This window comes from Aphelocoma coerulescens, chromosome 12, assembly GCF_041296385.1.
Source record: "Aphelocoma coerulescens isolate FSJ_1873_10779 chromosome 12, UR_Acoe_1.0, whole genome shotgun sequence".
NCBI classification, from domain to species: Eukaryota; Metazoa; Chordata; class Aves; order Passeriformes; family Corvidae; genus Aphelocoma; species Aphelocoma coerulescens.
The window spans coordinates 6,888,026-6,993,667 of NC_091026.1; the positions used below are offsets into that span (position 1 = coordinate 6,888,026).

Here is a 105,642-nt window from a genome sequence, read left to right on the forward strand (position 1 = left end):
TCCCCAGAGCACCTCACACGGTGACCGCACCAGATATCAGGGCCCCTCTAGGCATGGTCTCTATACTGGGCATCCCCACCCTGCCAGGTATTGACACCCCACCGGGCATCCCTACCTAGAGCAGCTGAGGCTCCTGCATGAGGCCGGTGGCTGCTTCCAAAGAAGCAGGGCTGGGGTAATCACTCTAATCTAACCTGAAGGGCTAAATCCAGTATGTGCCAAGTGTGGGCACTGGGTTTTCCACCCTCTTAGACAGGGACAGGTCACCCAGCAGCACTTCTCCGGCCGGATTCTCTCCCCGGCCTGGGGAGCTCAGGCTGCTCCCATGTTAAACCAGCCCTGCTCATGGTGCCTGCTGCCCTCACAGTACTTGCCCCAGCATCTCAGCAAACAGGGAACAAACAATCCATGTGGAATCATCCCAACAAGACGCAGAGCAGCTGGGACAGGCCAGCCCCCTCCTCCAGTCTGCATCGAACCTCCCTACTTGAGCTAAAAGATGTCTTTTTTCATGAAGACACACAAAAGTGCCCCAAAGAGGAAATTTCTTCTCCCAAGTGCATCCCACATGCTTCAGGGAGAGCCATGAGCTCTGGTGAATCACCACTCATGTCCCCAAAGATTCCCTGTCCTTTTCCAAGCTCTGTCACCCTTAAACAACCTCCTGCTCCTCTGTCCTGCCCGGCATTAACTTCAGAGGAAAATTCTGGGGGTCCACGCTTGGGAGTCCACCCACCTCCCACGCTGAGCTGCAAACCCAGCCCAGCTGCTGCGCATTGGCAGAATGGCTCCACACGCTGCTGGAAGGTTTTATTTGTGTTATGCATATCTCGCATAAATCCTTGTGAAGCCTTGGGCAGCCTGGGATGGAAGCAGCTTTGCCAGCCAGCAGTGAGCGTCGCCATCGGGAGCAGAGGCGGAAAACGTCCCCTCGCAGCAGCGGCACCCTCTCGCCTGGACATCGAGGGATGTTAAATATTCAGTGGCAGCGCTGCCCTCACGCTCCCGGCAATCCCGCGGCTCCTGTTACTGCCGCTCTCCTTTGGCTGCAGACATACATACATCCATTAACTAATTTCTAATAACAGCAGCATGCGTAAGTGCTGAACCAGCGCTGGCTGGCACGCCGGGGGACTGGAGGCAGCCAGGTTTGGCAGTGTGACGGGGGAGCCAGAGGCACCCAGAGGATGGGCATGGCTGGCCTCAAGCCATCGGCTTAACCCTTTCCCTGCTCTGGTGAAAGCGGGTGCAGCCACGTGGCACCTGTGGAGAGACGTCCCGGGACGGGCGGCAACGCGGCTCACTCACCAGGGCTGTAAAAGGCGGCCAAGAGCTTCCGCCCTGTGAGCAAACACAGCACGGTGCTGTGTGGGGACAGGCAGTGTGGCTGCATGGCATGGGGTGCAGAGGGGCAGCATGCTGGAGGACCTGTGGGAAGTGACTTGGAGGCTGTCTGCTCCTTCCCAGCCTCCAAATGCCCTTCTCCTTCTATTGGCACAAATGCAGCCGTGTCTACTTTTTACTGTGCCCTCTCTTGTCCAGCATGTGACGCCCCTCTCCAGTGTTCCCACTTTCCGGGTGGGCAGAGGACATGGGCTCCACCGTGCCAAACTGAAGCTTTGCAGAAAATCAAAGCAGTGAGGAGAGGAGGAAAAGAGAGGAAGATGTCCCCAAAACCTCCCAAAGCCTGTCCCAGCATCCTGCAGTGGGCACACAGTAGCTGCAGGCTCGTGCAGCCGGGCTGGAGACACAGAGAGGAGCCATGAGAGGGGTGGGCAAAGACCCTGCTCTTGAGCCCCTGAGCCCTCTGGTCAACAGTGCTTCCTCAGGCAACTCCAGCCAGTCTCCCCAGTGGCTCTGGTGGTGTCAGGGCTCCAGTGGATTGCAAAATTGCAGTCGTGTGGTTTTCTCCAGCTGGCTGGAAAGTTTGACGCTGGATTCCCGTATGTGAGGAGCCTTCAGGGGAGCACGGCACAGCACGGCTCATCCCGCCAGCAGCATCCTGCCTCACCAATGGCAGCGAGCCGAGTGCTGTGCCAGAGCCCTCGCCCTCAGCACACCTCCGTGGGGTTTGCCTTCTCACCATTTCCCCCAGCCAAAAGCTGTCCTGTTTCTTATCCTTCAGTTGTGCTTCGAGACTGAAGATTTAAGTGAACCCATAAAACCCCTCAGCCTCAAACATCCCAGCACGGACAAGGCCAGCCCAGGACCCAGGCACAAAGCAGTGGGTGCCATGTATGGCTGGGGCACGCTCTCCTTCTCACGCTCGGCTTCCTCCCCCGGCCCCTGAGCCGCTGCCTGCTGCTGCCTGCCTCTGCCCGCTGCTCCCAGAGCCCAGATGGCAGGAAGATACGGCAGAGATGAGGGTTAGATTTGCAGCCCAAGCAGTGTTCCCCCCGCCACCACCGTGACCTCTCGAGCGAGAAGTCTCCTGGAGATTGCCCTTTCCAGGAAGATTCCAGTGGGTGCCTCCAGTGCCCATCACACATAGGGGCCAGCACACAGAGGGGCTCCAAGACCCCCACTGCTGTCTTGACCCCATAACCATGAAGCAAGTGAGGCACAAAAGGAATGCTGATTGTAAAGAGGAGAGGGATGCCTGTGGCCAGCAGCATGGGCTGGGTGGACTCCAGAGTGACACCCGAGGCCACATCCAGGGCTGGAGCCTTCCTCCCCCCAGCCCTCCCTCCACAGAAGCACCCCAGTGCTGGTGGCTTGTGCCTGGACATGGAGGTGGTGGGGAGCAGCTGGTGGCCCGCTCCCTCGCCCTTGACCGCAGCCTCCCTCGCGGCACATGCTGTCATGTGGCAGGGCACAACAACAACACGGGCTAATTGGTTAATGTGATTTCAAAACATGATTTGCAATTATAACTCACCAGAGAGCATTCAATGATCCCGCACATCGGAGAGTGGGTTTTTCTCCTTCGTTTGTTCCTGGAACCTCGAAACCAATTAACTTTACAGAAACCAGAAGCAAAGCGCTGCCCAGCAGACCTGAAGGGTGGGTTATCTCTGCCTCAATCACCTCTGTGCCAAGCCACAAGCTGGGAACCAAGGACTGGAGGACATCGGATAACCCTGATGCTTCTCCCTGCACCACTGAGGGGTTTGGAGGGACCTACACAGGCTTCCCCAGCTCCAACCCAGCAAGCACCATGGCTGCTTGGGAGCACTTGAGGGCAGGAGGATGCTCTGAGCCCTAAGATGTGGGAATAAACTGTTCCTGTTGGCATAGGGAGACTGTCCCTTCAGTCCTCTCCAGAGGTGCTGGCACCTCCTGGCAGCCTGCTCATCTCTGCCACCCAGGCAGGACAGCCATGTCCCCACTGTCCCCACTGGCAGCACCCACAGCCCCACCAGGGCCAGGGGCTTTGTTTCTGTGGGCTGACCATCTTGCAGCAAAGGCTTAAATGCCGTTAAGGTAATTAAGCAAGGACTTAGCAAGGACTGTAATGCCTTTAAACGCAACTCAAATGACTTTCAAGCCAAACAAACCCAAGTAGCCATGATGTTCCTGAAACATGCAGCACCCAGTGCCCAGCTCCCCTGAGTCTTGGCTTGTTTCCCCAGTGTCCCAAGTTGCTGGGCTCTGTTGCTTCCCACATCCCACTGGAAAGCCAGGCATGTAGCCAGCAGTATTTTTACTCTTGGGTGGGCAAAGAGATGTTGGGTGCCATCAGCTGCTGGAGGGATGATCTGGCAACTATCCCTCAGGACGGTGATGCAGCTCCACTCTGCCGGGGGACCTCTGCTCACAGGACCTGAGTCTCTCTGGGCTGGGAGCTGCCTTCCATCAGCTCCCCAAGCCTCAGGGTCCTCCATCCCACAGGGAGCTCGGCATTCCACACTGCAGCCACCCAGGCTTCCTGAGGACAGGCAGGGAGCTCAGGCAGCTGCCAGAACCTCTGAGGAGGCACAAGGTGATGCCAGCAGTGCAGCATGGGGCAGTGGAAGGAAGTGTGGGGCAGTGTTGGGGGGTCTCCAGTCCCTGGGGAGGGGGCTCTCCTGTTCATCTCCAAGCTTCCTGCAAGCTGTCAGGGAACGTGGAGTTGGCTGGGAGGCCCCCAGGGGATGCCAGGCATAATGCCCAGGGCCTGGCAGATGGCTGGGGAGCTGGGGAGCAGGGGAGGACCGGGGACACCTTTCAGCCCAGACAACTGTAGCATCCTTGTTTAAAGTTATTTATAACTGGGCTAAAAACGGAGATGTGGCCACAGCCGTGTCCCTCCTCTCCCCGAGGCACTGTGGTCAGTCCAGAGCTGACCAAGGAGCAGATATGGTCCCTGCAGTCCCCGTGAAAGGGCAGTCTGCTCCAGCTCCCTACAGAGGCACCCGTAGGGCTGTCCTGAACCTCCACACTGGGGGGTGTGACTGTCACTCCCAGGGCCAGCCAGTCCACCACAGGCTCCTGTCGGGTGTGATCCAGCCATGAGGAGGAGAGGGGATAAAGGCCCTTTCATGGCTCATCAGGGAAAAGGATTCAGTGAGAGAAGCACAGAAGGACGTGCTGGCACTCAGGGCTGAGGCTGCCATGTCCCCCAGCCCTGTGGGGGGATGTGGGGTACCCACCCCAACCAGGGGGCAGCTGGGGAGTGCCGGGTGCTGAGTGTCAGTGGGCACCCCTGGGTCCCTGCTGGCATCACCCAGCCTTGTGTTTGGGTGGACTAAACCTGGTGCTGTTTCAGGCTGGGCAGGGCTGGTATGGTGGCCCTCTCCAGGGTTGGGAAAGCCCTGGGGCAGCTGCCCCTCTCCCTCCCCTCCGAGCTGGCCGACAATTGGCTGCCCAGAGGACGCCGGCCTTGATCCGCATCGCTGGCCGTCCCCAGGGCCGAGCAAACAGAGAGGAAAACAGCCCCAGCCGGCTCCTGCCACTGCCGGCGTGCAGCCAGCCCCCGGCACCCCCAGTGCTCCTGTCCCTGGGACCTCTGCCACCCAGCAGAGCTGGCAGCACCGCTCTGCCTGGTGCTGCCAGGGGGATAATGGTACTGACCCACCTGCGCTACAGCCAGGAGCGAGCCCAGGGGCTGCAGGGGCTGAGCCGGGAGGAGGAAACAGAAACCAGGATAAGCACCCACCATGCTGGCAGAGGGACTGCCCACAATGGGGGAAGCGAGGCACGGCCAGCGTGGCACTGAGACCACTGGTCCTGGGTGTGGGGTCATCCCTCCTTGCCCAGTCCAAGGGTCAGCTCGCCCAATTCAGCGCTGTTTGCCGTGGGGCTGGGCCAGTCCCTGGGTCTGTGGGCCGGCCAGGGCCAGCCAGTTGGTGGCAGGAGGCCAGCACAAGCCCGGAGCATGTGCCATGGTCTTGCGTAGCCGCCTCACATGTTTCCCCCACAGCCCAGTTCCCTGAAACCTTCCCCCACCAGTAGAGCATGGTGCTTCACAGAAATCCCCCCGGCACCCTTTCCAGAGCTCCCCTGTCGGAGAGGCACCCCAGTCCCACCAGATGCCAGGGGGATACCAGAGGCCAACTCCAGTCCCATTCCCTCTTGGCACATCCCACACCACCCAAAGTCCTACCACCCGTTCTGTGGCACTCCTGGGATGCCCACCCTGCCTGTGAGCAACAGGACCCACCTGCCACCAGCACTGGGCTCAGTGGGCTGCAGCAAGCACAGATGAGGGCTGGGATGGGTATGGGGAATGCCATCACCAGCATCAGTGGCCACCGTGGCACAATGGTGACGCAATGGTGACGCAATGGTGACGCAATGGTGACGCAATGGTGACGCAATGGTGACACCATACCAGGGTGGGGATGGGGATACAGGCCCCCAGCTGCCCTGCCGGCACTACAGCTGTCCCTGCGAAGGTCAGGCCGTGGGTGCCAGGCCACGGGCGGCTGCTCCAGCTCCGCCGGTTCTGCCCAGAGCGCTGCCCGCTCTCGCTGTGCCGCCGGCAAGGTCAGCGCGGCGCTACGGCAGCACCGGCCCCCGCCATCCCCCGCCGCCGGCCGGCCGCTCCCGGTTCCCACCGGCTGGAGGAACGGGCATGGTGTTGGTGACCCCACACCACCCACGCGGGACATGGCCGTCCCGTGACTCTGTGGGCCGGCGATGACCCTGCCCGGGAGCACCGGGGAGCGCGGGGGCACCGGCAGCGAGCGCGGGGGGAGCGGCACGGCCGGACCGGTGCCCGACCGCCCTCTGCCGGCAGCCGGCGGCACAGCCGCGCCCTGACCGCCCCCTGACCGCCCCCTGCCCGCTCCCGGCTCCCTGCCCGCTCCCTGCCCGCTCCCCGCCCGCTGACCGCCCCCTGACCGCCCCCTGACCGCCCCCTGACCGCCCCCCGCTCCCTGACCGCTCCCCACTCCCCGCACCCTGACCGCCCCCTGACCGCCCCCTGACCGCCCCCTGACCGCCCCCTGCCCGCTCCCCGCTGACCGCCCCCTGACCGCCCCCTGACCGCCCACTGCCCACACTGCCTCCCCCGTGCCTGCACCCAGCCTGGCCCCACTGGGGCTTCCCCAGCACTCACTGCCTTGTCACACCCATATGACTCCAGCCCACGTCCCCCCAGATCTGTGTCCCAGCAAGCCCTCTCCCCCAGCTTGCACCCCAGAACTCTGCCTGCCCCTGTGTGGGACAGCCCCAGCCTCCCTCAGTCTATCCCATGGGAAGTGGTGGCCGTGCTGCCTGGCATCTCTCCGTTGGGGGTCACCTGTTTCCCGAGGCCTGTGGCCACCCCAGTGCTTTCCATTGAGCTCAACACTGTGAGGTGCCCTGGGGCTTCCCACGGCACCACATGGCCACAGCACAGTGACCCACTGTCAGTTCTGGGACAACATGCTAAGAGCCCAGCTCTGTGGCAGCACTGACATCTCAGGATCATGCGTTTCAGCCCCTCTCCACCTGCACGGTCACAGCTGCCAGGATTGAGGCTGGGGCCTGGCACAGTACTGGCAGAGTCCCTGGCTGTCCTGAGCCCACCCCACGGCAGGAGTGGCTCAGCTGGTGCCAGCTGCCTGGGCACAGATCCTCATGGCTGGATGCTCTGCAGCCTCTGGCACAGCCATGTCAGCACCTGGCCACTGTCACAGAAGAAAAACACATTCCCTTGCCTCCAGATGGAATTTCCTGTTCAGTTTTTTTTATTACAGTGGTGCCCATTGCTTCCCATGCACTGCTGAACAGAGCCTGGCTCCCTTGGCTCTCTCACCTCATGCCCTCTTGGAGGGCAGACGGGCTGAGATCATCCTCTCTCCCTCCGGCAATGGGCTTGTGCCCAGCCCAGCCCAGCACGCTGCCCACTCTGTTCCGTCCAGCCAGCACTGGACGCCCCAGCGTGTCCGGCCACAAGATGGACTTTCCTTCTCCCTCCTGCCCCGGCTGAGTGGCTCTTACCGCGATAGAGCCACTAAATCCCCATTTCCCAGGATTCCGGGAAGGCAACAGGAGTCATGCGGCTCAAACCGCCCCAGCCCAGCCGAGAACTTGTTACACATTTACCCCACATTAATGAGGAGTCACCGGCTGCTCGGCCTTCGGACCGCCGGGATGCTCCGCAGGCAGCCACCCGGCCCCACGGCAGCTATGGGGGTATCGTGGGGTGAGTCCCCCCAGAACGGGCACCACGGCAGCAGCCACATCCCCTTCCTCCCCCTCCAGCCCTGCTGGGCTGGGCTTTGCAGGAGCAGATGAGGCACTGAGACGGTGATAAGTGCCTTCACCCTGGCACTCCTCCAAGGTAGGAACAGGACCGAGCAGGCAGGAACGGGTGCTTGGGGACATCGGGATGTACCGCGGCTGTGATCAGGGATCCTAGGCTTGCTCGCACCTCTCCTCACTTTCCAGTGCAGGCAGAGGGGGTGGCAGCACCCCAGAAAGCCCTGGGGTCCCGAGGGGCTGTTCCCAAGCAGCCAACCAGGTCGTTGGGTGCAGAGGGAGGACACACGACACAGTTGCCTTTTGTTGGTGCCGGCCCCGGGAGCAGGGACCGGGGCTTTGCATCCCCTCCCTCCACCCCCGCCGCTGGCGGGACTGGCGCCCAGCACCGGGGATTTGGGGTTTAAAGAGCAGGCGGCAGCCAGAGCCCCAGCTTACCCGCCGGGCGAGGAGGCAGGCGAGCTCCGGCAGAGCCCACGCACCACAGCAGGTGAGATGGTGGATTTGGGGCACTGGGCTGGCCCACTGAGGGGGGCCATGGGGTTGGGGGACTGGGACTATGGAGCTCCCTGGGGAGCAGTGAGGTCCCTGCTTCCCCTCGGTGGGTACTGGGTGCCAGCGGGCTCGGACATGGTCCTGAGAGGGAAGTGAAGGCGTCATTGGGCATGTACCACCTCCTTGTTCCTGTCACCCCACAGCTGAGCAGGAACCCCTAAGCCCCGTCCCAGCGGGGGTGGCAGGGGTGAGCACCACCATGCTGGGAAGTGTCCCAAGCAATGCTCCTTCCCTGGGCACGGGTTTATGAGAAGGGGGGGCTCACCTGGTGGCCTCCCACCTGCTGCTCCTTCACAGTACTCACTGGCTCGGTCAAGGCAGGGTTTGCCCTGACCAGCACCTGGGCGAGCTCCGAGGCAATCGGGAAAGGGGGTATCCTGAGGCTGGGCACAGGGCTGGGCAGGAGCGGGAGCTGGGCCAGCAGACAAGGCCCCATTGTGCCGTGCCGGGGCCGCTGGCTCGGCCATCAATAGCCCCATTATGCTTGGCGGCGGCCCCCGCAGCCTTCCCAGCCGGCACAGCCCCCCGGGAGCACCGTGGGAGGCGATCTGAAGTGGCTGTTGTGTTGGGGGGCCGGGGTGAGAGGAGAAGGGTGAGAGAAGAGGGTGCCAGGACTCTTCCACCACGGCCTGGCTGGGTGCTGCTGGGTGCCATGGAATGCTGTGCTCCCTGGTGCCACCAGCTTTGGGGGCAAGATGCCCAAGATGGGGAGCAGGAGGGCTCGGGGGGGCAGCTGGACACCCCTGTCCTCACTTCCCCACCCTCACCATCCCACCAGACATTGCCTGTGCCCAAGGTGGCCATGGCTGTACTGCTTTGGCCCGGGGCAGGGATGAGCAAGTGGGCAACGAGGGGCTGACATCAGCCCTGGGTGTGGATGCAGCCAGGCCAGCAGGAGAAGATGAATGGATCCGCGTTCTTCCCAAAGAGACACACCCTGGCTAAAATTACTGACCCCATGGCAGGGACACCAGCCTATTTTTAAAGCCTAAGGAGCTGGATGCCGCTGGTTGGTGTGGCACAGGGCAGGGCCAAAGGGACATGGGCAGGGCAGCAGGCAGGGGGGCTCAGCCAGCATCTCTCGCTGCCCTCCTGCTGGGGTGGGGAGAGGGCTTGGATGGTGGCAGAAAGCTTGGGTGTCCTGCTCCTGCCCCACGTATGGTTTTGAGGAGATTCAGTGGTTTTCAGTGCAAGGCATATGGCCCCTCTGCCTGTCGCAGAGCCTGGCTGCTGGCAGACACAAAGCCAAGGCCAAATGGTCACCTCGGGTCAGGAGGATAGGATCCTGTAAGACCAGGATCCCTCCTTTCCCTTTCCAAAAAGCCATTGTCCTGCACCCCTTCATCACCACCCCAAAGGTTCACCATGTACCCCATGGCTCGGTCCCACAGAAGGGACACACGATGGCAGCACCCCAGATATGCTCAGGCACTAGGGTGCACACAACACCCCCACCCCCTGGGCAGCCCAGATCAGTCCAGCACAGGGTTGGGACAATTAAAAGAGGATTAGCTGGGCTACACCAGTGTGGTGCTGCCGGGAGCCGGTACCTAATCCTGGCTGGAATGCTCTGGGGCCACAGGGGTCCCTGATGCTGGGGTCTCGCACCAGAGTGCTGTGTTGGGGGGTGGACGTAGGGTCGGGGTGCATGTATCCACAGACAGGGTGTGAGCCTAGAGCTGGTGTCCCCTGGGACTTCGCCACCATGCTGTGCTACAAGGATGCAGCTGTCTCAGGCACGTTTGCTTGCTGCCAGACAAGCCCTCACACTTGGGATGCCATGGGCTCTGTCGCCTGCCTGGCACATCCTTCCCCTGCACCAGGAATGTAGCAGCCTCACAAGGCCTGATGCCATCCTATGGCCCAACACTGTGTGCCACAGATGGACTCCCAAAGAAGTCCTAAAGCCACATCTTTAGTGCCATCACCAACCACCAACAGCTTTTTGGGGTTTCCAGACCCAGGGGATACTAGTTTGAGCAGCGTATCCCTGTGTCCAGGTCATGGGTGTAGGCTGGGGTGAGGATGCCTCACTCCTCCCCTGCTGACAAGTTGGCAGTGTCACTGGCAGTGCTAGCAAAGGCCATCCTGCTGCACAAGCCCATCTCTTGGCTGGGGAGCAGTGCCGTGCCAAGCCCATGTGTCATAGAGATGCTTATGGCACCGGGTGTCATGACGCAGCTCACCTTGACCCTTGGGTTTCGCATGTCCTCAGCCATGATGGCTCCACCAGAGACATAGGGGACCACCCTGTAGCACCCTTGGGGGAGTCACCCCGCAGGTCCCCACAGAATCAACAGGGCGAGGTACCATTCCCGTTTGGGGTGCAGGATTTGTACCCGTCCTGAGGGCTAGTGGTGCCCATCCCAGCCCTTCTCCCTCCATGCGAGGTATCCAGCAGCCAGTGGTCCTGGTCCCCCATTTGATGGCATGGATACATCCCATGCCCTGCTGGCTCAGCCGGCACAGGAGGTGCAGGAGCGTTGGCCGCTGCCTGCTGCCGCGCCGCCCCCGGAGCCCTGCGGGGTGCAGAGGAGCCGTTTCCTACCGCAAACACTGCTGGGGGCTCGGGCGCTGCCGGCAGAGCTACACACGCTTGCCGGAGCCGGAACCGCCAGGGGAGATTTGGCCGAGGCAGCGATCCCTGGGTGCGGATCTGCCAGCGGCAGGGGCGAGATCAAAGAGCGAAAGCGCCGGCACCTGCTGGCGCCGTTGGCAGTGACACCCCCGCGCTGGCAGGGAGCCAGGCCACCGGCACCTGGCTGTGAAGCCTTCCTCGGGCTGGCAGAGAGTGCAGGGATGAGGACGGGATGCTAGTGGCGATGCCCATTCGAGAAGGGGACTGTTATCATGCCAGTGCCCAGTGGCTCTGGTGCTTGCCCAGAGCACCCGGTGGGGCAGGAAGGGGTGGCCGGCGGCCGACGTGGCGCATCCCTCCCGCGCCGTTTTTTCCGGGATGGAAGCCCGGCCCTTCTGACGCTTGATGGTTTCTCCAGGCGGAGCCGCTGCCAGCAAGGTCCCCGCAGGGCTCCAGGGCTGGGGTGATGGTGACGTCACCTGGACACCTCGCCACGCTTGCTGGGAGTGGCGGTAGTTGGAAAAGTCACAGCTGGGTGAAGGGAAACTGAGGCACTGTGCTGGAATAGCACAGGAAGGTGCCCACTGTGCAGGGCTGGGCACGACATCCCTGTCCCCACCATCTCAGCCTGCCGTCCTGGGACGGTAAGCACAGGGACGCCATGCCCAGCCGTGTGGGGGCCACCCAGCCCAAAGTCCTGCTGGTGCTGGACAAAGTCTTACAGCAGAGTAACCCCTGCCGCACCGGTGCCAGCTCCTCTGCTGCCCCACCCGTCTCTTTGCTGTCTCTGTCCCCTTTGCTGCCCACAAAGCTGGGTTGGGCTGGGCTGGCTGCCACCCAGCACTGTGGCACAGCCAGGAGAAGAACGAGTGGTGGTGCTGGAACAGAGCCTGCCAGCATGCCAGAGTACCAGGGCTGGCAGCACGAGGGTTACTGGCAGTGGGACAGAAGGGCATTGCCCGGGCACCCTGCCTGGCACAGCTTCTGCCTACTGCTGGCCTGCCTGCACGGCTCTGGCTTCCTGCTGAACTCACTGCCTGCCTGTGCCAGTTGCCTGCCTGCACCTGCCCTGCCTGCCCTGCTGCTGGCCTGCCTGCACTCGCTGCCAGCCCACCTGCACTCGCTGCCGGCTGACACCCACTGCCTGCACCTGCCCGCACCCACTTCTGCCCGCACTCCTGCCTCCCCACTCACCCTGCACCTGCCTGCAGTCTGCTGCCTGCACCCCTGCCTGCCTGCAGCTCTGCCTCCCCACTGATTCTGGACCTGCTTTCCTGGACTCCTGCACCCGCAGGTATGGACAGTCAGGGGCACGGGGAGAACAAGGCAGGTGTGGCCCCCAAGGCAGCTCGCGCTCCCCCCGCCCCGAGCCCTGCCCGCCGAGGCACGCGTGGCCCCGCTGCCGGCACCACTCGGCACTTGCTATTCTTGGCAGCGGCAGCTGGAAAATGGGAGGCAGCGGAGGAATTTTGTTTGCTCCGGGCTGGGCTCGGGCCAGACATCTGGGCTGCAGCTGAGCGGGGCGCGGGACCGGCCCCCCGTACCCCCGGTACATCCCCGGCATCCCCCGGCACGGCCCCCACACCCGGGCAGGCAAGTGCCTGTCCCGGGGAGGAGGTAGCCCCGCCACCACTGGTGTGCTGAGCCACACGTGTGCTGAGCGTGGCATCCTCAGCTCTGCCCCGGGGGCAGCGGGTGTCACCGTGGGTATCCCCGTGAGTGCCACCCCGGTGGCAGCACGGCTGTGTGTGCGTTTGTGTGAGTGTCCGTGGGTGTTCGCCTGTGTGCGTGTGTATGTGTGAGGGTGCCCGCGTGTCTGCTGTGAGTGTGTGTCCGCACACACGTGTGCGTGTCCCTGTGCGCGCCCCCGACCCCGCCCCGCCCCGCCCCGCGGGGCCGCCCCGCTCCCTCCCGGCGGACGCGGCGGGCGGGGCCGGGCCGGGCCGAGCCGAGCCGGGACACAGGTGGGTGCCGGGGGTCGGGGAGCCAGCAGGGTACGGGGGTGGCCGGAGAGTGTCCCAGGATGGGGTCTCTGCGCTGCTGTCGGGGGGGCTGCCCGTGCTGGTACCGGCGGGCTCGCGGCGGGGTTCGTGTCCCCTCTGGCACCGGAGGGCTGGCGTCGGGGTTGGCACGGGGAGTTTCGCGGGCTAGATCCTCCAGGGTTGGCACCGAGGGTCTGTGGTGCTGCCGCTGGTGCTCGCCCCCCACCCGGCCCCCCGTGCCAGCCGGGTCAGAGCCACGCGGGTCCGCGCCCGGGGGTCAGTCCCGGCCGCTCGGCGAGTGCGGGGAAACGGGAGGCCCCCGGTGCCCCGGCACGGCCCTGGCTGGCGGCAGCCTGCGGGGCTGCCAGAGCCCGGCGGGTCCCGCGCCTCATCCCGGCGCCTCTGTAAATGCCATTAGCGCTGACCGCCTTCGTGCCGGGACACCGGGCAGCCAGAGCCGGCACTGCGCCCAGCCAGGCCCTGCCCGCTGCCTGCCCCGGGCTCACCTCCACCGGCCAGCCTGGAGGGTGCTGCCCTGCCCGCAGGAGCCCCCAGTCTATGCCATGTATATGTGACCCTCCAGGGCAGCATCCACCAGCTCCCAGCTCATGCAGGGCAGCAGAGTCTCGGGGATTGCACCGATCCCCGGGGCTGTGGTGGGGCTTTGGTTGTCACTGGTGTCCTGGTGAGGCCCACAGGGGCTGATGACCGGCATAGCTCAGTTTGTGCCTTGCACAAGGCACTGCAGCATGGCCAGGGGGGCAATCTGTTCAGGTGGGATCTCTGTTCTGGCACAGTGCCCTGATAACCATCACCTCCTGCTCCCCAGGGTAGAGCGTGCTGCTGCCAGAGCTGGAGGAGTACTTCCCCACCTTATGGTGGGCACCCGTCAGAGTAGTGGACACACCAGCATGGGCCCCTCTGAGTATTGTGGGCACCCACTTAGCTAGAGCCCCCCAAACCCTGCTCCCATTCGTATGGTGGTACAAGAAAGGCCGGGGCTAACGGTGGGGCTGTAGCAGTGGGGGAAACTGAGGCATGGGACCCCATGACTACCATTAGGGACAGCTTGCCCAGTGTTCAGGAGCCCACTGACTGCCCAGGGTGCCCTATCTGGTTGTCACTACTTGTCCTTGTCCCCATTCCTATAGGACAGCTCTGTGCTTGCAGGCAGGAATGAGCAGAGCCCAGCACCCTCCTGCTGATGGGCTTGGACAGGCATGGGCAGGGCTGGATGCTGGTTGGCTGGGCTGCCTCAGTTTCCCCATGGGCCGGAGCAGGAGGGCTGTTCTCGAAGCCCGTTAGGTTTTGGGGCTGGATTAATGGGGGCCTAAAGACAGGGAGGGATGTGGCTGGCTCATGTCCCCTCCAACTGCCAGGTCGAGCCCAGTGGGAGATCCCCTCATGCCGTGCCTGGAGTTGCCCTATGCCGATGGTCAGGGCTCTCCAGACACCGTCGTCGGCAGCATCGGGGAGGGATCGTGGTCTGGGGGCTGTGGGGAGGGCGCTGTAACCCGAGCTGAGGTCTTGTTTCTCTGCCCCAGCCGCGGCGCCACCAGCCAGACCCCGGCCATGAGCCGCACGCTGCTCCTGCTCCTGCTCCTGCTGCGCGGCCTCGCCGCCAGCCGCCCCCCACCCGCTGCCACCCCCCGCCTCAAGCTGTCCTTCCCCGGTGAGCATGGGACACGGGCAGGGTGGGGGGGACCTGCGGTCAGGTGTGGGTGCTCTGGTTACGTGTCAGCAGCACCCAGCATCGTCCCGAGGGCCGGGAGTATCCTGGGGGGCAGCGTGGTGGGAAGGGCGCAAAACCCCAGCACCGGCACGTCCCCAGCACTGCTGCCGCCCTCCCCGCGGGCTGTCAGGTGTTGGTGCTGCCTGCCATGTTCCTTACCTGATGCCAGCCCCCCCAGGGCCACCTGCCTGCCCTTGGAGCCATGCCTGTGCTTGGGACCTCACTCCCAGCCCCCGGCATGTGCCGGCTCAGGTGCCCCTATCCCTGCGTGCAGCACGGTGGCACTCCTTCGCCACAGCTGTGCCATACCTGGTGGGAATGTTGTGCCAGCCAGAGAGCTGGTGCCATGTCCCGACTGGCTGCTCCTTGGGCTCCAGCACGGCGCAGGGGGCTTTGTCCAGCAGCAGGTCTCAGCAAGAGCTCTCCTCCCAGCCTGACAAAGGGCTGTTTGTTCCCGCCACGGTGGGATTAGCTCCGCGGGGCAGGGAATGGCCACTTCTACCCTGCTGCCTGAGCAGGGGGAGCAGTGCAGAGATGGGTGCCGAGGGGCATGGGAATCGATGCTGGGTGGTTTGGGGATGAGTCTCGGAGGACACAAGGATGGGTGTGGGGCTGGATGGGGATGAGTGCTGGGCAGGCAAGGGCTTGGTGAACCTGGTCAAGCCAGTGGGACAGGTTTGGGGGAGGGGATGGCATGGCAGGGGGCCGTGGCCTGATCCAGGCTGCCTTGGAGCATGTGTCCAGGGCAGTGGAGATGGACAGGTAGTGGCGGGGCCGGGCTGAGCAGTGCCGGTCGGTCCCGGCAGAGCTGCGGGCTCGCCATGGGCTGCGCCTCTTCTCGCTGGAGCGCTCCTGCTGCTACGAGGCCCTGCTGCTGGACGAGGAGCGTGGCCGTCTCTTCGTGGGTGCCAAGAACCACCTCCTCTCTTTGGCCCTGGATGACATCAGCCAGCGGGACAGGAAGGTAACAGGGCAGGGGGGGACATGCTGGCAGGGCAGTCCCGGGTGCACCAGGTGCTGTGAGCGTCCCCTTTTCCACCCGCAGATCTACTGGCCGGCTCCTGTGGAGTGGAGGGAAGAATGCAACTGGGCCGGCAAGGACATCACTGTGAGTGATGGGGCGTGTTGTGGGATGCCAGGGCTGTGCCAGGGGTCTGCCCCAGCACCACCTCACCCTTCATTCCCTGCATCCCCAGGCTGAATGCATGAACTTTGTGAAGATCCTGCACCCCTACAACCAGACCCACCTGTACGCCTGTGGCACTGGTGCCTTCCACCCAGTCTGTGCCTTCGTCGAGGCTGGCCAGCATGCAGAAGTGAGCCTCCCCTGACACCACCACAGCCCCCAGATGCTGCCACCTGCCCACCTCCCATCCTTACCCCTCTCCAGGAGCCTGTTTTCAAGCTGGACTCCCACCACACTGAGGATGGCAAGGGGAAGAGCCCGTATGACCCCCGGCATACAGCTGCCTCTGTCCTTGTGGGTAAGGGAACGCTGAGCCCGGTACCAGGTGCAGTGTGGCACAGGGGTGCCGGGGGGTCCCCTATAACACTTCCCTCGGTGCCTGCCAGGCGAGGAGCTCTACTCTGGGGTGGCCACCGATCTGATGGGCCGTGACTTTACCATCTTCCGCAGCCTGGGCCGGCGTCCCTCCATCCGCACGGAGCAGCATGACTCTCGCTGGCTCAATGGTCAGTGCTGGGGGCTGGGAGGGTTGGGGTGGGGGGGATGGTGCTGGCACCCTGGCACGGCAGTGCTGCTGCCTGGAGGCATCAGGGCAATGACTTCTTCAGGCTCAGATGTACCCTATCCTTCACTGCCTCCAGAGGGTGACTTCAGGGGGTCCTGTGTCCCCTCCAGACCCCCGATGTCTGGTGGAGTCCCATCCACACTCTGCCTCTGCCTTGCAGCTGGGCAGGGTTGGTTCTGCACCCTCCCCTGGGACCCGGACAGGTGCTCCAGGGTCCCTGGGGAGCAGAGCTAGTGGAGGCATTGGAAGCATCACCCCTCTATCCCCAGAGCCCAAGTTCGTGGCCGTTTTTTGGGTGCCAGAGAGCGAGGACCCCGATGATGACAAGATCTACTTCTTCTTCCGTGAAACGGCAGTTGAACGGCAGCAGGGGCTGGGCAAGACCAGCTTCGCCCGCATCGGCCAAATCTGCCGGGTGAGAGCATCCACGGGCAGGTGGGCTGGGGACCAGGGTGCCCAGGTGCCACCTGCTGCTGCTGACACTGGTGTCTTCCTTTTCCTGGCAGAACGACATGGGTGGGCAGCGTAGCCTGGTGAACAAGTGGACGACATTCCTGAAGGCTCGGCTCGTCTGCGCCGTGCCAGGACCCGACGGGGCAGACACCCACTTCGATGAGCTCCGTGAGTAAATGGGGATGTGACCCCCCCCCAGTGTAGCTGTGGGCAAAACTGGCAGCACTGATGCCTTCCCTGCTTGCAGGGGACGTTTTCCTGCTGCAGACAAGAGACAAGCGAAACCCTCTGGTCTATGCCATCTTCTCCACCTCCAGGTCAAGCCCCCTCCCCAGTCACCTGCACATACCCAGTGGTGCCCCCCTTGCCCCCTCACATCTTTCCCCTCTCTCTCCCACCAGCTCTGTTTTCCAAGGCTCAGCTGTCTGTGTCTACACCATGGCCGACATCCGCCGGGCTTTCCTGGGCCCCTTTGCACACAAGGAAGGGCCCAACTACCAGTGGGTGTCATACCAGGGGCGTGTGCCATACCCCCGCCCAGGCATGGTACGTGGTGTAGGGGTGTCCCAGCTGGTGCCACCAGTGGGATGCCACTACCTGGAGTTGGGGGCAGGGGGTGTGATACCCTGCTTAGCCAGTGCTGTCTCCCTGCAGTGCCCCAGCAAAACCTTCGGCACCTTTGGCTCCACCAAGGACTTCCCAGATGAGGTGATCCAGTTTGCCCGTCACCACCCGCTGATGTACAACCCTGTCTTGCCCCATGGCCAACGCCCCCTCTTCCTGCAAGCCGCCGTGCCCTACACTTTCACCCGCATCGCTGTGGATCGTGTCACCGCTGCTGATGGCCACTACGATGTCCTCTTCATTGGCACAGGCATGTGGTGACGCCAGGGATGGGGCAGTGAGGGAGAGCAGGGGGATGCTGGGGCTGGGACCTGTGTCCTCATCCCTCCCTGCCTGCAGATGTGGGCACAGTGCTGAAGGTGGTCTCAGTGCCCAAGGAGAGCTGGCACCGCATGGAGCCGCTGCTGCTGGAGGAGCTGCAGGTCTTCCAGGTGAGGGTCAGGGCTCCACATCCCACCAGTCAGACTTCCCTGCAGCACCCTGTGTGCTGTCCATGCTCTGGGTTGTGCCAGGGCACTCCAGCTGTCGGGATGTGGGAGCCAGCAGGCTGCATGCCCAGGTTCCCCCATGCACCCTTAACTCCTGCCCATGCTCTGTCCACAGGATGCCTCCCCCATCACCAGCCTGCAGCTTTCCTCCAAGCGGGTAAGGGAGGACCCCTGGGCATTCCCGTGTCCACCATGGCTCTGTCTAGCCCCATGCCACAGCATGGAGGTACTCAGCTCTGCTCTTCCCGCAGCATCAGCTCTACGCTGGCTCCGCCACAGCGCTGGCCCAGCTGCCCCTGCACCGCTGCAGTGCCTACGGCAAAGCCTGTGCCGAGTGCTGCCTGGCCCGGGACCCATATTGTGCCTGGGATGGCAATGCCTGCACCCGCTATGTGCCCAACACCAAGAGGTAGGTAACATGCCATGGTGCAGCGCTGGGACAACCAGCCAGCCCCGAGGCCATGGTGAGGAGCACAGTTCACGCCACTGCAGCCCCTGCTCCTCCACCACCTTCCCACAGGCGTTTCCGCCGGCAGGATGTCCGCAACGGTGACCCCAACGTGCTTTGCTCTGAAGGTGAGCTGGGACCTAGCCAGAGTCTGGGGACCAACCCTGCCATGGTGGGGGGCTGACAGCCAGGCTGTGTCCCCGCAGATCCCGGGCGGGACAGCGTGCCCCAGAAGCAGCTCTATGGGGTGGAAGGAAGCACCGTCTTTCTGGAGTGCATCCCCAAATCCCTGCAAGCCCGCGTTCTCTGGACATACCAGCGCACCCTGAACGATCCCCAGCGAGAGGTAGGCTCTCCCTGGCCAGGTACCGCCGGTGGGACTGTGCCGTGCCGTGCCGAGCTGACCGCCCATCCCCACGGGTGCCGCAGGTGCAGATGGACGAGCGGGTGGTGCGGACGGAGCGGGGTGTCCTGCTGCGCAGCGTGCAGCGCGCCGACGCCGGCCTCTACCTCTGCCACGCCACCGAGCACGGCTTCACCCAGCCCCTGCTGCGGCTCTCTCTGGAGGTGATCGGCGCCTGGCAGGCCGCGGCCGCGGCGCCTGCCGGAGACCCCCAGCTCGCCGCCGGGGTCCCCGGCCGCAAGGTCTGGTACCGGGACTTCCTCCAGCTGGTGGAGCGCCCACCGCTGGGAGCCACGGACAAGGCCTGCCAGAGGCTCTGGAGCCGGGGAAGACCCCCGCCACCGCCCCGCACTGCCGCCGGCCCCCCCGGCCGCGGGCAGGGCGAGGAGCCGCGCAGGGCCCGCCGCCGGCGCACCCACGAGGGGCCGCGGGCCGAGCGGGGCCCCCGCAGCGCATCCCCCTGGTGACCCGGGGGTCGGCCCCGGGCGCCGGGCTCTGCCTAGGAGCGGGGCCGCAGGTGGGGCACAGCCTCGGCCGCCCTGCCGGCAGCGCTGCGTGGGCAGTGGCGGGGGGCTGCAGCTCCGGGGCCGCAGGAGGGCAGCCGGGCTGAGCAGCCCCCCGAGGGGCTGCCGAGTGCCCTTGCCACCGGCTCCAGCACCGGTGGGGACCCAGCCGGCTGCCGGCATCGCAGAGTCACCGAAATATTTATTAACGACTGTTACGATGAATGTAAACCTGCAGGGCCAGGCAGTGCCCCCTCAGCGTGGCACTGCGGGAGGACGGCGCAGCAGGGTCACTCTCGGGTCCCAAAAGGGCTACAGGCAGGAGTGGGAGCACGGACGGGCAGGACAGGCACTGGTGGGACACAGGGGCCCAGCAGGAGGAGGGGGGCGCAAAGGGGAGATGTGGGGGGGTGTAAAGGTGGCACCCACCGCCCTGGGTGTAGAACAGTGGCACAGGGGACCTTGTACTAATTGAGCACAATAAAGCAGATTCAGCCGCCCAGGGCCCCGCATCTGACCCAGAGCCCCAGGAAGCACTCGGGGGGCAGCCCAGTGCCCCACAGCGTGGACCCCTCTGGCACCGTAAGCCTAGAGGGGTGGGATGTTCGGCAGCACTGGAGGGCTGAGGGGAGACAAGACCTGCAGGTACATTGCCGAGGTTGATAGGTTTCCCCCAGGCTTCCAGCTCCCTGTGCTTTCAGCTCCACTGACTTCTGGAAGATGAAAACCACAACTTACCCAGTGCCAAGCGGCAGCAATTAAAACAGTGACCGAAGGTGACCTCAGAATCTGCTGCCTCCTGCTGTCTGCGGTGGCATCAGGACTGGCCACATCCCACAGCCTCTGGTGACACCATGCCACCAGTACAAACCATGTCCCAGCACTGGCTGCACCCCAGCCCTGACACTTGAGCCCCCGGCGTGGGCACAGGCAGGCACGGGTGCAGGCAGAGAAAGGAGCTGGTTTTTTCTCCTGAGGTCCCGCTGGCAGCAGGCTGGCATCCCTGACGCCACCAGGCACCCTGGGCACAGGGAGCACTGCTTTACTGCACCTGTGTCCCTGTGCCATCCCAGCATCTTGTGGTATTGAGGTCCCCCCTCATCCCAAAGGGTTGGTGACCCCAACCCCTTGACCATCCCATGTCACTTGACCACCTGGCACTGTCCCCAACAGAGCACGCAGCACAAGGATCTACCAAATATTTATTTCCAGCATCACAGGGGGGTACACAGGGGCATGGGCTGGTGCTGAGAGCAATGCTCAGGAGGGCAAGCAGGCAGGGAACTAGGGGTGCTGGGGGCCTGCACCCCCCCGGAGCCGCAGGAGCATGTAGATTGTGGTCATGGGCTTGACATCGTAGTGTGCCAGCGTGTGCCGGTCCTCCAGCTCCCTGGAGCCATAGGTCAGGCGTTGCTCATTCGCAGAAGGCCCCTGGCGGGCCTGGATCTGCTCCTTCAGCTGTCGGACAGTGGCAGTGGGCAGCACCGTGTAGGTGGTGGTCCGATTCTTATCATCCTTGACAAAGATCTGCATCGTCTGGGGCTCAGTCTGGAGCAGCACCAGCGTGGTGTTGTAGAAGATGCCATGCGTGGCCAGGGTCTCGGAGTCCTGGAGGATGATGTTGCTCCTGCCTGGCTCCTGCTGCGCCAGGCGCTGGCTGTATAATGGGATGCCCCAATTCTGCTGGATCATTTCCTTCAGCTGCCTGACGGTGGTGTAGGGGCTGACACGATTCTTCAGTTTGGTGCCCGACAGCTGCACCACCTCAATGGTCACTGACCGGGCTGGCTGCAGGGACAGGAGAGCGGGTGGGCAAAGACAGCAGGGGCAGGGGTGGGGGCCCGTGATGCTCGCAGGCTCGGGCAGCCTTACCTGCACATCCCAGGGCTGGACATTTTTAAGACAGGGCAGTGAGCGGCAGTAGAAGGCAGCTGCATGCGCCATCAAGTTCCAGTTCTTGTCTTGGCCCAGGATCCCCGTGGGGTCAGCAGGGTCCAGGATGACAGGGCTGCAAACACAGAGAGTGGGCATTGCTGTCAGCCCTGGGCAGTGCCATGGGGCCAGTGGGCACAGTCCTACCGGGCACGGTCCTCACCGGGGACTGCACAGCAAGCCCTTGACATGGTTCCCAATCTCTCTGTGCTGGAGCGAGTAGTACTTCTCCCAGTAGATGCAGATCTCCTGGTACCGGCACAGCAGTTCCAGCACTGTGCGGAAGCCCTGAGCCATGACAAAGGACTCGCAGGAGCCTGTGGCCTCCTCCCAGGCATAGATGGTCAGCAGCTCCAGGGCATACTTAGGGGGCAGGTGCGCATTGGGGTACTGTGGATTCAGCAGCTGGGGAGAAGACAGAGATGGGGTGAGAGCTGGCTGGGAGGGGTGTCTTGTGGGAACTGGGAAAGCTGGGCAGCCCCTCACCTCCTTGTACCAGTACTTGACCAGGCGCAGGAGGTTCTTCAGCTTGGCAGGGTGACGCTTCACAAACATCTTCTGCAGCTCAGTGAAGCAGGGGGAAAACTCCCCGGGCTGGCTGGAGGCATGCAGGAGCCTCACGTACACTTCTGCATTCGGTGGGGCATCCTCGGTCACCTGCCCTGTGGGGTGAAAAGGAGGGTGAGAGCCATCCCAGCACTGACACCACTGCCTGTCCCTTTGCCAGCTTGCAGCCCTTACCCAAAGCATCATAGGCAGGCAGGATGTCCATATCAATGGACTCTCCAGTCACCTTGGAGGTCAGAGTAAGGCTGAGGGAGCGCGGTGTGTTGTCAGGACCCTTGTACTTGGGTTCGCTGATGTACACATTGAACTGCAAGCTCTCCCTGCAGGCCTTCAGCCTTTTCATGATCAAATCCAGGATAAACTTTCTGTTCTTCTTCTGCTCCTGGTAGCTGGGTAAGCAGCTGAGGAAGAGCACCACATCCGCATCAGAGTTTTTCTTCAGAGCTGTGCCCTTTCCTGCTGAGCCACCCTGCAGAGAGAGACCCTGCTTGTTCAGCACCGCTGCTGGCACCAGGATCAGCTGCCACCACTCCTGGAGCTGGCAAGGGAAACTGAGGCAGGGCAGGAGCTGGAGCATGAGACAGTGGGAAGGGTGGCAGCAGGGGTGTCAGCTGGCCCCCAAGCTGGGCAACACTCACCTTGACGGTCTTTTGGACGTGGATTTCATCCCCAAAGCAGTTCCTCTTCAGGAATTCACAGATTTGCCCCACTGCCTCCTTCACCTGCATGGAGAAAGTTGTGCTGGGCTGCAGGGTCTCTGCGATCCAGCCATCCAGGTTCCTGGTGGTTACTGTTCTCAGTCCGTTCGTGGATGCCACCTCGTCCACATCCATGCTGACAGCTGTGTCACTCCCGCTGCCCTTTTCTGACTGGCTACCTCCTACCTCTACTCCTGCCTGCAGCACTCTGCACAGCCTGCTGCTGTCTGCAGCAGCATTTAAACCTTCCCGGGCCACCGCCCCGGTACGTCACCGCTGGGAACTTAAGGTGGCCCCCGAGTCGTTCCCACGGAGCCCTCGGGTGTCTCCGGTGCCACCACTGCGGGGGCTGGGAAGGGGACAGGAGTGGCTGCGCGGCACCCTGGCATCTAGCTCGGGTGGTGGTGGCAGAGAGGCAGCTGCCTGCAGGCTGGCTCTGGGGTGCTGGGGACCTCATAGCCCAGGTGCCTGCGGTGACACAGGGTCTCCCCTGGGTGCCCTGCTGGACAAAGGCAGAGCCCCACCGCAGGGATCCGGCGCCAGTTCCATGCTGGCGGCTGAAGTATCCGGGCTGGGGCACAGCCAGTGCTGAGCCATGGCTCATGCTGTGGCATGGGGTCAGCAGGGGCAATGGGATGTGGCCAGTGCCACCAGCTACCCTCGTGTCACCACGGGCAATGGAATGGGGTTGTCACCAGTGTCAGCAAATGCCCTGGCATCACTGTAGGCAATGAGATGCAGACATAGCCAGTGTCACCGAGGGTCCTGGTGTCAACGCCATCAGTGGGACACGGCTGATGCCAGTATCACCAGGCAGACTGATGCCCTCCCTTGCAGTGGGATGCAGCCGGTGCCAGGATCAGCAGAGCCGCCGGTGCCCCTTGATCCCGGGTGCAGGAAGCAGCAGGTAGTACGGGTAGGATGTTGCTGCCCGTGCTACCTTAAGCTGGGAGTTTCAGTTTCTCTTCCTGACGCAATTTCAGTTTCTGACTCTGCCAAGCTGGAAACGAAAGTGGAAAGGAGCCCGCGACTGCCCTTCTGGTCCAAATAAACTGGGAAGAGCCAAATAACAGAAACTCACAACCGGGAACTCGGGGCAGGGTCAGGCACGGCCAGGAGGATGGGCAGGGGCTGTAGGCAGAGGGGGAGTGTGCTCCTGGGAGCAGGGGCTGGCAAGAATGGGAAGAGGAACAAGATAGGGAATAGGGGCAGGAGCAAAAGGGGGCAGGGAGTCAGCACATGGGCAGGTGATAGGCAGAGGCTGGGGAGAGGAGGGAGGGAGGGGCAGGGACAGGGACAAGGATGGGCCAGGGAAAGGTCAGCAGCAGGGGCAGGAATATGAGTAAGATGGAGATAGGGTCCAGTTGGGGTCAGGCACAACTATAGGGATACAGATAGGGCAGAGGAGAGATGGGCAGGGATATAATCAGGAGCAGGGACAAGGACAGAAGTAGAGATAGTGGCAGCAGCAGCAAATGGCCAGGTCACGGATATGGGCAGGAGCAGGGATAGGTGTCCCCTTAGTGTTGGGTGACAACAAGGCAGGAATACAGGCAGGGATATTAGGAAGAGAGGCAGAGAGAGGACCAGCAATGGGGACAGGGTTACAGGCAGGGGCAGAGCTGTGGGCAGGGACAGGTGTCATGAGCATTTCACACCTGGCCCGTGCAGCCTGAGGAGCAAGACCAGGACACCAAGATAAGCATGACAATGGATATCCTTTATTCACACCCAGTGTCCCAGCCAAATCGAAGCACCCCAAATGTGGTTCACATGTGGCTCTCGCACCCTTCAAGTGCTGGGGTACAGCAGGGCTCCACCAATTCCCTACTGTCCCCATGGCTTTGCAAAGCCAGTGCAATTCTATGGCGTTGGCATCCCTCTTCCCTCGTTCTGGATTCAGTCTCACTACCTCAAGGGTTACTTATCTGTGAGACCAGATGATGGGAGGGTCTCAGGGAGGTCTTATCTCTTCTCTTCCTCCTTCTCTTCTCTTCTCTTCTCTTCTCTTCTCTTCTCTTCTCTTCTCTTCTCTTCTCTTCGCTTCGCTTCGCTTCGCTTCGCTTCGCTTCGCTTTGCTTCTCTCTCTTCCTGCCAACCCAGCCATAGCTATGCAGTATACAATGTAACAGGGGGTGTATAGATCTTAATAAAGGCCATACCATACTAGGAAGAGTAATTGGTACATTACTTAGGGAATGAGATTTTCCTAATGAGATGCAGGCAGGGGCAGGGACTGAAGAAGGAATACGGGCAGGGATAGTAAGGAGCCAGGGGTGAAGACAGAGCCGGGAGAGGGGCAGGGATGTGCAGAAAACCACGTTAGGAAAAGCCAGTGTACATAAAGGAGACAGAGGAGGCCTGCAACTTTATTCGAATAAAGGGAGACAGTCCACTGGGCTACACCCCTACCGGTTTTCTCTCTCGGGGTTTCGGACGACGCAGCCTCCTTTTATCCTAAACTCCCGGCTGCATGTTGCCCTCTTCCTTTCCCCATTGGCTGAGGCCCTAGGAAGGTACAGCCTTTTCGAACCGCCTACCGCACGTTCCGCCCTCGAACCTGTCATTTTCCCCTGAAGTTCCGAAGTTCCGCCTGAGTTCTGCATCAGACTTTATGCGGACCCATTTGTCTACTACCCTAAAGTTCAGGAGTTCAGACTGTCTGGGTTCTGTACCAAACCTGTGTGGCTTGAGGTTGGTAGAGACACTAAGACCCATTTCAAAGACATTAACACCCATTTCTCCTAAAGACCCGCACCCATCGAATTGTTTGTAAAGATACCAGTACACATCTTTACTATCAGGGACCAGGGATGAAGATAGCGTCAGGACAGGGAGAGGGGCAAGGATACTGAGGGACCAGGGATGAAGACAGCGCCTGGACAGAGAGAGGGTCAGAGAGAGGGTCAGAGAGAGGGTCAGGGCACGGACACGGACACGGACACGGACACGGACACGGACACGGACACGGACACGGGCACGGACACGGGGCTCGCGCGTCCGGCGGCGCACGCGCAGCTGGCGGGGGGCGCTCCCAGGGGGCCGCGCGGCGGGGGCGGGGCGGGGGCCGGGCCCTCCCGGCGGGGGCGGGGCGCGGGGTCCGCGCGCGCCGGCCATGCCGCGCTCCCGCCGCGCCGCGCGCCGTGAGTGGGGGGGGGGGGGGGCCCGCGTGAGGGGACCGGGGGGGGGGGGGGACGACACACCGGGGCCGCGTGTGACATGGGCGGGGTGACAGCGCCGAGGTGACAGCGCCGGGCTCACACGGGTCTGCTCCGCACCCCCGCAGGCGGCACCGGCAGCGCCCGGGCGAGCTCGCCCGGTAGCGAGGAGGAGGCCGGCAGCGAGGTGCTGAGCCACTGCAGCAGTGCCAGTGAGAGCGTCAGCCCCGCCGACGAGGGACCAGGTGAGCCACGCGGACCCCATGGTGACCCCCACGTGGGTCGCGGTGTCCCCCCCACGCGGGCTCCCCGGCTTCACGTGGTGCCGCCCGGGCAGGGAGCGAGGCGGCGAGTGAGCAAGGCCAGGAGGAAGAGGTGGAGGACAGGCTGAAAGAGCACATGGACAACCTCCTGGACAAGAGGTGAGGAGCGGCTGTCACCGCCGTGGGTGCTCCTGGCACGCTGCCCGCCCCTGCCAGCACTGTCAGCCAGGGGCAGGGATGTGCCCCGTCCCGGGACACCCCAGCCCGTGACGTCCCGCGGTCTCCCGCAGCGCCAAGGCGCGGCAGGCGGCACTGCAGAGCCTGCGCCTGGCCCTGTCCTCCAAAACCCTGTCCGAGTTCCTGCTGGAGCGCCGCCTCACGCTCACCGACTCCCTGGAGAAGTGTCTCAAGAAAGGTCAGGGTACGGGCGGGCGGCGGCGGCGGCGGCGGGGCCGGTGACCCGTGTCTGAGGGAGGTCTCTCGTGCTGCCCACAGGTAAAGGCGAGGAGCAGGCGCTGGCGGGCACCGTCCTCACCCTCCTCTGCCTCCAGATGGGCTCTGGCCCGGAGGGAGAAGAGGTGTTCCGCAGCCTGAAGCCCCTGCTCGTCAGCGTCCTGACAGACAGCACAGCCAGCCCCAGCGCCCGGCAGAGCGTAAGGCCTGGCCCCTTTCCTCCTGGGGACACCTCCGTGGTGGGGAGAACCCAGGCAATACCTTTGGGGGCCCCCGCAGTCCCAGGAGGGCAACAGAATTTGGTGCTATGGAGTGTGGTGGCACAAAGCAGGGGCACCCCAACCTGGCTGCCCCTTGGCTGGGTGCTGGATCAGGCCCAGCATGATCCACCGGGGCCTGATCTGACTGCATTTCCCTCACTTCTCTTGCCAGTGTGCCACAGCCCTGGGCATGTGCTGCTATATTGCTGCTGCTGACCTCGAGGTAACTGCGCCTGGGTGTCGTCCGTACCCCTGCAGGAGGGCACCCAGGGGTTGCCGTGCCACCTGCCCTCAGTCCGCAGTGCCAGGGCAGCCTGGAGCTGAGCTGGGGTAGGGGTACAGCGACATCAGTGACAGCCCAGGCCCCTTCCCTGGGCAGCGTGGAGCTGAGCTGGGAGGAGGCCTGCGTTGCAGAGATGGGGTGTTGTGGGTGGAGTAGCCTCTCTTGCCCCAAGGGACTCCTGGCACCCCTTGGCATGGTGGGTTGCCTTTGGTCCCCAGTGCACAGCTCACCATGGCATCTTCATGGCAGCTGGGATCTGACTGGCAGGTTTTTCTCCTCCAGGACCTGGTTTCATGCCTGTCCTGCTTGGAGGGCATCTTTAGCCCCCCCAGCACAGGCGAAGGGGGCTCAGCACCTGCTCAGCATGGGCCTCTGCACTGCAGTGCACTCCAGTCATGGTCCCTGCTCCTCACCATCTGCCCCCCCTCCCACCTCAGGAGCATTTTGGACAAGTGAGTGGGGTGTGGGGTGAGTGGAGGCTGGTGTGGGGCAGCCAGCTGTGGAGCAGGGAGCCCCTGGGGCAGTGCTTGGCCTCCCTGACTGCCCTCCTGCCTGCCTGTCCCAGTCGCTGGCTGCAGCTGCCCCCACTGCTGACCAGCAGCAGCGTTGCCCTGCGCATCCTGGCCGGGGAAACCATTGCGCTGCTCTTCGAGCTGGCCCAGGACCTGGAGGTAAGGGGGGGTGCTGTGGCAATGGAGCAGTGGGTGAGCAGTAACCAGGCAGCAGGGAGGGAGCTGCTTGACACCCTGCCCATGCCCCGGCCGAGCTGGCATTGACTGGTGTCACCAGCAGGCACCCAGGCAGAGGGGCTGGCCCCAGTGATCCCCCAATCCCTGTCCTGGCCATGGCAGTGGGCAGTGCCATGGACTTCCCTCTAAATCCCCTGCTTTTTGGCAGGAGGACTTATGCCACCAAGATACAGAGTTCCTGTGTGCCCAACTCAAGGTCCTGGCTACTGAGAGCAACAAGTACCGAGCCAAGACGGACCGACGGAAGCAGCGATCCATCTTCCGGGATATCCTGCGTTTCATTGAGGTACTGGAGCCTGGTGCTGCCCTGTCCTGCCACTGTGGCTGCTTCCCAGCTGCCTGGCCATTCCTCTCTGTGGAGAGCCCGGGGCCACATAGGTCTGGTGCCCAGATTATTGCTGGTGCCCCTCTCTCTGCTCAGACTGGGGAATACCAGGAGGAGACCATCCGATTTGGCCTGGAGTGCATGTACCTGGACAGCTGGGCACGCCAGCGCACCTACCAAGCCTTTAAGGAGGTGCTGGGCTCCGGCATCCGCCACCACCTCCAGGTAGGGGCTGGGCAGATGCACCAAGGAGTGCTGAGCTGGTGCTGCTGGGTGTTGACAAACCCCTACTCCCACAGAACAATGAGCTGCTACGGGAGATCTTTGGCCTTGGGCCCCCCTTGGTGCTGGATGCGGCTGCTCTGAAAGCCAGCAAGGTTTCCCGCTTTGAGAAGGTGGGTGCCACCTCCCAGATTTGTGCCCACAGTCCCCTCCTCTACCACCATGGGCTCCAGCTGAGTGCCTGAGTGTGGTGGTCGATGGGGGGGTAGGCAGAGGGGCATCTCTAACCTATCTCTCCCTCCCTGTCCTTCCAGCACCTCTACAACTCGGCTGCCTTCAAAGCCCGCACGAAAGCCCGGAGCCGCGTGCGGGACAAGCGGGTGGATGTGCTGTGATGGGCAGAGGGGGGCAGAGCCCCCAGCCCACCTGGACTGCAGACCCAGCACTGTGAGGGGCAGGTGCCCCCAGCCCTTGGGCTTTTATTCGTGTACAGCAGAGTATTTAATGCCTGGAGCTGCCCCGCTGGGGGCTGCCCCCTCTTTTATTTTTTTAACCAAAAATTAGGAAGGATAAAAGAAGAGCAGGGGGAGGTGCTGCCATGTGCCTGCTCTGTGGCTGGGGATCCATGTGGCACAGTGGGAGGGGGTCTCACCCAAGCTCCTGCAGCCCCTTTCAGAGGCAGGGCTCGTGTACCCCCTCCCCAGTCCTGCAGGGGCACCAGGGTGGCCTGGCACAGCCTGAAGGTTGGGTGGGAGGGCAGAGCCGTGCAGGGCTGCGGAGCACCTGGTCGTGGTGTCTGTGCTTGTGGCAGGCGTGTTCTCCCTGCCCTGCCATGCTAGGTACAGCCCCTACCTCCCCAGCCAGCCTGGCACCAGCGATGGTGGCAGAGCGGTGTGGAGTGGCCAGCCCTGCCAGCTGCCCACTCTCAGCCCTTTTCCAGCCAAATGCTTTATATGAAATAGTAATCTTGTGGGAAATGAATCATGGGAGGGGGGCCACTGCCCAGGCAGGCATGGGCCATGCCAGTTGGCAGTGCCTGCCACCCTGGGAATGTTATCTATCATGGTGATTTTCTAAGACTTTGATTGTAAGAGGTAATTAAAAGGCTAATTGAAGTATGCCTTCTGCCTTGTTAAGAGGAAGGGCTGTCACTGGGGTGGATGCAGGTCCTTACAGCCCACTCTCTTTCTCTCATAGTCTGGGACGGGGGCCGGGATTGCCACTGTGCCCCGATGGGCAATGCTGCCAGGTCTCAGTGGGTGAGGCTGCCTGCTCCCCCCTCCTGCCCTTCGGTGCCCCTTCCCATGGTGGCCCGGAGCCCGTGGTGGGGCCAGGGGCAGCTCAGCGGTGCCCGCCAGGCTGGGCACTGGCGTTGAGGCGAGCCCAGAGCTGCCTGCTGGCTGCCCGCAGCTGGTGCACGGCGTCCTCCTGGCTCTCCAGCCACTGGGCCAGCGCCCGCACCGACTGGCTCTGCAGGACTGCGGGGAGAGGATGGGGATATGTTGGAGGTACACAGCCTGGCCCCCCACAGTTCCCCGTCTCCCCACCCTGCCCAGTGCCACGTACCACTCAGGTAGATGGCCAGTGTGGCCAGGACCAGGCTCGACAGTGCCAGGAGTGCCAGCAGGGCCAGCAGCAGGGGGTGGCCAGGGCCGAGGCAGGGGCAGGGACTGGCGGGGGGCACGGGGCGCAGGGTGGGCAGGAGCTGCGGGGGCACGGGGGATACGGGCCGAGGCGGGGGCCGGCGCAGGCTGCTGGAGGGAGCCGGGCCGTTGCCTGCAGGCAGGGGAGAGAAGGGGTCAGAGCCTGGCCACGGGCACAGCCGGGGCTAGCACGGGCCCCCGCAGTGCTCTCACCCTCTGTGCCCTTGTGGCCGCCCGAGGCCCAGTGCAGGTCGCTGATGGACTCCACGGGGCGCAGGCTGATGGCTCCGGACTCGCTGCTGTCAGGGTCCCCTGGCTCTGCCGGCACGGCACCCTCGGCCCTTCCCATGCTGTCTGCTGGAGCGGAGGCAGAGGGTCAGCCCGTGCCCTGCCCACAGCCCTACCTGCCGGGAGCACCCCTATGGGACCAGAGCCCTGCAAAGGAGATCCAGCCTTGGCAGCCCGGTGCTGCACCAGGGAGGGCAGCCAAGGCTGGTGTTCCCTTGGCACAGCCCTGCAGCCACAGTGGGCAAGCACTGGCTGTGTCCCCCTGGCCCCACCGCTGTCATCGGAGCAGTTAGCGGGTGCCTGGTGGCCACGATCCCGGAGCCTTGTTAGTGGGGCTGGAATCTGGCCCTGGCTTGGGGGCAGGAATGTGCCACCCCCCAGCCAGGATAGCCCAGGCACTGTGGGACCGGCTGGGCCTCCAAGGGCCAGCTGGAAGCTGGTGGGCAGGTGCAGGGCAGTGCCAGTGTGTGGTGTGGCCTGGCTCGCCCCGCAGGTACTCTGCTGCTTGGGGGCACACAGATGGAGATGCAGGGTGTATGCTGTGCCACGGGGGCCTGGTGCCCATTGCCCTAGTGGGCACATCACACGGGACTGAGGGGGCTTTTTGGAAGTAGGCATTGCTCCAGCACTGTTTTGGGAAGCAACCGTGCCTGCACTGGGGTAGAGGGAAAAGATTATTTCCTAGGTGTTTGTGTATTTTTGAGCAGTGGGCAGGGCCCACGCACTGTGCCCTTGGCAGAGCAGGACAGGCTGGCACCGTGCCCACTCCCAATCCCTCCCGGGGTCAGTGGCGTGTCACAGGGCAGCGTGGCGCCGTGCTGCTGCTGTCCTGACTGTGTGTCACCCACGGGGCTGGCAGGCGTCAGGGCATGGGGGCCTCAGCTGGTACCCAGGGTCCCCTCAGACCCTCCCCATGGCCCTACCCTTGGCTGCGGGCTGCCCCATAGGTACCCACATCACCCCTGCACCCACTTCCCCCTGGTGGGGGGCACAGCTGGTTGTGTACAGTTGGTGCAGGGGGCTCTGCCAGCCAGCTGCCTGCATCCTCCCCAAACCCTGCTGCCCTACACCTGCAGCCCTCCAGGACCCCCTTCTTCCCTGGGCAGGCATCTCTGCCCACAGCCCCCATGGCAGAGGGCACCATCTGTCCACTCCTTCCATCCCAGCCCCACAGTCTCATGCCGCCCGGTGTCCCCTGGGGTGCCAGGGCCCCCACCAGCCCCAGGCCCACTCCCCAGTGTACCTTCTGCAGCCTCCCTGGGCATGGCTCCCTGTGCCCGGGCAGTGTGAGCGGGCAGTGAGGTGGTGCAGGGCCCCCAGGAGCTGGGCACTGGGTTCCCGGTGCGCCAACTGCGCCGCTTAAAATAGGACAGTGAGAAACACAGTTGGGGGGCGATAAAAATAGCTGTGGGGAGGGGGGCCTGGTGGCATGGTCAGGGCTGCTGGCAGCACAGTGGCAGTGGCAAAGGGACAGCAGGTTGTGGCGGTGCCCCATACCCCCTTTCCCAGGATAAAGGGGCTGTCAGCTCATGAGATCAGGGCAGAGCCCATGCAGGAAAACTGAGGCACTGTTGGACTCATCCAGAGCCAAAGTGGGGTCTGTGCTGCTTCTCAGCAACAATGGCAACTGTGCCTAGCCTGGGGGCACCACAGAGTCCCCCAGCTTTGCCCGCAAAGAGCACGCCAGCTGTGCCAGGAGAATTTATTTAATAAAGTTAATGAGACCATAGGAAGTGCCAGCAGCAGCACTGCTGATGTAGGGGACCATGGCGGTCCCCGCCCTTGGTCACCAGCCCCACGTGCCCTGTGGCAGGCAGGTGTCTGAAGATGCAAGATCCTTGTGCCCATAGAGGCTGTAAGCATGGGTGGGCACCTGGCAGGAGGTGGCAGGGCTGAGCCGGACCCGCTGGGCACAGCCTTCACCTGCCCAGCCGCGGTAGCAGTGGCAGCGGAAAGCAGCCGGCGGGCCGGCACCGGGGCCGAGGTGCAGGAGGCTGCCCAGGTCGTGGGGCTGCCGGCGCACGCAGCGCCCGTGTCCGTGGCACTGCCCATAGCTGCATTCCCGGGCTGCTGCCGTCACGTTGGCCACGTAGGGACCCAGGATGGACACGAGGTAGTGGCGCAGGCTGGCACAGCTTTCCTGGGGAGGAAGCACCAGTGAGAACCCACCCTGGCACTGGAGACCCTCTGGCGAGCCCTCCCTGGTGGACACAGGGGATGTGGCCATCCCGTACATCCCATGCCACCTCCTGCTGCCCACTGCCTCCAGTGCAGCGGGGGGCCATACTCACAGCTGAGCGGGAGTAGGACATGTCTCCCCAGAGCACAAGTCCAGCCGCTCCCAGTGCCGCACTCTCCCCGATGGTGTGCACCAGGTCAGCCTGCCGGGAACAGAGACGTGACCGGGCTGGGGGACACAGCCTCTGTCCCTGTGCCAACCAGAACCCTCCATCACACCCACAGCCAGCTCCGGCCCCGCAGTGCTTACCAGCTGCAGGAACCGGGACGAGCGGCGGTAGGAGAGGCGGGAGTAGGCGACCACAGGCAGCAGGCCGTGAGCCCCGAAGGCGGCCACGCGCAGGGCCTCGCGCAGCCGGTGGTGCACGTAGCGGTGGCGCAGGGCAGGTGGCAGCGCCGGCGGCAGGTAAATGCTGGGGTAGAGGGCAGAAGAGGCGGCCCAGAGCCAGCCCAGATGGTTGTTACGCTGCACCTCTGCCGGCTGGCACTGCCCGGTGTAGTTTGCCTCCTTGGCCCAGTTGCTGTTGAGGCAGTCGGGAAAGCGGTAGAAACCCCAAAGCCCCCCAGGGCGTAGGGCTCGGCCCACCAGAAGTGTCTCCTCCATTAGAGCCTGTGCCGCCTCCTCGAACTCCAACTGGGCCAGTCGGAGCTGCTGCCGTGCCGGCAGGATGCCGTGCTGCTCCCGCACCCACTGCTCCGAGGCTGTCCGGTACATCTTTTTGGCCCCCCAGTTTTGGGCCCAGAGGGGCCTCCACTCCTCCCAGTCCACCACGGCCAAGCCATGGAAATCAGGTCGCAGGAGGAGGTGGATGTCCTCGGCCACCCTGTCGAGGTGGGCACCAAGAGGGACACGCTGGGGGATGCCCCCATTGTGGGGGACACCCTGCTGCGACAGGTAGGGGTACAGCCCAAACTTGTTCTTGTAGAAGATGGTGATGTTCTGGCCGGCAAAGTGGCCACCCTGGTTCTCCATGATGCCGTAGTCGCTGAGGGGCAGCCCCACGCCAAAGCGGTGCTGGCAGCGGCCAGTGGGGATGTTCCACACCACGGCAAAGGGCTGGCTGCCTGCCAGGGGCTTGGGTGCTGGGCTCTCCTCACTGCCTGTGCCCAGTGCCAGGCAGGCCCACAGTGCCAGCACCAGCACCATCCCACCTCACCAGCTGCCTGTGGGGCCGGCACCCTGCGAGGAAAGGAGAGCTGTGGGGGTGAGGCTGTGAGATGCACTGGGCACCCCAGCAATTTAGGCACTGCCACCCGAGCACATGGTGGGCTAGGATGGGCCACAGGGGCTGGGCTGCCCTGCAGGGATGTGCTGCCCACCCCAAAACTGGACAGGACTTGGTTACGCTTGGGGGTTTCAGACCCCTCCTGCCTCAGCACTGCCAGTGTTACTTCTGCCTGCTGCTCTCTGGTGCTGAGCTCCTCCTTGCACCACCACAGCCATGACACAGCTCTGGAGTGGCACTGCAAGCCACTGACCCTGGTGCCTGAGTTTCCCAGCTGGCTCCCAGTCCTGCCTGAAGTGGGGGCACCGTGACTCCCTGGTCCCCGTTTCAGCACAGTGCCTAGCCAGGCTGGGTGATCTATTGAAGGACTGAGTCCCCCGAGAGGTACAGTGGGACCAAAGGGGCAGCTCTGTCCCTCACAGCCCAGGCAGGGCCAGAGGGGTCTGGTGCCCCTGCCCAGTGCTGGCCAGCTGCCCAGAATGAGGGGATTAGGCAGGGAATGGGCCCAGGGGCCATGTGATGCAGCAAGGGCAGTGCTAATCCCTCGTTGCGAGGCCGGACGCTCTCTCTGACCTTCCCGTTCCCATGCCTCTGGCCCTCACTGACGCCAGCTGCCTTAGGGGGATTTGGCCCCCCGTGTCATGCAGTGCAGGGGACCCGACCCTGCAGCCCCACCACCATGCCCTACTCCCCCAGTGCCCCCCCAGCCAGCTTGTGCCTCAGTTTCCCCAGGCTGCTCAGTGAGAACAGCTGTGGCCATGCTGGAGGTCACCACACACCGTCAGCCCCAGCTGCCCCACTGCACATCCCGAGTGGAAGAGACACTGGTGGGACTGGGAAGCACTCCTGGGGACTAGTGCCAACCCCACAGCCTGGGGTGGGCCTGGCTCCCCACCATACTGGTGGTTGCAGAGCCCCAGCCAGGCGAGCTGGGGGCAAGGTGGGAGTAGAGGCAGCATGCCCAGGTAGGGCAGGGTATGGGAACCACTTCCCTGCCAGCACCACCCCCAGCAATGGGATCAGGGTGAACCAGGGAGGCTGGGGAGCTGGTGCCAGCCCTGAAGAATGGCAGGCAGTCAGGCAGTGCTGCGGCGGGCAGCTCCCACCCGCACTGCTTTTAATCACTGGCTCAGTGGGGCCCCAGCCCCTCAGATGTCCTTCTTCATCCAGAAGATGGGGAGCCCTTTGGCATCACGGTGGGGGGTTTCCAGGAGGCTCTGCTTGCTGCTCTCAGCCAGGACACCCCTCGCCCAGATCACAGTCGGTGGGGGAGGTGGTGGGGGGACAGTGAGGGGTGGGAGGGGAGGCGGAGGAGCAGCGGGTACCCGTGGCCTGGTGGTGGTGGCAGTGGCAGCCCCAGAAGGGGTGGAGAAGAGCCGCAGCACCTCAGAGGATATAGCAGGGCTGAGAAAGGCCACGCTCTGCACCGGCTCACCCAGGACAAAACCCAGGTGGGCATAGAAATGCTGCTTGTCATGGGTGGTGAGGTGCAGGCAGCGAAAGCCCCGGGCCCAGGCCCACTGCTCGGTGGCCTCCATCAGCCGCCGCCCGTAGCCCTGGCCCCGCAGCGCCCGGGCCACCACCACACTCTCCACAAAAAGGTCATGGGGACGGCCGACCACGCGGGAGAGTCGGGCATGGCCCACAAGCTCGCAGGGCCCCTCCCGAGCAGCAGGGGTCTCGCTGGGGCCCCGGCTCCGCAGCAGCAGCAGGCAGGCAGGAAAGGCGTCCGAGGAGCGCTGGAGCGTGTGGAGCCGCGACGCCCGGCTCTTCCCCCACTCCTCGCCCAGCAGCTTGGCACAGGCTTCCAGCAGCTCCGGCCTCTGGTGCAAGGGAACCAAGCTGAGCTCCTCCGACACGGAGCCCATTCTTCTCACTGACAGGAAACCAAGCAGGTCACAGCTTAGAGGCAGTAAGGCACAGACCATGCGTGTGTTCCCCCCAGCCCGCCACTGGCCCCAGCACAGGCATGGTTCCCCAGCAGCACAGCCAGATGAGTTCATGGAAGTTCGGCGGGTCCAAGGTCAAATGACAGATTCATGGCACGGAAGTGGCACATGGTGCCAGCTCCGGGAATTCATGCCATGAGACCTGCAGGAAGGTCTGGCACTGCCAAACCAGCAGAGTGGCAGGAGGCACAGTGCTGGCCTTGCCTCCTCCCCAGCCCCTGCCACTAGCTCCTGCCACCTCGGCACCGGTCAGACCAGCTAGCTCATCACATGTGTGCTCAGTGTCGGGGTTCTGAGGAGCAGAGGGGTCAGAAAACCCCTATCCTACAGCGTGCTGTGGGGTCCCCTCTCTCAGCCTGGCAGTTCCCCTTGCGAAGAAGAAGCCCCAGGCAGAAGGCAGGAGGAACCACCATGCCAGTTTATTAACTACGATTGAGCAAACTGCCCCACTTCCCCTCTGGGGGTTGGGGAGAGCCTGAGCCTGTCCTCCCACACCCTAGGGTGCCCCCCAAAGTCATCCCCCTAGCTGTGAGACTCCTGACTCACAGCCCAGCCTGCACTGTCCCCTTCAAAGGCCAGACCCCACCAGCACTCCTGAGTGGGTGATGGTTTCCTTCTATCTGCCCAGCAAAGCCATACCACGACTCCAACAGCACCTGCCTGCCACCCACCCTGCCTGCACTCACCCTGCCTTCACTAACCCTCCCTGTGCTCACCGTGATCGCACTCACCCTGCTCAGTCACCCTGCTAGGTCACCCTGCTCACACCCACCCTGCTCACACTCACCCTGCCGCTGCTGCCGGCTCCCTCGCCCTGGGTGCCAGTGCAGCAGGAAGCAGCCCAGGGTGATGACCAACCACAGCGCCTGGTTCTGCTTCCCCGGTGTGAATGACACGTCTGTCCAGGGCCCCACACGGCACCCGTCACTTCCCACGCCGCAACCCCACACTGAGCACTCACCCAGCCTGAAGGCCGATTGCTCCAAACCACACAGCACCCACACGTGGTGCAGAAACCGAAATGGCATCACCCAGCTGATTGCTGCTCCCACCTCATGGCTGCACCTCCCGAACACAGGTACCCACCCCACCACTGACCATCACCGACCCAACACTCACCTCATTACTGACCTGTTGTTAACCTGCCATTGACCCCATCTCCGACCCCACCACTGATCCATCACTGACCCCATCAATGACCCCCTCACCAACCCATCATTGACCCTATCACTGACCCATCTTTGACCCACCATTCACCCCAGCATTGACCCATCACTGGCCCACCATTGATCCCATCACTGACCCCATCACTGAACCCACCACCGAGCCCCTCTCCCCGCCCTTCTCCCCTTCGCACTCCCCGGCCCCAGCGCGGTCCCGCCCGTACCGTTCCCGGCCCCGCCGCCGCCGTCACTTCCCCCGCCCGGCCCCGCCCCGCGCCGCGCCCTCTGCCGGCCGGAGGCCGCACCATCCGCGGCCCCGGCGCTGCCCGCACCGCTCCGGGCTGCTCCCGAATTCCCGCAAGGACTCACCGAGCCTTGGCCGTGGCAGGACGGCGGCACACCCTACCCTGACCTGCCCAGCCCTCCGCAGGGTCTCCAGTCCCAGGGACACCAAGCCCTGCTGGGCAGACCCGCATTGCCGCAGCTCGGCTCCCTTCTGGAGCAGGGCTGTCCAAGGCTGTTTTGAGGATGTCCCATCTTCATGCCCTCCCCTCCTCTCCAAGCAGTGGGACACTGTGCGGGAGCTCTCCATCCGTCTCTTTCAAGTCGTGATGGCTACGGAGAGCACCACAAAGAAGGTGATGAAGAAGGAGGTGCAGGACAGCCTGCTGCTGCTGCTCTTTCACCTGCATGACCAGGACACGGGTGAGGCCAAGGTGGGATTCCCAGCCTGGCCAGCCCTTTGGGCAGTGCAGTTTGGACCCTTCAGATGTGTCCCCATGAGTTCTATCTTGCTCAGTTCCTAGGCAGAGCTCCCCTTCCTGACCACAGCTGCCTTTCTGCTCCTGCTGCCCAGATGGATGGGGAGGTGGGTTCCTTGTCCACCCAGCTCCTTCCACACTGCCCCTGGCATGGGTTCCTGCAGCCTCAGAGACTGAGCAACAGCTCCACAGCAGCCTGGGGCCACCAAGACCAAAACTTCGTAGCCCTGACAGGCTTCCAGCCCCAGAGGGTGGCTCCTCTCGTCATGCTCTGGGGTGCTGAGCCTGGGGGCAGCTTCACTCCCCAGCTGGTACATCCACTTGCACTGGCTGGGACAGGCTCTCCCTAAGCCTTTTTCCTTACAGAGACCAGTGCGGGGCTTTCCCACTGTCCTTCCCTGACTCCCGCTGTGCCAAAGAGAAAAGAGATTGTTCGTGCATAATAAAATTCTGCACAAAAGCAGATTTTAGCTCTTTAGAGCATCACCTGTCCCAGACAGAGACACTACCCAGCATGGTCAAGGACAGGTCCCTGGGACTCCACAAAGGACATGGGACGGGACCAGAGGCCATGCCCGACAATGGGGGCTGGTTAAGGGTCCCTGAGGAGCGGAACGAGTTGATCATAATTTCGGAAGTAGCGACCCATCCACTGTCCCCGTCACCACGGGGGGCTGCCCGCTGTGGGACTGGGCCCGAAGGGCCATGGAGGGCAGAGGAGGCAGCGCTGGGGGCCCTGGCCTCTGACAACCGGTCCCGGCATGCGGGTCCCCGGCAGGAGTGGCCGGTCCCTGCGGCAGGGACGCCCCTGCTCGCCCCGGGGCACCGGGACCGGAGGTGCGGGGACAGCGGCGGGGAGCGACACCGGGGGTGGGGCTACGGGCCGAGGGGCGGGGCGGGAGCGTGACGTCACACCGAGTGACAGCGCGGCCGCCGGACGGAGGCGGGACAGGGCGCGCTTCCGGAACCGGGAGGCGGCGCCGCAGGGCCAATAGGAGGCGGGATGCTGCCGCCAACAGCCAATAGGCGCTGCCGGGGGCGTGGCCTGAGCCCGGCGGCCGGCGGGGGGGCGCACGTGCGGCGGCAGCATGGCGGCGGCGGCGGGCGGCCGGAGGGCCAAGGCCCCGCGCGGGGCGGCGGCACGGCGGCGTCCGCGGTCGGCGGTAAGAGCCGGGCCCGGCCAGGTTCGGAGGGAGGCGAGGAAGGGCTACCCTGGCGGAGTCGCCGCCGTGGCGCTTTCGCTGCGCCCGTCCCGTCTCGTCCCGTCTATCGCCTCATTTTGTTCCGCAGGCACCGGGCGCCGATGGGAGACGGCGGGCGATGGTCGGTCGGCCCGCCGACGAGGAAGTGTCTAGCGATTCCGAGACAGAGAGGTAAAGGCTGCGCTCGGGGAGTGCCGGTACCGTAGCGGGGTTCCGATACCGGGAGATGCCTGTACCGGAGCGGGGTGCCGATACCGGGAGATGCCTGTACCGGAGCGGGGTGCCGATACCGGGAGATGCCTGTATCGGAGCGGGGTGCCGATACCGGGAGATGCCTGTATCGGAGCGGGGTTCCGATACCGGGAGATGCCTGTACCGGAGCGGGGTGCCGATACCGGGAGATGCCTGTATCGGAGCGGGGTTCCGATACCGGGAGATGCCTGTATCGGAGCGAGGTGCCTGACCGGAGGGGGTGCCGGTAGCTGCGGGATGCCGGTACCGATGCTCACGAACACGTGTCCCTGCAGCCCGTTGTTGGGGCGGCGGCGGCGAGAAGCAGCGGCGGCGGAGGAGGAGGTGGACGAGACGCCGCAGGAGAAGAAGCTGCGCTTGGCCAAGCAGTACCTGGAGGAGCTCCGCCAGCTCGGTGAGTCCCGCTCGGCGCCGGTGCCCCGGCGGGGCGGCCCCGGGCGCTGAGCCCGACCCTGATGCACTGTCCCGCCGCAGAGGAGGAGCGGGCGGAGGAGGAAGAGGAACTCGAGCCGGCGGATCTCATCGGCGACCGGCTGAAGGAGGACGTGGTGAGCGGGGGGGCGGGCGCGGCCCCTCGGTCCCGATGACGGCAGCGGGCTCTGTCCCCTTCCCGCGGGACCGGGGCTGAGGCCACCTCTGCTGAGCCTCCCGCTTCTTCCTCAGTTGGAGCAGAAAGGCCGGCTGCAGCGCCTGGTCGCCAAAGATGTAAGTGCCCAGTGCTGGGGGTGCCGGACTGCAAGTGCCGGCTTTGGGGACACTAAGGCATGGCCAGCACCCCACGGCCCTTCTCCCTGCTGCCGGCACCCTGGAGGAGGCAGGGTGCTCTGCTGGGGCACTCCCATGCCTGGGGAAGGGTCCTGGGCAGCCCAGTTCACATCCTGCTGTTGCTGCAGGTACGGCCTCCAGATCCAGCCAGGATCCGTGTGCTGCGGGGACACCAGCTGCCTGTTACCTGCCTGGTCATCTCTCCTGACGACAAATTCATTTTTTCTGCTTCCAAGGACGGCTCTCTAATCAAATGCAAGTGTTTACCTGGGGCTCTGACTGGCTGTTCCCCAGCCCAAACCCTGCAGGGACTCAGGTGTCCACTGAAGTGGCTTGGCCCTTGGCTGTTCTTGGATTGTGCATAATTCCAGGCTCTGTGGGAGACTCATTGGCACTTTTGGGTGTGGTGGGAGGCTCCCAGAGGGTGACTGCAATGCCTTTCCTGCAGGGGAGGTGGACAGTGGGAAGAGGCTGTGCACGGTGCCAGGGGGGAAGAAAGGCACGGAGGAGCGGCACATGGGGCACGCATCCCATGTCCTTTGCATGGCCATTTCATCGGATGGCAAGTACCTGGTACGAGGACAGGGGGTGGGGAGGTGGCCATGGGGAGTGTTCTCCTGGGGTCCTGGGGGTAGGGTCTCATGCCCAGATGTTCCTTACCAGGTTAAAGCAGCCCCTACCCCTTGCTGGGTCAAGAATGGGTGCCTAGGACACCCAAAACCCATGGAGTGGGAGTGGAGGCAGGGGTGGGCTATGGGTCTCCAAGGTGCAGGTCTCAGGCATCCCCTCCTGTGTGCCAGGCTACGGGAGACAGGAACAAGCTGATCATGATCTGGGATGCAGCCACCTGCAAGCGCCTGCACATCTTCACAGGGCACCGTGACGCCGTCTCGGTGAGTTGGGGGCACTGGGCACGATGCCTGTGGGGCCAGGCAGCTGTGTCCTCCTTGGCATCCCTCACTGCTGTGCCATGTCTGTCCATCTGTCCCCAGGGCCTGTCCTTCCGAAAGGGCACACACCAGCTGTACAGCGCTTCCCATGACCGCTGCGTCAAGGTGTGGGATGTGGCAGAGAACGCATACGTGGAGACCCTGTAAGACCTGGGGGAATCCCAATCACCCTTCCAAGGGGTGTGCCAGCAGCCTTGAGGAGGTGAGGGGGCAGAGGGTCATGCTTGCCACAGCTCTTTGTCATCTCCTTCTCCAGGTTCGGACACCAGGACGTCATCACGGGGCTGGACAGCCTGAGCCGGGAGTGCTGTGTGACAGCGGGGGGACGGGATGGCACCGTGCGGCTCTGGAAGATCCCTGAGGAATCACAGCTTGTGTTTTCTGGGCACCAGTATGTCTGGGGTGCAAGAGGGGGCTGTGAGCAGGCATGTCCAGCTGGGGCAGCGGTGTGTGGCAGGAGCACCCTGGGGATGCTGATGCCCCGGTGAGCCCTTGTCCCCTAAGCAGGATCCCAAAGCACACTTGTAACTCTGGCAGTTGCTTCCCTTCACAGGGGCTCCATTGACTGTATCCAGCTCATCAACGAGGAGCACATGGTGTCTGGCGCTGATGATGGGTGAGCACAGTGCCAGGGTGGTGCCTGGGGCGGGCAGGGTGCCCCCTCAGCCCCCTCATCGCTCACGTTCCCCACAGGTCTTTAGCCCTGTGGGGGCTGACAAAGAGGAAGCCGCTGGCGCTGGCTCGGCAGGCGCACGGGGAGCAGGACGCCCAGGGCCTGCAGCAGCCATACTGGATCTCGGCAGTGGCTGCCCTGCGCAACAGTGACCTCCTGGCAACAGGTGTGTGGCACCTACTTCTGGCAGCTTGTGGGGCAAGTGTGTCCTGCTCCCATCCCTGGGCTGGGCTGCATGACAGTCTCCTCTCTGTACCCCAGGGTCCCACAGCGGCAGCTTGAAGCTCTGGAAGTGTGGTGAGGGATTTCGGAAGCTGGAGCACCTCTTAGACATCCCCTTGGTACGGATGGATGGATGGGCAGGTTGGGAATTCTAGGGCTGGGCTGGAGGGTCTCTCAGCAGGGGCTCCCCTTCTTGAGCAGCAGGAGAAGCCTGTGGGAGTCCCTCACCCTGCCCTGTCCCTTCACCCTGCCCTGTCCCCTCCAGGTGGGTTTTGTCAACAGCCTCAAGTTCTCAGCAGCTGGTGACTTCCTGGTGGCTGGCATTGGGCAGGAGCACCGGTACTGTCCCCCCTCCCTGGTGCTGCCTGGGGGTGCAGCTTCCCCCTCTTCTAGGTTTTGTTGGAGGGTGACCCCCCATTTCATCCACAGGCTCGGGCGGTGGTGGAGAATCAAAGAAGCCAAAAACAGCATCTGCATCATCCCCCTGAAGCAGAACACAACAGCTTCTAGCCCTGAGTCCCCTGGCAGCTCCTAGCCCCCTGTCCCTGGAGCCACTGGAGCAGGTCATTGTGCCCTGGAGCTGTCCCCCACATCCTTGGTGCAGCCACCACCCTGAGGTTGGTAGGATGTGAGTGGGGATTGTCACATGGCCCCTGATCCTGCTGGCCCCTGTGTCTTGAAGTGGCTTTGCCCTCTGCGAGGGTCTGTCCCCTTCTCTCAGGTTTGGCTGTACCTGAGCTCTGGAACAATCCATTTTGTAAAAAAAAACAAACACCAAAACCACTTTATTTACATAAATTACAATAAAAAAAAAAAAAAATCACACTTTTGTTCACAGAAAAAGTCTACTCTTAAAAACTTGGTTGGGCTCAAATACCTTGGTCCTGTTACTTGCCCTGAGCCTCCAACAGCCCCCCCAGGCTCTGCAGGGGCTGGGGTCAGCGGGCATTTGTCCACCTCTGCTCCTGCCCTGTCTCCCACAAAGGGATGAGAAGCGCCACACACAGTGAGGGAAGCAATGGGGGGCTTGGGCCCAGCCCAGCCACGCTCGGTGGCTCTCCTGAGGCCGGAATCAGGAGGAAAACGTGAACCTGCAAAGCACTAGGGACAGGGTGACGTGGTCCAAGGCTTGGCACAGGAGATGATGGGAAAGTAGGGTGGGCGATGGGGCGAGGGCAGCTCCATGTGTGGCACCACAGCGAGGGAGCGGGAGGTGCAGCGTGGATTGGCGCAAGCAAAAAGCAGGAGGTGGAACGTGGCTCGGTGAGAGGGAGTCGAGTTGTGCGCCGGGGCTGGGGGCGACAGGCAGGGGATGTGCCCCGGGGCTGGCTGCAGGTGGTGGTGGGTCTGCACCAGGGCTCAGTGCAAGGGACAAGGAGAGGGTGTTTGTGCCGCAGCTCAGTGTGAGGTCCGTGCGGTGTGCACTATGGCTCAGTGCGAGGGATGGGGGCATTCACCGTGGCTCAGTGCAGGGGGTGTGGGTGCACAATGGCTCAGTGCAGGTGGTGCAGAGGGACGTGTGCCATGGCTCAGTGCAGGGTGTGGAGGACAGGGTACATGTAACGTGGCTCAGTGCAAGGGAAGGGTGACACGTACCATGACCCGACATGTGGGATGTGTAGCTCGTGCTGGAGCAGGGACTGAGCCTCCCGGCTGCATCTGGCCCCTCAGTGGGCCATGCTGCGGGCACTGCTCTCCCTGGGGAAGCGGTAGGGGTGCCACGTGGCAGCACCACAGCCTGGCCCCCCATCCTTCACAAGGATGACGTCGTGGAGTCCACCACCTCGCGGCCGTTGCACACCGTGGGCACGTACGGCGAGGCTGAGCCTGGACAGGAAGGCAGCAGTCAGGGCTGGGTTGGGGTCTGGCAGCAGCACCTCCCAGCATCCCATGGCAGCAGTGCCCAGAGAGCTGGGGTGGAGAGTGCCCAGGATGGCCGTGTCCCCGTGGGTGCCCAGGGTGGCCATATTCCCTGGGTCTGAAGTGGAGAGTGCCTGGGGTAGTGACAGGCATCTGGGGGCAGCTGAATCCCCTGGGCTGAGGTGGAGAGTGGCCCTGTCCCCTCAGAGCAATGACAGGCCCCCAGGAGCAGTGCCCCTCTGGCAGCTGTGCTGTCCTGGGAGATGAGGCATTGGGACAGAGGACAGGGAAGAGCCTGAGGGACAGGGAAGAGGACTGGGGACACCACATCCTCCAATACCCCCCATTTCCCACTGTGCCATACCCCACACCTCACTCTTCTTCAGGAACCCATGCCAGGTGTGCCCACACACACCCCCCACCAGGAAAGGGGTGCTGTCCCCCAGCCCGTCCCCAGCCCCACCATGCTCACCATGGGACTGGCTGGAGCTGGCTGCTGCCACACTGAACCGAGCGGTGCCCACGCGGTGACTGGCCACGTTCTTCTGCGGCTGGAAGAGTATGATGTGCAGCTTGGGGGTGAAGAGGCAGCCGAGGACCACGGTGCCGCTGAGGCTCACCGAGATGCACATGGTCGTGGTCTGGACCTGGAGACAGGGGTGGGCATCAGGTGCTCCACCCATCAGCCCTTTGCCCCGAGCAGGGCAGGATGAAGCCTGTACTGTGGCACTGGCCAGCCCCACTGGGCACAGGCTGCACCCTGCAGGGACATCCCACCCCACACCACATCCCTCTGTCAGGGTCATCCCCCAAGAGACCCATGGGCAGAGCATGGACACTGCCCAGATGGGGACAAGTTGCCCCTGCAAAGCAGGTGCACCCTGAGCAGCAACCCCAGCCCTGCCAGCGTGCTGCTTTGTGGCACTGCCCAGGGCCAGAGCCTGCACTCCCCCATCCCGGTGCCCACCCCCTCTGGGGGTGCAGGTCCTCTCTGGAAACCTCTGACTACCCCCACCAGCTCCTCAAGACCCATCAAGAATGTGTTTGGTTGTCCGTGCCAGGGGGCTTGAGGTGCTGCAGGTGCTGCAGAGCACTCTGTGCTCCCAGTTCCTGGCACTGCTCGGCAGCCCGGGAATCAGGCTGGCCCTGAGGCTGGCATTCATGCCCTGGGGTGTGGTGTCTGCATGAGCCAGGGGCTGTCTCATGCTTTTGTGTCACCAGGCTGAAGGATGGCTATCATTCCTCCATGGTCTGGTTATGGGGGATCTCTGGAGTTCTCAGGGCCATTTCCCATCCTCACCCTAGCAAGGGAGGGAGTGGGGCAGCTCCTCTCTCCAGGACTCATCGCCCCATCAGCCACAGCCCTTCAGGACCCTTCACTTGGTCCTGAATTACCCAGTGCAGAGGTGACCATCACCAGGTGTGTGAATGAAGACCCTTCCCCATGCCCACGCATCTCCTAATCATGAACCCTGCATGGCCCAAATCTCCAGGACCACTAAGATCAAGCCCTCTCAGAGCCCCCTCAGAGCTCAGGCTCTTACACGGTAGTCGCTGGAGGTCACGTAGAAGATGGGCAGGAAGGCCAGCCAGATGATGCAGGTTGTGTACATGGTGAACCCAATGAACTTGGCCTCGTTGAAGTTTTCAGGACATTTCCGTGTCTTGAAGGCATAGACCGTGCAGAGTACAATCAAGAGGACATTGTAGGTGAGAGAAATGAGCATGTTGGAGTCACGGTTGTTGCACTTGAGGGTGACAATGTACCTCTTGTCAGGCTCGGTCTCCTTGCCTGTGCCAGGGGTCTCCACCAGCAGCCAGATGATGACGATGATCAGCTGGCAAGAGATGAGGGCCATGCAGATGACCACCTGTGACGTTGGGCTTATGAACCGGGGGCGCTGGACCCCCTCCTTCACTCCACTGAAGATCCTGGCGATGCGATTCGTCTTGGTCAAGAGGGCCGAGTAGCAGACGGCGAAGGACGTGCCCAGCCCCAGGCGCCGGAGCGTGCACACCCCGGTGGAGGGCTTCGCGATGAAGATGAAGGTCATGCTGTAGCACATGAGGACTCCGGTCAGGAGAATGTAACACAGCTCTCGTCCAGAGGCCTTCACGATGGGAGTGTCGTTGTTCTTCACAAAGACTCCGATAACGAAGAGAGTGGAGATAAAACCCAGGCAAGAGATGGTGACGGGACCAATGGCCCAGACATCTTTCCAGCGGATGTACTCTTGGGGCAGCTCGTAGCAGCCATTCAGGGTCTCGTTGGGCCAGTAACCAAGACCACAGTCCATGCAGGTGAACTCATCCAGCAGGTACTCGTAGGGCTGGCAGGGGATGCAGATCCAGCAGCAAATGTCCCCAGGCTGCATGCTCTTGATCTCATTCTTCTTGCAGGGGTCGCTGCACTGGGACACGGGAATGGAGGTCTCAGCCCAGGGGATGAGGCTGGTGTCGAGGATGAGCCCCTCTGCCCAGTAGCCCACTTTCTGGTACCGGTACCGCCCGTCCACGTAGTGGTAGTTGAAGATGTTGTAGCGCCCGATCCCATCGCCATAGCGGTCAAATCGAACGACGCTCTCGGTGTCCGCTGGCCTGAATGGAGCTGCAGGGAGGAGAAGGGCAGACAGTCACTGCCTCGGGGCAGGAGAACACTCACTCCAGGCCTGGAGGCAGGTCTCATCCAAGGGTCACATCCCACCATGGCCACAGGTAGATGCCCAACCTGTTTCCTGCCTTCACTCCCATCCTTGCTGCCTATGTACATGTTAGGAGCAGGAAAGCAAAGGTGGAGAACTCCATCCTCACCTGCCTGAGAGCCCATCAGCCCCACCCAGCTCTGCAGGGGCAGAGGGGGATTGTGCAGCCTCCACGGCTCTCAGTGACACCTGGTAGCTGAGACACCCTCAGCCCAAGTGACATATGACACGCTTCTCTTCACCCCAGCCTACATGGGTCCCTGATCATGGGTCCCTCCAGTTTAATCCCTGAAATGTGAGTAAATCGTGATGCTTGCAAGGACCCATGTTCTCAAGGGTCCCTTGTGGGGCTGGTCCCACCCAGCTGTAGCAGGATGGAGTTGGTGACCAGCTTTTCCACACCTTTCCACTGGGTACAGAAGGCCTGGATTGCCTCCCAAGGATGATGGTGGGCTGTTGGCACCTCAGGACAACCACAGCCCTGGGCATGGGCAGGCTGGAGGAATTGGAGGGTCTTGGGTCAAATTTGGGCCTCCTTCTTTCCTATCCTCCACCCATCCCTTTCCAGTTTGTCAGCCAAACCCAATCTCCATTTTGGACTCACCATCAAAATTAACATTGAGTATAAAGTCCTTGTAAAACCTCTTGCCATTGACAGGCTTCATGGCATCACAGAGCTTTGTGGAGTTGGGGCACAATGTCCGGTGCATGTTGTGAAGAGAGTGAGCCATGGCATAGACTGCATTGACCACGAACGTGATCTTGGACTCTGGCTCAAACTTGCCTGTCTTGAGGGAGTACCGGCTACAGTCCTGTGTGTGGAAGCTGCACCTAAACTTCTGCTCCCAAAACTCCCGAAACCAGGGATTTCGGCTGTTATTGTAGGGGTGCAGGTTACGGAAGTAGGAAGCAAACTCCTTAATGGGGTAGGCTGCCAGCTCGATGGTGATGGCTCCCTCTGCCACTGCTTCGCTCCCGGCCACCACGCTCTCCAGGGCTCCCCACCCATCACTGGCCACCCACATGAAGGACACATTGGCTCTCTGGGCAGCCGCCAGCAGCTCCCGGGCGTCTTCACTTCGGGTGAACAGCACGACCACTCTGGCATTGGGCTTCTGCAGCAGAGCCCGAACCACTCCGTCATAGGTCTTCTTGTTCATGGAGCGCCCCACCTTCTCCGAGGTGGCGATGCAGATGTTGCGCATGCGGGCTTCTTGCTCAAAGGCCTCGATCCCCGTCTCCCCGTAGTCGCCCTCCGAGGCCACAGTGGAGACGTAGGTCCAGTTGAAGAAGCGAAGGATCTCCGCCATGGCTTTGGCTTGGTAGAAGTCTGGTGGGACAGTGCGGGCAAAGTAGTCGTAGCGGGACTTGTCACTGAGCTTGGCACTGGTGGAGGCATAGCTGATCTGTGGGATCTGGAAGAGCCGCAGCAGGTTGGCCACCTGCATGGAGGAGGAGAGGTCAGTGCCTGAAGAGGTGGCCAGCAAGGGACGTTCCTATGGGGGGACCCTCACCCAACACCCAGCATCACACGATGCTCCCAAGCACAGCCACTGGGCTGATGAGCAACCCATCCCAACCCGGAGCATCCTGATCTGTGGAGGGACTGGAGAAGAAGAGTGGATGGCACATTCACAGAGTGCCTCAGCCCTCAGACATGCTCATTTGTCTTTTTTTTTTTTTGGTAGTATTTCAAGTGCTTCCCTCTGAATTTCAGGGCTGGGGAGCGGACAAAAGCAGAAAGTCTGCCATAGGTGACCTGTGGGAGATGCTTGATGGCAAGAAGAAAGTCAAGATGCCTGACAGCCCCACAGCACAGGGGGAAAGGATTCTGGGGGTTGGGAGCAGGGGCAGAGTCACCCCACCAGGCTGGGGGATGCTGCAGAGCTGGGTCAGGGGACCGGTTCCTGCGCATCCTGCATCAGGAGCTCCAGAGGGACTGGCACCTTCCAGCCCCTCAGCAGAATCCCTCGTTAGCTTCAAAGGGGAAAAAAGCCCCACTAATGAGGCTGTTAAAACCCAGGCTCTGGGGGCAGCAGCAAGGGGGCCTCGGGTGTGCTGGCAGGGCTGCCAAGCCTGCCCACATCTCACTGCTCCCCAGGCAGCAGACGTGGCTTAATTAACGTGGAGAAATGATCTTGTCAACAAAGTCCCCTAATGGCAGAAGGCGGCCCCTGAGCACAGTGATACTGCTGCCTGTCCTCACCATGCATGGGAGCTGCCAGCCTGCCATGTCCCCCCACTGACCCTTGTGCTCCCCAGCCTGCCCACATTCTGCCCCTGCTGACACCTGCCCGCCCGGGGTTGGGACATGAGGACACCCTGGTTCCCGGCAGGGGAAGGGACAAGTGCCCAGGCTGGGCTGGGATGCTGCCTCCGCCACGCAGTCCCAGCCTCTTCCGCCCCATAGCTGGGGGATGCAGGGGCTCCAGGGACCAGGAAACGCAGTCTGACACATGCTGGGAACTTACTAAATCTCAGCAAGCATGCGGCCCACCGGCCACCCCCGAGACTCAGCTGGTCCTGCCAGCTGCCTGCATCCTCAGGGGATGCTCTTCTCCGTGCTGGAACCAGCCTCTGGGTCCACAGAGCTGTGGATTTGGGGACTGAGATGCACCCCACGCAGAGTGACAGCCATGTCTGAAGTTTGCAGTGCCTGTTCCTGTGGGATCACTGGGGACACAGGGACACTTGTCCTCTGAGCCCACCCTGCTCCAGCCAGGCAGCCCTATGGCTGAGCCCCTCAGAGGTGCATGTCCCTTGCAGCACCTCACAGGCTGTGGTTTGGGAGGGCAGGGGGGACAGTGCCCCCTCACACCGGTCAGCTCTGCTCTGCCTGTCACAGTCCAGACATGAGCTGGGCTGAGGAGCTGCACTTACCGCCTTGACCCCAGGAGAGGAATCAACACCTGTCCCCAAGTGAGGCTTGGCTCCTACGTCATTCCCTCCCCACTGGAGAAAGGGGCCAAGCATCACCATGAGGGATGAGTGAGCTGTCCTGTGCCACACTGGCAGTGGTATCACTGCACGGCTGCCAAAGTTTTATCCCCTTCCCCCATTTCTGCCAAACCCCAGCCCCACCTGAGCCCCTCTTGCCTGGGCAGTACCTGGATGGAAACATCACTGTAGGAGCCCCCGATGACGCCAGTGATGGCAGTGGGAACATCATCATGGACGGCATAGGAGCCATCAGGGCAGATGTGCTCGGAACCATCCACCCTGGTAAGGGAGGCACGGACGAAGTCAAGGGACTGCTCTAGGGCGTAGGTGTCCTTGGAACAGGTGTCGAGGATGTGAGCACCCAGCTTCACCCCCGGCAGGATGCTCCCGTCCTTGTTGATCTCGTCCAGGGCGAAGAGCATGGCCTCCAGGCGCTGGATGCCCCGGTGCTCGTTGATCTTGCCGCAGTCTTCGCTCCCCACTCCTTTCTCGTGGACAGGGAAGAGGCCCCCAATCACCAGGTCCCCATCCATGCTGATCTCCTTCTTGCCAGCCATGCCGTGCCCAGCAGCCAGACAGGTGGCCAGGTGCATCAGCCCCAGCCAGGCGGCCAAGGGGACCGCCATGGGGTGTGCTGGTGCTGGCCGGGGGACCCACACCACCCCGTGTCACCCGCTGCCACCCGTCAAGGCGAGGGCAGGCAGTCCCCAGGCATTGGGTGGTGGGGGGTGGCACGGCGTGGTGTGGGTGGGAGGGAGGTCGTGCCACCCCGGCAGAGCCCTCGGCACCTGGAAAAGCAAAGGGAAAAGCTGCTGGGGCTGTGGGATGCAAGGCACGACAGGGACAGGGGCAGTCAGTGCTGCACGGGAGAGCAAGGGCATGAGCCTGTCGGTGCCCCCCACCCAGAGTGCCCCTAGGATGAAGTCCCCTGCAGAAAGGCAAGGTGAGCAGATGCAATAGCTCCCACAGTGACCCAGAGCCCCCAGGCCACACACAAGTGACACAGACCCCAGGGGACAAGGAGGGGCACAGAGACCGGTCTCCCCACAGCACTTGCAGGGATGCACTGGCATAGGGGTGGGCACAGAGCTGGCCCCTCTGGCAGCACCGGGCAGAACAGCCTGCAGGGGGACAGCCTGACAGCCCTAAAATACCATGGAGGGGGAAAGAGCCAGGGATGTCGCCTGGCATAGGGAGGCCGGGCTGGGCAGATAGAGCCAAGGCCGGCTCCAAGCCGAGCCCCCGACCCACGCAGCAGCATCAGGGGTGCTGACAGATCCCAACCTCCAGCCAAGAGCACTGCCAAAAGCAGCCAGCCACGAGCCCACCGTGCCCACAGCACCCAGTGCCCACAACATTTAAACCCCCATCCTGTAGCCATGGAGCCCACCCACCCTGCTGCTGCCCCCAGCGCTGTCTGTGGCACCGGGGCTGGAGCAGGGACTCGCCACTGGCTTCACCCTCATGCAGCAACGCGCAGGGCTCTGGCAGTCGCGGTGCTTCAGAGTCTGTTCTCTCACCACCGCCCCTTCCTTCCCTGTATACTAAATTCAGAGATTTCAGTAAAAGTAAGAGCCAGGTTTGCTGACTCCCTCTGCAGAAAGCAAGGAGGCGCGGGGGAATCAAAGGCTTTTGCAGCAGGCAGGCCTTGTTTTGGCAGAAGATGCAGTCCCCTCCGAGATTGGTTGTCTTTTCCCAAATCACGGGAGAGATTTGTTTCCCATTTGAAGCTGACTGCTGAAATCCCACGGGGCTGGCATTTCAGGGGCCATGGGAGAAGGAGACCCCTTAGCAGTCCAGAAGCCTCAGGCTGCTGTGGAACAGGAAACTGCAGATGCTGTGGCAGGACCGTGGCTCTTCCACAGCCCAGCAGTGCTCGTGGAGGCACAGAGGGTGGGAGGGGGATGCCAGAGAGTGCTGGCCCCCCTTCAGTTCCCTGCAGCCAGGACTGAGGCTACTGTTCCTGAGCAGGAGGAGAGGACCCCTTGATGCCCCCATGCTGCTCCCAGACAGCTCCAGCTCATGATGACTGTGCTGGAAGAGCCCTCCAGCAAGCAGTTGGAGCTGGCAGTGATGCCCAGGGGGATGCGGGCAGCAGTGTGGCACAGAGCATAATGGGGTGGGGTGGGTAGGGTGACAGGGATCTCCTCCTCTTCCTCCATGCCCCTAAGTGCCTGTCCTCAGGTGCTGTCTGCTGCTGCTGAGTCCCCACCTGTCTCAGGGCATCTCCTACCTGACCCCACAGTGTGAAGGAGTTTGGAGATGAGAGAAGGAAGGGTCCCTGCCTTATTTCAGGAATCAATGCTTCTAAGGGACCCGGGGGTTCCCCAAGCAGGAAAGAGGCCACAGGCACATGGATTATTGATGGAGCCCATCAGCAGCAGGCTGAGCCTGGCACGGGGGTCCGGTGGCACTGGGAACCCGAGTCCATGCAGTTCACCTCTTTTAGGGCGGCTGACAGGACCCACCAGATGAAAGGCACCTTCAGGCCAAGCTCCTCTGAAGGGCAAACCATCACCCACCCGGCCGCGAGCCGCGATGGACAGTGAGCAGGGCTGCCGCCATTCCCGCAGCTGCTCAGCTCGACTGGCGTAGTCGGGGGGATGACAGCCCGCGGAAACCCCTGGAGAACATTTGGGGAAGTGAAACACCGGGTAGGGCAGAGCCAAGTCCAGCCCGACGGCCACGGTACGGCAGGAAGCTCCTGCCAGCTGCGGGCAGCCTCTCCTCCCGGGCGCATCGTGAGTGGGGTGGGTGAGAAGGGGTCGTGTCTCCTCCGTGCCCTGAGCGCTTTCCACGCCCTGCCAGGAGCCCTGACCCCTCCGGCACCAGCACCCCGGGGGTGTGTGACACCTGGGGCGTGTGCCAGAGCGGCAGTGCTGCGGGGGCGCAGGGGCAGTGTCACCTCCCGCGGGGGTCCCAGAGGTCCCACCGCCACCGAGCTCTGACAGGAGCCCCCACCTCTCCCCTGCACAAGGGCTGCCAGCCCCGGTGCCTCGCGGGGCCGAGGCGCCTCCCCGGGGCGCTCCCCCGCCGCCGCGGCCGCCCCACATCCCGTCCCGAACGCGCCCCGAGATCCGGCTGCCCCGGCACACCCGGAGCCCCCGTCAAAGCCCCGGCTCTGCCCGGCCCGGGCAGCCTGACGGGAGACCCGGGGCAACAGCAGGGGCGGGGGTCTGTGACCCCGCTTCCCTGCCCTGGGCAGCCCCGGCCGAGGGCTGCGGCGGCGGGTCCCGCTGAGTGCCCACTGCGGGGCTCGGGGCTGCCGGGACACCGGGGGGACGAGGACCCTCCCAAGCCGTTCTCCCGGAGCTCCGCGTCCTGAGCCGGGCAAGGGGGAGCGGCGGGAGCGGCCCCGGTGCCACCCTGACCGCCCGCATCCCCGGCGCCTCCGGTGCCCGTGCCGGTGCCGGTACCCGTGCGCGTGCTCTGCTCTCGTCCCGCAGCTCCAGGAGCCCCGGCACGGGGCACTGGTCGCCGAGCCCCGCCGTGGCGCGGCCCCGACGGCTGCGGGGGATCGCCGGTCTCCGTGCCGCTCCACCGCCGGCACCGGGGCTCTGGAGACAAGCGAAGCGCCGCCGCGGCACGGCGCGAACCGAGGTCACGGCGATGGGAGCGCCGGGGTGGGACCGCAGCCCTTACCTGGGCCCGGCGGACTGTGCCGGGAGCCGGTGCCGGTGCCGCGGCTGTCTCGGAGCTGCGGCTGCCACCGCCTCCCGCCGCCGCCTCTGACACTCCGCCAGCCCCAGCAGAGCGGAGCCGCTCCGCCCCCCGCCCGGCCCGGCCCCCGCCCCGGTCCGGCCCCGGTCCGGCCCGGCCCGGTGGGCAGCAGCACCCCTGGGGCCGCCCCGACTGCCCCGCGCTCGCTCCGGCACCGGCTGAGCCGGGCAGGGCACCGCTGGGGCTGGGGCAAAGCCGGGGGCAGATGGCCAGGTGCAGGCAGGGAACGGGCAGGACACGGGCAGGGAACGCAGGATCGGGCAGGACATGACAGAGAAGGCAGAAAACAGGCAAGACACAGCCAGATCCAGGGAAGGGATGGCCAGACTGAGCCCGAGCATCGGCAGGATGTAAGCAGGACGTGGCCAGGCAAGGCAGGACACAAACAAGGCATGGAGAGATGCAAGCAAGGAATGGTCAGATCCAGGCTGGGCAGGGGCAGGACGCAGCCAGAGCAGGCAGGACCTGCTCTGCACCGTGGCAGAACTGGCAGGGCACAGCTCAGCACCTGCTCCCCTGGCCCCACAGCCCCCAGCTCATTCCCAGGCCAGTGAGAGGGGTCCCAGCCCCAGCTCAAGCTCCACAGCCACAAACTGGTGCCCCAGGGTTTGTTCCCCCCTTGCCTGGCCTGCTCCCCACTCCCCAGGTCCTTGGGAGGAGTCCAGGAGCCCAGCATTACCCCAGTGCCCATCTGCATTCCACGCAGCCCCCGGCACTCACCAGCAGCCCAAGCACCAAGCTGGGGAAGGCTTTGGACCATCCAAAAACGGAGGCACTGGTAGGGTTATGTTCCAGATCTCCACCACTTGCCCAAACTCTTTCTAGAACCATTTGGCTGCCCAGGATCCCACGGCACTGCATCCCCAGAGCTCCGTCACTCAGAGACAAGAACGGGACAGGGGATGACACAGGGGACAGGGGTGCTTCTGAGGCACTGCCCTGAGTAACCACCTCACCACCGTGTGCCTCAGTTTCCCCCCTGCCAGCTGCTGCGCTTGCAGGCTGAGCGTTAAGGGCACTGCAGTGAGTCAGACTCACTCTGCTGGGCTCCCTTCCTCCCCGGCAATCCTGGCTTGGGGAGGGATAACTCGGAGCGTCCGTGGCAAGGTCCCCCCAGGAGTGAGGACTCTAGCAGGACGCCAGACCCCACCTGCCCATCTCCTTTCAAGATTGTTGGCACAGACAGAGTGGGGCACTGGGGAGAGGAGGGTGCTTGGGCTGGGGGACCTCATCACCGCGGGCCGGGGTGGACAGGGCTGAGGAGGACTGGAGATGTCTTGTGCCAAGGGATGCTGGCACAGCCGTGGTCCCGCTTCCCCCCACAGAGGGGTGCTGGCTCACACACACCTCGGCACTGGCTGCATCGTCCCAGCTGCTGCTCCAGTGCTGTGGACAGCAGGAGAATGATGGCAAAGCCCCCTGGTCCCCAACTTCCGTGGGGTTAGGGGACAAGCACCGTTAGGATCTGCTGCCTGGCTCCAAGCCCCCGGGAGCCTCAGCCAAGCATAAATATTTCAGGGGGCTTGGCAGTTTTGTAATAACCAGCAACAAAGATAAACACCGGGAAGAGCAATATTTTTCCATGTGGGCTGGAGGAGTTTAATATTTTATCACTCAAAGCACAAAATATTTATGAACAATCTCATGTCAATCACTGGCTGAGGACTAATCATGACCTTTCCAAGCCAGGGAGGACACATTTCCACCAAGAAAAGACACTCAGACCTCTCCTGCCCCTGGCACCCCTGCCCCAAGTCCCAGTTTTGGGCTGCCACATTTGACCACCAGGAAACAATCCCTGGGCTGCTGGAGGCACCAAGGACACTCAGCAGGTGCTTTGGCACCTGCCAGTGCCCTGTGGCACCATGGCCATGATGTCCAGGCTGCTCCCTTGTCCCAAGCTGAGACACAGGGAACTGGGACCAGCATAGGCAGCCCTCCCTGCCTGCATTCCACAGCAGCAGGACAGACAGATGGGATGTCAGGAAGGCACAGTGCAAGCAGTCTGGTGTCCCCTGCCACGGGAGGAGGCCCAGCAGCAGCCCGAGGACTTGGCTTTATACTGGTTTTATTCTCCACAGGTTCCCAGGAGGAGCAGGGATGCCACCTCCCTCCAGCTCTGCCCAGCTCAGCATGGCAGCCGGGACCCTTCCTTCCCCACTTCCCCCACAACTTGCACAAGCTGGGGACAGACCCCGTGCCCAGCTGGGCTGCCCAGGCCAGGAGAAAGCCTGAGCAGCAGGGATGCAGAGCCCCTGAGCTCAGTCAAGGGCCGTGGGGACAGCTCCCATCCACAGCCCACTCCCCACCCTGGGGCAGGACAGCGCAGCCGGCCAAAGGACAAGTCAGCAATGAACCAGCCACCAGTGAGGAAAAGCATCCACTTTATTACAGACCCCAAAGCACCTGTGGCAGTGCCAGGAGGACCACATTTACACAGGATGTTTCCATTGTTCAGCAAGGGGAAGAGAAGAGGGGAACAAACCCAACCGACCCAACTCACAGTTCTTTGGTGCTAGAAAACGTGGTGGTGTGGCAGAGAGAAGCTGTGGGTGAGAGGGGCACCAGCAGAGACCAGAGGGGACATCTCCGATATCCACCACCATCCCGGACACCTGAAAGGAATCTGCGACGTGCCTGGACACACACAAATGGCAAATGCATTTCACTGCCCCTCCAGCCTGCACCTACCCTGCGCCACCAAGCACCACAGAAATCCCCCCCACCTCCCAGCACCCCCAAAAACAGTCAAACACCCTTTCTGCAAAGAGGGAGAGCAGGTCCCGAGGGGAATCAGCGACCAAAATCTCTTGGCTGGAGAGGAAGGAGGTGGGAAAGGCGACTGGTTCCCAGTAACTCAGACCCCGGCGGGAGGTGAGGCAGCCAGGTCTCTCTTCACTCCTCTCCTCTCTCAGCAGCAATGGGCTCCTTGGTCCACTTGTCTGTGACCTCCTGGTTGCCCGCATAGCCCACATCGGGCAGCAGGCCCGGGGCTCCCTCCCCGTCCCCGGCGACCTCCAGGTCCAGCTCCTCGAAGGAGGAGCCGCTGGCTCCCGACTCGCTGTAGCTGTGCTCGCTGCGGTTGTCCGCCTCCTCCCGGCCACGGCTTGCTGGGAAGGGCAGCAGGATGGAGGTGGCCACCGAGGTGTCTCTGCTGTCAGTTGTGGCCTCCATGCTGATGGAGCTCGTCTCACTCATGGTGTCGACCCCTGGGAGGAGAGAGAAGGGGAAGGAGTGAATGCTGTGGGAAGAAGGAGGCAATGGGGATGGGGTGCCACAGCCTTCGAAGCCACCAGAAGTCTCAGAGCTATCAGGCCACAGTGGAGACCAGCTCCTACCTCTTGTCACTTCCTATGTCTTTGACACATGACCAGGCCAACAACGAGCTGAGCTCAAACTGCTCCCCGAAATCAGGAACCCCCAAGTCAGCACAACCAACCACCAGCTTCCAGCCATGCCCTGTCCTCCTGGCCACACCCTGGCCCCACAGCTGCTCTCTGTGCACACACCAAGGACCTGGCAAACCCCTCCTTAGGGAGAATGCATGCCTGTCTCTGGCATGGCACCACGAATGAGACAAAGAGCAGGAAGGACACTGTGCTGTGAGGGTGATGTGGAGCTGCAGCATTGTTGAAGCACCCAAGGGGATGATGACACAAGGGCAAATCCTCACATGTGCTTCTGTCAGAGGCAGATGTGTATGCCCAGCCTCATACCAGGGCATCCTGGTGTCTTCAGCACCTGACAGCCTGCTCCCACTCCTTCTGTGGCTCCCCCACAGCCGGCAGCTCTGGCAGCAGTGTGAAGATAGGCAGGGCAGCAGCAGAGAGGTCTCGGGGCCCCAGAGGATAGGGGGAGCCTTCCCAGTTCACTCTGTGCTTCTCCACATGGCCTGGCTGCCAGCCACATCCCATTTCATGACCAAGCCCCCAGAGGCTGCCCATGACTGCCCAAGTGGACCCCTTGGCCCACCTGCCCCTCCTCAGATCCCTGCCTCATTAGCTCAATCGACAACACAATTAACGAGTCAACAAGGAGAGGAACGTGTCAGACTGAGACCAGCAGCTCAGTGCTGTTGCCAGAGCAACAGCCAGGAGACAAAACCCTCCTGTTAAACATTAATCATTGTTAATTATGACATCACAGATCCACGTGGTTAATTATGACATCACAGCTCCACATTGTTAATTACAATACGTCAGCAAACAATGGGCAGGCTCTTCCATCCCGGCCCTCCCCACTTCATCTTCTCCCTGCCTGCCTTGTATCAGTGGGAAATGAGTGCCAGGCTCTGTCATTTCCCAGCACCTCCACCTGTGCTGGGTTGGATGCCCCTGCTGAGGATCATGCCCCACACCAGGAGGGAAACCAGGAAGAGCCCCACTCAGCAGCAGCACTCGTGGACGACTGGGGTTTGCCACCAACAGGGCTGGGAAGCGACAGATGGGAGCCTCCCTGTGGTCATCACCATCCTGGATGGGAGATGAGAGCCCTCTCCTCCACACTGTCTCCTGCTGGTGCAGCTCCGTCCTCAGCTGTTGGCAAGGGACTGCCTTGGGCTTCCACAGGCATTTCCAGCCTCCTACAGCTCCTGCAGCCAGGGTGCCCAAGGCTGGGCTGCTTGCTCTCCTCCAGCTGTGTGCCAGCCACTGATCTCCTGAAGGAGACCCACCAATGAGGGTGGAACTTTCCTTCCAAACATCCTTAAATCCTTTTTCTCTGTGCTGTTTTTCTTCCCAGCCTGGGCAGCTGCCAGCAGAACTGCTTGTAAATGGCAGTCCTCTGCCTCCTGAGCAGCATCATCCCACGGTCCTGCCGGCTGAGTGACGGCTGTTCCGAGAGGACCGAGCAGTGGTAGCAGGATGAGGGGTAGCCAGAAAAGATCCACAGACACAGTGCACCCACTGCTTCATCCCACCTGGGTGGCTGGCATATTGGCTTCATCCTGGAAAGGAACCTGAGCCTCCACCCTCTCATCTTGGCAACCCTTTTAGCAGCTGGCACGAGCTGAGCCCTCGGCTGCTCCCCAGGCGATGCCAGGTGACCTCTCCCATGGAAAGGAGGAAAGAACCACTGCCCACTAACACGCAGTGCCTTTGCTGCAGCATCAAGGAGCACCTCGACACGGAAACTACATTTACTCTAAGTTAAAAAGGATGTTCTGCACGCTGCAGTGAGGCGCTCGCTGAAGGGGACAGCCGCCACTGAGTGGGCAGCAGAAAGGTGGGAGATGCTGTCCCACCTGACAGGAGCTCAGCAGGGCAGTGGGTCAGCAGGGAGCCTCTGGGAAGATGGAGAGCTGCGGGGGATGAAGGGGAGTGTGCAGACCCTGAGCCTTGAAGACAACTTAGGGTTTGCAAAGTCTTTAGTGGTGATCTCAAAACAAGAAATAATCTGATTTGACCAAATTGGTGGCCTGAGGTGACATGGACATGTTCCCACCATGGCTTTATGACAGCTCATATCACACATGGTCATCTTGCATCCCTCTAAGACCTGAGGGGACAGGAATGACACCAAGCCCCCCAAGCAGCGCCCTGCCTGCTCAGGCACCCCTCCCCTGACATGCCAGGGAATGTTTCAGCTCTGAAGCTGTCATTTAACTCCATGACACAAAGCAAAGAAGCTCCTGAGGAGAGAAGCAGCAGCTAAGGAAGAAGAAGACAGGGATGAAGCTGACCTACACGCTGCTCCAAGCCACCACTGTGGGAAAGCACTGCTGTCCTCACTCTCATAGCCACCTTCCTCTCCCTTGCTCCAAGGGCAACAATAAATTGAGTCCTGTTTCCCTTCAGCCAGGCACTTTGTCACTGCTCTGTCACCTCTGATCATGTTCGAGCAGCCTCAGCTGGCAAATTTGCCCATTTCAGCAGCCTCTCTCTCCTCTGCACAGCCAAAGGCTGGCTCTGGCATGGCCACTCAGCCTGGCCAGGATAAATCTCTGGGGTGGGCAGAGCTGCTGCTGCCAGGGACCCTGCGTGCTCAGCTCTGACAGGGGAATGTGGCAGGAACACTCGGCTGTCCTAACACAGCCCAAGGAGGCCAGGAAGGCAGTGCAAGGGGCTCCAAAAGGATGACCAAAGCCCCGTGGGAGGGCAAGCAGGGATTCAGCTGTCATCTCCCAGGCACAGCCTTCCAGCAGCTGTTACACTCACTTGTCCCTCCTTCCCCACACACCCATGAACCACTGCCCATTCCTTGCATCCACCTTCCCAAGGCTGGTCCTTACACCAGGAACCAGTCTAACACCCTGATCCAGCACGGCTTTTCCCTCTGGAACATACCAAGGTAGCAGCCATCCTGTTGAAACTCCCCCTTGACCTTGCTTCCCCAAGGACAGTATACCCATCCCACTGCACCCTCACTCAGTAGGAACATGGAACCCAGGAGTTTTCATCTGGGAAACAGAGGCACAGTCTGGGGTGAAGCCATGCCAGGGTGTTGAGGAGTCCCCCAAAGGCCAGGGCCTCCTAGGAAGAAGGGATATCAGCAGTCAGCTCCAAGAGACCAGCCAGGGATGGGTGCAACGGGAACCACTGACCCCACAGTGCCAGTGGTGTGGAGCTGGCTCCCCCAGACAGTTCAGCCCTGAGCCATACCAGGTACTGGCATTCCCAAATCCAGAATGAGGGTGGGCTCTCCTCCTGCATCGCTCACACTGATGCCTCAGCAGGGCTCCACTCCTGGTGCTCCTGGGCCCTTTCCTTCCCCTCATTCCACCAAATATTCATCACCTCTAAATGCTGCCAGGGGGCACAGCTCCTCTGTCATTGCTGAAGCTCACACACAAGCCACCGGGAGAGGGGCTGAGGCCCTTCCCAGGATGTAGATGCAGGCAGGAACAGGCAGGGCTGTTTGGAGGATGGAAGCAAGCACAGATGAGGCAGAACACACCAGGAAAGCTGCCCCTCTGTGGCACTGGGGCTCAGCGCGTGGTGCCATCACTTGCAGCTGAATGCTGTGGGACAGACTCTGCTGCAGGAAAATGAGCACCTGAGATTCTGGGCAGAGCCACGTGCTCGGGAACCATCTGTGCTCATGCCAGCGAGGCTGCTTTTGTTTGCTTTCACCTTCCACGCGCAGCAGCGGGGTCACGCTGCAGAGCGCGCTGCCGGAGGGGGCCGGGAGCGAGGGCCCGCTGAGCGCCGCGCCGATGCCAAAGCCCCAGAAAACAATTAAGTACAAAACAACTAATTGTGATTGACACTGGCCCCCTGGAGACCCATCAGCCGCCTTCCTAAAATGCTTCCTGTCTTTCCGATGACCCTGACAATGGCGAAGAAGGGATGGAATTGGTGCAGAGGCAGCCACGGCCCCCGGCCCCTTCCTTGTGTGTTGAGAGTGTCCATCCTCAGCAGAGCTGCAGCAGAAGGCAGAGATCCTGGAGCATCTCCCACAGCCTTTGTGGCCACTGGCTTCGCTCGCAGCTGCAGGCACCCAGCACTTCACAGGGTGAGCTCAGGAGCAAGGACAGCAGATGACAGCCTAAATGGAGAGATGTGCTCCAAGGTCAGGAGGCTCGAGAAAACAAATCCAAGCTTTTCTTACACTTCCAAGTCGCTCGGTACCGTCTGGCACCAGCCACAACGACAGGTGAGGAGAAATGGCAACACCTTCCACTTGGAACTTCTCAAGTCTTTAATTCAAGGAAAGCATAATCCAGCTGCTGGTGGGGAGTTTCATGAGCTGTGATCGACCAGTGCTGTGTTCACACAGAGCGTTAACACAATGCCCGCTCTGAAATCACACTCTATGCTCTTATCTCAGTATTTTGGGAGGGGGAAAGAGGGGGCTTCTTCTGCTGCCACTTCAGGACTGACACCCCAAACCTTCTGTGCGCAGAGCATCCTCAGCTGCCTTTGGGAGAGGAAATGGGGCTTAGCACCTTCCCAGTCCACTCACCCATTGAGGCAACAGAGTATCAAAGCCCTACACCTGGATTTGTGCAGCTCAGGCACAGGTGGAGGAGCTGACAACCACCATCAGAGACCACCACCTTCCCCACTCTCCCAGGAGCACTGTCTGAACCTCCATCAGGGCAGGACCACTTGGAACATCCCCTCAAAGCTGAGAAGGATCAAGAAATAACCCAAATCCATGCAAATGGGGTTGAGGGGATCACACTGACAGACAGATGGGGACATTGCTGTGCCCATCCTCCAGTCAGCAGAGGAAAGTTTGAAAACTGTCACAGACATCCTGGGATCTGCTGTGTCATCAAGATTCATGTCCATCACGCCCATTGAAGGGGCTGTGACTAACTGGAGCTTGCTTCTTGAGGGACTGCCTAGGGAAGAAGGATAAAAAAGATGGGAAAAGAGGTTTCTCTTTCTCCAACTCAGAGGTGATTGCACAGATCCCAGCACACAAAATCATTGGGAACAGAGGACCAGTCTCATTCCATAAGGTGGAATCTTCTTGGGACCACCAAAGCCCTCAAGCAGGGGCTGCGCAAGCCACCCAGAGGCTTGCCACATCCTCAGCCTGCTCCAACAGCCAGAGCAAGGATGTGACACCCCATCAGATGTGGTTCTGCCACTGTGCCCAGCAGTGACAATCACAGTCCAACATCCAAGCCCAACTCTTTAGTCTCGCAGGCAGGGCCAACCTCACAGTTATTATTATTTTAAGTCGGGTTTATGCAGACTCAGCAGATGGCACTGCATCAGATTGCGCTGACAAAAGCTCATCTACGTGCCTGGAAGGGGAGGGGTGGTGGAGGAGCTGGCCCAGAGCTGTTGCAGGGGAGCCCGGCCCAGGGTGAGAAAGTCCAACGTCATTTGCTTTCTAAAACTGGGAAGACCTTCCTAGCCCTTCTTCCAGCAGGGCAGGTGAGTCCCCCACTGCAGGCATGCTGGCAGGGGCGTCCCAGGGAAAGCACCGAGACAGCTTGGGCACAGGCAGTGGCTGCTCCGAGCATCCCTGGCTGTGCTGCGGGATCATGCACCCCTTGAACAGGGCAGAAAGGAGCGCACACAGCTACTGAAGACACCACTCCAAACTGCTTTTGCTTCCATGGATCCTGCCATCCCTCTCCAAAACCAAGGGGCGACCACAGGAAGATGTCAGAGCGAGGGGGCTTTGGGGCACCTCTGGCCAAGCCGGGCTGGTGCCCCCAGCAGCCACCCCGACACAAGGCAGACAGAGAGGAGAAGAGCTGAGTGAGCACTGTGCAAACACGGGACTTGAAAGTGCTGGGAAACAGCTCCAATTAGACTCTTCACTGCAGTGCTAAATGGACAGAGCTCCCAGAAAGCAATTCCCAGGCTTGCTTTTATGCAATTAAGAATTAAAGCGACCCAAACCTGAAGATGTGTTAAAGCAAATGACCTGACTGCCCGGGAGGCGAGCACAGCCCTCATGGTTTTTTCATGCCCATTACACAAGCGTGGGCAACCTGTGGGGCAGGGGGAGGCAGTTGCCCCTGCCAGCAGCTGGCTCGGATGTGCTGTCCAGTGCCCAGGAATGCTTGGATAGCCAGCTCCCACATCTCGCAGGCATGGGAGCATGTGGGCTGGTGAAGGCAACTAGCATTTTGGGTTACTATAGCACTGCTGTTCTGCGCCTACAGCCATTGTGGTCCCTTCCTGTATGAATACATTCAGGCTCCAACAAATCTTGCTGAGCAGATGCTCTCAGGCAACTCCACCACCAGCTACAGCAACCTGGTATTTAAGCTCTTTGCAATCCCAGTATGTAACAGATGAAGATGAGATCAAGGAAGATGTATATGACAAAGAGAAAAACAAGCCCAGCTGCAACTAAAAGCTGTGAGATCCAACTCTGCACTGACAACAGTGGGCCAGTGGCTCAGTGGCAGCTTGGCCCTTGTACTAAAACTGCAAGGGTTCCTGGGTGCTCCCCGAGGCATGGCATGACATCTCAGGGACAAGACCCTTGGGGATCAGCCCAGGGCGAGAGGAAGAGGTGTGCTGAGACTCAGTGGCTGGGCACAGGCCAGTGTCTCTCTGTCTGCTCAGGCAGCAGGACTGGGGACACCAGGACCCCACTTCTGTGAGGGCTGATGCCAATCCAAGATGGAGCCTGTGCACAAGCCACAGATACCTGTGATGTCTGTCTGGGCGTCCTCGGCCACAGCTGCAGCAGCCCTGCTCTTCCTCTCCAGTTCTTTCATTTCAGGCACATAGAAGTCCCCTTGGCGGGCGAGGGGACACACGAAGTAGATGCGGTCCTGCTTGTAGATCTCGATCCGGGGGTGGGCACACAGCTTCCTCTCCTGGAAGACACAAAGTAGCCATGGGCAGGGATGTGCCCTCGCCCCCTGTCCCAGCAGCCCCCCACCACACTGACCTTCCCACCTGGCCAGGTCAGACTGGCCCTCTTTAGCCACAGGCATGGAGGCCTAGTGAGGAGCAGAGGGTCCCAAAAATCACTGTGCTGCTTTCCCTGTCGCACCAGCCCCACATTCCAGGGCAGGCAGGTTTGGCCCTGGGGGTAAGTAGCCAGCTGCAGGAGGAGATGCTGAATACCCCAGCTCAGCCTTGGTTTTGATGTGCTCATTTTGGGCTGGAGTGAGGGGTTTTGGGGACCCAGGCAGCTGCTTCACACAGACCTGCCAGATCTCTGGTTCCTCCCGGCAGCACAGCCCCACGAGCAGCACGGCCCCAGGGGCAGGCGTAGCACTTCTCTGATAATTAATATAATCCAGAGCTGACAGCTCAAGCAGCTCCTTTCAGAATGTGAGGGCAGGGGGAATGGGAGATGCATCCCTGGCATTTCAGACAAGTCCCACTCCTCCTTTTCCTCACCCCACCTCCCCCTGGCAGTGCTCTTCAAGACCTCAGACCCCGAGCCTGTCAGGGACCCATGACAGGGGCATGTCCCCCGGGCCGTGCAGCCCACGCTGCGCCGGGGCTGTGGGGACTCTCGGGGTACTGAGGCCGGGCCGAGGAGCAGCTGGACCCCTCTTGCCACCCCCTCCTCACCCGCCCGCCCGCCAGCTGCTCGTTGGCAGAGGGGGCGGCTGATTACAAGCCGGGTGAGAAAGGAGAGTGTGTCTTCAGCAGGTTTTCTTTTTCTTTCTTTCCCCTTTGCAAATCACTGACAGCTTTTATTTAACCCTGCAACCACCTTGATTATCCTCCTCCTCCTCCTCCTCCTCCTCCTCCTCCCTGCCCCAGCTATTCTCTTCCTCCTTCTTGCCCTGATTATCCTCTTCGTCTTCCCTAACCCAGTGATGTTCCTCCCTGCCTCAGCTATTCTCCTCTGTCATGGCCTGCTGTGGTGGCTTGTTTGCACATTCTCCAGCAGGGTCCCCATCCTTCTGGGGCTCTCTGTAGCCAGAGCTGGCCCCACACCAAGAATGAGCTCTAAGGACACATCAATCATGACCTTACAAAAGCCTGACCCCCCTTCCGCCCTGGGGATGGACCAACGTGATTCAAGAATCATTTATTTCCCAGACAAATGCTTGCACCAGGCAGGATCCACAACAGACGTGAGCCAACAGTGACCCTCTCCCCTGGCAGTTGGACCACCTGGAGAGCCACCTCCACGCTGCCAGGATGCTGCACAAGAAATACAGGCAGAAATCCCACATGAGCAGTTTTTGGGTCCATTTTCCTGGGAAAACTTGCAGCATCTGGCAATGCAGAGGCCCAATTTACCCAGAAACACCACAGCAGCAGACATGACCCCAGCAGAAGCTTCACCTGTCCCATCCCAATGCCTTCCAGCCTGACTTTCAGCAGTCCCTCCTCCAGCCGAGGAGGAACCACATTCCCTATCCCAGTGCTGCAGGGACACGCAGGGACGCAGGCGGGCTTCCGAGGCGCTTGGAGTTTGGAGTTCCCACTCGCAGGCAGGTGAAACACTGAGGCCTGCAGATCAAAACTGTATTAAATAAAAACAAGCTGGGTTGTTTTTAGCAGCAGAGCAGAGGCGGCTCATATCACTCCTGCTTTTTCAGCAACAACGCAGACAAGAGCCCGCCCCGCCGCTCTGCCCCTTGCTCTACCAACCACCAGCCCATCCGCCAACCTCCAGCTCGGCTCGTTATTTTAGGTTACTGCAACACACAGCAGAGATGGGTATCTCCAGGATTTGCAGGGTTTTTTTGGATAAATCCAGCTGGCCCTCCACCACTTCATGCAGACAAGGACAACTCAAAGGATCTTAGAGCAAAGAGACCTTCATTAACTTCCTGTGAGGTCTCCGACCAGTCTAAATCCTCAGGGCTCCAGTCTGGCCTCCAAGACATCCCAAACTGACTTTCCAAAGTCCATCCTGAGGTTCCAAAAGAGTGGATCTGGGACATGCCCTCTCCCTACATTCTACTCTAGGCTGCTACAACTTCCAATTACACAGACATAGTAGTGACATCCCCAAAACACAAAGAACACCCCCTTCACCCATACAAAATGTGGGAATCTTGTCTTTTTAAGGAATAAAAATGCACACCTGAGTGAAGAGCAGGACTGGCTCTTGAGCCAAATGCTGCTCCACAGTCAAGATTATCCTGTAAGAGAGACAAGGATGTTCCACCCTGCCAGGGTGGGAAGCAGCTCTGTGTCCCTGAAGCCAGAAGTGCCCAGGTGTCCAGCAGCCAAAGCCCACGGCTGGGGACCAGGTTGGTGGGACCACGCTGAAGTAGCTGGACACTCACTGTCAATACCCTCATTAGGGACAGCTACAGTACTTGATTTCTTCTCAATTCATCCAGGGTTTTTACAAAGATGGAATGGAGGGAAACCAGAACCTGGGGGTGCTAATTTATGTCTATACAAACTAAGCTGGAAGCCAGGCTAGTGAGCTGGCCTCTGCTTCTGCGCTTCTTCCCAGAGACACCCAGCCTCTGGCAGGGCTGCTGCAGAGCTCAGGAGAGGTGCAGAGCTCAGGGCTGCTGGCAGGTGGGCTCAGGAGAGGACAATATCCCCAAGAAGTAGCAAGGAGGTTGCAGCTGGGAATGCTGTCCCGTCCAGCCTGGGACAAAGGGATGAGGCTGCATAAAGACTTGAGAAATGGGCAGAGGCAATGAGGTGGGGAGCCATGACAACACAAATGGGATCCAAAGGGGGTGGGATATCAGCACTGTGATCATACCAAAGGAGATTAGGAAGCAAGCAGAGGCCAGGCAAGAATAGTGCAGCAAAAGGCAACCAAGAGGCTGGTGACACAGTGAATTTGGGATTATCCCAGTGGAGAGGAACACGGCAATGAAAAGAAACAACCCAGAGACACTGGAGAGTGGAGTCCAAAGGCAAAGGCGTGGGAAGAGAGCAAATAAGCAAAGGCTCAACAACATGGCAAAACAACAGAGAGGCTCAACAGGCAGTGCTGCACTGCCACTGAGGAGGGAGCCCCTGGCTGGCTGTGCCGCCAAGCCAACAGATGGAGCAGCAAGGGGAACGTGGAGTGCGCAAGGCAGAGCCCTCCAGTCAAATCCAATGCAGTCTCACACAGGCAGAGGAGCTCAGCGAGAGGTGAACAGTGGGACACTGTCAGTGTCAGGCTGCTGGCTGTGACAACAGGACCAGTAAGTGGGGCAGGGAAGGGGATTCGTCCCTTGGCAAGGTCGTGCAGTGCCACCTCCCTCCTCAGCCTCCGCCAGGAGCTCTCCCTTCCTATGGCCAGCAAACATGGGGGCAGCAGCGCAGCGTGCAGGGCTGATTTCTATCCAGGAGCCTCCTCTGGGCACCTGAAACGGGGGATTCATTGCACATAATCCACACAGCCCATCGAGACACACAAATGCATCCAGAAACCCCAGGTTCAGTCCCGACAGGAACAGCAGCTCCAGCATACTCCTGCTACATCAGACCCACTGCTTCCCATGAAGCCAACTCCTTCTCAGCCCATCTGAGGAACGTGGTGGGCTGCTTCTCACCACCTTCTCGGGAGCAAGGCATTATGTAAGGGAAGACTCTTGCATTCCTCTTTCCCAGATGGAACAGCACCTCGCCCAGTCTTTAACCTCGGGTTCCAAATCCCCTACCACCACGTAGTGACTGCAGGATTTCCTCCAGGTTGCTCTCATCCTAGAGAGGAATGGAGCATCCCCTAGCCTTGTGCATCAGAAAGGACAACAGGATTATGCAACAACCAGCATTTCGGGAGACCTTCCCCAGCAGCAGGAGATGCCACCTACTTGTCAGCACAAATTCCCCATCCCCTACTTGTCCATAAGGTCACAATGTCTGTTCATGATATGGCTTGGGCACAGCCTCCCAGGAGGAAGATGCCCCCACTTTCCTGGGTGAGCACAAGAGCAGTCCCAGGGCTACAGAGGACATGACAAGGTGTCTGAGACATGACCTGCAGTCATTAAAATCCCAGCAGAATTGTGCAAAGGCGGAAGGAGGTGGCAGGGGGCTCATGTCCCTCACCATGGCCCTCAGCACCTGCTGGGAAGCAGAAGGTGAGCTGGGATGCTGCAGGGACTGGCTTTGTCACTCTGTCAGGTTCATCTGCTCAGGAATTCAAATGTCACCAAGTGGATCTGCTTCATCTCCCACTGCTGCAAGAATTCACTTTGTTAGGAGACCACAAATGAGCCTTGTGGATGCTCTGTGGATTCTTGCCATGCACGGGCATGCTGGCAATCAGGCTCCAGCTGAATCCAGAACACTTCTAGTGTCGCCAGGAAGGCAGTGCAGAGGCAGCTGCTGTTCTCACCCCACTTCACCCCACAAGCTCCCTGTCACCCTTGACTCCTTACTGGGACCTCCTGGCATGGCTCACAAGGTGATGGTTAAGCCACACCAGCCCGCTGAGTCCCTACTTCAAGACTGATGCTGTAGGAGCAGCTGGGCAGAGGTTTTTCATGCCACCACCAAGTTTCCTGCTGGAGCAGAACTGGAAGCTGAGCTGTTCATGCTGCCCAGCAGCTCCTGGCTCCACTGCAGAGATGTCCACTTTGTACTCCAGCCACCTGTGTGCCATAGGAACAGAGCCATTGCTTGTGCCTGTCACCCATCCCTACCAGCACACCATCTGCCTGCAACACGTGGAAAACGTGCCTGTAAATCCCATCCAGCCCTGGAAAAGTCACAGGGAGCAAGCAACTGGTCACCCAATAGATGCAAACCCTCTTCTCCCTTAGGGGAATCAGGAAGCCCTGAGTTGCCCTCCCGGCCACCAGCCAGGGATGAGCCCTCCAGGGATCTGCCACTGGGCACAGCTGAAAAGCTGGGACAGGCTGGAGCCACTGGGAAAGCCAACAGTGCAGGGTGCAGCCTAAAGCACAACTGCTCTCTGCACAGTGCCAATTGAGAGAACAACTTCCCAGAGGGGCCAATGGACATGTGGCCCAAGTCTGGCCAGCAGGGCCCAGACTCAAGGAGAAGTTGTGGGTTGTTAACAGGGATCGTCTCGCCACCAGTTTGGCACAGTGTGCCTGCAGCTGCTGCTCACCCCTGCTCTTACTGTGACAGGATGTGCTGCTGCCATCGCAGGGATGCCAAAGGGTGTCAGGCACATGGAGCTGGCTCCATCCACATCCTGCTGTGACACTGGACCAACGCCAACCACATGGCAGGCAGTTGGGGTCAGTCCCTTCCATTTATTATGCTGCCACACCTGAAGAAGGAATAGATGGAGGGTGCAAACGCAGAGGGGACTTGTGACCATCACTGGGGATTGCTGCCTCTCAGGGGGGCTCACCAGCATCCCCCCAGCCAGCCAGGGCATCATCACAGCCTCACTGCCAAGAGCCTGGGGCTGCTCTGGGTAGTGCCAGCAAGTCAGCTGGCACCTGGCACAGTGCGGGAAGACCTCCGGGCGACCCACCAGCCCTGTCCTCACATGCCAGCAACTCCTGCCTGCTCAGACAACACAACTCCCCCACATCCTCCTTCCAGCTGGAGGCATCCGTCCTCTCCATCTCTCAATGATGGGGTCGGACACTTCAGTCCCAGGGATTTTAAAGGAACAACAAAACTGCGTGGAGCTGAACAGCCCTAAATCGGTTGCTAAAATTAAAAGCTGAAACTGAGCCACCAGCTAGGACTGGGGGGAGCATGCTGTGTGCCACATCCTCCTCGCTTCCTCACACACTCCACGCTCGGTGTGTCATCCCCGCTTATCTTAGAACACGGGCGCTAGGTAGTCCTCAGAGGCTTTGCAATTCAGTTTGCACAGCACCCAGCGCCCTTCGGCATTCTCCCAGTTCAGCCACGAGACAGACTCCTTGCTGGGCCACCCCTCTGTCCCAGGTCCAGACTGGGAATGTCCTTGTTTCCATTCCTCTTTGCTCAGACGGCAGCTTGAGGTTAAACAGTGCTTCAAATCACCCATCTGAGCTGATAAAAGCAAAAAAAAAAAGAGGCAGCCCTTCCTCCCAGGGCCAAGCGTCTCCTGGGCTGCATTAGAAGCAGCATGGACAGCAGCCTGAGGGCAATGCTGCCCCTCAGCTCTGCTCTTGTAAGACCCCACCTGAAATATCGCCTCCGGCTCTGGGGTCCCCAGCATGAGGCAGTCATGGATATGTCAGAGTAGATCCAGAGACCACAGAAACAGTCCAAGGGCTGGAACAACTCTGCTATGGAGACAGGCTGAGAAAGTTAGGGTTATCCAGCCTGGAGAGGAGAAGGCTTTGAGGAGCCCTAAAGTGTGCTTATAAGAGATGGATACTTTACCAGGGCTTGTAGTGACAGGGCAAGGGACAGTGGTTTTAAAGCAAAAGCCAGAAGGTTAGATTGGACATACGGAACAAATACCTTGTCCTGAAGGTCGTTAGGCACTGGAACAGGCTGCCCAGAGAAGCTCTGGACATCCCATCCCTGGACATAACCAGGTGTTCAAGGTCAGGCTGGATGGGGCTTTAAACACCCTGCTCTAGTGAAAGATGTCCACAGCAGGGGGGCTGCACTGCATGACCTTTAAAGGCCCCCTCCAAACCCAGCCCTGATTCTGGTCCTCCCTGCTGAGCCACAGCCTAACAATGGGAGACAGGGATGAAGCCTGGGTGACAGGGGCTGCCCAACAAGGGGCAGAAGTCAGCCAGAGGCTGGGGAAGAGCCATCAGCCCAAGAGATGGCTGGGCAGAAAGGAAGACAAATTGCTGGAGGGAGAGGCAGGCAGACATGCTTTACACCAGTAATACCTCAAGCATCAAGGAAAGCCCAACATCTCAGGTTGCAGCTCCAGCAGGGTGCACATGGAGCCGGGCAGGCCCAGCCTTCCAGGGCGATGGCAGCCGGAGCCAGCTCCAGCACACGGCACAGCCACCAGCACTGGGCTGCCAAGGGCTGCGGAACAGCTGCTGCTTCCCAGGCTGGAGAAACTCACATTTCAGAGGTGGTAAGACTGCTCCCACGCACGTGCACTTTACTTTCAAATCCTCTGGGGTGCGAGGTGTTTCAGAAACAGAAGGTGATATTATTGCAATCAAGAAAAGGCTGTTTCCGTCAGCCAGCGGGAAAAACGAGTGGCACCACCAGCACTACAGCAGCAGAAAGCAAAGTCTCGCCAAAGGATAACAAATCCTCCAGGTAGCAGAATACTGAGCCTGGCAATTAGCACCTCCAACGCCATCAGCATCCCTGCCTGCCCTCAGCTCACTTCCCCTTCCCACGGCAGGCCCCCGCGCTGCCTGCAACCAGGACACACCGCCCTGCTGACGTGGCAGTGCCATGGCTTCAGGACAGACAGGAGAAAACCACCCCCGAGATCCTCTCCGCAGCAGTGAGAGGGAGTGGGAGTGCGTTTGGACCGTGGGAGCCGTGAAACACCGGGCTTGATAGGTGGGAGAGTTTTTCATTTTCACCTCAGTGAAGGCAGCCCGCCATGCAATTTACACCTTGCCCGCCCGCGCTTCCTGGCCCGAATCACCCAGCTGCTCCCATGGCTCCTCCAGGGCAGGAGCTGCGGAGTGGCAGCTGCCAGGCATGGACAAACTGCGAGGTAAAGGAATGAGCCCGGAGGTGTTGGTGGGTTCAGGAGATCCCAGCGCCCTGAGAGGGCTGGCAGGGACCAGGCACAGGCTCCCAGGCCATGGCTGGCAGCTGCTGTCAGAGGCATGAACACTTTCCTCCTCCCTGGGATGGTGATTCCATCCTGTCCTCTGGCAGAAGGGAATAAGCTCCAGCCCTTCCTCACTGCAGACCCTGACACACTCTTGGACTTTCTCCTCTTTCAGCACCCACTTGAGCTGCAAGAGAAATCCTCCAGCACACAAAGGAGCATCCATCATCTTCAGATATGAGCCAGGTAGCAAGTCCCAGCGAGATCAAACCTTTCAGAAAGGAGCTGCGGGCAGTCAGAGCCCCCGGCGTGGGGGTAGGACAAGCCTTGGACAAAACTGCCAGCCCAGACATGCTCAGGTACATTAGTCCATGTGCTTCCAGGGATGTATCATACTGCCCCCAACTACGGGAATGTCACCTGCAGAATAAAGAGCAGATGGTGCAAACAAACACAATTCATGGGGCTTGGGTCCCCCCTGGTGTTACAGTTATTTGGCAGTAATTAGTCCTGGAACAGAGAGTTTCAGAAGTAAAGGAAACTTTTGCATTAAAAAAGATTAATTTTCCTAAAGACTCAGTGCTTTCCACTCCCAAGTTCTGCCTTGCTCCTGTATCCACCATGGATAAGCAAAGCCAGCTGGGGAGATGGTACTCACCAGTTTTCCAGAGCTCCACTATATGTTCTCATACTCTGCCTCCTACCCGACCCCACCACATCCCATTTTCTTCTCCTCTTTCCCCATCACAACCACACATGAGCTCCCTGAAGGGGACTTTGGTTTTAACCATTCTGAAAGCTCAAACACCGGATTTGCATCATAAAACAAGAAATCTGTGTAAATCCACATAATCTCTCCTCTCCTGAGGAATCAGTCCTGGGTTCCTGTCCCAGTTCGTAGGAACTCCATCACTATGGGAGCACACAGGTCAACAGCTGCACATGAAAGGAGGCAGATGAGACTGTGGGAGAGGAGGACCACAGCTGGAGAGGGCTGCCTCTGCTGCAGAGAGCAGATCTCCAGGGACCAACGCTCTCCTCCCAGCCCTCACAGGCTGCTTCTTCAGCATTAATCACAATGCTGAAGGGGTTGATGCAATGATCTCTGCCATCACGGATGACTGGAGCAATGCTAAATCGCTTTGCCTGCTCTGTTGCCTTGGCAAGGCTGCCAGGAGCAGCAGCTGTGGCAATTTCTCTGTCTCCTGTCAAGGCAGGGCCTTTCAGGAAAGGGATCATCATCCAAGATCATTTCCTGTTGTCCTGCCTCAGCGAGGCAGCCCACTGCACTGCAGCCTCCCACCCTACATGGGACACCACACAGGTACAAAGAGCCTCTTTGAAACTTGTGTCTTTGTCATGCTGCTCACAGGGAGAGTAAGTCCTAACCTAGAGTGACTTGCTCTGCCCTGCCACAAGACCCTTGTGGTGACAGATCTTCCATGCATAACTTGGAGATCTCCTCATCCAGGTGGACATTCCCAACCCACCTTGATGGCTTTTTCTCTTGGGCCACCATTCACTTGAGTACTTGCCCTTCTGCAACAGGAATGTCCAGACAAGCTGTAAGCTTGTGGTTCACAGCCTTCTCACACACATCTTCACCCACAATGAGTCCTGTCATGAAATCCTCTTGCAGAGAAGTCAAAGCAACAGAAATGGAGCAGGAACAGCAGTGCCTGGTGCCCACAGCACACGGGGGCTCTCAGTCTCCTGAGCCAAGGTCTGAGCTGCCCCTTCCAAACCTCAACCCTTTCCCCTTGCTCTATGGATTGCAGGCATCTCTAGTTGTTCTTCCACAGCCTGTCAGTCACCAGGACAAACTCAGGACATGTGTCACATTAATGGCCCCAGGAGGAAAATGGAGGAGTGGAATAAATACCCTCCCTGTCCCTTCCTACCTCCTTGAACAACCTTGTCTTTCTGCAACGCCCCCAGTTCCCAGGCTTCATGGAATATATTTCACGATGAGCTAAGCTCAGCCTCACACCATCCCTTCACAGCTGAGAAAGCCAAAAAGGGAAGCTGAAGAACCTAACCTTGCTGAACTTGCACAGATAAAGCCACCAGCAGCCCAGGGCAAAGCCGCGATGCAACCGCCTGATTCCCAGACAAAATAGTCCTTCCCTTCCCACCCACAGGAACTTACTGTCAGGCTTACTGGCCTCATTTGGAAGGCAAGGAGGATCCAAAGAAGAAGATCAAGTGGGTTTCAGCCTGGTTTGCTGAGGAGGAATAGGGAAGATGATCACGACATCCATAAGCACATCTCAAGTAAAACACGTTGGCAAATCTGATGTCAGAAAGCAAGTTTCCAGGACAGGAGGATCTTCCAAGCTATCGGCTAAGTGCAGCCAACAGTGGAGAAAGATTGTTTGAGCTCCTGCTCAGGGAAACCCTGAGCTCAGGCTTGACTTGGGTGACAGGGATCCCAACCAGGCTCTCTGCTGTAGGACAGACACCCCTGAGCCACTGGTCACCTTTGCTCACTGCTCCTCCTGCTCCTTCCCTTGCCCCAGGGACAGAGATCCCCATGTTTTAAAAGCAAGCCAGGGTCCGGGACAAGTTCCTTCCTGAATGTTTATAAAAGAACAAGAGGCATTTCCCCATGGGCCTCCAGAAAGCCAGCTTCAAACCCCCACATCCAAGAGCTTGCATCTCTCTTCCCCAAAAAGCTGACAAAGGGCAAAGAGCCAACCTCACCCTACGGGATGACAATTCCCCCCAGTGAGCTCGGCTAATGAAGCCCCTGGAGCCCGCAGCCACCGCAGCTGCCGGCGGTAACGACTCGCCCGAGGAAATCCCAGCGCACACAAACAGCGCTGGCGGGCACACAGCAAAGGCACAGCCGGGCGGGCTGCCTGCAATGCGGGAGGAGCTGGGAATGCAGGGGAGGCGAGCAGGGGGTAAGGGAGGCGAAGGGAGGCACTGGGCAGATCCATCAGGGCCAGCTCCAAGTGTCCCCGAGCCGCGACTTGCCATTTCAGCGGCCGCACGTGCTGCCCGACCTCTCCACCGGCCCTGCTGCGGGCGGGCACGGCGAGGCGAGGCGAGGCGAGGCTGCCTTTCCTCTGCAGCTCCCACTTCTCCTCCTCCTCCCCGGCCCACCAGGGGCCCAGCCCAGGTCCCAGGTGGCTCATTACCTTGGTCTGGAGAGCAGAGCGCCTGCTGAGCAGCCGCCGCGGTGTGCCGGGCGTGCGGGGAGCCAGTGGCTGGCGCTGCCAGCAGGGACACAAGCCGAGTGCCTCCAAAGCCGGGCTCTTCTGCCGGCAACCGAGGCAGCAGGGGAGGGGAGCAGCTGCTTTCAGCGACCTTTGCAGTCTGGCAACTGCTCCTCTGCCAGCAAAGGATCGTGAGTTTGACTGTGCAGATCAATCAAGAGGAGAAATCAAAGCAGTTAGGCAAGGACAGAGCCCAGCCTGACTCTGCCCTTCCGCAAGGATCCCAGATGTGCTCCATGAGCCGGTAATGCTCCAGAGATGCATCACACCATTCAGCTTTCCAGATCTTTCCCTCCTGGGGAGCCAACTCCCCATCTGCACCACTGCTCTGCTCTCCCAGGTACCCCAAACCATACACAGCTCTGTGCAACACCATTGACCTCAGCACATCAGCCAAAGCTGCAGCCACCAGAGCTGCCCCAGATCCTCATTAGTGCCCTGAGACCCAGAGGTCATCCCTCCTCTTCCCAGTGCTGATGTCCCCCTCAAACTCTGGGTACCCGGAGGATGGGGAGGGCTTTGAGGGAGCATATCTACACCTCTGCCCCCATCTGCCCTTCCCCAAGCAGCCACAGCTTGCCATGGACAGGAAGTGTACTCTGCCTGCTGCAGCGCTGTCCCAGAAAGGCTGCTGGGTCTTGGATAGCAAGAGGGGAGGAATTTGGACACTGGTCCTCTGCCCCAGGACACAGCAGAAAGCCAGAGCTGTGCCAATGCTATGGGTCCCAAAGTAGGTCCCACCAGGAGACACGGCTTTGCAGGGGAACAGGTGGGAGATGAAGGCAATGGCTTCTTGGGGTGGCAGGACCTGGGCAGAACAAATGAACTTTGAACTTGGCACCTAGAGGTGCATGTGAGAGAGGAGGAGGAAGATGCAGGAACAGAGAGGAGTCGATGGCTGTGCTCCTCCGCTGTGAGCCCACAACATCTGGCAGCCCCTGAAGCCACTTCTGCTTTGCTCATTCCTGAACTGCTCGGCAGAGAAGTTCCTGAGCAAGTCTTTCTCCACACTGACCTCTTGATAAGCTTTTGCCAATTCACGGTCTGGTTACTGAATCGCTGGGAGGACCTTACCCCAAGCTGTGAATGCACACAGCGTGAAGAGCAGAGCAGCTGGCCCCAGCAGATGATAGATATCTACCTTCCTGCATGTCAAGGACCTGCCATCAGCTCCAGGCAGAAATAAACCCCAGAGTAAATGAGAGTAACCGGCCATCCAGTAGCAGGGAAAAAATGCAGGTGTCCACAATGGGAATGAGGCCATGGTTTCTGTCCCTGCAGCCTTTCCAGAGTGCCTTACAACCTTATGGAGTGGGAACAGAGCCCATCAGCAAATGCATGAAGCCAACAGGCAGCTGCAGAGAGGGCCACTCTGTCATCAGCTATGGCACATTCTCTTCATCCCCCAGGGCTGTGACACCCCTTCAGGTTCCCTTTGAAAGGCAATAGCCCCCAGTGCCGTGCTGGGACTGGGGCTCCCAGACCAACCATTCTCCCAGCTGCCTTAGAGTTCCACCTTTGACCTTCAAGCAGCACCTTTGCCTTAGAGTCCATCCCACAGAGCCGTGAAGGGAAAGAGACGCTGTAGCAACTTTAAATGTACCAGGAGATTTTCTGGTTGGTGGTGTGTGGAATGGGGCAACAGAAGCAGAATTTCCAGGGGTTCTGTGATGCAAATGTGCCCATCCACAAGTTATCACTGTGATAAGCAGCCAGAGCCAGGAATGCAGAGCAGTTACTAACTTGCTCTCCCCACTGTACTCGGCTCTGCCACCCCTCTTCATCCCTTCGGGGTTTGTTAAAATTCCTCACATTAGCAGAAGATGCAGGTAAAACCATCTGTCTGTGGAGTGAGCACCTGGTGGTCATTGTACAAGCCGACAAAAAAAAAAATCATTCCAATTACTCCACAGTGACAGAAAGTCCCAGGCATCCTTCTGCTCTGAGCCTTTGAAATGTAAAGCCTCACTGTTTGGTGTCATTTAATTTGGAGCTCAGCCTCAGATCAGCAGAGCCTCACTGAGCTTTAGGAGGAAGCAGCCATGCAAAACACACATGTGCAAAATTCAGATGTCAGTGGCCTGGAAGATAAGCATACCCCAAGCCTCACCAGTGACTCCATTCTGTGGCTCCAGTGTCTCTCTTTTGCCATCCCAGTGCCAGAGGAGGCCGATTCTGTCCCAAAAGCTTTACTGAGACTCAGCCCCAAATCAGTCCTACTTTCTCTCTGGTACCCAGGAGAGGTGACTTCCCATCATCATCTCCCCTCTTAGGAAGATTTGTTCCTCTCCTCCATGCTGAAAGCACATCCTTTTAGGACTGCAGACCCAGCCTAGCAGACCTGGCAGGGCAGAGGCATCCTACCTAAGGGAGAGCTTATCTACAACAAATCCAGCAGAAATGCATCTGCTCAAGCCAGGTATCAGCCTCTGCCTCCTCACACTCACCACAGCATTGAGAAGCCCAAGAAAGGTGAATGTTGGGTTGGGGTTGGACTAGAGAAATGGGTTGGACTAAAGGCACTGGTCCATCAGCTGCTGATCGACTCTTGAGGGTAATGGGTACCTTCCATCTCTTACCAACACTGGGCACTGCACTAAATCCTGAGAGAAATCAGCTCAAGGGTGACAGAGGACAAGCACTGGCTCGTGCTCCCAGGGAGCTTGGCCCCCTCTGCCCACTGTGGTCTGACAGCAGGGGAACAAACACCTGTCCTTGCTGCCATGCAATTGGAGAGGTGCCAGATGACCCACCCAGCACACTGGACATGAAGGCGAAGAGAACTGCCATGACCTGTCGCTCACTCGGGATGGAGCAGGGGAAGCAGTACGGAAGCTTGGACATCCCTGCCATGCTGCAGACCTCTATCAGCTGCCTCAGGGCAGTTCTAGTCTGGAGCAATCCCTTCCAGCTTCAGGCATGAGTGGTGGAGTTACAAACTGCCAACATTTGTGTTACAGGCTCTGATTTTCCCTGGTATGGCTGAAGCACAGGCTGGAATAAGCTGCCACATGCTGGGAAAGAAAAGGCACAAAAGGACTCCTGGAGCTGAGGGTTCACAGGCACCCCCCAAAAGACTGCAAGCCAGTAATTAAGCATAGCTCAACCTTCCTCTTTCAAGGAGCTCATAGACCAGTCTCTGGACTGCTCTGGAGCCCTGCAACAGCTGAGGCAGCTGGATACCATGAAGATTAACCCAGTCCTAGCAAATCCAGATGAGTTCAGAAGGCCAGGATTTGGCAGCCTGTTGGGACAACCCAAGTTGTCCTGACAATAAACAGCCAGTGGGTGTTTGCTCCTCAAAGCAGGATGGGATGTACTGGCTGTATGTAGGTCTGAACCGAACCACTGCACCTCTCCATACTCTGCACCCACTCCCCAAAGGTTGTGAATCCCCCTACGGGTCCAGGCGGAGCAACGGCCACCAGGCAACAGCACAAAGAGAGGAAAAGCACATGCTGAGCTCATGAAAGCCTCCCCAAGATGTGAGCAGCTCCACAGACCTCCACACCTGTCATGGTCATGAGGCTCTGGACACCTCCAGCCTGATGCCTCTGCCCAGGGCCACCAGCACACAGCAGCATCAACTCCAACAGCATCTACAGGGCAGCAGCTGCTGCAGGCAGGCAGAGATGACAGGGGTTTGTGTGTGTGTATCTCCCTGTCAAACAAAGAGACCCCAAGAGACTTTCAGTGTGACCCTTTCCTTCAGAGCAAACAGCTGGGCTCAGCCACTTCACTGGTGCCCCAGCCACTGGTGCAGCCCCAAAGCTGTGCCTTGCCTACGGCACACATGCTCTAGGCATGAGGAGGAGCAAGAACTGATATTGTTCTTTCATCCCTGTGATCTGATCACCACCCAACCTCGTGATTCATCCATCCATATTTTGACTCGGTGCAGAAGAGAAATGTTTTCACTCTCCTGCCCTCCTCAAAGCAGGGCCTTTCCTACCATTTTATACCTAACTAGAATTGAGAAAGTGCAAGTTAGTCACAGCACAATGGTGCCTTTTCTGGAGGTAAAAATGCCACTGCTTTCAAATGTATTATCTGCCTGCTCCACAGGTTTCAAAGTGGGAACTTCACAGCCAGGGAAACTGGGCCAACAGCATTTGTTGGAAAAGAGCAATATTTCTGTGAAGCTGTTCCACATTTGATCGGGTTAATTTTGCTGTTTCTTAAGCCTGGCACAGCTGGCAAGGTCTGGCTCAGAGGGCTATGGGGAAGAACCTGTCCAGACAAAACTCATTAAGACCCAGCTAAAATAATTGCAGAGAGGCAGATCAATCTCATCCTTGAATTAACTGACTAGCTGTCAAGAAGGGAAGACCCCAAGGTTCAGGACACTATCGCTGCTGGAAAGAACTGGACACGTCTCCAATGCCTGACAAAGACAACCTTTTGAACTGACTGCATCCTCTGGGATTCTCTATAAATACATCTGGGGAGAGCATATGAACAGATCAAGTTGATAAAGAGATCTGACAGAAAAGCACTGTAGTATTTTACTCTCCCCCCTTGCCCAAGGCAAACCATTTCAGTTCTTTCTCTTCCTTGGACACCCATATGAAATATCCCTGGCTTCTCCCATGATCATTAATCCTCGCTGCAAAGCAGAGGGGGAAGCAAATCTTTTGTCTGAGCAGATTCATCTCTGTGATAATTTTGCAAGGTTGGGCAAGTCATTACAAGGCTGCTCTCCCAGCTTTCCAAAGCAGCAGCTCGGGAGGGTGAGGTGGCTTCCTACTCCCTCCTGGGACGAAAATGCCCCCAAGCAGGACCACTGATTGACAGCCAACACTGGTCCAGGCTTTTGGCTGTTGGGCCATCAGGGATGCCCACATGGTTTGGCATGCATAGGAGGGCAGGCGCTTGAAGTTCACTCTTCTTCCAGAAGCTGCCTTTGGAAATGCTCCTGAAAAAGGAGCTGGGATGGCAAGAGGATCAAAATGCTGGATGTCACAGGAAAGCACCCATTGCGGCAGAGACCTGGGGCTGAGCTGCCAGATGGAGCAGCCTTGCCAGGGATGTGGTGGAAGCCCCATCACCACAGGCTTCCAAGATGCAATTGGGTGCTAGACAACCACGCTCCCTTTCCCATGAATGGTTGTACCAGACTCTCTTTCCAGGTCCCTTCCAACCTGGTCTGTTCCCATTTTGTAATCAGTTAGAACTGGGAGGCCAAGCAGCAGGAGCCTGCATCCCACAGCAGCTGGTTCCCTGGAACCAGGACTCTCCTGCCTGCTGCTAGGACAGACTCTTGCACAGAGTCAACAAGAAGTTGAGGAAAACCCGGGTAATTTCACACACGCTACAAGCTGCAGAGGCAGGGAAGGAGCCTTTTTAACTACCAAAGCTCAAAGTTGGTCAGCAAACCTTTCCTGCTCAAAGCAGCAATGCTGTCAGAGCTGCAGTTTTACACTTGCCCCCGTGCAAGAGCTGAATAGCAGAGCCAAACCAGAAGCTGCACAGTTTGCTTGCAAGAGGAAAGGTGTGCGCAGGCACAAGGCAGCAGAACTGCAGGAATGGCACCAGCACAGGCTGGGAAACCAGCACACACTGACCAGTGCACACTGGTGTGCCTGGCACAGGTCAGTCTTGTCAGCACTGAACACGAAGCACGGCCAGTGCTAATTCACCGCCCACCTGCAAGGAACAGGGAGAAGTTGACAGCAGAGGAGTAGTGGCCTGGGGCTGCCACATTCCTCTGGGGAAACAGGGAAGTGGGGATGCCTGCTGCGAGTGACGCAGAGCCTGGCTCCCCGTATGTTCCATCAGCTGCGCGGGAGGAGCGCGTTCCCTGCAGACACAGGTTAAACGGCCCCGTTCCGCTGACCGAGCCCACCCCGCTCCCAAGGTCCCCACGGCGCTGAACGACATTGCCCACCACACTCCCTTCCACCTGGCTCGGCTCCCAGCCTGACGTCGTGGGCATCCTGCCCTCCCCACGCTGAAGGCGAGGTCATTCTCGCTTGCAGGACTGAAACATCTTTGGATGGTTTTGTCGCTAAAAATATTTAATAACTACAAGTCGCTGTGAATGCGCGAGCTGATGCGATGTGACATCCAGCTGGGGGGTGCCAACCAGCAGCAAGCAGGCGGCCTCGCTGCAGAGAGCCCACTGAAAACCTGCTGTCAGTGCAGGTCAGCGAGAGATGAACGTGCCCGCAAAGGCACGGACACCTCGGGGCCCCTCTCTGCTTCCTGCCGTTGCATGTCACCTTTTGGACAGGCTCGAGCTGGAGCACCAAGGTGCCCACGCCTGCTCCTCCTGCCCAGCCCAAGATCCAGAGCTTCACTGGCTCCTGGCAGAGAGCACACACCAGACAAGGGTGTTCTCTGGTGCTTGTCCTCAACATCAACCAGGCTGGTGGACAACCAGGAATGGTCCATGAACAGTGCACGAGCTACAAGTGACATGACCTACAGCCCAGCTTGGGACCATGCAAGGGCTCCCAAAACACTTTTCCTGGACTCTGTATCCTTACTCCAAACACCTGACAGCCCAAGGCCCATCAGCCTGTCAACCTATCAGCTCTGGTCTCGTCCTTGCCATCAATACAAGATGGACACATCAAATCCCCTATGACTCTCTAGGATTTTTTTCCCCCCTGTTATTATTTCATGAGTGAGGATGACTTACCAGCTGTGTCAGGTAACCTCCTGTCTTCCTGAGAACCCTACAGACCTCCACCCAAGAGCACATGGGCTTAAACTGAAGGTCATCCCACCCAGCCAGGCAGCTGAGCCACCACCCCTATCCCCAGCACCCTCTTTAAGCAAATTGATTCCCACAGTCACACTGGGGCATGGGGAAAAGGCACGAGAAGGACTGAGGGCTGCAGAAAGGCACTGGCATATTGTGCAGGGTAACCCATTGATGCAAAGAGGAAGAACAAAAACTGGATGAGTCTTGCCAGACCCACATGATGAGACACTGAGGGCAGCAAAGTCCCAGGTTAGTGGTGATACGTTCTGGATAGAGGTATCCTGCTCCTCCTTCTCTCTAGAGAGATGGACATATGGCTTTGAGTGGCCCTGGCTCAGCAGAGGCTCCACCTCGGGCAGCAGTCTCCAGCCTCTGGTCCACAGAGCTTGCAGGAGAGCAAAGGAGTTCATAAGGAAAAATGAAGCTGTGACTCAGGAACACAGGACTAGACATCTGTTAGTAATTCCTAGACCTCTGGAGGAAAATTCAGGCAGGAGTTGATTGGCTGAAGCTGCCACTGTGATCAGCTCTCACGCACGTGCAGACTGAAGCCTGAGCTGCTCACACACGACAAGCTGGCATTTAAAAATGCTTCATGCACAGAGCCTGAAATAAATAAACTAAATCATCCAGGAGAAAGAATTTAAGTGGAAAAACATCCCAATAATTGAGCCATTTTTGCATATGTTTTATCTGCTCCCAACCCCCAACCCCAGCCTCCCAACACGGCCAAGCAAAAGGATGGCCTTTAAAACACAAACCACCTGGGATGGCAACACAGCTCCACAGACCTTCATTTAAAACAGCTGGGAGAAAAGGATTTTCAATAGATCTGAGCAAAGGCAGCAGGCTCAGCAGCATAGCCAGGAGAGCCAGAGGGGAAAGATGAGGTGCAGCCTCACAAGGGCACTGAGGCTCAGCTGCCATAAAGAACCACTTAGGCTCCCAGCTGCCCCCAGACAGAAAGGCATCCACATTTCAGAGCTGTTTGGGGCACTAGGTAGGGGAGCAGAGTCTGAAGGATGGCACACATCCCGGATAGGTCAGCCAGGGGAAACCTCAGCAGCACCAGTGAGAAGGGAGGAGTGTTCACTGAGTATTTCTGTACTGAATTTGGGACAAAGTCAGACGACGTGGGCAGAGCATGCGGGTGAAATGTTTGCTCTTCCATGACAAGATAAAATACATAGCTCACAGGCCCATTTTAACATGCTGAAGTCCCTGCTGACAAGCTGTCCACATGTCAGAGGGTGATCTCTGGCCAGCTGGAGATACTAAAACATCCCAGGAGAGGCAGCAGCCTGTACCTACCAACATTCAGTGGGTAAATAGCCGACTTGAACAAGCACAGACTGGCCAGGCAAAGACAGCCAAGGCAAAATATACGGATGGCTGCAAGCGGGCCAGATCACCAGGAAGCAAAGGAGATCAGCATAATTAATGCCAACCAACACTCGTTTACAGCTGTCAGATCCTGTTGGCAAACATGATTTATTTTTGTGGGGAGGGCAGGCTTGACTGATAAAACAAACCAGCACTCGTGCCATTCAATCAAGCTCAGAGAAGACGTAGGACTTGGCATCATTTCCCATCTTTAACCGAGGAACTACAACTCCATCAAAGGGCAGAGGGACATGTGTGAAGTTGCTATTAGCTGGCTCAGAACAAACCCAGGACTGGGGGTCTGTGGCAGGGGACAAGATCTCCACCAGAGATTCATGTGCCACAGCAGTATGACCATTGCTGAAATAAAGCATCTGTTTGAGCTGACAAGTCACAGAACTTTCTAAGTAGAAAATAGGTCCAAACAAGAAACCAGAAATTAAGGCCAGAAAATGTGGAAAGCAGTAGAAAACATGGCAACTTTTCAAGCTTTGTATATTTAGCTTAGCAAAGAGAGAGGCCAGAGGTGACCACATCCTAAACTGCCATAGCTGACAAGGGAGCAAAGCCTGCTCCAAGCTAATGGCCCAAGGAATAACATGTTTCCCTGGCTGTAAACAGGAACAAGCCATGTCCTTCTAGCACCTTGTGGAGCTCCTTTTAGGGAGAACTGAGGTGTGGAGGAACACGACAGCGTCTGTCAGGCAGGAGCCAACCTGATAGTCTCCCAAATCTTTCCTAGCATCACAGAGTCCACGCCAGCCACTGCTGCCTGAGATCTGCACTGCAAAGGGATGATTCACAAGCCCGTGGAAGTGGGATACTTGTGATTACAGTGCCCAGGGGGAGGAAAAAAACTGGGAGTTTTGCTGAAGTTGGAGGACACCTTTACAAGACCATCTAAAGACATAAAACCCCAGTTTTCCAAGTTAGGCAGAGTCAGAGTTTGAGGTCAGTCAGCTGGTGCTCTGGAGGGTGCAAGGCAGCCAGGATGTTACTGGCATCCCTCCACTTCCACATCCTCCTTGGCTGAAGAGAGCACACAATTGACCCAAAAAAACCCACAGAAAGAGGACAGGCTGAACAAGGCACTTCTAGGGCTGCAGTGGGAGACACCTGCCAGCTCTGCCCTGGATGCAATTAGCCACCTCTCCAGCTGTCAGAGGATATCAACAGCCAGAAAGTCTAAGCCCACCCACCTGGCAGTGCCCACTAGATGTCAGAAAGGATGCAGAGAGATGCAGGGACACACAGCCCACCACAGAAAGCCCAGTATACCTAAACCAGAAGAAACACTCCTTGAAATGGCAGGAGGTTACAGGGGAATAACCCACTCCCAGAGCTGTCAGAAAGGGTCCCCGCCAGAGAAGAGCTTTCTGCTTTGCTCCCAGGAGTTGGGAGTGCCAGGTCTGACAGGCAGCTGTGTTGTGGGCCAGGAATGCACATCCCAGGAAAGCAGGGCACACCTGCCTGGAGGCAGGGAGAAGCAACATCAGAGGTTATTAGGGAAGAAATGCTTTTAAGGGACACTAAATAACCCCAGCCTATACCTTAAATAACCCATGTTCAGAGTAATGAGCCAGCAGCCTCTCCTGGGCTCCTCAGAAGGCGATTCTAGCCAGTAAGTCACTGCCAGCCTGCCATCCCTGGGGAAGGATGTCCTCTTACCTGCCAAGGATGGCTGCAGCCATTTCCCCCCAGCTCCCAAAAGCCATGCCTGCACCCAAAGTCTCAGGGAAACGCCAGCTCCTGAGCTCACAAAAGCCAGCAGGGCAAAGATGTATGCTGCAAGGACAGCCTGGACATGAGACCTCCTGCTCCATGCCAGCCCACCTCCCTTCCACCCCTAATGAAAGGAGACTCATTATTATTAAAAGAATTCTCTTTGTAAATTATTGTTCTAAATTTGTTTTTAACTTTTCCTGTCCCTCCAAAGCAGCAGCAGACTGGGAAACACAAAGTCAAGACTGCTGAAAGCCAGCACCACTGCACCCTCACTGCTTGGGAAACATGAGCCACAAGCATTCCTGGTAAGTTCTGCACAGCACCAGCAAGCCCAGAGGGAGCCACACATCTCATCCACATCCACCAACATTCAGGACTAGATGTCCCCAAGCTAACCTCATGGGAAGCCGTGGGAAGGCTTCTTTCAACTCTGCCCCAGACTTCCCCACTACCTCTCGCTGTCCTCTTTCCTCAGCTGGACCCCAAACCCTCAGCTCCTTTGCCCTACACACCCCCCTCCAGTCCCCTTCTCCTCCCATTCCTCTTCTCTATTTTTCAACCTCTCCAAAGCTTTCTCCGCCCTCCCTCCCCACCTTGCAACCCTCTTCCTGCCTCCTTCAGCTCCTTCTCCATCTCCTGCTCTCCCACAACTTCTTTCTAGGACTAGGCAGCCATGTCATCCTCCCCCCACTTCCGCTAATTCCCTCTCTCCATGGGAGTCAGCATTTCATCCCTGCCACTGAGTCCCCCTTTCGTGCCTCATGGCTTTTGCCATCCCACCTGCTGGAATGGGAGACCTGTGGGGGACCTGCTCTTGGCAGGCCTGACCCCCAGCTCTCATTAACAGCACCCTTCCCAAAGCAGGCACACAGGAAATAAATAAATAAATAAATAAATAAATAAATAAAGCAAATCGCTGCTCTCTCGGGTTGCTTAAGGGAGTTGGGCTCTGGGGGTGGGATGAAGGATGCTATTTGGAGAAGCTGTCTCCATGGCAATCCCCATTCCCACCACCGAGCGGGCACAGGTCACCTGTTTCCATGAAAGTTTCCCCCTTCCCTCCCAATCCCTCCACCCCAGGAAATGCCAGAACAGCCACAGGGGTGCAGACAGTCCAGTCCGAGGGAGAAGCAGCAATGATATGACGGAAGCAGTAGGGATGCTGCTGGCACGGCTGCAAACAGCCTCCCAAGTCCCCTGTGACAAAAGAGACTCACACTGAGAAAGGCAGGGCATCCCCACGGTGCAGTGTGCAGGGAGCAGCAGCACCCACTCCCCTCTGCCCCACTTGGCATGGCAAATCCCCCCTCTCCCTGCCCTCACCCTCTGGTCATTGCCAGATGGGCAGGGGGGCCCTGCTCTGCTGCAGGACATTTGGACAGACGCAGGCACCCTGACCCACATGCTGCTGGGACTGGGGCAGAGATCAAAATGTGTCCCCTCCCTCTGCACGTGGCTGTGGGCGCTGCGCTTCCATTTGATTTCAGTTATTTTAATTCAAAATCAGCCGCTCCCATTAAACACTCCCAGGTGCTCCCAGAATGACCCACGGTTCCCTTTTTAGCTCTAACAACTCCATCTCTCATGCGACAGATGCGCTGCCGGGACCTTTCCCCAACTCAGGCAACGTCAGCCCGGTGTCTCCGAGCACTCCCGCGGCCAACCTGATGCTCCCGCCCGCGCCAGCCCCCTCCGTGCACGCCCGCGCGTCCGCCACAGGGCTGGCAGCAGCGCCCGATGCCCCCGCAGCAAAACAGCCGGCACAGCTCCAGGAGGAGACACAGAGGATGGAGTGAGAGGATGACAACAGGGAACTGCTTCTGCTCTCCAGATCGGGGGGAAGCAGCAGTGGTGGTGTCACCTACTGCCAGTGCTAACGCATCTTCGCCAGTAGCAGCGGGCAGCTCCCTGCGGCTGGGGTGGACAAGAGGGTCGGCAAAGAGCCCCCAGCTGAAGTTCCAGGATTGGCACCCAGGCAGCCATCCTGCAGCACAGCGCAGGCTGGAGGGATTCACACGGTTCCTCCACAAGGCTGGGAGTTTCGCCAGGAAAAGCAAGTTTATAAATAGTGTGTTTCAACACGAACCAACGAAAGCGTCAGAACTCGACAGTCAGATAAGCTAAGGGCTGAGCACCGGCCCCTCCACAGCATCCGCCCCCACTGGGAAGGACAGTCCCTTCCCTCCATCATCCAGCTGGCCAGGACCTTCCTTGCTCTCTGGAAAGCCTGCATCTGGAGGTATCTGTGTCAGATATGCTGCTTAGGGACACCCTTGCCACGGCTGCTCTGGCTGCCAGAGCAAGGCAGCAGAGCTGGCTTCAAAAAGACCACAAGCAGCAGGGATGGCTACTCAGGGGCAAGGGCAAACACAGTGAACAGCAGCCAGCTGCCAGCCAGGGCCAAGAGCAGCAAATTTCAGTGTATTGCTTGAAAAGAAGTTTTCATAAGCCCACAGGCCAGAAAGTTTCTAACTTCTCCCCCTGTCCCTGAAGAAGACAGCTGCCCCACTGGTGAGGCTGGCACTCAAAACAGAAGTTCCATGGCACGAAGCATTACACTGAAGGGCCCATACCTGCCAGATCCTAACAACAAGAAAGAGACTCAAGGGGAAAATCGCTTTTATCTCTGCTTTATGGAGAAAAGCAGCAAGTTATTAGATGAGAACTTGCTTCTCGTAAACACAAAACAGCAGAAAAGACACCCCTGTGCCTACCAAGCGAATGGAAGGACATCCCTGCTGGGGAGCTACCTGCCAGATTGCAAAAGGAGGAGATCTTGATGGTGGTGCCCAAGGGAAGGCATCAAGAGATGACATGTCAGAGCAGCCCCATCAGCTGTCAGGAAGAGAAGCCTCTGACAGCCCACTGAACACATGCAACGCTCCTCGCGCCACACTCGCTAACCTTGATGTAAGTGTCAAGGGCTGGGTGGACACGGTTGACTGCCAGATGGATGGACAACGGCGTAGTGAACGGGAAGGTGGCCATGACCACGTGGCTGGGAGCAGGGAAGCTGAAGATCTTAAAGCCATACTTCTGGAACCGTTGGATCTGCTCTTCCGATGGCTTTGCGTCTCCCTCGCTCAGGATGCGGCCTATGGCGAAGCGGCACTTCTCTGGAGACACCTGATTGAAGGGGGCAGACAGACAGACAGACAGGGTCAGAAGAAGAGAGAGGCTTGAAACTGGCCAAAACCTCAATCTGCTGAGCATGGAGGCAGGAGATGGCCATAAACCAGTAAAAGCAATGGCCCAGCATGATTGGGCACACCAATGCAGGTGCCCAGTCCTAACCCAGGCTGATCCAGGCCTAAATCATCTACACTCCTCCCAGCCTAAATGCACAGCCCAGTGGGGAAGGTGCTGCTTCTCTCCTTGAAGGGTAGAGGGACTTGCAGCAGAGAAGCTAAACCCCACCAAGCAGCTCATTCAAACATGTCACAGGTGACAGTCACTGCAGGAAGTGTCTCCTGATCCTGCACCAGAGACCCCACTGTCAACAAGTGGTCACTCTTCTGCTGGACACCCCTGCAAATCATGGAGGGGGCTTAGAGATGGGATCACAGCTTGCCCGGTTTGCCTCCACCCCACCCCCAAGGAAGTCACCTGGCAGCCATGTGCACATGCCACCAAGCAGCATGGGCCACTGGCACTAAGCTGGAGAGAAATCCAGAGGCTGCTGGGTCCTTCCAAAGTAGGCACACTCAGTATGGTAGTTTTGGGGTGGGGAAACTGAGGCAGGTAAGACTTGCATGCAGTCACCCAGCTGTTTGTAGTAACACAAAGAGAAAAACATTCACTTCTGTCCTGAACCCCAACAACATACAAAACCTAAAACATGCTCTCTTTACAAATTTGAGGATGCCTCCCATTAAGACTTGGGTTGCAGGGCTCTCAGCCCAGCAAGTGGGGTGTTCAAAGCCCTGCTACCAGCACAGTGAAGGCCCACGGAACTCCAGCTATCTCCACACCAAAGCTGACCCAGGCCAAAACTTTCATTTCTAGTTTTTAACAGAATCCCACCACTCGAGTTCAAGCTTACCCACAGCCCTGGGCAGGAATGTGGGAGGGGGCAGGAGAACCCAGACATTTTCCCTGATACAACCTAAGGGCACAAAGGGGTCACAAAACTCTCACAAGGACGATGTGAAGCAGAGAGAGGATGCACCAAGGCCAGTGTTTTACTGGTTCCCATCCCCATGCAACGCCACAAGGGGATCTGTGCTCCCTTATCTCATCCCTAACTTTGCTGCACTAAAGCTCACCAAAACTGCCTCCCGCAGTGTAACTTCTCTCTCCACACTCCTTGCCCTGCCTTTCCCTTAAACACTTTTTGATGTCGCACGGCGGGACCATTCCGGAAGGGGAACACAAGCAGCTGTAAATGGAAGGAAGAAAGCAGCCTGTGGAGCAGCATCCATCAGGCTGGGGACACGTCTCATGGCTCGCTCTTGCCCTCCTGCGCTGCAAGAGGGAGCTGCACACAGGCCTGTGCCCAGCATCCATCACCGCTCCGGGCAGGAAAGGAGAAGCAGACCCACCCCAAAGACAGCAAGAGGCAGCCGTAAACGGCATCCCTGGGAAAAGAGCCAGATGAAACAAGGAGATATGGAAATCTCGATTAAATTCCTTTAAACATTCAATCTCCATTTATGTCCTGAGCAAAGACAGTTCAACCCCAGCCCCAGAGCAACTGTTGGAAGGACTGGAGCGGGCAGCAATGCTAGGCCAGGAATGTTTGCTTCCTCCCTTCTCCTTTCCTTTTCACAGCATGTAGCCCCACAAGGGCAAAGCCCAGCTCGAGGGAGGGAGGGAAGGAAGGAAGGACAGAAGGAGGGAAGGAAGGAATGCTCCACTTAAAACTAATTTTTCCCTAACAGATTTGTCTTTTCCAGTAGGCAGGTGCTGATCAAAGTCTCTGTTCTCCCAAGCATCCTGACAGAGCAGTTCTGGAAATTATTACTTAACCTATCTGGCAGCTTTGCTGATTGGCAGAAAAGACATTTCTGCATTCACAGAGCATTTTGGCCTTATCTATCCAACACTTGGGCACAGGCTGGCTGCTGAGCAAACAGACTGCAGGCAAAAGGCCCTGGCATATGCCCACAGCTATACATGAGCAGGAGCTTGGCTGCAGCTAAGCTCAAACCCACCCGCCACATCCAGTCCTTGCTGAGGAGTTATTTTTGTTCCTGCCAGAGGTGGGAAAAGGAGGGAGAAGTCCTCTGGGCTGCTAAATATTAAAGAAAAAGAAAAAAAAAAGTAGTTGAAATTAATATTAATCTTGTCCATTAAAACACATAAAATATTGCTGGCAGGGGTTTGGCAGCACTCGAGGAGCATCCTTGTGTGAATGTTGGAGAGCCAAGAGTCAGCAGGGAGCCCCAGGGACGCTGGTGGCAGCGGCTGCCCTGAGGCCTGGCATGACCCTGAGGCAGCCCACATGCTCCAGGCCATGGGGCTCCCCCCAGCCCCACTCCCAGCCGAGAGTAGCACATGGCTGCAGCTCTCCAGCTCAGCATTCCCATCCTCTCTCCTAGCCAGAGCTTCCTTTGACCATGAGTCTACCAGCACAATAATTGCCTCATGGCACTGGCTGGTCACCAGCCCCTTCCTGCCCCAGTTTTGGGGGCACCAAACCCCCCAGGAACCATGGCTGAGGGTGGCCAGAGCCCTCCAGCGCTCTGCCAGCAACACTGTGGGACGTAGCCAGCATGTTCTGCTGCCTGATGACAAAAGGTCTATTTTTGGAGACAAGTCAACATCCGTGGCAAGTGGCCAGCTCTGGGAGGGGCAGCGCTGCCAGAAGGTGCTTCACCGAGGTCAGGAGAGCACTGAGAATGAGGAGGAAGAGGAGGAGGTCATCTCTTCCTCTCAGGGGAAAGGCAGCCTGGGTGACCGATCCCACCCCGCAGAACCTCCAGGAATGAGAAGCCAGCAGTGCACACCATCTCCCATGCCAGCATGGTTCAGTGGATATGAGCACACAGGGTGCCCCACGGGATGCTGGGGTGCTCTGCACCTGAGCCAGCACGTCAGGTATGAGCGTTGCAGTCTCCAGCCAAGAAACCAAGCCACAGCTGGCCCTTTCTTCACCTGCCCAGAGGCAAGAGAACCATCTGCCCCAAACACATTCTCACTCCCAGCACCCTGCCTGGCCTGACCTGCCTGTTGATGACATGTGGATCTCTGTTGGAACCACTTCAGGAGCCACAGATCAGCCCATGGAAGGTCCCACCAGCACCCCAGCTGCTCCAGCAGATCAGGTCTGACACGGTGTTTGTGAATGGCAGGCAAGGGGGGGCTCCTGTTACTATGTAGAGCTGCAGGCACTGCAGCTACATCCTGCACAGCCACCCTGGGTCCCAGCCACCACAGTGACTACAGAGACAGGAGGCTCAGGCCAATGTCACCTGCTCAATGTCATGAACAAAGGCAACCCTTCCAGAGAAGGGCAAGGTCTGTGAGGCTGCCTGACAAGCCTTGGAGGGCAGGTTAGGCTTTTACCACAAGGAGGAACAGTTGGCTTCCAAAACCCTGGGTGGCCACCAGAGACAAGGCCTGCAGCCCCACTGCCTTCTCCAGCCCCAGGGTGAAGGCAGAGATGCAGCAGCTACAGGAAGAGGAGAAAAAGAGACAAGATCTGAAAGGGGAGGCAGTTTGACCCTGTACTGACAGCCCAAATTTTCAGGGTCAAGTGGAGTTACTCCTTCCTAGACTCACCTGGTGCTACCAGGGAAAGCATTCCCTGTGCCAGCCAGGGCAGGAGTTACCACAAATATCCTTATCAGTATCTGTGGGCCTCAGCAGTACAGGCTTCTACTAGCCCAGGCTTCAGCAAACAAAGAGCCAAGGAACAACACCCTCGACACAATGGCAGCTGAAAGGCGGCAGGGCAACCGCAGGCACACGCACATCACACCCCTGGAGCAGGACAGCACTGGGAATGGACACTGAGCCCTTCCCACAGCATTGACTGCCTGCTCTGTGTCTGGAGACCACAGCAGAACAGGCAGCAGCATCAGGACTCTCAGCTCCAGGTGAGGACCTCAACACAAGAACACAAATTAGTGGCAGTGAAATGGCCGCTCTGACCATGTGAGCCCTGGCACCCCCAGGCGCTCTCCATGGCTCCTGCTCCAAACATGACACTTCCTCCAGACAAAAGTGTCCAAGCATGCCTAGTCAAACCTGCCTCTGCCCAGCTCACCCTAAGGAGAGAAGTCATCTTTGCCATCATTCTTCCCAGGCCAAGAAGAGGCACCATAGTGTCTTCTCTGCCTCTCATGATCCAGGTAAGTAGAGACAAGTCAGGGCATCACAGGATGTAAGGACACAAGGTGGCTGAGCACACCAGGCTGCACTGTGCACAGCCAAACTCAGTGCTTTCTCACCTCCAATATCTTCCTGTCACAGCTCACTCAGCACTATGTTTTCATGGACAAGTTCTTCCCTCAAAGCAGGTCCAATCCTTGGGAGTACCATCTTGCAAGCAATGAAACAGGGTTTCTAAAACAGGACCAGTCACCCTCAGAGCAGAAGCGCTGGGTGAGGGCTACCAGCCCAAGCACTGTGCCCCGCACCAGCCCCCAATACACGTGCCCAAGCACACATGCACAGCTGCTGGCCATTCTGTTGTCCCTCCTCCCCACAGATTCCTCCACGGTCACACTAGCTACTGCAGAATTACCAGGGAGCCAGGCTGTCTGCCCCAGACAAATGCCCACATGCCATTATTTGGAAACCCCAGAGTCACTTGGCATCAGCAGCCAGGTTCCACCCCCCCAACAAGTTCTGATGCACATTTGTTTGTTCCTTGCCTTTAACTGTTCCCATGGAGTACTGGGCTCTGGCTGGCAGCCATCAGGCAGCGTGCTTTCTGCTCACCTCTCAGCCTGAGGAGCATCATGGAGCAACTGTTTCATCAGACAGGAGCCCTCAGCACGCAGCACCTGAGGTTTCAGTAAGAACCCTCAGGGGATGGAAGAACTACAGGGAAGCTCAGAAACACATGAGAGCACTAGAAATGAGAGAAGGAGTATGGATGAGAACAGACCAAGCTGAAGAGACCACCTGCTTTCAACCACAGAGCTGCAAGTCCAGAAGGAGCCTTGGCTGCACTTCCAGGGAACATGCTAAGGAATGCCTCACCTTGGGGTCATGAACACTGGCTTCTGTTCCATAACCAGATCTGTTATCCTGCTGATACCCTGTTCAGCAGAGGATATCAGAACATACCAAGCTTTGCTCGCCCAATGCCTTTCAATCAGGATTATGCAAAATCTCATCTGCTTTCAGGTGCCTTTCCCACAGAGGATCCTCTGTAGATCTGGGAGACACTGTGAACCCCAGTGCTCACCTACAGAGGATGGGCTGCACATGCCTGAAACACAATTAGGGAGCATCCCGAGCTGGGAACCCGGGTGCTGACCACGAGAGCGTGCTGGCCTCGCCGGGCACAGCTTACCGTGTGAGGGTTGTCATAGTAGACGCCGATGGAGCAGAGCTTCGAGGAGATGCTGCAGCCATCCGTGAAGAGCTGCCCGGATTCTCCATATGGGCCCACCCTGAACTTGTAGGCCAGTGTCATGTTGCCGACAGGGGGGGAGCCAGCACTCACAACCACCTCGGTGAAGAGCCCCGAGTAGACGACGAAACCGAAGATGGTCAGCAGCAGCAGCACGACCAGCGCCGCGATCAGCCCCAGCAGCACCCAGTCGGTCATGATGGACTCCTGATGCACCATGGCTCCTGAGGCACTGGCAGCAAGAGCAGAGAAGAAAAAGACAGGCAGTCAAGCTACCTCTCGGGCAAAGAACTGCTCTCTAAAGTGATTTATTTGCAGCTAAATGCACTCTCTTCTAATTCTTCTTATGTGTGAAGCTTAATAGAGTGGAAACCCCCCAGAAGCCTCCTGCATATTAGTCCCACATTGCATCAGCCTGTTCCAATTGGTCACCAGGTACAAATTATATTGCTTCAGCACCACTTGGGAATGAGGTGGTTTTGAAGGGAAGACAGAGAAGCATTACCTCCATCTCCTCAAAACTGTTCAAATTCAGTTTTGCGGCCAGGGGAGACCAAAAGCCACCCTGGGAGCCTGCATCATGCAACAGATAACAGATACACAGCAACTGGGCTAAGGATCAGGGAACCATAATAAAATAATTTATCATTTATAGATATCAGGCCCACTGTAACCAGGGCAGCCCCTTTGTCAATAAATCTAGAAGCCCAGACATTCCTGCAATGACCCAAATCAGGACCACACCAGTTCAGATCCAGATCCAAGCACCCAGAGAGGCTCAGAAGAAGCTGAAGACCCAGCTAGAAAAAGCATTCCCAACACACTCAGGTACAATGAATTACTGGTATTCCTTTTAGATGGTTTTTTTAAACTAAAAGAGTTTTTATAACTTCAACAAAGGCTTCCTGTTTTGTTTGGCATCTTCTCTCTTGTGCTGACTGTGGGACACAGCAGCCTGGTGAATGCCTCCCGCTTGTTTTCACCCACCAAGTGCAACCACTCTGGCGAGTTGCAACCCAAACCATTTCAGGAGAGTTGTTTGTGTTTTACACTCCCTCGAAACACAGCTCTGGTCACAGGGAGTGGTTGCGATGCCCCCCTGGGACTTTCACAGAAGGTAGGTTTGGAAGTGAGCGTCGAAGTAAACAGTCCACCTTTACCTCTGTGTGTTAGTAACACACTTTGTCCACAAAGAGTCGTTCACCGAGGCTGCTGCTTGTTCACTCAGTTTTACAAGAGAAAAGCCACATCCTGGTAGGAAGCGCAGGCGGCTCCGCTCTGCTCAAACCCAGCAAGCAGAGATACGGCAAAACCAAGCCCTGCTGAGCCCAAACCGGGGGCCACGCTCCTGGGCTGGGCACCATCTCACACCATGACCCCACTCACCTGAAAAACCAGCTCAGCCCAGAAATGCTTCAAGACATCTGATCCACAGGGGTGCGGGATCTGTGGCGCTGCAGCAGGAAAAAATAAGTATCATTGCTTCCTCTCAAACTCACGGGACCAAAAGCAGCAAAACAGCTGCGGCAGAGCAGCCGAAAGGCGCCCGGTCACCTCGGACCTGCTCCCCAGGGGAGCGGTATCCCGAGGAGGACCTCGGGACCACGCAGGCCAAGATTTCTTCCCAAAACTCTGTGGCTGAATGCACGGGCACCAAGAAACATGGAAATGGGAAAGGAACGGTGAAAGAGGACGATGTCCTGCCTCTGCTGGTGTGTCCCAGCCCGGCCGTCCCCGGGGACACCTGAGCCGCCCCGGAGCTGCTCCCGGGTGCCCAGGAAGCCGAGAGCTCCCGGAGGGATACACCCGTCCCCGCAGCGCCTCAGCTCCTCCCTGTAACCAACACAGACCCGCACTTCCAATCACGGCTCCGGTGAATTCCCCCGAGCTGCCAGCCCCACGCCCAGCCCCAGGGCCCTGACGGCAGCCGCCCCAGAGAGCAGGGTATTTTTGGCCGTTCTTCCCCGTTCCCGTGGCTCGTTCCCCGCCGGCACTGGCAGGCACTGCCGGTTCCCCCCAGCCCTCCCCACGGGCCGGGGATGTCACCTCCCCTTTCCGGCCGGGATGTCGACCCTCCCGGTGCCCGTGCCCGGCGGAGGGTGGGAGTCTGCCCCGAACGGCCCCGCAGCCCCGGGTCCCGCCTGCCCGCAGGCAGCGCCCTTCGCACCGGCACCGGTGCAGCCCCCGCCACGGGCGTGCCCCCCGCCGGAGCGCTGCGGGACCCGGCCGGCGCCCTCCGGCTCCAAGCAGGCCGCGGCCTGGGGGGACCGGATTGGCGCGGCACTGCCTGCCGGGCCCCGCAGATCGCCGCAGAGCCGCCCCCGCCGCGGTGCCGGGCGGGGTCCCCGGGCACCCCCCGCGCTCTCACCGGGACTCCCGGTGCGGCCGGCCCGGAGCGATCCCGGCGCCGCCCCGCCCCGCCCCGCCGCCAGGGGGCGGCTGCGCGCCGGGCCTGGGGGCGGGGCCGGCGGGGTGGGCGGGGCCGCGGCAGCGGCGGTGGGGGCGGGGCTGGGGCGGGGCAGCCCAGGGGGCCGCTCTTCCCTGAGGAGGCCGCGGCAGCGCCCCGCGGGGAGCGCGCCCCCTGGCGGACGGGCGTCGGCAGGGCCCGGCCTCCGGGCGCGCACGGGTTCGAGTCCCCCCCCCCGGAGGCTCCACGGGGCTCCGCACAGCTGCCGGCTGCTTCCCGACCCTTCCCAGAGCCTCCCCGGTTGCCCAGCCCTGCCCCCAGCAGGAGGGCTGTGGATGCAGGGTTCCCAGACCCCTGCAGCAAGGCGGGGGACTCTCCTCTCCCCTCCCAGCCCGTGCACCCTCCAGGTCACTGCTGGTCCTGAACGCTGAACAGCGCTGTGTCCTACAGCCTGCTGGGGCTGCGGCATCCCGGCGCACATCCCGGCACGGTGGCTGAGCCTCCGGTGAATGGGCCCCTTCCCTCGGGCGCTGGACAAGCAGGTGCCACCCTGAGCGTCACGGCCCTGACCACTCGGCCTGGCCTGGCCGGTTGGGGCAGTGGGCAGAGCTGCTCTGCAGCACCCGAGCCCTTCCCGACAAACCCAGAGAGGGTTTTGAGCAGCCGCTCGCAGGTTCCATCGCTGGGGCTGTTGCAACCTGGCAGAAACATCTTGGCTTCTGGCTGTGTTCGGCCTTTCCCACCGCCCAGCTGGAAGGAAAACCAGCAAGGCATCTCAGACAGCACTGCCCAACAAGGGGAGCACCAGGTGGGCTAAGAAGCAGCCTTCACACTTCCCTGAACTTTCTTCAGCCTCTTCAACCCTCTCAGCAGGGAAAGTTTGCTCTACCTTGGTTCATGAGCCACCTCCAGACACAGCAACAAGGAGCAGTGGAGTTTCCTGCTGCCTCTCCTGCTGTGGTTTCACACCCATTTCCCTACATCCCAACCCCCTTCACCGGGGTTGGGTTTTTTTGTTTGCAGAGGGAGCCCAGCCACTGCTTTTCACCAATGTGATCATTTATGAACAGCAGTGTGAAATACTACAATACGTCAGTACTTGCCTTTCTCCAGCAGCTTCCTAGTGATGATCTTGAGCTTTCCATAAACTGGAATTAGTTAAACCTCAGAAGCCCTCCTTATATTTGGCATTATAACTCTTTTGCAGCTAGAATAAAATATTCCAGCTTGGTTACATGTCTTGCCTGGAGCCATGCAGTAAATCACTGGCAAGAAGAGGAACAGAACTCAAAAGCCCTGCAGCTGCCAGCTCTGACCATCAGACACTTCTCCTTCCTCCGGCCCTAAAGTTCTTTAAATCTGCACACATTTAGTACATAACACATATGTTTCTCCATTACAACAGCAAGCACTAAAATTTGGGTCTCGTTTAACAGCTCCATGCCTTCACTCTGAACCAGCACATTGGGAAGAGGTGAGGCAGAAGGATGTAAAATGTGCTCTCCAGCAGGGCCCTGTGTGTCAAGGTATGGTAGGCACAGATTTGTGTGAGCCTGCCATACATTTCTAACAGGGGATGCAGACCAGCCCATTCTCATTTGAATTCTCCCAAAGTGGCAGTCAGAAGTGGAGGTAAGTTGTGAGCACAAGCAGAAGGTGTGGGTGAGCTGCGCCACCTCTCAAGCTCCAGCCAACATTTCTTCATCAACTTTAGCCTCTCTACAGAGGGACTCCAGCTTCATCCCAGCATTAGCAGGCAGAAATGATGCTCAACAAGGAAGTCACCTCATTTCACTCCCCCAATACTCCACATTGTCTCAGCAGGGTACCTGTGCTGGGACATTCATCTCAGCCTTGGCCCAGTCCTTGGCTTCCCAGTTCTGCTCACACCTGCTGGACCCTCCATCCTCTGCCCCAAGACAAGACACTTCGTTGTCCTTCTTCTCTCAGTTGCTTTTACCTGCTGGACAAGGTGAGCAGAGCTTTGCAAAGGTCACTTCAGGTGCCCAGTAAGCAAATAGATGTGATAAGGATACTGATCACCTTGGGAACATGGCAAAACACAAACGGCTCTGACTAACTCTACATGGAAATACCCTCCCCTAGAGGGGCAGGCAAGAGGCCAGAACAGATCACATGGCCCTGGGGAATTTCCATCAGCACAGACACAGATGGGCTCCACTCCCAAGTCCTTCCTGGCTGCCCATAACAGCAACTCTGCATTACTGTTGATGAACCAAGACCAGCACTTGGTCACTTGCAACCCAGGGAGACGATCAGTTGTGGGAAAAACTGGAAGGAAGGCAGGCACATGGAAATGCTCACCTGGTAGGTCCTCTCCAGAGGAAAGACACTGTAGAAGGCAGGGACTGTGCTGGCAGAGGGCAGGACTGGGCTGTCTGTGTGGACAGAGGGAGGGCACAAAGGGCTATTTGGATGCTGCTTGGTCCGGTAAGCCGGGACCAGGCCATGGCTCATTTAAGTCAGTAAGGTTTTGGCCACTGGCCTCCCTAAGCACAGGGTTAGTGGTGCTGGGAGCAGGAAGCTCTCTGGGAATCATTCACAAAGGCTACACAGGACAGCACAGGTTTACCCCGCCGCACAACAGATTCCACTTCTCAGCACCCAGTGCTGACACACTTTTAATATTTGCCAATGTGGAGCCTCTTGTAGTATTGATACATTTTCTAAACCATTCTTCATTTGTTGCAATGCAGCTGCTGTTGATGGGAAAACCTCAAGATGAGACAAGGAAGGGCTCACATACAACCTGGCATCCCACAAGGGCCAGGCCTGTGAAAGCCTGCAAAGAGCATGAGGAACTTGGCAGCACTTCAGCCCTTGACCTTTACCAAGGTCCTTACCTGTACCTCTGCTAACACAAAAGAGGAGATGTGCTGAAGGATTATTATTGATCCATTGGTTTGCCCTCAGATTTGAATTAATTTCCCACTGCAGGATGGGAATGTTTCTTTCTCATGACAGGAATAAAAATTTCAGTGTTACAGAGTAAGAAAAGGCATGTACACCTTTTCCGACAAACTTAAAAGTGTTAAGAAATTAAGCAAATTATTCTTATAGTTAACTGTCTATTTAGGTCACAAGTGCTAAACAGCAAACTACTTTCCCCCAGAATCTATTAGCAAAAATGGTCTCATAATTAAATGCAGTTTTTAAGTTAAGAAGGAACTTTTCAGACAGACACAATCTTCCCCTACCTTCTGCCTTTGGAAACCAGAAGGGTCAAGTTTAGATTCTCACCTTGTGTTCAGATCCCAGTCCTGAACCACACAAACCCGGGTGTTGTAGGATCCAGTGGCTAAAACAAAACTAGCCACCAAACCGAAGAGAATGGATGGCAGTGACAGGCAAAACACTCAGTAATGCCAAGACATGGAGTGGCAGGACAATTACTTCTGTCACAAGGAATTTCCATGGATACTACAAGCAAACTTCCATACAGTTATGGAAAAAAAAGCTTTTGTAGGTTGTAGCCTATGAGTTCCTCTTTTTGCTATCAAAGCCCTAAACATCAGATTGGAATTCTGCACCTCTGATTTTCAGCTATTTAGCAAGATACTGAGGTGGTTTTTATTTAACAAATTGCAATGGAGCTTTCATCTCTTCCTTTCAGATGTCACATCACCTCTGGTAGCTACTGTGAACGACAAGCAGTCATTCAGACTCCCCTCCCCAAGGCCAGCAACTAAATTTGTACACTGCTTTGATTTTCTGTGAATAAAAGATCACTTACAAGCCTGAAGAGATGCATTATTCATCTTTGAACTCCCCTGAAAATCATTTAAAGCTGTTTATAGCTCCAGTCACTTGGAACTTGGGTGCGCAACCTTTGACTCATGACCAAACAGGTCTGGCCAAATTCTTCCCTTGGTGCCAGGCAGGGACCAGTGCTCCAGAAGAATGTTCTTACATTGGTAGCAATGCTTCTCACAGACACCTGTGTTTGATCCAGAGGACAGTATCTCCCTTTGCCCATGCTGGGAATATTTGTACCTCTTACTGCAGTGTATCACACACACACACAAAGCATGGGGCTATCCACTCTTTTTCCTGGTGAAAAATGTATTTTATAGGGACATTTGCATTGAAATATTCTCTTATTTCTCCTCCTGTGGCATGCCTTCAACTTGCATTGCCTTAGCAGCAACTGTGTACTTCCTTCTTTACCCTGAGGATTATCTTCCATTGTCTTCGAGCTACAGAAGAATACACACCAACAAACCAGGCCTTCCTGTCTTTTTTTTTTAACTTCTCTCTTGTACACGAAGTCTAGATTAAGTTTAGGTTGTTTTTCTTGCTGAAAACACGAGATAGTTTACCCAGAGTGTTTTTCCATTTTCCATCTTGACAGAACCAAGACAGAAATCAGGAACACACCACGCTCTGTCTCCCTGGGTTTGCAAACTGTGCTTGCAAAAAGTGCTGGGTTTAATGTGGATTTGTCAACAAGCTCATTCTCTACAGCAACTGACAATTTAGACTGTCTTCCAGAATTTTAATGAGGGATCCCCTAACAGGCTTCAGGGATCTCAGCAGGATTTTAAGAGCCTCACACGATGTCATTCTAACCAGAGTCTGACGCTCCACAAAGCAAAGCAGCCCAGTGGTAATGACACCAACAGAGTTTTCATGTCAATGGCTCTCCTTTAGTTTTACAAGAGTGACTGCAGAAGGAACAACAAGCAGGAACATTTGTTTCAACCTTAATTGCTAGCTTCAAAACCAGAAAATTAATTTCTTATAGCCATGTTGTACTCATGTTTTTAATGCACATGTATAAAGAGTGCTTTTAAAAACCTCTCTGGCAGCTCTCTAAAGAGTTACCATTGCGACAACAACTCCAAATTTAAAGTCAAAAGACATTTTTGGTTTAAGATTTTCATCTCCTTCCTGGCAAAAAACTGCCTTGCAAAAATACTTCATGAGACTCTTCTAACTACAGAACATCTGTGGGGAGCTGCTGTAAATCTGAGGAGGGGGAGGGCTTCCAAAAGGACTTTCAGAAACCCTGATTATTTATACTTTCATATTTCCCTTTCTTTTCATATTACCTCATGTTGTAGTGGACACACCATTCATAATAAAAGCTATAAAACACAGGTGATTTCTGACATTATTCCACCTCAATGTGACTTCCTTTCTCTCCTCCAAGTGTCATGGCCATCGGCTCAACTTTGCATATTTTGGGTTTTTTTTTTTTGTTTTTGCAGGTAAATCAATTTCCCAAGATTTTAGAAGTTTATGAAGCAGTTCTGGTCCTGCTACGAGTCAAGGATCAGTCAGCCATGTCCAGAGCAACCCTTACAGAATCACTTTGAGAGAGCAGGAAGGTCTCCAGCCTTGGGATACGGCCTTACTAAGTAAATTAAAAGGAGGTACTCAGCTGTAGCAGTTAACTCAGAGCCCTCCACCACACATCACACCCAGTTTGCTCCCCCTTGCCGGCACATTTCCCCTACATTTTCCTCTGTTTATTCCAGTACCAGCAAAGGTCCTATTTTTGTAAAGGAATGCAACACTGTGCAGAGGCTGGGGAGGGCCAGTCACACACATCCCACAAGGGCTTGTGCCAAAACTCAGAAGCCCAAAAGCAAGCCTTTTTCCCATTTAATTATGAAACCTCTGCTCCTCGCATACACGAGAGGAAGTTTTATGCCTCTGCAGTGTTTGCTCCTGTACTTTTTGCCTCTTGTCCAAAAAAAAGGAAGAAAAACCCCAACATGAAAGGACAGCATCAAGTCTGTCACTGAGAAAAGCCATATTTTCCAGATAGATAGAGCCCTTTGCTGGGTTACCAAGGTTAAAATATTGTTTAAAAAAACTCTGCATGAAATTGAGAGATTAAATCCCAAGCTTATGCCTTGGTTTTCCCTTGGGAGGTTTTTGTGCAACTCTACATTAGTCTGAGCTGAGCTACCTGGAACACTTGGTCCAAGTGATCAATTTTAAACTCTTCTCAAATTGAAGAGTCTGTCAAGGCTCTTTGCACAGTCCTCACATTTCAGTATGAACAATTTTAGAGGAAAATGTCCAGAAATTGTCATTCTGAGTTGCAAAATATTTCAGTGTGTCAGGGACAGTTCTCTGGCAAATTTGAATGTTATTTTTCCTGGAATAAGTGATCAAGTGAGCTGATGTGAGTCAGTCTCTGCTGTACACGACACACAAGGCTTGCCACTAGTCCAGACCAGATTGGAACATTAACACTTAGCTGATGCTGGTGCATTGACTGAGGCAGAGGAAAGGCTGCTGGTTTCTAGCACCAGTTCCTGGGGGAAAGAAGAATTTGGGATTGGAGGACTGACTGGGGCTGGGAAGAGATTCCATTTCATACAGCATTTGGTATTACCTCCACATTTAGCCTTGTCTGAGTAACAATCCATCTTTCTTGGGCACAAAGCAACACACCAAACCCAGAACCACAACAAAGACAGTGCGTGCTCCTAAATCATCAGTTCAGGGTCTCACTACAATTTAAAATGAAGTCATCTGACAGGGATTATCTCTGTGGCTTGAGAAATAAATGACAATACCCTGGGTGGGAAGACATGCTTTTAATCTTTGTCACCTAACTGCTGCCAGAGGACAAGCATGGTGGAAACCAGTCCCCAAACATGTAACACAGACACCACATTTTCTCACTCCCCCTTTTCCAACAGCCAACGAATGAATGCGTGTGACTCGCAGAAACTAGGGCTGAGCCACATTTCTGAAGGCAGAAAGACTGCATAAAGACAGCTCCAGCATGAAGGAGAAAAAGATCTTTGTGGCAAACTGAATTTAGCAACGTCACTGGGAGCTTCTGACTCAGCCCTGTTCTGCCCAGCTGCGCACTCCAACCACCACCCCTCCACATACCTGCCAAACCAGCCCCATTCAGCCCACTTGGAGCTCTGCCACCAGCAGCTGGACAGAAGATGACTGGTACAGCTGTAAAGCAACATCTAATGAAGAAATTCTTTTTATTTCAGGGTTGTAATTAAGCCATACCTCGCAACACTGCCACTGGCTGAGGCAGGAAGGCTGCTGATGGGTTGTAGCAGGAGAAACAGCAGATAGAATCAAGTTGTTATTCCACTTCAGACCAGTCCATGTTGGCTTGAGTCAACCTCAGACCAGTTTAACGTAGCTGTTTCCTTGCCGGTTTCTGCTGCCTGGCAGGCCTCCCAGGTAAAAGGGCTGCTTGCATTGCTGTGCCACAGAGGAGGGTGCTCTGGCTCTGGACACCGGCAGGAAGGTGTTGTCCAGTTTTCCAGGGACTCTGGTACAACAGAGGGGGACACTGCTACAGCAACAAAAACTGCAAGATCCCACTGCCAAATGTTCCACCTCCAAACAGCTTCTCAGGCACACCGCTCCCACCATCCCTGCAGACTGGTGACTGTGGTTTTCATTGTACAGGGACACAAACACTCCATACATCCACTTACAGCAGAAGATTTAAGCACGTCAAGCTGAACATGTCCCTTCAGTGGGCTGCCCAGACAGCTTAGCCGGCTCCCAGGGGGGCACTTCTGCCTGCTGAGCAGCTCAACGCTGAGCTGACAGCTCCCTCCTCTGTCAGAAAGAACTAAAAGCGGCCTAAAAAGTCTGTCCGAGTGTCCCCCTTGGAGCAGGGGACTTGAATAACCGAGGGAGATCATGCATTTTCTCCCATTTTTTGCATGCAGGCAGGGAAAGTCTCCAGAACAGCTTCCCGGTGCTAGAGGACCCCCCAGCCAAACGCTACCAGCGCTATTGAAACTTCAGTTCTCATCCTGCCTTGCTGCAGCTGGTTGGGGGAGCCTTACACAGCAGCAGGGCCTGGCCAGGACTTCCTTCCCCTTCCAGCTCTGTCAGCACACGCCAGGTGTCCTGCTGTGGTCCTTCTGTGCTTTGGCTTCTCCAGGATGCAGCAGGAGACAGCAGGAAGGCAGCAGAGCACAGGCAGTGTCCTGCTCAGGCAAGACTGCAGGCTCCTGTAGGTCACTGGCAGGTCTGGGTCTGTCCGTCCTTCCCACTCAGTTTCACACTGAGGGGGAACCCACTGGTCCTTCCCTTCTGACTGTGAGGAAAATATTTGATTTACTGAGCATTTAACGGCAGGATGAAATCCCATATGAAAACTTAGTCCCAGGGGGCAGTTATCCCTGATGTGCTCCCTCTGCTAACAAGCCAGCCTAGGATATGAGTGGAGTGTTGCATGTGCTGAATGTCTGTATCCCATGCTTAAGGCCAAGGGGTTTTTTGCTGGTTCTTGAAACAGAACTGGAAAAGGGGAGCATGGGCACTTCACAGAAAAAAAACAATTTTGACATTCAAGTAAAATGTTGGGGAATTTTAATTGTTTCAGGATCAAGTTACATCAATATGTTCTCTTCAGTTTACCCTTTAAAACTAAAAGGGAAAGGGGTATTATTTCACTTTTATTTCTAGCACAATTCACTAGAGCTCTTCCAAATATTTCTAAGTTCAGAGAAGAGGAAGAAAACAATCTCAAAGTGCCCCAAAAGAGTTTAATATTAAATGCCTTACTGTACAATTGAAATCTTCTATTCCCTTTCTATTCTATATTCTATTGTTTTACAAAGCATTAATATTTGTCTAATAGAGTTATTTCCTACTAAATAGTTAGTTCCTGCTAAACATCTCTGAATTTTCTCTGTTCTGCTCCATTTACAAACTCAAAGTTCTGGAGCAATTTTCTTTTGAGCATAAACTGAACTTCACAGGTCTTGCTTGCTGCCTGTTAATCAAACTACATTTTTCCAATTGGGTTTTAAATTCCATTAAGTGTCTCTGAGCATACCACAAAGTACACTTACTGCCATTGCATTTTCTTGCCACAGCAGCTACTGCTCACTTAAAGCCAGCAAAATGCCATGTACAAGCTTAAAGCAAAGCTGCTGTGTTGGTGTGAAATAAATGAAATAATTCAGCTTTCAACTGAGACACAAGCTGAAAGAATTGTGTAGAAAAATAAATTACTTGCAACAATATAATAGTGAAACATAGGAAAGGTTCTCAGAACTGCAGGAGGAGCTGCTTGTGCCCTATTTGTGGAAGACAGGAAAGGTGGGTCACACTAGGATTAAGGGATGAGCTTGTGCAAGTCATTGCAGTCTGGAGCTGTCGTGCCCAAGAGCCAGCCAGGGTCTCTGAGAAGTACAGCCTCCTGGGTACACACTCCCAGGTAAGAATGCAAGATAAACTTTCAGGCAGTAAATCACATTCACCTCAGGAGACCAGGAGGAACCCACACTTGGACAGGGAACACAGACCACAGAGTTTTCTAAGGCTTTGCTGTAGGATTTTAAGGAGTGCTTGCTGCACCCATGGAGGCAGAGGATAAGCTTGGAGACCCAGAGTTCTTGGAAGACCCATGTTCCACTGAGCCTCAAGGCTTTCCAACCAGGGGTTTTCCCAGAAGGAATACAGAGCTGCTTTCTCCTCCCGCAGTCCTGCAACAGGGAAGCCTGACCAATGCCACCTTGGAGGTGCCTGTGCCCCACACAAACCCGTGCCTATGTCAGACACTTTGGCTGCACTGACCTGGGGCTCATAGGCGTCCTTTCTCCAACCACAGCTAAGAGCCTGCGTTAGACTGGAGGCCAGCAACTTTTTGGAGCTTCTGCTCCTCCTCTGCACATCACAGGCTTTGGATTTCCCTCTCTGTGTCAACAGGCAGTTCTCTCTTCTGTGAAAATCCTATCCAGAACACAGGAATTCTCCCTTTCGTCAGGGCTGTCATGACAGGAACACATCAAAGGACCCGTGAGCCCAGCTGCAAACTACCACCCATGGACAAACACAAGTGAGTTAATTGCTACAGCAACAGGGAAGGAGGAGGCTAAAGGACTGGCTTTCAAGGTGACCACTTCCTTTAGGACTTCAGACAGGTGACTTGCCCTTCAGGATTCTTTATCTGTGAGGCAGATCAAAAACTAACTTCATCAAGGCCTGCACTTGGCCTAAATGTGGTGTAGACTAGGCAGGGAGGAAGAGCGATGGCCTAAATGGAAGAAATAGATCTCCTTTTGGTTTGGACTCTGCTGGTTTTACTTTTTTTTTTTTTTTTTTTTTGTATTGGCACCAGTGGGAGAGCTCCCATTTGCTTAATTAGGCCACATATGAGGAAACAGGAATGACACTTGGCATGTTCGGCTTGACCTGCTAATTTTCATCCTTTATGAATCTGAACTGCCTGGGTTCAGATAAAAGTTCTTGACATTAGGAGCTGGATATCCAAATCAGCTGGGAGGGGTAAGTTGCTGGGGATTTTGGGGGTTTTTTTTGCTGGTTTTGTTGTTGGTTTTTTTTGTTTGTTTTTTTTTTTTTAACAGCAGACACAAACCCACTTTTATTGTGGTAGACAGATACTTAACACTGCTCAGCTTATAGCTCTAGAACAAAGACAACATTGACATAATGTTTGGTTGGCAATCGTTTCTAGATATTATTCCCAGTTCCTGACAAGACTTTAAAAAGTAAATTATAATGCAATTAACTAATGGGTAAGTTATGGAAGGACTCTTACTAAATCATGTCAATGCTGTGGTGTTTGAAGGCAGCTCTCAGTTTCCTGGCACAGAAACTGCATTTACTCTTCAGTCACGTGTACAGCTTGACCAAAAATATAACCCATGGTACATTCCCTAAGGAAAAAAAAAATAGCAGCTACTGTTTCCTATTGTTTCTTCTCTGTTCTTGTTTTTTTTTCTGATAGCTGTAAACACACTTGAAAGACTGTCTGACTTGAGTGGAATTGATTGCAAAAGGTATCTCTGCAATAAAAATGTCTGCAAAAGATATTCAGGAGTGTTTTAGCTGTTCATGGCACTCAGTTAATAAACCATTTTCCCCCATATGGGCCCTTATCTTGGCAAAACATAAATTGATGGGAAGAGGAGGGAGGGACGGACTTATGTTTATGAGCAAACCAATTGTTTCTGAATACATTGCTTTAACTCATAAATAAAGCCTCCACATGTCATGTGAGAAGAGCTGCACTTCTGCAGCACCTTCTCACCCTTGAAGCAGAAAACCTGCTGGGGTCCTGGCCATCGTGAAAATCAGGATGAAGACGGTTTTGAACAATAAAACACACAAGAGAAGGTAGCAAGTTCACACTACAGACACTTTCAGAAGGTGTGGTTTAC

General features: G+C 58.3%; 10 protein-coding genes and 1 long non-coding RNA gene across 17 annotated transcripts; 4 read left to right on the plus strand and 7 right to left on the minus strand.

Annotated features, from left to right (window-relative positions):
* Nucleotides 1-7,403: 7,403 nt before the first annotated feature.
* Nucleotides 7,404-19,905, plus strand: SEMA3B (semaphorin 3B). Of its 2 annotated transcripts, none has more exons than XM_069027446.1 (18): nucleotides 7,404-7,552; nucleotides 14,268-14,395; nucleotides 15,262-15,419; nucleotides 15,501-15,563; nucleotides 15,652-15,771; nucleotides 15,846-15,939; nucleotides 16,028-16,147; nucleotides 16,476-16,621; nucleotides 16,713-16,827; nucleotides 16,907-16,976; nucleotides 17,061-17,205; nucleotides 17,314-17,533; nucleotides 17,623-17,714; nucleotides 17,887-17,928; nucleotides 18,023-18,180; nucleotides 18,292-18,347; nucleotides 18,426-18,565; nucleotides 18,649-19,905. In XM_069027446.1, the coding sequence occupies exons 1-18, from the start codon at nucleotides 7,404-7,406 to the stop codon at nucleotides 19,087-19,089; spliced, it is 2,457 nt and encodes an 818-aa protein (XP_068883547.1). In that variant the 3' UTR covers nucleotides 19,090-19,905. The 2 variants fall into 2 exon arrangements, with proteins under 2 accessions (XP_068883547.1, XP_068883548.1); XM_069027447.1 differs by having other exon boundaries at nucleotides 7,470-7,690.
* On the plus strand, nucleotides 10,594-12,587 carry LOC138117419 (uncharacterized). The gene is given in 4 exon segments (XM_069027705.1): nucleotides 10,594-10,811; nucleotides 11,283-11,737; nucleotides 11,740-11,950; nucleotides 11,952-12,587. Coding segments are annotated over 4 exon segments (1,191 nt in total). The 3' UTR covers nucleotides 12,259-12,587.
* Nucleotides 19,906-19,987: 82 nt separating the features above from the next.
* On the minus strand, nucleotides 19,988-23,461 carry LOC138117310 (2'-5'-oligoadenylate synthase 1-like). The gene is made up of 6 exons (XM_069027449.1): nucleotides 22,263-23,461; nucleotides 21,799-22,093; nucleotides 21,544-21,719; nucleotides 21,221-21,462; nucleotides 20,998-21,133; nucleotides 19,988-20,913 (listed from the first exon to the last, which is right to left on the minus strand). Exons 1-6 carry the CDS (start codon nucleotides 22,455-22,457, stop codon nucleotides 20,410-20,412), a joined length of 1,548 nt encoding a protein of 515 aa, XP_068883550.1. The 5' UTR covers nucleotides 22,458-23,461; the 3' UTR covers nucleotides 19,988-20,409.
* A 1,965-nt stretch (nucleotides 23,462-25,426) lies between these two features.
* On the plus strand, nucleotides 25,427-29,155 carry IFRD2 (interferon related developmental regulator 2). 3 transcript variants are annotated; one of them, XM_069028183.1, is made up of 12 exons: nucleotides 25,427-25,465; nucleotides 25,609-25,725; nucleotides 25,818-25,902; nucleotides 26,034-26,158; nucleotides 26,239-26,396; nucleotides 26,629-26,679; nucleotides 27,022-27,191; nucleotides 27,305-27,410; nucleotides 27,637-27,774; nucleotides 27,910-28,038; nucleotides 28,113-28,208; nucleotides 28,350-29,155. In XM_069028183.1, the coding sequence occupies exons 1-12, from the start codon at nucleotides 25,438-25,440 to the stop codon at nucleotides 28,428-28,430; spliced, it is 1,284 nt and encodes a 427-aa protein (XP_068884284.1). In that variant the 5' UTR covers nucleotides 25,427-25,437; the 3' UTR covers nucleotides 28,431-29,155. The 3 variants fall into 3 exon arrangements, with proteins under 3 accessions (XP_068884284.1, XP_068884285.1, XP_068884286.1); XM_069028184.1 differs by lacking the exon at nucleotides 26,629-26,679; XM_069028185.1 differs by lacking the exon at nucleotides 27,305-27,410 and having other exon boundaries at nucleotides 28,350-28,436.
* Nucleotides 29,156-29,376: 221 nt separating this feature from the next.
* LSMEM2 (leucine rich single-pass membrane protein 2) lies at nucleotides 29,377-31,231 on the minus strand. The gene is made up of 4 exons (XM_069027470.1): nucleotides 31,210-31,231; nucleotides 29,892-30,032; nucleotides 29,602-29,811; nucleotides 29,377-29,513 (listed from the first exon to the last, which is right to left on the minus strand). Exons 1-4 carry the CDS (start codon nucleotides 31,229-31,231, stop codon nucleotides 29,377-29,379), a joined length of 510 nt encoding a protein of 169 aa, XP_068883571.1.
* A 432-nt stretch (nucleotides 31,232-31,663) lies between these two features.
* HYAL3 (hyaluronidase 3) lies at nucleotides 31,664-34,123 on the minus strand. Its single transcript, XM_069028179.1, has 3 exons — nucleotides 32,455-34,123; nucleotides 32,258-32,347; nucleotides 31,664-32,106 (listed from the first exon to the last, which is right to left on the minus strand). The coding sequence occupies exons 1-3, from the start codon at nucleotides 33,349-33,351 to the stop codon at nucleotides 31,753-31,755; spliced, it is 1,341 nt and encodes a 446-aa protein (XP_068884280.1). The 5' UTR covers nucleotides 33,352-34,123; the 3' UTR covers nucleotides 31,664-31,752.
* Nucleotides 34,124-34,138: 15 nt separating this feature from the next.
* On the minus strand, nucleotides 34,139-36,653 carry NAA80 (N-alpha-acetyltransferase 80, NatH catalytic subunit). 3 transcript variants are annotated; one of them, XM_069028182.1, is made up of 3 exons: nucleotides 36,341-36,393; nucleotides 36,167-36,251; nucleotides 34,139-35,306 (listed from the first exon to the last, which is right to left on the minus strand). In XM_069028182.1, exon 3 carries the CDS (start codon nucleotides 35,296-35,298, stop codon nucleotides 34,579-34,581), a length of 720 nt encoding a protein of 239 aa, XP_068884283.1. In that variant the 5' UTR covers nucleotides 35,299-35,306; nucleotides 36,167-36,251; nucleotides 36,341-36,393; the 3' UTR covers nucleotides 34,139-34,578. The 3 variants fall into 3 exon arrangements, with proteins under 3 accessions (XP_068884283.1, XP_068884281.1, XP_068884282.1); XM_069028180.1 differs by having other exon boundaries at nucleotides 36,167-36,653; XM_069028181.1 differs by having other exon boundaries at nucleotides 34,139-36,251; nucleotides 36,341-36,399.
* A 500-nt stretch (nucleotides 36,654-37,153) lies between these two features.
* On the plus strand, nucleotides 37,154-42,170 carry RRP9 (ribosomal RNA processing 9, U3 small nucleolar RNA binding protein). The gene is made up of 16 exons (XM_069028327.1): nucleotides 37,154-37,247; nucleotides 38,354-38,466; nucleotides 38,594-38,676; nucleotides 39,033-39,151; nucleotides 39,232-39,305; nucleotides 39,421-39,462; nucleotides 39,651-39,777; nucleotides 39,971-40,095; nucleotides 40,323-40,415; nucleotides 40,515-40,615; nucleotides 40,729-40,863; nucleotides 41,026-41,088; nucleotides 41,166-41,311; nucleotides 41,407-41,486; nucleotides 41,633-41,706; nucleotides 41,797-42,170. Exons 1-16 carry the CDS (start codon nucleotides 37,154-37,156, stop codon nucleotides 41,900-41,902), a joined length of 1,575 nt encoding a protein of 524 aa, XP_068884428.1. The 3' UTR covers nucleotides 41,903-42,170.
* Nucleotides 42,171-43,120: 950 nt separating this feature from the next.
* Nucleotides 43,121-49,495, minus strand: GRM2 (glutamate metabotropic receptor 2). 2 transcript variants are annotated; one of them, XM_069027769.1, is made up of 5 exons: nucleotides 49,037-49,495; nucleotides 46,534-47,371; nucleotides 44,772-45,835; nucleotides 43,700-43,874; nucleotides 43,121-43,194 (listed from the first exon to the last, which is right to left on the minus strand). In XM_069027769.1, the coding sequence occupies exons 1-5, from the start codon at nucleotides 49,493-49,495 to the stop codon at nucleotides 43,121-43,123; spliced, it is 2,610 nt and encodes an 869-aa protein (XP_068883870.1). The 2 variants fall into 2 exon arrangements, with proteins under 2 accessions (XP_068883870.1, XP_068883871.1); XM_069027770.1 differs by having other exon boundaries at nucleotides 43,691-43,874; nucleotides 49,037-49,411.
* A 5,461-nt stretch (nucleotides 49,496-54,956) lies between these two features.
* Nucleotides 54,957-93,945, minus strand: TEX264 (testis expressed 264, ER-phagy receptor). Its single transcript, XM_069027982.1, has 6 exons — nucleotides 93,927-93,945; nucleotides 93,463-93,530; nucleotides 92,017-92,308; nucleotides 86,454-86,675; nucleotides 62,655-62,826; nucleotides 54,957-55,798 (listed from the first exon to the last, which is right to left on the minus strand). Exons 3-6 carry the CDS (start codon nucleotides 92,293-92,295, stop codon nucleotides 55,485-55,487), a joined length of 987 nt encoding a protein of 328 aa, XP_068884083.1. The 5' UTR covers nucleotides 92,296-92,308; nucleotides 93,463-93,530; nucleotides 93,927-93,945; the 3' UTR covers nucleotides 54,957-55,484.
* Nucleotides 93,946-101,954: 8,009 nt separating this feature from the next.
* On the minus strand, nucleotides 101,955-105,198 carry LOC138117547 (uncharacterized). The gene is made up of 3 exons (XR_011154697.1): nucleotides 105,021-105,198; nucleotides 104,036-104,227; nucleotides 101,955-102,548 (listed from the first exon to the last, which is right to left on the minus strand). It is a non-coding gene; the product is annotated as an uncharacterized lncRNA (long non-coding RNA).
* Nucleotides 105,199-105,642: the final 444 nt, after the last annotated feature.

Coding starts and splice junctions, on each gene's coding strand:
- LOC138117310 (XM_069027449.1), bottom strand. CDS start 22,457: ATGGATGTGGACGAGGTGGCATCCACGAACGGACTGAGAACAGTAACC. Junction 21,720..21,798: donor GCCTGCCTATGATGCTTTGG/GTAAGGGCTGCA, acceptor TTCACCCCACAG/GGCAGGTGACCGAGGATGCC. Junction 21,463..21,543: donor TCAAGTACTGGTACAAGGAG/GTGAGGGGCTGC, acceptor TCTTCTCCCCAG/CTGCTGAATCCACAGTACCC.
- GRM2 (XM_069027769.1), bottom strand. CDS start 49,495: ATGGCGGTCCCCTTGGCCGCCTGGCTGGGGCTGATGCACCTGGCCACC. Junction 43,875..44,771: donor TGACCTCCAGCGACTACCGT/GTAAGAGCCTGA, acceptor CCCTGTCTCCAG/GTCCAGACCACGACCATGTG. Junction 43,195..43,699: donor CAGCTCCAGCCAGTCCCATG/GTGAGCATGGTG, acceptor CTTCCTGTCCAG/GCTCAGCCTCGCCGTACGTG.
- RRP9 (XM_069028327.1), top strand. CDS start 37,154: ATGGCTACGGAGAGCACCACAAAGAAGGTGATGAAGAAGGAGGTGCAG. Junction 40,096..40,322: donor CATCGGATGGCAAGTACCTG/GTACGAGGACAG, acceptor CCTGTGTGCCAG/GCTACGGGAGACAGGAACAA. Junction 41,312..41,406: donor CAGTGACCTCCTGGCAACAG/GTGTGTGGCACC, acceptor TCTGTACCCCAG/GGTCCCACAGCGGCAGCTTG.
- NAA80 (XM_069028180.1), bottom strand. CDS start 36,407: ATGCCATTTCGGTTTCTGCACCACGTGTGGGTGCTGTGTGGTTTGGAG. Junction 35,307..36,166: donor GAGCCGGCAGCAGCGGCAGG/GTGAGTGTGAGC, acceptor GTTTCCTGTCAG/TGAGAAGAATGGGCTCCGTG.
- SEMA3B (XM_069027446.1), top strand. CDS start 7,404: ATGCGGCTCAAACCGCCCCAGCCCAGCCGAGAACTTGTTACACATTTA. Junction 15,940..16,027: donor AGCTGCCTCTGTCCTTGTGG/GTAAGGGAACGC, acceptor GGTGCCTGCCAG/GCGAGGAGCTCTACTCTGGG. Junction 18,181..18,291: donor TATGTGCCCAACACCAAGAG/GTAGGTAACATG, acceptor ACCTTCCCACAG/GCGTTTCCGCCGGCAGGATG.
- TEX264 (XM_069027982.1), bottom strand. CDS start 92,295: ATGGTGCATCAGGAGTCCATCATGACCGACTGGGTGCTGCTGGGGCTG. Junction 86,676..92,016: donor ACTATGACAACCCTCACACG/GTAAGCTGTGCC, acceptor CCCTTCAATCAG/GTGTCTCCAGAGAAGTGCCG. Junction 55,799..62,654: donor CGCCCAGACAGACATCACAG/GTATCTGTGGCT, acceptor CTCTCCTCCCAG/GGGTCGACACCATGAGTGAG.
- LSMEM2 (XM_069027470.1), bottom strand. CDS start 31,231: ATGCCCAGGGAGGCTGCAGAAG. Junction 30,033..31,209: donor GCCCAGGGAGGCTGCAGAAG/GTACACTGGGGA, acceptor CCGCTCCAGCAG/ACAGCATGGGAAGGGCCGAG. Junction 29,812..29,891: donor CGGCCACAAGGGCACAGAGG/GTGAGAGCACTG, acceptor CCCTGCCTGCAG/GCAACGGCCCGGCTCCCTCC.
- HYAL3 (XM_069028179.1), bottom strand. CDS start 33,351: ATGGTGCTGGTGCTGGCACTGTGGGCCTGCCTGGCACTGGGCACAGGC. Junction 32,348..32,454: donor CGTCCCGGTTCCTGCAGCTG/GTAAGCACTGCG, acceptor TGTTCCCGGCAG/GCTGACCTGGTGCACACCAT. Junction 32,107..32,257: donor TGTCCTACTCCCGCTCAGCT/GTGAGTATGGCC, acceptor CTTCCTCCCCAG/GAAAGCTGTGCCAGCCTGCG.
- IFRD2 (XM_069028183.1), top strand. CDS start 25,438: ATGCCGCGCTCCCGCCGCGCCGCGCGCC. Junction 26,159..26,238: donor GGAGAAGTGTCTCAAGAAAG/GTCAGGGTACGG, acceptor TGCTGCCCACAG/GTAAAGGCGAGGAGCAGGCG. Junction 27,411..27,636: donor AGCTGGCCCAGGACCTGGAG/GTAAGGGGGGGT, acceptor GCTTTTTGGCAG/GAGGACTTATGCCACCAAGA.